At 44.0% G+C, this 144,179-nt stretch overlaps 1 protein-coding gene across 1 annotated transcript; it reads left to right on the top strand.

Moving 5' to 3' along the window:
• The first annotated feature begins 39,823 nt into the window (after positions 1-39,823).
• On the top strand, positions 39,824-136,200 carry Gli3 (GLI family zinc finger 3). Its single transcript, XM_090333217.1, has 13 exons — positions 39,824-39,851; positions 41,845-41,950; positions 59,720-59,925; positions 62,681-62,827; positions 66,845-67,046; positions 77,130-77,343; positions 78,552-78,665; positions 80,625-80,765; positions 120,964-121,113; positions 122,449-122,613; positions 126,028-126,318; positions 131,172-131,594; positions 133,534-136,200. Exons 1-13 carry the CDS (start codon positions 39,824-39,826, stop codon positions 135,931-135,933), a joined length of 4,587 nt encoding a protein of 1,528 aa, XP_090189343.1. The 3' UTR covers positions 135,934-136,200.
• Positions 136,201-144,179: the final 7,979 nt, after the last annotated feature.

The following is a 144,179-nucleotide window of genomic DNA, read 5'->3' as shown; positions in this document are numbered from 1 at the left end:
GGAGCCCAGGCTGAGAGTAGGTGTTTGGTAAGCAGGGACGTAGCTGAGAATGCTCAGGACCTCGGGGCAGTGGGTGCTGTGCCTGCCCTGTTTCACACCACTGTTTTCTTTCACCACCATTTCCTGAGAGACAGTTGTCTTGCTTATTCTTTGAGTGTGTGAGGAAACTGAGGCAGGCTCCAGAGGACTAAAGTTGCTTTGACAAGGTTGTGAAGTGAGACTTGAGTCCAGACAGTTTTGCTCTGAGCTTAGCTTGATTCATTCTGTGCTAGGTCTTAAGACTATGGACGGTATTTAAGGGATGTGCATGCCAGCATCAGTATCAACCCCTCTTACCATGGACTCCCATAGTTGCCATAGAAACCTCCGGAGCACTTGGTACACTGGCAGGATGCAGCAGCCTGGACTCCCTGCCTTCTGCTTTTGATGGCGCTGTGGCATTTGGAAGGGAGTTTGTCTGGATCTAAGAGCTCTGATGATGGGAGTTTCTGATTCTTAAAAAACAAAACAAAGAAAGAGGTTGTCTGGCTAGGTGCTGATGGTCACACTTGTAATCGGAACTACTCGGAAAGCTACTGAGGATCATGATTCCAAGCCAGCCTGGGCAGCAAAGTCTGAGAGATGCATCTCCTTAACCAGCAAAAAGCCAAAAGTGCAGCTGTGGCTTTAGTGGTAGAGCACTGGCCTTCTGCAGAACAAGTTAAGCAGGAATGTGAGGCTTTTGGTTATAAATCCACAGAATGTCTACATTGAGGGAGACAGACAGACAGACAGACAGACAGAGGGACTAAGCACAAATCTTCTTGCCAAGGTATCCTTGAGGGGTGAAATTTTGTTGGTACCTGACTTTTAGGGACTGGGATAAACTGAGACTCCTGAGTGTGCAGACGGGGTTGAGGAAATGATTTATGATAAAAGATGGAGGGATTGAATGTGGGTAAAAATGGAGGGATTGAATGTGCGTGGCTGAGACAGTGTAGGCTAAAGGCATCTGTGACAACATGTGACCCTTTACCAAGTAATAGATACCTAGGAGGGACAAGACTGACATGCATGACACTGGGCAGAGGGGCTCAGATTCACTGCCAAGACAAATGGGGGCAGACTACTCAATCCATATCTTTTAAAAGTTTTGTTTTGGGAAACTTGATTTGTCCCCAAAATAGATCTGTGTAATGAAGACACACATTGTAACAATGTCTCCATATCAGGAGAATAGGAAATATTAATGTCAGAGACATTCCCCAGAGAAACCTTCTAATGAACAGTCTGAAAATTATGGAAAATGGTCACGAGGCCTTTAGACAAGGCAGGGAGATGACTGCTGCAATATTTTTAGTGGATTCCCCAACATGAATTAAGCTTCACACACAAGAGCAATGCAGGGTGTGACTTTAAGGTCTTGATTTTATATTTTAGGAGAACACATGAAAATAATTAAGACACTTAACTAACCACAAGTAAGAAACAGAAAGATGGAGTACATGGTGAGGGCACTTTTTTTTCCTTTTCCCTTCCTCTCTCCTACTTTCTTCCCCTCCCCTCCACTCCCCTCAATAGAGCTTTGACTTCATACTGGCAAATTTAAATTCAGTATGAAATTTTCTCCTAATTACCATTTACCTTGTTCTCTCCAAATACCACATTTATGAAGAAATTCACATAATGCATATGGCCAGGCTGCCTTTGCTTTTCTGCTTGATCCGTCCCAGCTGTTATTAACTTTAATGTCTGACTTGCACTCATGTATATGGCATTCTGCACTCTGATCTGAAATGCTACCCTGACTTTTAGACCTTTTGAATTTACCCCGACCCTTGCTAGTAACTCTAGAGAGTGCATGGCTTCACTGCTAGCCACTAAGCACTCAGAGCCTGTTGTTGATGGGGCCCTGGGATGACAGTTACTCAGCTTGTTTGCTTCTGGCTGGTACCACCTGTACCATGCCACCAGCCCAGATTTTTGCTGGTTTGTGGGGGCTTTTCTGCCAAGGCTGGCCTTGAACAGGGATCCTTCAGATCTCAGTCACCTGAGTAGCTAGGATTCTATATAACCTGAGCTACTAGTACTGTTGTTGACTAGTTAACAGTTTCATGTGACAACTTCCGTTTTGCCATTGGGAGTATGATGTGGGGAGGATGCTCCCCCCTTTCCACCCCTTCCCCACCCTCACTGCTATCTACATCTTTGGATTGTGCAGACTAACAAGAAACTGGTTTGATTCTCAGGTATGGAAGACTTAGGCTCTGAGTGCATAGCTGTCAGACTATGAGGAATGAGTGAGTCTCCCCCCACACCCTGGGGCTGCCAACCCCACCTCCAGAAGAAATTTGAGACTCACCTCATGCCACCTGTTTAGAAATCTACTGGGGTTTGAACTCAGGCCTCCTGCTTGCTAGCCTGGCTAACTTCTACTGAACCATACCTCCAGCTCTATTTTTCATTGGCTATTGTTGGGATAAGGTCTTCTCCTCCTCTGTGCACACCTGAGCCTTGGTCCCTCTAATTCATCCTGGTTTCCTTTCACTGCTGGGATTACAGGTGTATGTTGCCACATCCCTCTGTGGACGTGGAGTCTTGCAAAGTTTTCTCCCTAGGCTTACCTCCGACTTGGATGCTCCTAGTCTCAGCCTCTGATGTATCTTAGGATGATGGGTGAATGCCCCTGTGCCCAGGTATGGACTGAGGAAGCATCTCACACAATTTTCTGCCCAAGCTGGCTTTACACCAGGATTCTCCTGATCTCAGCCTCCTAGCTTACAACAGGGGAGTCTTTTATTTTAAATAATCTTTTCCTTTGCCTGAAGTGCAGCTTGTCTTTTGATGCTTGCTCCTATCATTAAGCTTCAAGTTTCCTGAAAGAGTGTCTCATAATGAGCCACCGGGTGAGTGTGACAGTAAGGGACAAATTCCTTTCTGCTGCTTTGTGTCCAGAGCATTAAGATCCCAATTAGAGGCTTTATTACCCAGAGCTTGATGTCAGACCTGTGCCAGGCTCGCTTTTGAGAAGAGTCGCTGATACATGGGGGATAAAGTCGAGTCATAGCGCCAGTCAGCCTTGCTGTCCTTGCCTGCTGTGCTTCTCAGCCTTGCAGGTCCGAGAACTTGGGTCTATCAGCATCTTGACTACGTCTCCCTTTTGGCATCATTTCGTTGCCCATCTTAGAACCCGCATTAGAAGGTGTTGATTTCTGACTTTCTTGCATTGTTTGTCCAAGAGTTGGGTGGAAACAAAAACATGCCGAGAATTCGGAAGCGTTCTTTTCTTTGGATGTACCAGGACTTGGACTCGAGACTCCATTCTCTCATGTGGCTTTCTTCTTCACAGTTTTAGACTACTGCTTGAGGACTCTCAGCTCAGAGTGTTGTTATTTTGCACTCTCTTAGCCTTTTCTGTCAGAGCTTAGCTTTGAACCATGATCCTTCGCTCTTGAGTAACTAGTATTCTAGGTGTGATGAGCCACCAGTGCCTGCCTGTCTGTCTGTCAGTCTGTCTATCTGTCTCATACGTTGATCTTCCCCTTTTCCCCTCTCCCGCCCTCCTCCCTTCTTTCCTCCATTTCTCCTTCCACCATTCCCTGCCTGTTTCCCTTCCTCCCTTTCCCACAAACACATATATAAATATTGGTGGTACTTGCTAGACTTGTGAATTTTGCTGCCAGGCTGGCCTCAAACCCTGATTTTCCTGATTGCAGCCTCCTGAGTAGTGAGAATTCTGCCTGCACATCTGGAATAGTCAGGATGCCCCTGGCGTGGAGCTGCCATCTGTCCTTTGACGAGGAGGCATATGTACTGTGTGTCCCAGGTGCTGGTGCCCCCTGTACCTTGTGACAGGAGCAGTCACATGTCTGGCACAGACGATCTGAGTGAAGGTCTGCTTGGGCCAAGGTTTGGGGTAGACTGGCTGTCGCTCGTCTCTTTGCGCCTGCTTTCCTACACTTGTTATTGTCGACTTACAATTCTGGTCTTACCCGCTTGCCATCTTTCAGCCATGCGTCTGTATTGCTGGTCTTCATTTTGTTTTGTAACTGTGGTGAATGCCCAAATTCCTGCTTCTTCCACTCCTGATGTCCTGCTCCTGGGCTTATTAGGATTAGCTAGGCCTTTGAACTTGACCTTTGAACTCAGGACAAGATGGCCTGCTAGACAGGTGGGCTTGGACTGTGAGCTTCTCTTTTCATTCACCATCATTGCTAATATGACAGGCATGTGCCACGATGCTCAGTTTCCTCTGGAGATGCAGTTGGGCAAACTTTTCTACCAGAGCAGGCCTTGAATCTTGATCTTTTCAAATCCCAGCCTCCTTTATTTTGCCAGTCCTGGGGCTTGAACTCAATGGTCAGGGCCTGAGCACTGTCTTCGGGCATTCTCAAGGCTAACACTCTACCACTTGAACCAAACCTCCACTTCTGGCTTTTTCTGTGTATGTGGTACCAAGGAATCAAACTTAGGGCTTCGTGCTTGCTAGGTAAGCACTAGGCCATGCTCCTGGCCCAGCCAATCCTAGCCTCCTGATAGGAAGACTGGGTCATAACGCTCCGGTCAATAGTCTCTCTGTCCTGTGTATTCTCATCTCCACACTGGTGCCAGCAGAAGCAGCTGCCTCTCTGGCCTAAGAACTGAATTTTTTAAAAATATAAATACAGCTCTTAGATGCTTGTTATTATGGTCTTACTATTGTATATAACACGCTATGGTATAGAGAAGGCAGTTCATACGATTTCCTCTAAGACATATCATGTAGCTGTTTTTATTTCTTTTTTCCCTCTGGGAACAAGGAAACTCAGGATTTAAATTGGCTACTCAGGGATTCCCACTCTTTTGGATTTTTGCACTGCGTGTTCTATATTTAACTTTGTTTAGGTCTTCATTATTTGGACTATTCTTTTACCAGCCTTTTAATTAGAGTGTTTCTTCCTTCTGAATTCTGGTGTAGGCCTGAAGTCTTTGTTGACAGGTGAGTGTTAAAGTAATGACACCTTTAATAAGTCAGGGTGTTGAGATGCTGCTTCCCCTGAGAATGGCAGGCCATTTCCAGTGTGAGGTGACATAGTAAGAACCCTCTAGCCTCCAAGAGAGTCAGAGAGAGAGAGAGAAAGAGAGACAGAGAGAGAGAGGGGGGGTGGGAGAGAGAGAGAGAGAGAGAGTCAGTCTTGAACTCAGGGTCTAGGCACTGTCCCTTAGCTTCTTTTGCTCAAGGTTAGCTAGCACTCTACCACTTGAACCACGGCTCCATACTTCCATTTGTGGCTTTTTGGTGGTTAATTGGAAATAAGAGTCTCATGAACTTACTTGTCCTGGTTAGCTTTGTGCTGTGATCCTCAGATTTCAACCTTCTGAGTAGCTAGGATTATAGGTGTGAGTCACAAGGGGAACTTCTGACCTTACAACTTCAGCTTGGAAGTGTCATTTCTCTCCAACCCTCCCAGCCCCCTGTCAAGTGCATATATATTTTCTCATCTTTCCTTTCCCTGGCAAGTTTACATTAAAAAAAAAAAAACAAAACGCTCCAATTCTTCTAAGTTGAATTTGATGGAGACACATTCACATCTTATTGTTGTTCCTCTTTTCATAACACTGGCAAGCTTGTTTTCACATTTTTATCACTTGTATCCCCCCCCCCACCTTTTAAACCTGAGATTATTAATTGAGTTCTCTGTGATCATTGCATGTGTTTTCAAGTTATCTCTGGTGTGCAGCTTTGCATCTTGCCTCCCAGTCCCCCAGAAGCCATTGTCACACGCTCTATGCCAATACTGTCTAGTTAAACTCTCCAAAAGGAAAGGCTGGTCTCTCGAGGGCTGGGAGGTATTACAGGCGGACTGTAATCCTGAGCGTTGTTGTCTTTGGTTCTCAAATGGCTGGGGACATTGAGTCCGAAGTGAGAAGTTCCTTTGTTTCATGGTGTGTGCATGGCGGGGAGGGAGAGACAGTGTCACAGGGCAGAAAATGAAGAAAGACATAAAAGAGGCCTAGGGCAAGGAGGCCAGACCCAGCGGAGGCTTAACGTTGTCTTCAAAGATGCCTGGGACAGGTGCCGGCTGGGGACAATCAGAGCCCAGAGCCCTGCGTCCTCCAGTGTTCAGATAAGCTGCTGTGCAGCTTTGCTATCTGGGGCTTTGAAGTAACTGCTCACTGCCTCTCTCCCCGTTCTGAGCTGTTGTTCAGTCTTTTAAAGGTGAATTCTCATTCAGGTTTACAAGCAGTGGTTTTGGTCCAGGCATTCAGCCAAGAAGGGAATTCGGGGCCACCTGTCTAAGGCTTCATAAATAGCATTTTCTTTTTCCTTTGGCATTTTTTTCCTGGTGATAGTGATGCTGGGATTTTTAAAAATTTAATTAAAAAATTAGCATCTCTTAAGTAGTCGTATAGAGACGTTGCTATATAGCAAAGCAGTTTATGAATAGACATTTGAACTCAGGGCCTTGGACCTGCTAAGCTGGGCTCTTATCATTCAGTCACATTCTCAGCCCTTTTTGCTTTAATTATTTCTTTTTTGCTTTTGCAAAACTTTATTGAAAAAAAGTTAACTATAAAAATGTACATGACCACTTTTTTTTTTTTTTTTTTTTTTTTTGCCAGCCCTGGGCTTGAGCTCAGGGCCTGATCACTGTCCTTGGACTTTCTCAAGGCTAGAGCTCTACCACTTGAGCCTCAGCACCACTTCTGGCTTTTTTTTCTATGTATGTGGGACCGAGGAATTGAACCCCGGTCTTCATGCATGCTAGGCAAGCACTCTACCACTAGGCCAAACTCCTGGCCCCATGACCACATTTTAAATAGTAAAGTACTCCCTTTGGAGAGGGGATGCAGATTTCTGATGAGCTGTTATTATTAAACTCGTTCCAAGGCTTCTAACATGATGATGCTATTTCCATGTATAACCAGCATCCCAGGGTTGTTCTGTGGCCCACGAGTAGTCATCTCCGTACATCCATCTATTACCAGATTCATAAATGGATCACATTTACACAATATTCTTTGAGTATGCCTGCCACCACAATAGCTTCTTGTCCATAAATTTTTTAGCTAGGAAGAGTAAGCTTTGCTCATGGTTTCTACTCAGTGGGTTCAGAGATGCTTTGGAATAGAACTTGCTGGCTCCTTCACGTGCTGCAGAAGCTGCTTTACTTATTTTTTGAATAAGGGTCTTTCATTGGTGCCCACACCAGTCTAGGCCATCCTTGTCCTCCTCCTCCTTCTCCTCTTCATGTTTCCTGGGCAGCTGGAATGTCAGGTGTCTGCCACCACATCCAGTACCTTACCAGTTGAGATGGGGTCTTGTGGACATTTTCCCAGTCTAGCCTTGAAACATGAGCCTCCCATTGTCTGCCTCCCTGGTAGCTAAGATTTTCCAGTAGCTTTGTAGCCCTGTTTGCTCTGTGTCTGGGTTGTTCCAATCCTGTTCAGATAAAAATCTGATCTTGGTGGCTACAGAGGGTGAGCTTGCCACCTTTGCAATACTGTTGGTAAGAAATATGCATCAGTTTGTGAAAACTGAAATCTGTCTAGAACATATCACTTAAATATTGTTATTATTGTTTTTGGTGTGTGTGGGCACATACAGGTGCCAGTTTTGGGTCTTGAACTCATGGCCTGGGTACTATTTCTGAGCTCTTTTTACTCAAAGCTCAAGCAGAGCCAGAGCTCTGCAGCTGGATTTTTGGTGGTTCATTGGAGGTGAGAGGCTTGTGGACTTTGCTGCCTGGGCTGGTTTTTGTTGTGTGCCAGTATTGTGGCTTGAACTCACACTCACACTCTAACTTGGCTTGTACTGGTACTCTACTGCTTGAGCCACACCTCCAGTGTGACATTTTGCTCACTCATTTGGCATGGAGTCTTATGTGCTGCCCTTGAATCCCAGTCCTTCTCGTCTCAGCCTCCTGGGTAACTGGGATTACAGGCTTGAACCATCAGGTGTAAGAAAGTCAAATGTCACAGTTTCTTTGTTTTCTATTGGAAACTATGTAGGTTTTTGTCCCTTTCAAGATCCTGTAAGTCTGCTCATTTCATACTTGTACATCAGATTCCTCTTTGAAATACACTTTGCTATGCAGTTACCTGCATATGAATTTGAATAATTAAGGTGGTATCACCTCACTTTCCCTGGAGGTAGAGAATGTTAAGTACCAGTTAATTTGATACCATAGACAATTTTATTTGTATCTCAAGTCTCATGTATCAACTGAATGATCAACAAGCAGTAATTTATATAATTACATTTTTGTGTATTTAAATTTCTGTTTAGGAGAAAGAGAATCAGGTTCGAGGCTCTGGGTCTCTGCATATATTATGTTTATTACAGAACTCTGTATGTACTATGTTTTAACTTCTGCAGGGATACCTGTCCATAAAGTCTTAATTTGAGAATGAGACTGAGAAAGCGATCTCCAGAAATTTGAAATGAGAAAGGGGAACAATTCATAATAATGTAATAATTGATGTTAATATATGCATCCATTCCTTCCCTCCCTCCGTGTACACCCTTGTAGGCACTCTCTTTCTTTCTTTCTTTCTTTCTTTCTTTCTTTCTTTCTTTCTTTCTTTCTTTCTTTCTTTTTTCTTTGTGATAGTTTTAGGGCTTGAACTTTGCAGCCTTGCACTTGCTGAGCAGGCATTCTACTACTGGAGTTACTCTGACACTTCTTGATATAGTTCTTTCCCTAATACAGTCTCACTGGGAGAGAGTGTAACTGGGTTGCACAGTCACCCTCCTGTTTACGCCTCCTGCACAGTAGGGCCACAGATGTTGTATATTGAGGTCTCTGGACTGGCCCCAGCATGCAATCCTTGTCTCATTCTCACCTTGCAAGTCGCTGGAATTACAGATGTGAGCTACTGTGCCTGGCTACTCTCAGTTGTAGTAGAGATTCTCTTTTAAGCCTGTTAGGTGCCTGCTTCTATTTAGAGAAAAAGTGAGAGGCCACGAGGATGTTGTTTGGAGAAGATTCATGTGTGATTACGGAGTCTGAAAGGATAGGACTCTGCTCTAGACAATTTGTTGTCTGGGTCTTCTTGTGTATGTCATTGAACACCTCAGTTTCCTGTTTAAGCTGAGGTGCCTTGATGATGCTGATGCTGACGATATGTGGTGGTGGTGGTGGTGGTGCTGTGTGTGTGTGTGTGTGTGTGTGTGTGTGTGTGTGTGTGTGTGTATTTGTGTTCTGGTCCTGAGTCTTGAACTCAGGGCCTGGGCACTCTCCTTTAGTTTTTTCACTCAGTGCTAGCACTCTACCAGTTGAGCCACAACTCGTAATAAATGTCTCATATGGGTTTCATGCTCAGGCTGGCTTTGAACCTTGATCTTCAGATCGTATGTAACCTTCTGAATATCTAACATTACAAGTGTGAGCCACCAACACATAGAAACTATGTAAAAGTAAGGACTTTTTCTATAAAATATTTGAAGTTAAAAGGAGAAAAAAAGCAGGCCTGCTATCTGATTTTCTTGACTGGCTTATTTTTTCTTTTAATCTAATAGCATTTTTCATTTATTTCCATATTCCTCTGCTGCTGCTAATTCATTTGTCTTCTTGTCACAGGCCTTGAGAGATAAGTCTGTGCTGAAGACACCTACAGGTGCTGTTGCGGGGCTGTGCTGAGGGCTGGCTGGGGGCCTGTCTCTTGCAGGTCTCAGGAATCTCCTAGATTCTCCTGCCCAGAAACATTTGTATTTTCAGGTCTGGGACTTATTAATTATGAATACTAGAGTGGAGCTTTGTCACTGCTTTTACAAGACTGCTTTGCAGACTCTTGGGGTTAGAGGGGTCAGCTGGACTTGCACTCCGTCCTTCATTTGTTCCTAATGAGATCAGTGCAGAAAGAATGCGGGGCAGGACCTTGTGTGCACCCCCCATGTCCATTCCTATGGCCTCCCGGTGGCAGCAGGTGCATGTGGTCTTGCCCCCACCTGGGAATCCAGAAGTAAGTGTGTAATGCTGCTAGAAGATCAAACAGACAAACTGAAGACTGTATCCACAGCATGCTGCCTCCTCCAGACAGTTTATTTATTTCATTTTTTTATTTGGCAGTCCTGCAGTATGAACTGAAGACCTGGGTGTCATCCCTATTTTTCTTCCTTTTTTTTTGGTGCTGGTTCTGGAACTTGCACTCAGGGTGTAGGCTTTGTCCCTTAGCTTTGTTGCTCAAAGTGGGAGCTCTGCTGCTTGAGTCTCAGCTCTACTAGTGGCTTTTTGCTGCCACATTCAAGATAAGGTGACTCTCGTATTTCCCCGTCCTGTGCTGGCTTTGAACTTGGATCTTCAGATCTCAGCTTCCTGAACAGCTAGGACTGCAGGTGTGAACCACTTGTGCCTGGTGGAAGAGTGCCTTTCTTGCGGTGTGCTGAAGTCACTTCTGTGTTAATTTCTAGTTCAGAGCAGGTCACTGTGTCCTTTGAATACGAGTTTCTTTCCTGTTCAGATTTTCAGGATACAATACCACAGAAACAGTAAGGAACATGGCATAAGGGGGAAATGGGATTTTCTGATTCCTGAATTGTGATTCATGGAACATACAATTAAAAAAAAATTAAGCTCTGCCAAATGAAACCAGGACAGTACATTTAGAGCTGTGCTTGCGATAGTATTCTAAACTGAGTGTGTCCAATTTCAGGTTCCTCCTTACCTTCTTTGAAATAACTATTTTGGCCCCTTAATTTATGGAAAAATGGAAAGAGCCAAATACTTTCAAGAAGAAGAGCGTAATAAATAGTACCTTGCTGATGTTGTATTTTAATAAATGCTGCTTTAACACATCCCAGAACAGAAAGTAAATACATGCAATTACTTGTAAATTTCTTCAGTGTTTGTACTTATAAATCTCTGCCTAACCCTTTCCAGCTGGGAATTGGGTTAGACTTTCTGCTATTGGAACCAGTGCTTTGTTCTTAGGTTTAGCTTCAGAACAGTCTGGAATAATTCAGAAATGTATTACAGAGATTGCTTTCTCCCCATAGGCATAGGGAAATAACCTTCACTCACAGCCTTGGGGAAATCAACCCAATCAGAGACTGGGCAGATTTCTCGATTAAACAAAGAACTAACTGTGTACAAATTACACCTTACCATTTGTAAGAGGTCCACCTTAGAAATGTCTTACAGATGGGAAGCTGATTTTTTTTAATCAGTGTAGTGGAGCCTGCTAAAAGTTAAAAATGTCTGCCCAGCCTTTTTCCCACCCCTTCTCTATTAGCATTCTCCCAAATTAAATGTAAAGTCGCATCCATCAGCAAATCCTTGGCTTTGAACCCCCCTTAGTTTTTAAAATGCAGTGGAAACAAGGCCCTGTGTTCAGGCAGGGACCTGTGAGTGTATGTGAGTGTGTGTGTGCATGCACATGGGTGTCTGGATGATTCAGTTCACCTGGAACACATCCTGGGGAATTCGGGCCTGTCAAAGTTTATTTGAGCAAATTTCACTTTGGGAACTGAAAAGGAGGCCAGAAAGTTATTACACTGAATGTTGTGACTTTACTTGCTCCTAGTTGAATTATTCAGGTATCAAAGTCAGGGCTGGGTAGCTGGAGAATGGTTCACCAAAATAATTTTTTTCTGGGGTGGGGAGGGTAGATTTAGTAGTTTTTTTTTTCTTGTTTCATTCATTCATTCATTCATTCACTTGGCTTTTGACTCAAGGCTTCTTGTTTCATTCATTCATTCATTCACTTGGCTTTTGACTCAAGGCTAGTGGTCTACCACTTGAACCATACTTCCAGTTCTAGCCTTTTGCTGGTTAATTGGAGAGCAGAATCTCTTAGACATGTGTGTATGCCCTTGCTATCTACAATTCTCAGATCTCAGCTTCCTGTGTAGCTAAGAACATAGGCATGAGCCACTAGTACCTGGGGTGTGTGTGTGTGTGTGTGTGTGTGTGTGTGTGTGTGTGTGTGTGTGTGTGGAGAGAGAGAGAGAGAGAGACAGAGAGGCGGGGGGGGGGGACTGCAATTTGAGCTCAGGGCCATCATGATAGACACACTACTATTTGAACCATGTCCTCAGCCCTGTGTTAAATAATGTTCTGACAGTTAGAAAAGATACTTGGGCCTAATTACTTCCCTAATGAATGGCTAGAGAGATGGTGTCTCCTGGGGAATCTGGGCATGTTTGAATTGTGTCATTGTCTTTCTTACTTTTTTTTTCTTGTTTAGTAGTAGGGCTAGAACTCAGGTCCTTGAGCTCTTTTGCTCAAGGTTAGCACTGTATCACACTGAGCCACAGCTCCACTACCTTCCTTACATGTTTTGAAGAGTTTTTTGTTTTCATACAAGGGAAAAGACCCAACACAGAGGTATCATAAACCTTCATACCTGTGGTGAAGACCCCCTGTTTCTCTTGGCTGAGTTTAAGAAGTGAGAGATGCTAAAGAGACTGGTTTGTGTTTTATGAAAAGAAACCTCGCCTTCTCTCCATCCCCACAGCACTCCAAGGATTCCTCAGATAAATCCATATATATATATACAGTTTGAGAAAAGCACTTTGAGTATAAGTTAAACATTGCCTTCTTCAAATGTTCTTTTTGACCAGGGGCTAGTGGCTCCTAGCTACTCAGGAGGCTGAGATCTGAGGATCAAGGTTCAAAGCCAGCTTGGGCAGACAAATCTCAAATACTCTTATCAACCAGCAAACATCCAGAAGTGTGGCTCACTTTGAAAGTTGGAAAGACAGAACCTAAGCAAGAACACTCTGGTCCTAAGCTTGAGTCCCAGAATGGGGGTGTATGTAAAAAAAGCTCTTTGATGTTCTTGTATTGCTTACCTATAGATATAGGCACAGAACCACTGGATTAACAAGATACCTTCGCCTGTTAGATGGCTAAAGAATGCTATACCATGCAACCCAAAAGATCAGACCCATGGCCCAGCTTTCCTTCCAGGTGTGCTCTGTCTCCTCCTCCCCTGCCCAAGCCCTATCACTTGTCCCTACAGCATGCTTGGATCAGCTGTATCTGTCTCCCAGGGTATGGGAGGTTTAGTTGGGTGAATGGACTGAACTAAAGGATGTGTTCCACTGGGAAGCTGTCACAGAGATTCTGTTCTCTGCAAGTGGTGCTTCTTCCATTTGGCTGAGGCTATGTTCACCTCACTACCTTACTAACTTTCAGCAGGGGTTGTATCATTCATACTATATCAAATGAGCATGGTAAGGTGAAGGTAAGATGGAGAGATGTGATTGTAGGGTACAGAGGGTGCAGGGACTTATGGTGGTAACTGTAGGTGTTATTGTGTAAGGTTTTGGAAAGGGAGCCAGGTTGTATGGGTTGTGTGTTGTGGGAATAAGAAGGTCTAATTCTCAGGCATGGCTCTCATGTGATCTTAAAAGCTTGCTTTTGGGGCTGGGCACTGGTGACTCACCTGTGTAATCTGAGCTACTCAAGATTCTGAAGATTGAAGTTTGAATCCAGCTTGGGTGGGCAAGAATGTCTATGAGACTTTTATTTCCAATTAACCAGCAAAAACCCAGAAGTGGAGGAGGTGTGACTCAACTGGTAGATGACTAGCCTTGAACACAGGAAGATCAGGATCAGCAACTAGGAACAGCAAAATAAAAGGGGGAGGAGGTGAGGACCCAAGTTCAAGCCCCAGTTACCCTCCTTCCCCCACCACAAATCACATTTATTTCCTCTAAAGATTGTTTATGGGTGGGTGCATTGTCTGCCTAGGCCTGCCGTAAGAAGTATAATGAACAAAATGGATGAAACAATTACTTCTATGAATTACACACAGGGCTCAATGGAAGCTGTTTTTGGAGGTAACGTGTAGAAAACTAAACAAAAATCTGTGACAGAGCACTGCATGTGTTTTGCCAAGGTCAGTAAGTTTTATGGAGAATGAAGTTATTTGCAAACCTGTGGTTAGGATTTTGAGCTCCTTGTGGGTTTTTTTTTTTTTTTTGCCAGTCCTGGGCTTCAGCTCAGGGCCTGAGCACTGTCCTTGGGCTTTCTCAAAGTCAGACTCCTACCACTTGAGCCACAGCACCACTTCTGGCTTTTTTCTATGTATGTGGGACTGAGGAATCGAACTTGGGTCTTTGTGCATGCTAGGCAAGCACTCTACCATTAGGCCAAACTCCCGGTCCCCTCCTTGTGTTTTTTTTTTTGTTTTTTGTTTTTTGTTTTTTTTTGAGGAAGATCTGTATTAAAGGTAAATTCATCTTATCTTTCCCTTCCCCTGTATGTTTGACAGGACCCTCTGACAGCAGCTCTGGTCCAGCCAGTGTTTGATAAGTGTTCTTGCAGTCCGATAATGAGCTCACACTATCGTTAGAGTGGACATTTAATTAACTGTGATGTGGTCCATCTGTGGGGACAGCAGCCCCTTAGTCAAGACTGTAGAATCCACGATGGCACTCAGTGCCCACCTGTTCCAACTTGGCTTTCTTTCCCTATGACATTGAAATATACACCCGATCCACCTTCTGGACTCAAATCTAAACTCTACTGTCAATTTACATGTATGGCCTCTGAGATCACACCCTCTCCCCGAAGGGCTTTCCTGAAGCTTGGCAGCTTTGTAACCTCCAACATCATTTATAGAGTGTGCCAGCAAAGGCCAGGAGAAAGAAAGCAAGCCAAAACTATTCTCAGTAGAGTCTTGGATGCTTTTTTATTTTTTAAAACTGGAGTTTCCTGGGTCTCCTCTGCCCATTTCAGGGAGTCAGGATAGTATATGCCAAATGGGAAAATTCCAACTGTTGTTGTTGGTTTTTCTTAAAACTGAGTATGGGCAATTAGTGTCTCTGAGACGTGTCATTCTTGAGTGTGTTAGGAAAAGGCATTAGGTCCTTGGTACTGCAACATGTAAAATTAGCTGACAGAGAGATGACAGAATTATAAATAAATGCCGAGGGCCATATAAGGGTGTACCTAGGTAGTGGAAATACACATTGCTTAAAAAGGGCTTCATGGAATCCTGCTCCTTCCTTTTTTGTGGCTGAATTTTTCTCCTCTTTCCCAAGCCCATTGTCTTCCTTCTCTCTGCTCTCTCCTGTTCTTCTGATGAACAAGCCACGTACCTTGACTTGGTAACTTTTGTTAAAAGAAAAGAAAAAAAAAAAAAAAAGAGCCAGTGGGCCCATGCCTCTAATCCTAGCTACCCAGGAGGCTGAGATCTGGGGCTTCAAAGTTCAAAACCAGCCTAGCAGAAAAGTCCATGAGTCTCTTACCTCCAATTAACCGGCAAAAAGTTGGATGTGATGGTTGAGTGCTAGCTTTGAGCAAAAAGAGCTTAGAGACAGTTTCTAGGCCCTGAATTCAAGCCACAGTATTAGGGTCCCCCCCAAAAAAAGACAATATAAAAGGACATTAAATTATGGGATGTTGAATTGTGTGGCTCAGTGGTACAGAGTACCTGCTTTCAAACCTGAATTCTAGTACTACCGAAAAGAAACCATGGGAAGTGATGGAGCTTTAACTATCTGTGTTTATATATGTTGTTAGTGTTTTGATGTATTTTTCCTTCATATTCTTGATTTTCATTGTACTAATTCCATTCACATGATTCCAAAGGTATGAGATTTCTTCTCATAGTGTGCATGTTGTTTGTTTTGCTGCTCACAATCCCAGAGAATGAGTGCTGACACAAGTAAACTCAGTAGGCTGAGTTACCCCATCGGAGATGGATTGCCTCCAAATGGTTCTCCTCCTCCTTCAAATCTGATTTTCCGAAGTGGAGCCCAGTACTCATTTCTGCCAAGCACAGGTTTTGGATAATTTTCTATTTCATAGGAAGGATTCTTTGGTGTTGGGACCTTAGCGGTTAGGAAAAAGACCCCTATGCTGTGCTTGGTGAGCTCTGGTAACCAGCACTTGTTCCCAGGGGCCATGCTGCCAGCTGTAGATTCCCTTTTCCATGCTGATTTTTCCAGTACTTTCCTCTTTGCAAAAACTTTCAGGGAGCCCTCAAGACATCCCACAGCCATCTCTATTTCAGTCTTATTTTTCATGGAGTCGTGAAGAAGTCTGACAGTTATTAGCATTTGCCACTAACCCAAAATTATGTAATGTGCTGTGAAAATTTAAAAAAATATATATCTGTGCCAACTCCTTCCCACTCCCAGGTGGGATGAGAAATTACTAGAGCCCAAAGACTAATTAAATCTACTGGTGGGAACCAAGCTCTCTTCCAAACAACGAACTGGCTTAGCTTTGCCTATGGCTGTTTATTTGAGGTTGGCCTCTAGGGAAGCCTCCGGACACTATCCCCTACAGAGACATTTAATCACAATTGCCTGAGCTCTCAGGTACCTGGGAGGAGGGGGAGGGAAGACACGATTTGTGTAGCATTCCACTTGGAGAAATAAAATGCGAGGGTATTTGAAGATGGCAAACTGGGAAAGAAATGCTACACCCCCATAATGGTAAGGGCTCACATGTTTATCCCCTCCTCTCTGTCCTTCTTCTCTTCTGTTTGATCATGATTGCCAATACTCTTATCAACATTTATTAATTATTAATGTGTGTGTGTGTGTGTGTGTGTGTGTGTGTGTGTGTGTGTGCGTGCGTGTGTCCATTTTGGGTTTTGAACTCAGAGTCTCACACTCTTCTTTGGTTCCTTTTCTTTTTCTTTTTTCTCACTCAAGGCTGATATTCTTACTGTTGAATGGGAGATGTGTCTCTTGGATTTTTTTCTGCCTTGGCTGGCTTTGAACTGAGATCCTCAGAGCTCAGCCTTCTGCATAGCTAGGATTTATAGGTGTGAGCCACCGCTGGCTCTATTTAATTACTTAGTTTTAAAATAACACCATTCTCCAGCATGCATACACTGCACCACTGGACATTTGAAGGAGTTAATATAAACGTGCCATCACACAACTGTAGCATTCCCATCTCTCTATACACAGAACACCCATGTTGCCTGAAGATTCTAGAGGGACACCTTCCTTTTTCCTTAAACTTCTTTAATCCCATAACCAATTACTAAGTTAGTGTCTCCCATGTGCTTATTATGAAGAAATCTTTATTTCTCATTTAAAAGAGATGCAGATATCCCCCCTGCCTTTCTCATCACTCCTCAGGCTCCATTTCTTTGTTGCTTACTGGCTATCTCTTCTCTCCTGGGCAGATTAAGAAGGCTGATGTCAGGGTCCTTGGTTGGGAAAATGGGAATGACAACAGTGTTTTCTTCATCCTGTTTTCACATATATAGCTCTTCCTGTCAGCAAATACCAAGTAATCATCATTAGGACTGTTAGCTGAAAGAATGCTGGGCAGTGGGATTGGACAACCATCTTCTGGTCATGGAGTCAAATAAATCTAAGAAAGCCACTAAGGAATTGAACCCCATTCCTATCCTTTCAGAATGAAGTTACCTGCTGGATCCCCTCAGATTAAAAACAGCCCATATCATCTCCCCGTGTTTGGAATACACACAGTGAGAAGTATACACAAGTGGAGAATAAAAGCTTGTTTTCAACAAAAAAAAAAAGTCTGTGGCATCTCCATAGATCCCACATGAGACTTCCAGTCTGTGAGCTATGGGCTCAGCTCCCCGAAAGGGAGATACCAAGGACACATCTCTTCTCTTTCTGGTGTTTTGTTTGGTAGCTCTCCTTTGCATTGCTGACCTTCAGGCTCACATTTCCTGTGTCTCCTCAGCGATCGAGGAGAGAGCCATCTCTGTCTGTGTTATGTGTTACTGTGGTCATTGGAGCATCACTGTTACAAGTTGAAAGCATCTTCCAGTTTGTAAGTCTGGTGTTGGTTGGCCTTTATTGGTCTTTGACTATGGAGCAGCTGAGCAACATGGCAGAAAGATCTAGGGGCATCAGCTGCTCACCTTGTGGCAGCTGAAAGCAAAGAGAGGTAAAGGAATGAATTGGGGTCCCTCATGGACCTGTGATTTTCTACTAGTCTCCAAGTAGTACTGTAGACTTAGCCTGTAACAGCAGCCTTCGAGGAACATTCTAGATCTAAAACTCAGCAATTTTTCGATGGGTTTCTAGGTTTTGTTTTTGTTTTGTTTTTGTGGAGTTTGAACTCAGGGCCTGGGCACTGTCCCTAAACTTTTCTGTTCAAGGTTAGTGCTCTACCACTTTGGGCTACAGCACCACTTACTGACTTACTTCTTTCTGAGGGTTAACTAGAGATAAGAATCGTAGGGCCTCTTCTGCTTGGGCATATTTTTGAGCCACAATCCACAAAGCTCAGCTTCCTAAGTAGCTGGGATTACAGATGTGAGCCACTAGTACCTGGCTGATTCCAGTTTTTGTTGTCATCCCCGTACTTAAAATCACAGCATAGATGTCGCCTACCCAGGGTCATTGCCACCAGCTTTCTTATGTTAGCTTTCTTGGGTTCAAGAGTCCAGGAAGAGAGCAGAACTGGGTGAACTAGCCCCATGGGAAACAATGCGTAACTCCGTGCATTCTTGAAGTGGCTAGAACGATAGGTCTTCATTGCTTGTCTTGTATGGTTGACATGGGCTGTTCCAGACATTGTCTACCTTCTTTATGCTTTCCTTCCTGCCCTCCTCCCACAGGAAAGGATAGCTGTGTCATGTAACGGCCTCTGTTTTATTCCTAGTGCCTGGGTCTTGCTTGTGTTACTCCTGCCAGGGTCTCAAGCTTTCTGGTTTCCAGGATGATGTTGAGAGTCTTGTCTAGATCATTTGGAAATGTCTTTGAGATTACCGTCTTACTCAGGGGCTCTAGCTCCCCAGGGCCATACCATCCAAACCCTAATTCTGGCAGCCACTCTCCTACTTCCCACCCACTACTGTCTGCTTTCTTCAGATTTTTTTTTTTTTCTTTTTGCAGGGGAGACAAAGGGAATTCTAGCCAGTCCTCAGGCTAGAACTCAGGGCCTGGGTGCTGTCCCAGAGCTCTCCAGCTCAAGGCTAGCATTCTATCACTTTGAGCCACAGTGCTACTTCCAGTTTTCTGATGGTTAATTGGACGTAAGAGTCTTAGGGATTTCTGTGCCTGTGCTTGCTTCAAACTTCAATCCATAGATTTCAGCCTTCTGAGTAGCTAGGATTACAGGCATCAGCCACCAGCTCCTGGCTCATCAAATTTTTTTGGAATAGAAATGCTCCTCCTAAGTATCTGTTTATGCATTTTGCAAACACTTCATCATTCCGTGAAACAATAGAGATGAGGGTGAGTTGGCTTGCCGTCCTCCAGTTGCTTTCCTTGTCCATTCCTCACCTCTGTAGTGTTCTCTGGTTCAAATGCTGAGCAGAGAACCCCCACCTCCTGATAGGACTTAGTTCTGTTTGCAAACTTGCCAAAGTGGAACATGTAAGTCTTCACCTGTGATTTATTGCTGCCAATTCTAGTAATCCTCTGTGATGTAATACTCTTATTACTCACTATGACTGATAGCAGTTACAGATGAAAATTAAGGCCAGGAGAAAAACAGCTTACTAAAGTTAGCATAATTCTCAGCAGAGCTGAGATAGAGCTTGAGTCTGACAGGTTTCAAAAGCTTGCCCTGTTGGACTGGCCATTCCTTGCAGTTTCACTGCAGATTCTAATTGCTGCATACCAAAACTAGGGTCTCTTTGTCTTATACCTAAACAAGCTGTGTATCAGTTGACTTTATTATTTATTATTTTTATTTTTATCAGTCATGGGGGCTTGAACTCTGGGCCTGGGCACTGTCCCTGAGCTCTTCAGCTCAAGGCTATCACTCTACCATTTGAGCCACAGCACCACTTCTAGTTTTCTGGTGGTTAATTGGAGGTAAGCGTCTCACAGACTTTAGTGCCCGGGCTGGCTGTGAACCGTGATCCGCACATCTCCTGAGTAGCTAAGAATAAAGACATGAGCCACCAGCGTCCGATTTATTTATTTGTTTATTTATTTTGTTTCAGGTTCACGCTCTGCCACTTCAGCCACAGCACCACTTCTGGTTCTTTCTGAGTATGTAGTACTGAGGAATCGAACCCAGGGCTTCATGCGTGCTAGGTGAACACTCTACCACTAGACTACGCTCCTGGCTCTGCTATTGTTCATTATGTCCATTCTCTCCATCATTTGAAGTTAGTCTATGGCCTTATGGCCTGCTTATCTTTCATGAAAAAAAATGTAATATTCGGGTAGTTGTTTGCCAGATATCTGGTAATAGTTGACATCATTGTGGTATTTGCAAAGTTATGTGCTGTTGACAAGAATTCTATAGAGAATAAAATCCTTTGTTCTGAATCACTTGCTTCCCTCTTCACACCTTGGGTTTCTTTTTCCTTGGACTTCCCATTATTATTATTATTATTATTCTCCTTTTTGGCAGTACTGGGGTGTGAACTCAAGACCTGGAGCTTGCCCAGCAAGCTCTACCACTAGGTCCATGCCCCTGGCCCTTTTTGCTATAGTTATCTTTTTCAGACATAGGGTCTTTTGCTTTTGTCCCCACCACCCTTGAAACACAGTCCTCTTTTCTCTGCCTTCTGAGTAGCTGGAATAACAGATTTTCTCCACCACATCCAGCCCTGTGGAACTAACTACTATCTCTTTCCCTCATTGTCCTATCATCTACCTGGGGACAAGTGCTACCTCTGAGTTGCTGACCTGGTCCTTCCAATGCCCAGCCTATGGTTGGTACCAGTCAGAGTCTGAATGTATCTCTGCAGAAAACTTGGTAGTCAAATTATTTTCTTTTCTTCTGAATGGTATTTTTAAACCTGAAATTACTTATGTAGAAGAGTTGCCTATAAACTCTGGAGGCATTTGAAGTGAAGATGGAGGCAGAGTGCAAGTTCTGCTGTCTTTATGTTATGTAGGCCTCAAGCCTGGTTCTTATTGTAATACAACAATGCTTTGCAGAAGTGTGGAAGCATTTTGCAAATTGCATGGCATCACTTAGTTTCTCATAGAATGATATATCCTACTAGTTATAGTAGCATTCTATGACAAAGGATGCCTAGCCTATCGCTGTTTTGTGTTGCGTAGAGTTAGAGTTAAGGATTGTTCTTTTGTAAATGGAGAAGGTATTATTCACCATCCATTTAATTGTGGGAAACATGGGAGTACTCTGTCTTCAAGACTCCTTGTCTGGAGATGGAGAGTATACCTTTGGGATGGTTCTTATTCAACCTATTTGTATCTCCTTTATTATTTTTCTCCTCCTAACCTCCACCTCTCTGGTATGGGGTTTGAACTCTGGGTCTTGTGTGAGCTAGGCAGGCTCTCTACCACTGGAACCATACCTCTATTTCCTTGTACTTTTGTTATTTTGCAAGTAGGGTCTTGCTCTCTTCCATCTTGGAATGACATGGACTGGATTTCTCCTATTTATGGTTTTGAGTAACTGAAATGAGAGGCACATGTCACAATGCCCAGCCTTTTTTTTTTTTTCTTTTCTTTTTTATTTTTTTATTGTCTGGGTAATGTATAGTGGGGTTACAGTGACGTTCGCCAGGTAGTAGGTGCATTACTTCTCATACACTGATACCCCTTCTCATGTTTTTTCTTTTTCTTTTTCTTTTACTTATTTGTTCATTTATTCTTTTGTTCTGGCTGGTCTCAAATCTCAATTCGCCCATCTGCCTCTTCAATAGCTATATGGCAGGCATGAGCCACCGTTTTGGCTTTCTTTATTTTATCCAGATGTGTTAGCTTTGGTTCCTGCAACCAAGTCAACGTGTCTGAATAGAGCCCATTTTTCGATTTGTTCATGTTTTGCTCATTAACTTCCACGCAGAATGCTTCTCAGGAAAGCAGTGATGGCTCTCTTTTACTCTGGTCATCTTGGTGTCTGACCTGAGGCTCACAGTCCAGTGTCCTGCTTGGATTGTCTGTGCATTTAGTCCTCATTGTTTCTGTAGCCCTCTAGCCTGTGGGAATAGTATGTTCCTTAAATTTCCTGAGGAAGAAATTGGCTCTGATGAGCCAGATTCATTCATGGTTCAGCCTTTATTCATTCTTCCCACCATGGGGCAAACTGTTCTCTTTGGGATTTGCAGGATGAAAAAGAGACTCACCAAGCTCAGGGCCAGAGAGGCTGGCCTTCCCTAGCAGAGGAAGAAGTTTCCTAGCCTGTTCAAATAGGCATGCAGATCCTGGCCAGGTAATAATGTTCTAGTGGGAGCTCATCAGGATTGGGAAGTTAAGTCTAGACACACCTGTGTGTTTGTTGACATAACAGCTCTGGGCTCACTGCTGCCAGTCTGAGTCCCACCAAGCTCTTGCTCAGACTTTCCCATTCCACCTTCCTTTAAGCTTATGGGTGTTTTTCTCCTGCTCACAGAGCATGCAGGCCCTTCCTTGCCAGCAGTGGCTTGGTTTCCTTCTTCCCTTTATGGATATCTCTCCTGACTAGAGATGGCCTTGACTCGTCCCCTCATCTCCCCCGCCCCACAAAGGGTGGGTAATGGGGCGATGAAGGAATGTGTTACCAAAAAAACCTCTTGGGCTTTCAGACTTCTCAGGAATGCTTATGATACGCTAGAACGTGAAGGCAGCTAATGCAATTCTGGCTAAGATGGATGAGGTATTTTTAAATAATAACAATAAGAGCACTCCTCTGAACAGACATCCAGATTTGCATCAAGTATGTCTTTGTAAAGCCTCTCCAGAGACAGACTCCTGGGGCCTTTCTCCACCACAGGATCTGGAGAATGTGGAGGAAATCCAGCGCCACACCCACGTACTCACAGAGCCCCAGGATAGCCATCTTCTTGCCATTCTCAGGCTGCAACCAGGGTTACAATCCTCATTCTCTGTTCAGTGCTGAATTGTCATTCCATAATGCCCAGACACTCAATCCTCCTGGTGTACCCTTTGTGCTTTTGTGTAAGTTTATTCATGAATTCGGAGATATTTTATATTAAAGTGCTGGTCCTGGGGCTTGAACTCAGGACCTAGGCATTGTCCTTTAGCCTTTTTTGCTTAAGAGTATGACTGTATCCCTGAAGCTCTACTTTCTACTTTTGGGTTACTAATTAGATATAAGTGTCTTATGGACTTTCCTAACTGGAGTGGCTTTCCACCATGATCTCACCCTCCTGGGTAGTTAGGATACGGGTGTGAGCCACTTGGACCCAGCTTCAGATTTTTTGATATATGTTACCAAGTTCATGGGAGACAGATTGGAGTGAACAGGCTTTTACAGAGTCTTCTAGAATGCCAGGCACCACTTTAAAACTGTGTTCTGTTTTAACTTGTAAAATATATGGTTCTTCTAAAAAAAATTTGAAGGTGCAGAGGAGAAAAAGTGAGGAAATAACAAATATGTTTACTAGTAAGTATGCTTTGTTTTGATCATTGATGCATTGATTTATTGATGGTTTGGATTTTTTTTTGTTGTTGTTCTATTATAAGAACAGTGAAGAAGACAGCATTGGATTTAAAGGCAGTAATCACATCCAGTTAGCACTATAGGAGTGTGAAATCTTAACTTGTGTTTCCATTTACTAACCCTCAGCTTGGCCTCAACTAATCAAACATGTCAAATTCCTATTATTACAGCAGCTCTTGTCTTGGAAAATGGCAAGTTCTAGACTTGTCCCTGGGTGATTTGAAAAGCTTGCTGTCTTAGGCTGATTTTAGCTCCTGGAACAGAATACCACACTTGGTAAATTATATGCAATATAGATGGTTATTTGACTCATCCCAGCTCAATTGCCTTAACATGGCCAGAACCTCTGTGGTGCCTCCAACACCATAGAAGGACAGGGCAGGAAGGGTGAACTTATAGTAGACCTTCTCTAGTGGCTCAGCTCAGCCCCTCCCAAGGTGGTGGATTCAACCCTTCCGGAAGGCAGGCCCTACAGAATGATAATGTTACAATGGCAACTTAATTTCATTGTTAGATTTGGAGAGGCCATTGAGCCAGACAGAACCTGAGGTCTCCAGAAGAGTGCTCCCAGCTCCAGTAAGATTGTCTTCTTGGTATTGTCGCCCAGTTTTGGCCCAGAGGAAGGGTAAGAGACTGAGCCATCCTCAGAGGCAAATGTGTCCCTGGCTGGTGACCTAAGGCTCATGTTTTTCACGGCTATTTTAGTATTTTTAGTCCTAGGACCAACCCTAGGACTAAAGTCCCCTAAAGTATTCCTCTCCCTTCCCCACTCCTCCCTTCCCCCACCTTTCCTACTTTTCTTTCCCTCCTACCTTCCCTGCCTTTCTTGAACTCAGTCTGGGTCCTGTACCTGAGCCTTTCAACTCAAGGCTGGCACTCTATCACTTGAGCTGTATAGCTCCAATTCCAGCTTTTTGGAAGTAAATTAGAGATAAGAGTCTTACAGACTTTCCTCCTCCAGCTGTCTCCGAACCACTATCCGCTGATCTCAGCCTCCTGAGTAGTTAGCATTACTTGGTGCCTAGGTCCTTCCTGCTTTCTGGTGATGAAAACTCAGCACACTGTTTCACATATCTTTTCTCTCTGAAATGGCACCAGATCACAGTGAAAGCCTCACATACTTTAGGGCCCTGAGGTTCTGGATATAGATCTTTCCTCTTCTGATATAGGTCTTCCCTCTTCCGTTGGCCAGCTGTGAGACTTTGGATCTGTTGTGTGCCCTCTCTGGTGTAAATCTCCTGGCCTGTAGGGGAGATATCCTATGACCTGGGCTGGGTGAGGAGGATGGGAAAGGCGAGGGCATCACCTGCCCTTTCCCTCTGGCAATGTCCCTCCTGTTTAAGAGGAGGCTGGGCAGGGTATTTGATGCCAGCCGCCTGGGGTCTGCTGCCTGCCGCTTTTATGTCTCACATTTTGTACCCCCCGCCTCCTATATTCCACGGGGCACAACTGTCTCTAACAGGGTGGCTGTGACAGATGCTGTGGGAATTCTGAGTTTGGGATAATGAGCTGTCATATGTCATTTCACTTAAACACAATAATACAAATATTTTGATCAAACATTTTCTCCAGCTGTTGAGCGAAAGCATGAAAAGCGGCGGGAATGCCAGCAAACTCGCTGTTTCTGAAGCGCGCTTTACCCTTTCAAAGCTGTTGACTATTAACTCTCCCCAGCCACCCCTTTTCGTTTCTTTTCCTGGTCTCTGTGATTTTTTTTTTTTTCACAGCCTGCTGAATCTAAGGCCACAAATAGAGACCAAACCCAGGAATGTGAAGGGGATGAAATTGACCATGGAATTAATAGAAATCCTTGTCCCTTAGACAGGCCTCAGAGCATCCACAGCTGCCCCAACATAAAACCCAAATGGCTGTGACTCTTCTTGCAGTTGCATTCCTAAGCCCCAGACCAGCTTCTGGCCTCCCTTGCTATGGCACTCCAACCTGATTCTCCAGTCTCCTATGATCACATGGAGATTGTGGACAATTGTGTCTTGAGACAATTGATTGGTCTTTGATGGCACCAGGTCCTCAGATAGGCTTCCTCTTGGAGTCAGCCTTGTGGGTTGATCTCTATGGATAAATTCTCCAGGTATTCACTGCTTGCCCTGACCTGGCCTCTCTTCTTCCTCTCTCGGGACAGAGAATGGACAAGGTTTTGCAGCCAACATCTGGATACTGAAGGCAGGCACTGAAGGATTACCCCCGTCTTTTTAAACTTCAGGCCATAGTTGTGTAAAAGAATTGTGTCTGAGTGTCTGACTCAGCCCTGCCACTGCACTTCCTGTCCTGTCCTTTCCCTCTCATTTAAAGCTCTGGAGCAACAAAACTTTCCAAGTTAACCCACTGCCTGTTCTAGACCCCTCTGGGTCCTGGGCTATGGCACTTCTGCCTTTATCTCCTCCTTTCCAGCCACAAACAGAGCAACCCTTGCCTCCTTTCTGCCCACTAGGGCCCCCAGCCTTGCCTGTCTGCTGGCCTGTTCAACTTCCCTGTGCCCAGCCTCACTCTCCGTCTCAGCCCTCTGCTCCCTGCACAGGTGTAGGCCTCTGTTACCTATAGGCCTCTGTTATTGGCTGGACCCCTCCCCAGTGGCTGCTGGACATTTTGCTGAAAGCTTCCTGCTGACTGCTCTCAGGTAGTCTTCCTTGTGGGAACAGTTTCTTCTTTCCTTTCACACCTTAATCTGACCTCCTTGCCCCAGGCGGCCTCTTGTCAGCCTGCCCCTGACCAGTATCACATCTGCCTGTCCTAGTTTTGCACCTTGCACCTTGATTTCTAGAGCACACTTGGTTCTCATTCCTGGCATGGATCTACCTGTTTGTGAACATCTACCTGGAGGCAGGATATCAGGGTCCTGTCAGCCCCCTCCCCACACAGCCTGTTCCTCCCATCCCTCCACCCCATTTCCCCCCCTGATCCTAGGTTACCACTGAGATTCCTTGGCCCAGAGCCCTGGGATTTTATCCCGACTTTGGCTTCTCTTTTGGTTCCTGGAGCTCTGGGCCTTTTTCTTTTGCTTCATCAAGACCTTACCTTCCACGACTCCTGTTGGCCTCCCGTTTCCTCTGCTCTGACTGGCTTTCTGCAACTGTACCTTCCTTTGTTCCCCACCTAAATGCCACCCCCACTCCAGCCCTACTCGTCTTGTCACTGTGCCAGCAGTATCAGGTCATCTGGGAACTCATTGCAAAGGCAGTCTCCAGCTCTATTCTTTATCTTCTGAAGTGTGATGCTGGAGATTGAGCCTGGGGTCTAGAGCTTGGTAGGCAAGCACTATGCCACTGAGCTCCACCCCCCAAAACCCCTCAGCATTTTAACTCCTTTCCATGCAATGCAGAGGCATGTGGGGTGCTGCTGGCTAATTCTAACTTCTCAGGAAGCTGAGATTGGAGGATTGTGATTCAAAGCCTTGGGCAGGAAAATCCATGAGATTCTTATATCCAATGAACCATTAGGAAACTGGAATTGGAGCTGTGGCTCAAAGCGGTAGACCTCTGGCCTTGAGTGAAAAAGCTCAGGGATAGCTCCCAGGCCCTGAGTTCTAGCCCCAGGACCACCACTACCACTAACAAAAGAATTGAAAATGTTTAAGGTAAAGGAAAGCTGTGAAAGCAGCAAACTGTCCGTCAGGAGAGGGGCCTCAATGGAGGTTTTTCTAGTACAAGGCTCCTCCCATATCTCCTCCCCTGACATTGACTGCTTGATACAGGTGCTGCCCCAGCTCTCTTCATTGATTGAGCAGGCCACCCTGGTCATTGTGGGAGAAAGAACACCATGATGGAGCACATGCTATTTGCCATGTGTTATACCCACCACCTTTTATTGTCCTTTACAAGAGTTCCCCTCTCTCTCATCATGAATACCCAAGGGACCCACCAGGGTCAGCTTCTGAAGTATCTGAGAGATTCTAGAGCATATCACCATCCATGAGTATTTGAGATGCCTCCTCCACACTTGGTGAGCAAGGCTTTTCTGCAAGAACAGGTTTCTCTGACCTTCTTCCTTCCTTTCCCTGCCCTCCACTCTCTGGAGGTTCTTCCAACACCACCATGTGTGTTGTGGTCCACGATTCAGGTCCACGACACAGACTCCTGTGGGTCTCTGGACTGGGATCTGGTGCCTGGGACCTGGGGATGCTGGTGAGGCCCTTTGAAATGTTTATTTATTCTCATGTTTCAGAACTGCTTAATGAATTATGAAGTGCTCGAAATCGTGAAGCTGCTTAGGGAGAGTTTGTGGTTCCAGGTACCCTATGTGAATGAGAAGTTCATTCTTACTTGTTCAGCAGCTCGCGAGGAGTGTACTAACCAGAATATCTTTGTGGCTTTCCTTCTAGAACCTTCCTTGAAACCCAAGACCTCTGTTGCACACTGGCCTCCTATCCTTGCCTGATAACTGTACTTCGCAACATTCTTTGCTTTCCAAAATTACCAGGATAACGAAGGGCTATGGTCAATTTGTGTGTGTGTGTGTGTGTGTGTGTGTGCGCGCGCGCGTGCGCGTGTGCACATGCATATGCACACGCTTGCCTACATTGAAGAATAGACATTCTCTTTCTTGTGCTCAGTCTTCAGTCTTAAACATGTGGCTTTTTCTTTTGATTTTTATCTCCCAAGGGCCCTTGGCTTTGGTTAGGAAAATAAACTTTATTGTTTGGCCAACAGGATTATGTTCAAGCTCTCATAGACTAGAATTCCTTTTCTCTTAAGACTCTTCACTTGGGTTTTTTTTTTTTTGCTTTTGTGTACTTATTACATTAGCATTTAATTACTCTTCTTGACAGTATTAAGTTTCATGAGTGATTTATGGTTTTAATAGAGGCTTATATGATTTATTGCAGTTGGCATTTGAGGTTTACCAAATTCTTAATAGCCGAGTACTGGACTTGCATTATCTGACCTTGTCCAGAACAACCACAGTGTAGAACCTTGAATTCAGCTGTACTAGGACCAGCTGACCCACCCACTCCAAATTTATTTGAAATTATTATCTCCTGTTGTCACTTGTGTGTCTGTGTATGGTGGCAGCACTTTGGTGGTAATGAATATATGTGTATTCTTAAAGACGCGAGAGGGGTTGGAAGCATGCATGGTTCAGTTGGTAATGTCCAGTGAGTGAGTCAGGTATGGAGTTCAAGTGCCAGTCTCAGAGCAGGTAAAGAAAGAAAAGAAAAGGATGAGACTGTGGAGCCTGTTTTGTAGAAAACAGACATGTGAGCCCTAAATAGTTTCATGTGTTACGGATGGTTATGTGGAGCTGGCATCTCCTGGTGACCTCCCGTTTGTTTTTGAGGAGACTTGTAACAGGTATGGGGACTCTATCCCTATCAGTAAAGGGGCTGCAAGGCCAGGGCAGTGCCCTGAGTGTGCCCTTAAACAGCCTTTCCTCCCTTCCCCTCCCCGTTATTATGGATTTTTGGTGTTCCCATCATGGTTGGGAAATGCTGTGACTCCTTGTGTTCCTGAGCCTGAACCCCAAACACAGGCCTGGCTCAGTGCTCCCCTAGGGCTAGGCTGTCTTGAGTTTTCCCAGGCATTTCATGCAGCTGTTCTACAAATGAGTATTATTATTTCATCAGGCTGCTGCTTTCGTGATTGTAAGTGTGGGGTGCTGGGGGCAGGCCAGGGGTTGCTGCTTCTTTTCCTGGTTTCTCAGATGGCTTTATCAACTTGCAGTTCTAGAATAAAAGGTGCACTCTCAGACTCTGCCTGAAACCTCTGGGTGGTTGTGGATAATCCCCCAAGGCCTTTGGCCCAAGGGCAGATAATCTCTTTGGAGTTATCTGTTAATTACCAGAGAATGTGAGAAGTATTTGTGGAAAGGCTTTTGAAGTGAGTTACACGCGCTGGCTACTGGTGACTGTAGCACTGCCTGGCTTGGGTGGGCGGGGTGATAGCCCAGCTCACTTCCCCTGAAGTGCAGCTGCTATTCTCTTGCTAAATTGTTTGCCTTTCTAATGAAGTGAACTATTTGTTTGACTCTGGTTGGAAGGTATTTAACCGAGGACTAAAGTAAACCTGGGAGACATTCAAATAAGCCATGCATATCTGCTTGGAGATGGGAAAGGAAAATAGCTTGGCCCCTTCACCTCCAGGAAGAGTCGTTAAGAAACTGTTTAAATAATAAACGGAGCAGCAAGCGGATATTGCTGCAGCTTGGTCTGGGCTTTTGTGCCTGGCTGGCTGGCTGGCCTGGGAATTGCTGTTCTAAGCCTTGAGAGGAGGAGAGAGCTGCTCAGTTTTTGCAGTTAGTAATTGTGATTTATTTATGTGGAGAGGGACTTCTGCTTCATTCAGTCTTGATTAAAACAATTCCAGTTAACCCTGGGGATGGCGGGTGACTTTTTGTTAGCAATGACGACGGCTCTGCTTGCAACATGAATGTCATCTTAGGGTCTAGGACCCTGTCCTATGGCCCTTGGTGCCTGGAAAAAATTTTTCTGAGTATGCAAGGCTGAAGTGGGACTGACCTTCCTGATCAGGGCCCTGGGGTAAGAGTGGGTTGTGAATACATGCATCTGTGAGGTTCTTTTCAGCAATGTCTAGCTTTTATGTTAGACCCTGGGAAGAAGGTAAGGCTTGGGAGAGGGCAGAATTATCATCTCATCAGGAATAAGCTAGAGTGATTGTGAAGCCCATGGCAGACTAAGAAATGTGGGGATTTTGTTCAAAAATTATTCAGGAATGTGAAGATGACCACAGGGGCACATTGGACTCTGGGTTTGAGTCATTTTGAGCACTGGATCCCAGCTGCACAGATGCCACAACCCCCCATGCTGAGCAATTGTGTAGAACTGGTCTCTAGGCCAAGCTTTGCAATGATTCACCCTTTTTGTCCCCCCCCTCTCATTTCCCCCCAAAGAGTTGTAAAATGAAGTGGAAAGCAGAAAGTAGCCTAAGTGTTCACCTGTCGGTGGCAGTCATTTACTATCCTTGTGTCAGGATGTAAGCTGTGCTGTCTTCCACCCCACATGATTGAGATGAAGCAGATCCTGGCCTGATGACTTGCAAAAAAGCACAGAAGTGACAGTCCATTCTCTATCTCAGGATCTTCCCCCCCACCCCTCACCGGGGCTTGGGGACCTCAAAGCACTGTACTCCAGATATCCAAATGACCCGGATGCTGTGTGTGCCCCTGTGAAAGTGTATATTGGAGCTGGGATGCTGCTGTCACAGGAGCAGAACAGTTGTGTGTTCTTATGTGGGCATTGGAGGATTTATGAGTCTCTTTCCCACACGTATCTTGGTGCCTTGCAAATGTCAAAAAGACTGGGTCTTCCAGGCCTTGACTTTACAGATGAAACACACCTTTACTGTCAAAGAGTTGCAGTTGTAAGTTTGTTTATGAGGAAAGCTATAAAATATGGATTAATGTGGGGAGTAGTTCCAGCAGCCTCGGACGCACTTGAGAGCAGGTGTAGGGTCAAGGGCCAGTACGATACACAGAAGAGTCATGGCCCACAGCCTTCAGTGTACCACATATTACCAAATATCAGGCCATCTTTGTTTTTGGGGGGAAGGCTAAGCAGTAGGAAGGATGGCTTTTCTGAGGAATCCATTCTGGGAGAGTGAGAAAGTTTGTAGAATAATATATCACGGCCCTCAAGATGAGCAGCAGATCCAGCAATTTTGTCAGATGCTTAGTCTCAGGTATGATTCCTAGGCTGTGTTACAAATACATCTCCCATCTCCTGTTCTCATGGCTTTCATCTTTTGGAATTTTAGCAAGCAGCAAAGATAGATGGAGCAGTTGTGCTGTCTTGAAGTGCATTTGACAAGGAACCATCCATGAAGGAGGTACAGGATATATCAACAGAATCTGCTAGTGCCAGCATGAGGATGAAGTCTTCAAGGAATTCTGTGTGATTCCAGGGAAACCAGGCAGAGCTACAGATTTCAGTGGAATAGGTTCTCTGTCCTGCAGTGGCCTCGGGAATGCTGGGGCATCACTGAGTTCAGTTATCTAAGAAGCATGGCTTGTGGAGACTGAAACCTAGGCTATAGATTTAAATACCAGGCTGCTTTGGAAGAGAGAGGAGTGGGCCCTGATGGAGATTGCTGTGTTTCCTGGGCCCAGGTGGATGGCTGCTAGGGCTGGCTGGAGGGGTTTGGAGAGGAGCCGGCCACCCGTGTTACCTGCTGAGATACAGAGAAGGCAGCCAGAAAACTGGAGGCCTTGTGGACAACTAAAAACCTCTGAGTCAGGCAGTGATGGTTCATGTCTGTCATCCTAGCTGATCAGGAAACTGAAAGAAGAGGATCATGAGAGGATTCTTATCTCCCAAACAGCCAGCACAAAGCCAGCAGTAAAGATGTGGCTCAAGAGGTAGAGCACCAGCCTTGAGAGGGGAAAAAAAAAAAAAAACCACGCCCAGGCCTTGTTGTGAAGCCCCGAGTTCTAGTACTACTACACATACACAGACATACATAGAAACACAGATGCTCACATATACATACATATGCATACATACATATATACATCCACACAAATCCACATCCACACAACTACACAGTTCCTTAAGAGTGATTATTCGCCATTGGCAAAATGGGGTCTTAACACCCCAAGCCTGCCATACCTTCTAAACATTTTTGTTTGCCTGGACTATCAGAAACAAGAAGGGAAAGTAGAAATGAGCAGCATTGCCCTCAGCTGGCATGGCAAGCAAGGATGCCCAGGCTACGTGCCCCTTACATGTTAAGTGCATTACCATGGAGACAGATGCCCCAAAAGGTGGCAGGTCAGAGATAACCTGAAATTTGTTCAGCCCTCTCAGTGGAATAGGCTAGCCTGGTGAGATGGAGTGGAACGAGTTAGTCAAGGGGAGAGGCAGTCAGAGATGCTCACTCAGCGTGGACTTCAGGAGTAGTTGGTAGCTTGTGTTCAAGGAGCTGTGGGCTTTCTACTTGCACTTTCAGGGATGGCTTTGAGGCAGTTACAGCCTGGAGGTCAGAGTGGGGTGCATGGCATTCAATTGTAAAACAGTTCGTGATCACTCAGGTGGTCATTTGATAGGAGTTCAGATGGGCAGTGTCTCTGGGGGACTTGAGTAAACCTTGTGATCATTGGTTTATACAGGATTGATTTTGTAGGGAGAGGTAAGAGAAAAAATAGGCAGTCTTATTTGCAGTCTTGGTATTAGGGATTTGAATTCAGTGCTTGGGTACTGTACTTTTTTTTTTTTTAACTCTAGTCTAGCAGTCTCCCACTTGAGCTACAGCTCTATTTCCAGCTTTTTGCTGGTTAATTGGAAATAAAGAGTCTGGTGGATTTTCCTGCCCCAGCTGGCTTTGAATGACGATCCTCAGGTCTCAGCCTGAGTAGCTAGGATGACCGGGTGACAGCTGTGAGTCAGCAATACCTGATCCCACTTGGCATTCTTACCTGCCAGGCAGTGTAGAGAACATTTTGAGCAGTGACAGGTTCTTTCCCATCTCTTTCATTTTCCTGTGAGGAGACCAGTTCTGTGTTTTATTATTTTACAACCATGGTGAAAGAAAACCACTTAAGATCTTTACTTAAAAGCTTTATGTCCCCATAAGCAAAGATGCAGCCCAGACAGGGAGGGTTAAAGAGACAGGGAAGGAGAGTGATTTTAATGTTCTCAGTATGCAGTGCAATAAACATGCCAGAATTTCAGGGGATTCCAAAGGCAAAACAATAATGCCATTAAGAACTGGCTCACGCCTTTGATGTTATTGACAAAAGACAAAAATAAAAAAGGAGGAGGTGGGATGGAGGGCAGAGGGTATTCTGTGATTTCTGTCAGGAGCTTTTAAACTTTTGACCTCCAAACTTTTATGTCAAAACCCTTTTTCCATTTGGTCTTTCACAGCTCGCCTAATCTCAAGTATCCCGGAAGCAAAGGACTTTGGGAGCCTTAGAAAGGTCTTAGTAATGGGGGTGTTATTGCTGCCTGCTGGACCATTGTATGCGTGCGTGCGTGCGTGCGTGCGTGTGTGATGGTGCAGTACCCATAGGAAGTTATGGACTGCTCAGTAGGGAGCCCTAGCAAGTAGAAGTCGGGGAGCTTAACACTCAGGGTGAGGTGGGCTCTGCATTGATGTTGTGTTTGGAAACCTGTGGAGTATTGGAAGAGGAGACAGCTGAGAGAGACAGAGACAGAGAGATCTGAATTTCTTAGGGAGAGGAAACATCTGAATTTCTGGGAAAGAGAGAGAGAGAGAATCTAAGTTTCTGTCGATTGGGGTCGTATTTGATGTGTTTTGGTGTTGAAGTAAAGCATTCAGCTTGCACCCTAAGGCATTAATTCCATAGGACTTGAGGTAGATTATTTAGTGCATCCTTGGTTCTCAGAATGATCTGATGTTAGAAAATGAAGAGAACAACGATGTGAGGGTATTAATAATAACTGGGCATAGAAAATACTGGTTGTAGGGTCATCAGAAGGTTCCCCTGAGGAAAATGAGAGTTTTTAATAAAACAAAATATCATGAGTCTTGGATTTCACACTTTAGTTGTTTCTGTTAATTTTTCAGACTGGAAAAATGTTCCTTTTTCAGTTGACTTATTTTAGTTACACAGCTGCTCCATCTTGCTTTGCTGATGTTGCTCTTACAGCTGAACTAGGAAACTCTTGACTCCATTGACTTCAAGGATCCTGTAGGTGCACCTGGGCTAGGAAATACCTTCCTGGAGATATTTGCATCCTCTGCGTTCATTTCGTAAACGTTCAGCCTCCCCAAATAGACTTTTGAGGCTAATTTTGACTTTTGGATAAAGCATGTATCTCCCCCCCCCCAAAAAAAAGGTTACTGATAAAAGAATTTGTCTCTAGTAATTAGATTCTGTCTTTTAACTTCCAAAGCTGATTTATTGTCAGTGCAATCTGTTGTCAGCCTATTTCAAAGCAAATGGGTTTGTCACATTTTTATTTATTTGTTTTACTTTTTTTTAAAAATTGTCAGGATCATTTATAGAGGGGTTACAGTTACGTTTGTCAGGTAGTAGGTGCATTACTTCTTATACATTGATACCCTTTCTCATGTTTTTGTTCCCATTTCCTTCCCGTCTTGTCACTTTTTTAGAGTAGTGATTCTTTGTGTTTTCCTGTGATTTCTTTGAGAAAGTAGAGCAGATTCGAAATCACCACTGTGAGCTTGATTTCCCTTTTCTTTTTTTTCTCTTGGTAGGCAACACACACATGTTGGGGGGCGGTACTTGACTATGGGGAGGGGAGTTTAGAGGCAGGACGTCTCCCATAGATTTTGGGTGAGAAACTCAGATTGGCTGGCCAATTGGGAGATTTGATGCTTTTTCCTGCCATTGGGCATCCAGTAGATTCTTGGCTTAACTCACCTTCTAAGAGCCCTTTATCACTTAGGTTTGGGTATTTGGTCCAAGCATGAATTGTGCCTGACCAGAGTATAGGAACAGTGGCGGCTAGTATTTAGAACTAAAGTATCCATTAAGTTAGTTTCACGTATTTCTACTGAAGAAATGGCAGAAAGCTTGTCCTTTGAGTATTAAGAGAATGTCCATGGCAGTTTAATGCAGTCCCATTTGTCCAAACTTTAATTGGCTGTGTTTCTAAGTCTTTATTAATAAAGTTTTGACCTGTGCCAAGGTGACCTAATGTACCTCCTATTCAGGTACATTTTCAGGATATCTGATTTTACCTCAAGGTCTTTGATCAATTTTAATTAATTCTGGTGCAGGGTGACATATTAGGATCCAACTTTAGTTTTTTTACAGGGGCCTAACCAATTCTGCCAGCACCATTTGTTGAAGAGGCTGTCTTTCTTCCATCCTATTTTTTGGCTCCCATATTAAATATTAGGTGGCCATAGGTGTGTGGGTTGATTTCTGGTTCTTCAGTTATATTCCATTGGTCCTCGGGCCTGTTCTTGTGTCAGTATCGAGCTGTTTTGGTTTCTATAGCTCTGAGTCTAAACTTTGATATTGCTATTGCTCCAGTGCTGTTCTTTAAGCTAAGGATTTTGCTATACGGGGTCTTTTATTATTCCATATGAATTTTTGAATTACTTTCTCTATTTCATTAAAGAATGGCATTGGGATATTGATGGGTATTGTGTTGAATTTGTAGATAGCCCTTGACAGGATTGCCATTTTCACGATGTTAATTCTTCCAATCCAGGAGCATGGGAGGTTTTTCCACTTCCTCAGTCCTTTAATTTCCTTTTTCAGGCTTTTAAAGTTTTCATCATAAAGGTCCTTTACATTCTTAGTTAATCCCTAAGTATTTTATTTTCTTTGAGGCTATTGCAAAAGGAATTGCTTTCCTGATTTCTGCCTTGCTCTTCTTATTGTTGGCATACAGGAAAGCAGTTCAGTTTTGAGGGTTAATTTTATACCCTGCTACTTTGCAAAGTTTCATATCAGCTCAAGCAACTTGAGAGTGGAGTCTATAGGATTTTTTAAATACAGAATCATGTCATCTGCAAAGAGGAAAATTTTCACTTCTTCTTTGCCTATTTGAATCCCCTTTATGTTTGCTTCTTGCCTTAACTGCTCTGGCTAGTAATTCTAATAACATAGTAAAGAGGAGTAGAGTAGAGAGAGTGGGCATCCTTGTCTCGTTCCTGATTTTAGAGGAAATGGTTTTAGCTTTTCACCATTAAGTATAATGCTAGCTGTAGGTTTGTCAAGCACAGCCTTTTTTTTTTTTTTTTTTTTTTTTTTTTGCATCTGTTGAGATAACCATGTGATTCTTGTGCTTGCTCCTGTTTATGTAATGAATTGTATTATTTGATTTGCGGTTTGAACCGGCTTTGCATCCCTGTATGAATCCTGTTTAATCATAGTGTATAATTTTTTGATGAGTTGTTGAAGACGATTGGCCAGTATTTTGTTGAGAAGTTTTGCATCAATGTTCATCAAAGAAATGGGGCTTTAGTTCTCTTTCTTTGATGAGTCCCTGTCTGGTTTTGGGATGAGGGTTATGCTACTAGCTTCATAGAATGAGTTTGGCAAAGAGACTTCAATTTCATTGAAGAGTTTGAGGAGTATTGGTGTGAGCTCTGCTTTGAAGGCCTTAATGGAATTCAGCTGTGAATCCATCAGGTGCTGGGCTTTTCTTGGATGAAAAGTCTCTTATTGCCATTTCTATTTCATTACTTGAAATAGGTCTGTTTAGTTGGTTAAGTCTTGGGAGTGTAAACTCATTCAACCACTTTAGAAAGCAGTATGGAGATTCCTCAAAAAACTAAACAGAGCTGCCCTGTGATCCAACAGTCCTACTCCTTGGCTTTTACCCAAAAGTCCAGAAACAAGGACATACTGAAACCACTAGCACAACAATGTTCATTGCAGCATTATTTACCATAGCTAAGATATGGAACCTACCCAGATGTCCTTGAATAGATGAATAGATCAATAAGATGTGGTACTTATATACAGTGGAATTCTAGGCTGCCATCAGAAAGAATGACATTGCCCCATTTGTAAGGGAATGGAAAGACTTGGAAAAAAATCATATTAAGTGAAGTAAGCCAGACCCCAAAGAAAATAGGCTCAATGGTTTCCCTCATTTGTAATAATTAGTATACATCTAGGACTCTCCTAGCAGAGGATTACAATAGTTCAAACCCTATATACGTAAGGTATATAGAATGAGACTAAATGAAATGAACTCTAGGATATGGAAACAAGAGCTTTGTGTGTGATTGTTGTTCTTAATGTACTGTGTTATTTCTCTTCTCTTTTTTTTTTTTTTGCCTTGTGGTTAATTTCATGTTGTTACTGTGTCTGACTTTGTTATCTGGCATATTGTATAGATGTATATTTCTTTATTTGAAATAGGGAAGGAGAGGGTGAAAATAAGATGATTGCGTGGGGAGGGGCGAGGGCAACAGGGACAAAACCATGAGAGATATCAGTGTGCGAGAAGTAATGCACCTACTACCTGACCAATGTAACTATAACTCTTTTATACATTATCCTGACATTGATTAAAAGAAAGAGAGTCAGAGAAGTCATGGGATTCAGGACTATTGGAGTAGTGGTCAGAAATAAATATTTATTGGATTTAAGAAATCGCATGAATTTTGTTGTTAATTACTTCCATGTGTAAGTTTAAATATGTCTTCATTAATTCATAATTAAAATTTTGCTACATATGTGGTCAGTTTCGTTCATTAGATTTAAAACTCTTCCTTTTTTCGGGGGGCTACTGCTAGGGCTTGAAGTCAGGGCCTAGATACTGCCCTTTTAGTTTTTTTGCTCAAGGCTGGCAAGATAGGACTTGAGCCACAACTTCCATTCTGTCTTTTTGGTGATTAATTATGGATAAGAATCTCATACTTTTCCTGCCCATGTTGAATTTGAACCAAGATCCTCTGATCTTAGCCTCCTGAAGTAAGTAGTTTTACAAGTATGAGTCACTAGTGCCAGCCTTTATAAAGGTATTTCTAAGTTTTGTAGGTTGGTGTCTGAGAAAGGTTGATGTTTAAGGAATTTTGAATCTACTTTAAAAAGTCAGTTATCTATACAGAATAAGCAGGAGCCTACCCCCACATGACAAAAGTGTAAAACTTTCTGGAAATTATTAGTCAGTTTTGCCATTGTTGTATGAATGTAGCCATGTGTGTTATATGCAAACACATGGCAAAGTAGTCCTCTAATAAAACTTTATTGACAAAAGACAGACTGTGTAAAATAGTTTCTAGATGCCTTCTTTTGTAATGCTGTAGGTGAGAAAATAGTAGATTTATTTGTTTGTGTATTTATTTTTGTGGGTCATGGGGCTTGAACTCTGGGCCTGGATGCTGTCCCTGAGCTCTTCAGCTCAAGGCTATAGCCCTACCCCCGAGCCACAAGCCGCACTTCGAATTTTCTAGTGATTAATTGGAGATAAGAGTCTTATGTTCTTCAGTAACTGAGCTGGCTTTTGAACCTTGATCCTCAGATCTCAGCCTCCTGAGTAGCTGAGCCACCGTGCTGGCTTATTTTATTTTCTTTCTTGATGTCACTTTGGTTTCACTTAAGGTCTTGTACTTGTTAGACATGCTGTCACAGGTTGGAATAGCAAGGATGTCTGAGTTAGTGACTTAGTCCACATTTTGCAGTCAATGTAAGTGGCAATGTTTCCATTAGGTCACTGAGTCCTGAAAAAGGTCAGGGTGGGGACTGGAGAGTCTTCAGGCTTGGGAAGAGATAGGGACTAAGTCTGTGCTTTTACCATCTTGTTAGAGTGATTGGGGGAGATGTGGGGGGGGGAACTGTTGGAGTTTTTCTCTTTCCTTCACTGACTTCCCCAATTTTAAAAACTTTTTCTTATGGAAAAGGGAAGTTTACTTATGTTTTATTTACTTATTTATTTATTTTTGGTCAGTCATGGGACTTGAACTCTGGACCTGGGAGCTGTCCCTGAGCTTTTCAGCTCAAGACTGTTGCTCTACCACTTGAGCCACAGCACCACTTCCAGCTTTTTCTGTGTATATGATACCGAGGAATGGAACCCCGGTCTTCGTGCATGCTAGGCAAGCACTCTACCACTAGACCAAACTCCGGGCCCTCATTTTAATATTTCTACCAATGAAATGGGAATGGGGTGAGGTTGAAAGGACCCACACATTCTTATGGAAGGGACTGGTTCTACCCACAGGGGATCAAGTCTATCTCCACTATAGAACAAATCTCAGAACTAGGGTACACACCGTCTTCTACATCTAACTCAGAAGGTGTGTGTTCCCTGTGGTCCCAGCCTGGGCACTGCCAGGCTCTCCTTGCTGCCTTTGGTGAACTTCTCCTTCAGGGCACTCCCTGAGCTAACTTTGATCTCTCTGTTTTCAAATCTACAATATTTGTATGCAAATTTCAAACCTTAAAAGACAAATTTCCCAGGATGGTATCCAGGAGATCTGATAGCCTGAGGCTACAAAAAAAATGAAAAGAAAAGAAAAAAAAATATTTCTTGGGAGCAAAAGGATGAAACTACAGATAAATCTCTCTTCTGGTTATTCTGTGGCCACAGGTTTTCAGAGTAACCCAGGTGGTTGTGAATTGAAAATTGACAACTCTGCCACATGCAAATATTTTCATTATGCATTTCAGTTTAAACTTGTATCAAGCATCTCCATATTTGGAGAGTTTAAAGACTATTTCATGCAAGCCTCAGAGAGTACATAGTCTTTAAATCTCCGTTTAGTAAAGATGACTCTTGTTCTTTAGTAAAATCTCCTGTTTGCTAGTGCATAATAAATCATCTTTTCACGCGTATACATGTAGAGCCGACTCTTTACCCCTGCTCTGCAACCCACCCCCAGTTTAATTCTCCCAGTAAAATTGATTCCCCGACATCGGCAAATTATTCTCGCTGTCTTCCATTTAGTACGTTAGTTGGCTGACAGCAGAGTACACAGCACTTAGCAGCTGGGTTGTGGAGCCATCAGTCAGGAAATCGCATGATAAATAGAAGGTGGCTGGGTTTGGTGGCACTTACTTCTGCTTCAGCAGTTTTTGCCTGACTTCGGAGAAGCCACCATGGGGTGTTTTGTCAAGAGTCAGGGCAAGAGATGGCTGTGCTGTGCTAACTTATTACACACACCCTTGAGTTATGATGTGACACAGCCGTCCTGCTCATGTGTAAATAATAAGCTACGAGGTGGATAATGATGGCGGCTGCCTGTTCTTGTCACTGGGGTTTGCGTGGATAGCACGCTGGGCCTGTGATGGAATGTAGTGTGGATTCACATAGAAATGACAAACCAAAGAGCTAGCTGAGCACTCAGCATTTGAAAGTGTAGGGGCATCTTTTCTGAATGTGTGGGGATTCAGAGTGTGACTGTGTACATGTGTGTGCTCGTGTGTATGTGTGTACACTGGCACTAGTACTGGTGCTTGAATTCAGGGCCCTATGGTCTTGCTTGGCATTTGTGTTCAAAGCTAGTGGTCTATCACTTGAGCTCAGTTCCACTTGTAGCTTCTTGCTTATAATTGGAGATAAAAGCCTCATGGACTTTACTGCCTAGAGTTGTCTTCGAACCTCCATCCTCAGATCTCTGTCTCCTGACTAACTAGGATTATAGGCACTAGAACCTGGCAGAACAACTTCTAAGCTTAATTGAGAAGAAAACATAGAAACTGTGAAACAAATGAAAACCAGATGTGTTCTGCACATCCAGTTATTTTCTGTTTTTTAAATCTAATTTCAGAACGCAGTTTCGATGGGACAGAACTAACTGCTGTGTCTAGTGTGAACAAAGATACAAAAAAATCCATTCAGTCCATATTAACTATCAGACTCAATAGTTGAGAAGTGGCCGCTTTAATGACCTGGGAATTAGGATTAATTTTTTTTTTTTGCCAGTCCTGGGGCTTGAACTCAGGGCTTGGGCACTGTCCTTGAGCTCTCTCAAGGCTAGTGTTCTACTCCTTTGAGCCACAGCACCACTTCCTGTCATTTTCTGTGTATGTGGTACTGAGGAATCAAACCCAGGGCTTTGAGCATGCTTGATAAGCACTCTACCACTAGGCCATGCTCCTGGCCCCATGTAGAGTTTTATATACTGCTTGGGTACATGTGTTTGATTTTATCAAATTAATAATTGGTCTTCCATGTGTACATGAATTACTGCAAATTCATTATAAATACTCATATTACAGATAATAACATGGATATAGGATGCATCTATGAGAATAAATTCATGTATTTTAGACGCGTGTGTATGTGCGTGTGTGTGTGTGTGTGTGTGTGTGTGTGTGTGTGTGAGCTACATGTATAAATTGTTTTTGTGCCCACATAGAGAAAGACAGATGTACTTAACACCTATTTATCTGCTGGCAAGAATTTTGTTATGAGGCCGGGAGTTTGGCCAGGTGCTTGCCTAGCATGCACGAAGACCTCGGTACCACATGCATAGAAAAAAGCCAGAAATGGTGCTGAGGCTCAAGTAGTAGAGCTCTAGCCTTGAGAAAGTCCAAGGACAGTGCTCAGGCCCTGAGCTCAAGCCCAGGACTGGCAAAAAAAAAAAAAAATTGTTAAGAAGTTGACTGAGAGGTAAAAAGTAAAGTGCCAGTAGTAGGGCTTGGACTCAGGGCTTGGAAGCTGTCCCTTAGTCTTTTCACCCAAGGCGAGTACTCTACCAGCTTGAGCTACATACAGCTCCTCTTCTGGCCTTTTGCTTGTCAAGTGGAGATAAGAGCCTCAGAGACATTCTTGCCCAGACTGACTTTGCACAGTCATCCTCACATCTCAGCCTCCTGAGTACCTGGGATTATAGGTGAGAGCCACTTGTCATTCTTAAATGCTGCTTCTGTATGAGGAAGCTGGGATTACAGCAATGAGCCATAATGCCCTGCCCTCTTAGTTTTCAGTGTGGCTTCCTTTAGCTTTCCCTCTAGATAGCCTTAGTTCCGTCACAAGGAACTATGCATCGGGTGCCCTCTTCTTCTGGCTTTCCTGTCTAAATTTTAGCTACCTCACAGAGTATATTTGCTCAGGTCCTTATGCTCATGCACTCATGCTCTGTGGCTCAGGGACCCTCATCTTGAACTATCAAGGGTTCTTCCTGAAATTCTCACTGTCAGCTCTGTGTAGGAGGCAGAGAGGGGAACACAAAGTTGCTTTGGCAGGTGGGAGATGCTGTTTCACAGAGTTGATTTTACACATGATGGTCTCTTTTTTCCTTTTCAGACCCTCCTCATCTTTTTCCTGCCTTCCATCCTCCCGTCCCCATCGATGCCAGACATCATGAGGGCCGGTACCACTACGATCCGTCTCCTATTCCTCCATTGCATGTGTAAGTATTCAAAGTTTGCACGTGAAGGAAAATGGAAGAAGAGAGCAGCTTTCTGTGGGTCTCAGGTCTTTTGTGAATGGTGCATCTCCTAGGCTTTGAAGTTGTGACAGGAATATAAGTTTCAAAATGTAGCAAATCTGTCTGTTCCTGAACTCATGGTAGCAGAACCCCGCTGCTCCCTGAGAAATTTCTTTCTTAGGAGGCAGCTAGCTTGTAAGCATTTTTCTATATATTCTCTTGACTTGTGTTCATTTAACACAAAATGAGAAAAAAAAAAGTTCAAGCTTCATGGAAGGTTACTTCTTTAAGTATGTATTTGGTCCAGATTAACTTTGAAGTTTTTCATGCTAAATGTTTTTGTTACATGAAAGTCTTGTCTTGGGGATCATAGTAGATCGTAATGAAAATTTTATGGTAGATTTTCATAGCTCGGGTGGTATGTATACCCACAGTCACTTGATGGATGGGAATGTCACCCGAACAAAATGGCCAGTGTGCCAGAGCACATGGTTTGCATAAAGATAAAAGGAAGGAATGATAGAGGGAGCTTGCATTAGAAAAGGGTAAAGAAAATCTTGTTGAAATAAAATATCTTCTTCTTCTTTTTTTTTGGCTTGGAGGTTAAAAAAAAAACAAGTGTAGATTTAAAATCTAAAATGAATCCCTTTCAGTGTTTTCCAGCAAACTGGATCCCAGTTGTACTGGGGCCCACTCTATGGGAGGGACTGTCATTCAGTGATAGCCTTGATATATACTCTTTTAGTCCTAGGGAGTAATTACTGTTCATTTTGAGACAGTATAGTTAGAAAAACACAAATAACACATTGAAGAATAATGCTAGTTATTTAAATGGTGGATTGCATCTGCACAGCTATTAGTTACAGCTGTGTAATTACATATTATACAGAAGGGAAAAAATGAAGTTGTTTTAAAACAAGTCCTCCTCTGTGAACAGAATTAATTGATATTAACAAGCTTAACTACATGCCCAAGTACACATATAATATTTTACCCACAGTTTTTCTAGATCCATCTCCCATTACTGAATTGTAATTTCAGTGCATAGTTGCCTGGAGGTAAGTCATAAATCTGTGTTGCAGACTTCTCTAAGTATTAAAGGAGAAGTGGGTATTTAGAGAGGAAAAATGACCAAACTTGTGACTTACTGTGCAACTTTCCAGTGGAATACAACTATTTCCAGGGTTTGGATGTCTGCTAAAAATACTCTGTCATAAAACCAAGGGTCCAGTTTAAGATCTCCTCCTGTACAAAAGGAAGGAAATTCCAAATTCCGTTTGAAACATGGCATGTCCTTCACCCAGTTATACAGGTCTTAAATGCTACAGAGGGCACATGGGTCTCAGATGTGTGTCTGCCTCATGGGACAGAGAATGCAAGGATGGCTAATTCCTACCAGGCTTCAGTCTTTGGGCTGAAATAATTTAAAACAGATTTCCTATGTAATTTTGGAATGATTTGTGCTTTTAAAATCCATGTTCTCATTTTTGGAAATAAGTTTCATGGCATGTCTTGTGTCACAAGTCTGTAATCCTACCTACCTGGGAGGAGGAAATAGAGGAATTAAGGTTTGAGGCCAGCCTGGATATGAAATTCCCGTCTCACTCAGTGGCCAGCGGCGTGATGCAGTCCTGTTAGTTCAGCTACAAGGGAAGCACAGTGGCTGGGTGCAATGGCTCCTGCTCATTTTCTTCAGTGACACAAGAAAGCTCATGTAGCAGGATCTCAACTCAGGCCAGCCTGGGTATGAATTGAAACCCTGTCTCAAAAATACTTCAAGATAAAAGGAGCTGGAGGTGTATGGTTCAAATGTATACCACCTGCCTTGTAAGCTTGAAACCTTGGGTTCGATTCCTAGTACTACAAAAAAAAATCGAGCGTAAAAATGGGTTCAAGTAATAGGTTGACCTATCTCCCCTGAGTTCATTACAGTTTGCTTTGTAATTAAATTTAAACATACATTTATTGATAAAGATCCCCAAACTGTGTTTCTTTGGTAGAATATAATAATAGTACACCTTCTATATTCTTTGAGTATAGGGCCTGCCTGCCATCACTTGGCTTTTTTACTCAAGGCTAGTGCTATACCACTTCAATGACATCTCTTCTCCTGGCTTTTGTCTGATTAATTGAAGATAAGAGCCTCACAGACATTTCTGCCCAGGCTGACTTTGAACTGGAGTGGGCAGCAGTCTCCTAAGTATTACAGGTGTGGGCCCCTGGTACCTGCTTCATTGGTGCATAGTGATGACCACTACACAGACGAAGGCAGGTCAGAGCTGGAGTGCTGGGCACCGGTCAGGGAATTACCATTTTATGTGTGAATGAGCTCTGATGATCTCTCTGCATTTTAGTACATTCTACTTTTGCAGCCAAGTGTTCAGAGGCTTCACTCACAGCAAGTGATGAAATCATTTTCTAGCAGAAGTGGTTATAACATTGACAGAGATGCTTGTAGGGCTGTGACCTCCTGGAAAGGCTCAACTTGGACCCATCTTCGCAGGCCAGTGGGTGGCTCCCCGACTTTGGAAGTGGGATGTGTAGGAAGTAGGGGCCAGTTATGTATATGCCTTGCCTTATGGCTGCATTGATCTCAGTGGCCTTTCCTCTCTGCAGGGCAAGCTAGTGCCTACAATCATCCTTGAAGCCTAACCCAAGGATCAGCTTCACTGGCAGTCACAGAGGTTGTTCCTTAGTGACTTGAGTGCAATTTTTGCAGCAATTGTCCTCTTGCCTGGGGTTATAAGACTATTACTGCTAGGTTGTGGGAATGCACCAACACTGGTAAAAGGTCCCAAGTGGTCAGTCATACTGCTCCAGTCTCTGTAGTGGTGGCTGAACTATCAGAAGGCCAGTATTTTCTTTCTGAGATTAGCTTAGTAATGATCCCTCAGCTGTCACCAGAAGCTCATGCCTGTAATCCTAGCTTCTCAAGAGGCCGAGATCTAAGGATTTTTGTTTGAAGCCAGCCCTGGCAGGAAAAAATCCATAAGAGTCTTACCTCTAATTAACCAACAAAAAGCCAAAAGTGATGTTGTGGTTCAACTGGTTCACCTTGAGCAAAAAAGCTAGGAGACAGCACACAGGTTTTGAGTTTAAGTCAAAGTTACTGGCATACCTCCCCCCCACCAAAAAAAAGAAAAAAGACGAGACCTTGGATTGATTTTACTTCTGATATATGATACATGGGTGTCTGGAAGGAAATACTGACAAATATGGCTGTTGATGAGAATCTTCAAGGCTTGCCTTTGCTGTGGGTAACTTGAAAAATCAGATTTCTAAAACTGCTGGCTAGACAGTTGTTGTGAGCTGCCTAAGCTTTTGGTGTGTTTTTTTGGGGGGGAGGGTTGTGGTGGGGGACTGGAATTCAGGGCCTGGGCACTATCCTTAGCTTTTGTGCTCAAGTTTAGTGTTTTAGCTCTTGAGCCACAATTCCACTCCTGGCCTTTTTTTTTTGGTAGTTAATTGAAGATAAGAGACTCATGGGCCTTCTGGTCCAGGTTGGTTTTGAACCATGATCCTAATATCTCAGCCTCCTGAGTAGCAAGGATTATGGGTGTGAGCCACCATAGCCTGGCTGGAATAATTTCAATTGTAAAATGATAAAAATTTGTGGGATATCTTCATTATTTTGTACGCATGATTGTTCTGGTGCCAAGTTTAGAAAGTAAATGGTAAGTGTTTGACAAACAAGGGATTTTGCTGAAGGGTCTGTGTTGGGAAGGATGGCAGGCACTGTGGTTCATTGTGTCATCATATTCCATCATTAAAGATTCAATTGAAAGAGGTTTATAAATTGCTCTTCTTTTTAGATAAACCACCTTATATTAAGGCATCCAGCGCTAGGGTGCAGAATTAAATTAAAATCTCATAAAATGAAATATGTTCTGTATTAGCTGTTTGACACTTAATTTGCCTCTGAATGAGTAGAGGAAATCACAAATTAACCTGCCTTTGTTTTTCCAGCCATGGCTTATTAGGTGTTAGAACAACGGCAATTATAGCCTAATAATAACCCAGAAGCCTTATAAATATGTACGGAAATCCGTCAGCTTTGGTTTAAGAACCCGATTTGTTACAGGAGACTGCCTTTGGCTTTCTCCTTTTCGCTCTCTCTGTCCTCTCTACAATTTATAGGTAGGTGGTGGAGCTAGAGTGTAGAAATTTCAATTGATTCAAATGTAGTATTGAGGGGGAATATTTGGATTTATTAGCATTTCCTTTACATGATACATTTTGATTCTGGAGGAGCAGGTGGGGCTTAGAAGGTGGAAGGCTTGTCTCTCCTTGAGCTGTCACCTTAAAAGTCTTAGGATATCATTGAGCCCTGCTTTGGGTTGATTTAACTCAAGTAGTTTCTTGAATACTGGGTAGGGGAAATCTTCCCCTGTCTCCCGAGTCCATCTCCAGTGGATTCAGTACAACGTGTCTGGCTGACAACTGGAACATGTTTTCTCCATGTATCTCTCTTTCTCTCTCTCCTATTTTCTCCCTCTATCCCTCTCTCATTTCCTCTACTTTTCTCTCCTCTTTTTTCTCTCTTCCGCCCTTCTCCCCGTTCCTTTTTCTGTTCTTTCTCATTTCTTTTGATCGTGATTTCTATATGAAGTCATGCAACAATAAAATAATATACAACATAAGAAAAAATAACAGTCCACTTTTTTGGTGTATTACTGGGATTATTTGAAGCATCGATGACAAAACTCTAACCTAGTTAAATGCAACCAAGGTAATGATGTTAAGTCTTTATTTTTACTTAGTCTCCTATATTTCCTCTTCTGCTGTGTATTTCTCAAGGCTGTATCCTTGCATTAGTGTACTAATTATGGGAATTCATGATGCCCTTTACACAAACAATTACTGTCAGTATTTAGAATTTCATTTGGAAATGTAGAGTCACAAAATTACATCTTCCTACCCCAGAATACACTTGCTACATTTTTTCTCATGTGTTGTGGTGTGTGTGTGTATTTAAGTGTTAGCACTGAGGCATCTTTCTTGTTTAATATAGACTTGGCATATTTATAGAAACTTGAGTTATAAAATAGCTTTGAATTCCAGTTGACTTTATCCATTCTGGAACTTTCCTTGCTGGGGAACCTGTTCTTTACAGCCACCCTTTCTAGCCAACATTTTGTCCTTGATGGATCACTGTGAATTGGATCTTGAACTGTCCCTTTGCTTGATCCTGAGACTTATAATTCACTTTTCAAAACAGGATCCTTAGAGTTTCTCGTTTACAGCAAGCATTGGAAGCCCACTCCTTCTGGCTGATGGAGCTGAGTGCTGGCACCTCTTCCCTGCATCCTGGCATTATGCTACATGCTAGTCAACCCCCATAGGGGTCCCCACCTAGGCACCCCCTGGTCTGTTCCCACAGAACCCTGAGCAGGGTGTCATCCACTTAACTAATTCTGTGTACACAACTAGCTCCCCCCTTTTTTTGGTGGGAAATGGGCCATTTCGTTCTATTCTTTTCACTGAGCCAGTGTGGCTTGTTCCAAGGCCGCCTGTACCTGGCTCTGGGCAATCACTCCAGTTAAGTAAGAAGAGTTGTTCTGTCTATAAAAACTGGGCCACCTCTGGGTACCTGGAGGAGAGAATTTAGGAAACAGAAGATCATTAGTATTAGTTTTAAATAGAGCATACTGGAAAACAGTAAGGATTTTGCCCCAGTGATGAGACAGCCTTTTAGCAATGAGCCACAGGAGGTGAGTGACAGGCTTGGGAGTGAATATATTCCCTTTACTTCTCTGAGAGAGAGGAAGCTCTGAGAAAACATTGATCCTATGGCCAATGCTTGGAAACAGAACCCTGAAGGAGGTGACCGGACCTGCCTCAGAATCCTCCTTCCTTCATATCTTTCCTTTCCCCTCCTTCTTTCCTTTCCTCTCTCCCTTCCCTTCTCCTCTTTCTCTCTCCTTCCCGTCTCCTCTTTCTCTCTCCTTTCCTCTTCCCCCCTTTTCCTTCTACTCTCCCCCACTCTTTTTCTCCCTCTTTCCCTTGTTCACTCTTTCCTTTACTTCAGTGTGTTGATGGTGCAGAGGAGGTGCTGACTGGATAAAATGTTTATCTGAGGAGCCCTCAGCCCTAGTCGCTTACATAGAACTGCGCAACAAGCAAACATCCATGATAGTGATTTCATTTATTTTATTCCAAGGGATGCCCTGGGGAAAATATGGTGATTTTAGTAAAATCTTGTAATTAGATTTTGGGCCATAACTACTTTGGAAAATCCTAATGGCGTAGTTTAAAATTAAGAAAGTAAAGTCCTTTTATTTTTTCCCCCTCTAGTATAGGGCTGTAAACATTACTGAGATTGATACAGTGCAGTGGTATAACCATGTTCCATCAGGTACTGATACAACACTACACTAATAATATCCCCCATGCAAATATAAAAATGTAAATGAGGCTGTTCTTACACCTATGAGAAGGAAGACTATATTTACTAGGTTAGGTGTATGGCATGGACATAGGTACTAAAGACTGTTGGTGAGACTCCTGCTGACATCTTTTGTTATTGTTTGTTTTCTTTTATTAGAATTTGTCACTTCAAGCTAACACCCTCAGAAGTGGGAAAACAAAACAAAACAAAACAAAGCTCAGTTGCTAAGGTTCTGTTGTTCATAATCTCTAAGTGGTGAAATGCCCTTCCCCTCCATCACCGAACTGGTCACCTGACACCAAACCAGTGAGCCTTGCAGGAGTTTCTAGTCACTTGTATGTGGGAACCTCTTCCTTCATCCCCCTGGCTGCTTTCCAAGCCCTGTAGTGGCTATAACATTAATGAACATGCCAATCTCAAATGGACAATTTGAGAATATCAAAGTTCTATAGAAGAAAGAAAATAGAAACAAATATGCAAAATGTACTTTCTCTCTCTTTCTGTCTCTCTTTCTGACTAGTATCTGCGTATGTATGTGTGCATGTATCTATGATGACAGTGTGTACATATGTGTATATGTGTGAGATATATATATATATATATATATATATATATATATATATATATATGATTATTTGCTCTTAGGCTAGGCACAGTTTTCAAACTTAGTGTAATTACCTTCCATAATACTGTAACAACCCTTCAATGGATTTGTTTGCTTGCTTGCTTATTTCAATAACTAGACTTCTTTTAAGGGTTTATTACCTTGCGCAGAGAGCACACACAGCTTAGGAGCAATGTGGTCTTATGTTAGCTTAGACATTAAGCTCTCCTAGCTCCAGGCTTTAACACTCACTGGAAAAAATTCCCTAGTATACATGTACCTTACTGGACCAGCATGGCTAGTCTAACAACACTGACGAGCAAGTAGTCAACATCATAGGCTCTCATGGTCCTTTTTTCTTTTTGTTTTTGTACTTGTCTTGAGTCTTGAACTCAGGGCTTCGGCTATCGATGTGCTCTTTTGTTCAAGGTCTACCACTACTTTAGTTGGACATAAAGAGTCTTTCCTGCCCAAGCTGGCTTTGAACTGGGATCCTTAGATTTCAGCCTTCTGAATAGCTAGGATTACAGGTATGAGCCACCATTTTCTGGCTGAATATGATTTACATTTTTCAAGCTAGTCTCTAAAGAACTCGTTTCTCCAGGATTGAAATACTCTTTAATTGTAAGGAAAATAAACTCTACCTCCTCCATAAAAGAAGATCTCATATTCCTAGCCAGCATTGTCTCAACTTGTGAGTTATGGCAGGAACAGATTGCTGCCATCAGGCTTTCTAAGTTTTCATGTCTTGTTTGTTGGGGATATAACAGATTAAGTAGAAATAATGTTGTATTACATGAGTGTTACGAGACCTCACGAGGTGGATCGATTCATTTGAAGTATTTCTTGTATTTTACCTATGTGATTGCATATGTACACTGATAGTCACTGCTGACGTCTGTCCATTTCTCTGGTGGTAGTGTCCCTGGGATCAGGCAGTGAAAAGACCATATGGCCTCTTCCATGGAAGTAGTCAACACAGAAGTCTCTTTTGGGTTTTAGGTCTGCAGTTAGTCCACAGTGTGACTGGTTTGAGAGAGGAAACTCTATGAGATTTCAGAGGGAATAGGAGGATTGTGAGGCTGGGACTTGCTGCTTTGCCTCTGTGTAGGGGATCTCTCCAGCTGAAGCAGCTTCATAGGCTGTTTGTGGGCATCTTCCAACATTTCCTGAGAGCCTCTCTATTCTCTAGCACGCGTGGTACAGGTTGTGGTGTCCGAATCCCCTGACTGTTAAAACAATCCAAGGTCCACTGCCTTGTATTGAATTTGTGTTAACTTCCCTTTAGGGCAGCCAGACACAGGGCGTTTTAGTTCTGCCGGTTGTGGTTGGTTTCTGTGGGTGGGAAGAAGGCAGCTGAGTGGGAGGGAATGGAACAGGCCCCACCCCATGCTTCCCTCCCTCTAGTGTGCGCAGGAATATCTTCTTCCTGGGTCTGTTTGCTTTTCCAGGGCGTTTTTAGACATGTCTTTGTGGTGGGCACCCACTGAACTCTCCCTGTACTCAAGCTTTAGAAAAGGCCATTGGCCCGTCTTTGTTTTCTTTGTTCAACTGTTTATTTTGCTTGCTTCCCATGAGGTTCCTGGGCTCTGCTCTGCTGTGACCACGCTTTTTTGCATGAATTAAATTCCTCCCCGCCACCAGTCTTCTCATTCTTCCAGTCCATTTGATTCAAGCTTCTGTGATTAGTCCCTCGATCTGCCAAGGGTCTTTGCCAAGCAGAATGCTTGCTAAGTACCCCTTACACGGGGACCTGATGGACATTCTTTTAACCTCATTAGTGAAGAGAGAAGGGCTTCATTCCAGTTTAATGATGGGGCTACTTGGAATCATTACTAGCTTTAACATCGGGGAAGGAGGTCACAGAGCCATTTGGCCTCCTTTATGTATAAAAAGAAGACAGTGGACCCAGTTACGTTACACAGGTCTACTGGGGAGCCCTGTGGCATCATGGGTGAGGGCAAAAGGAGCCTCCACTCTTCATAAGCTGAATGTACCGTGAGAAGGCCCCCTATCATTTACAGCTCTGTAATTTAGGGGATGTGCATCTCCAGATTTTAATTTTTGCAATGCACTTTTTTTCCATAAGCAATAAAAACGGCTTTTTTTAAAAAAAACAATATTTGGTATTTAAGGTGGACTGTGATCCTAGATACTCAGGAGGTTGAGATCTGAGGATCAAAGTTCAAAGACAGCCGGAGCAAAAAAGGACCTGAGACTCTTATCTCCAGTTAATCTCTAGAAAATGGGAAGTAGGGCTTGGCTTAAAGGTAGGGGGGTAGCCTTGAGCTGAAGAGCTCAGGGACAGTGGTGCCCAGGTGGAGTTCAAGCCCCATGACCCACCAAAATAATAAATAAATAATAAAAATTGGTATTTACTTTCTTGTGCACGTCTCATTAAGATGTTGTAATATAACTTTAATAAATTCAACTAAGGGATCAGTAAGGGATCTGTTCAGATTCTTATAAGTGTGTGTGTGTGTGTGTGTGTGTGTGTGTGTGTGTGTGCGCACGCGCGCACAGTAAGGCAAAAATCCTAGCTGGTTGCCTTCATTGCCTAACTAGAGACTTTCTAAAAGAAGACCAGAATTTTCAACAATGATTGAAAACAGTCAGAAATGGAACTCATTCAGGATAAAGGCCTATTTATACACATAACCTCCCCAAAGACAAAGAAGAGATCTCAATCAGTGTGCTCGACACTGAATTTCCTTAGGTTCTGTCCTTTGTGCTAAGCCTGGTTTAAACTGGGATATTGGTGTCTTCTCTTTATGGACCCAGCCACTCCCCCCTTCCCCCTCCGAGCACACACATTCCATGAGGGTCTTTTCACTATTGTTCTCTTGGGCAATAAAGCTGCTTCACACAGGGCGGATTTATTAGGAAGATAGAAGTTAAGACTCTTGGTTACAAGAGGCACTTCCTGTTTGAAGTGGGCTCTGAACAGATCCCACCTCCTTCACCCCCACCATCCAAGAGCTGAGACACAGCTGCTGTAAAGCTTCCTGTGTAACACAGTTACAGATCCCTGGAGAGTGGGCCTAGATGGTATTCTTGCTGAAGAATTGCCTCTGAGTACACACAGTCCCTTCCTACCTGACACCGTATTGGTTGCAGTAGTCCATAGTAATGCCATTTTCCTGGCTTTCAAGTGGTATTATCCGTAGTTCAGGCATAATGGCATTGGTACACATATTCCAGGATGCTTTTCTGAAAATGTGTCTGTCAGCTGTTGTCAGGTTTTGTTCTCATCTCTGCCACAAATGACGGATCCTTACATACTTCCTCTGGCCTCAATAGGCCTTGCTTTGTAATTAAATGAAACCCTCTTGAAGACCTCATTCTGAATAGACCATGAGTGTGGGAATCCAAAGATTTTGTTTTTCAGAGAGCTCTTTCCTTGTGTGTGGAGCTTACAAGGGGATCCTCTGAAATCGTGTACTTCCAACTTACCTATGGCTATATCCACCATTCCTTCTTTCCTTAGGTGGAAATCTGGTATACATATCTTGCCCAAACATTGATCTTTTCAACCTCATTCACCTTTATCCTTTCTCTGTGACACTTGATGTTTCCAGCTACCATGGAGCCACTGGGGTACTGCCTTTGCGATTTGACTGTCAGCTCATACAGGACATTAGCTAGTTTTCAAGATTTCCATTGGCTCTTGGTTTAGGAAGTTTCATGTCGCTGGCTCGACTTCTTTCAGGCCTGTGTGGCAAGGCAGAAGCAACATGGCAGAAGATCCTGGCAGAAGAAAGGCCATTCATCTCTAGTCAGGTGGAAAGCAAGTAAAAGTAAACAGGCAAGGGACCAGGACTGAGATACACTCTTCAGAGGCCTCCTTAATGACTCACCTTCCCCAGCTAATGATAGACTATTTCCACCATTCAGATTCTGCATCTATCAGTAGATTAAGCCACTTGTTGGCTTAATCCCAGAGCCTTTCTCATCTGATCTTTTCTAGGACTCTAGACATACCCACAGGTAGACCCTGCCAATCTTCTAGGAATCTCTCAATCCAATCAAATTCACGATCACCAATCCCAGTCACAGTGTATTTCCTCTGAAAAGAAAAAGTAACTATGAAACTATCATCTGTTCTATTGGAAACCTCAATGTTGAATTAGTATCCTATGTAGTATGTTTAAGTGTATGTCTGGGTTTGGCTTGGGTCATTTTTCTGTCAGACTCAAACATACTTTGAAGCTTTGATTAATACTGAAGCCAGTTTAGATACTTACTATTGGATTATTCTTATCTGTCCAAGCCATGGCTCCATTATGCAACTTTATTTTATATCCAAGGCCCAATGAAGGATAGAGTATTAAACAGGCTAGATCTGGGACAAATGTCAGCATTGTCAAATACATATCTACTCCCATATTTAAATCAGACATTTTATATCTTACACACCTCCTGTCATCATTTAACATCTCTGGAATTAGGATTTTTTTTTAATCTGTAGTATTTTACAGTGTTCAAAGAACAAGCAGCCACAAAGAAGTTTCAGGCAGTTCTCAGTAAAATTATTTGGACCCTGTTTGTTCAGATAGTGGTGTCATTCTATGCTGTAATTAGTCTACAAAAGCTCTCCTAAGAACAAAAAGAAAAATTAATAGACATGAGGAATATGTGGCCTCAGTTAGATGCATCTTTAGATCAGTGTTATTGTAGAGTTGATGAAATATCGTATGGATCATGTATGTATTATAGTTGTGTACATATACAGCCACAAAAAATGATTTATTGTCAAGGTTCCACCCCTCCCCCCAAGAGCTCAGTTATACTCTAGTTGCAGTATTGCAGAGCTAAAATGCAAAGAGAGAGGTTTTGAAAATGCTATGGCTACCAAAGCCCTAGAAAATGAAAAGCTAGTCCCTGGCAGCCTAGAGGAGTACAAAGGCAGAGAGCGTGTGTTGCGTGCTGGTTAGGCTGGTTTATTTGTGCAGATGCATAGTACAGGCTGGGAGAGGTAAGACTTCATGATTAATGGTGTTTATTCTTGACAGAAGCCTCCTTTATTTATCTGTAATACAGTTTAGTGATTTTATCAGGCACCTGAATGAAAAATATTCAGTCATACCAATATTGCAGTGTAAATTGAGTAGAGTCACTTTTTATTCTATCTTACTGCCTTATCAGCTGCACAGTAATTTTCTAGCAGAGGTTTGATATGGAAAGGCTGGATTTAGCTGTACTTGACACAAAGCCTCTTCAATATCCCCTAAAAGTTCAGGCTGTTCTTAGAAATGTGAGTGTGTATGTGTGTGTGACACCAACTCGTGTGTGTGTGTGTGTGTGTGTGTGTGTGTGTGTGTGTGTGTGATATAAACCCTGTCTCTTATCCAAGCAATTTCAGGATTTGAAAGAATAAAGATAAAATGCACAAACCTGGATAGGAGAAATGTTGTTAATATAAGAAAACCTAATAGCTCTGAACTCACAGGGAAAAGCTCTTTGAGTGCTTAAGCTGTGACTCACTTCTGAGCCTTTTGCTGGGCACTGTGGTCCTACCTACTTTCTCCTAATCAATCACCATCCACATCCAATCAGCACGAAGCCAGACCCTATCATTGCTCTTGGGAATCAAATCAAAGCTGAAGACCAGAGTGGCTCAGGAAGACATCAGTCACTAACTGCCGTCATGGCAGCACAGTGGGGGTGAAAACTGAGGGCCCATGGTAGAATACTCAAGTCATGTACCACTAAATTGTCCACAAGAGTTTAATTCAAGCTGTGCCTTTTTTTTTGTTTTCATAGTATCAGTTGTCAGAGTTAATTGATGGCAGACCAGGGACAAATGGTTTGAATCATAGAAATCTTTGGATTTTAGTACCTGGTGGGAGGGTGGGGAGCATCCGGTCCAAATACTCTCATTTTTACAGACGAATAAAAGTACACAAAGAAGTTCTCATTAAGTCTCGCATCCTGTGCACAGGTTTTCCCAGGATGATATGAGTGTAAGTGTTCCCTACAGCTTGTGCAGCTGTCTCTCATCAGTTGCCTCTCTCCCCTCTCTGCTACCCAAAGACTCACTTTCCCTGTGGAGAAGGGACAATCCCTGTGAGGATGCAGGGTGGTGGCTCCTGGACAAGTGGTCTGACTCATTCAGTTTTCCACAGTGCTCTAGGTGAAGTTTTTTTTGAAGCCATGAATGTAAGATCACTTAAGAAAATGACCAGTCGAAGGAAATTAGGGCTGCTTTTCTGGTGTGGGTGAGGAGTGGAGATTCCTAGCTAGCACAGTCACTAGACTACTTTTCTTTGTTTGATATTGAGAAGATGATAGTGGTGAGGGGGTAAATTCGATAATAATCCCTTATGTGCTCAGGATGTAAAGTTATAATGCATGCCGCAGAGAGCCCTGCAAGCTCTCTTTCTAGTCAATCCTAGGGGTCTGCCACTATAACTGGCCTACTTTTTGTACCCAGGATGCACCAAGAGTCCCCAACAAATTTGAGGGTATGATAAAAGTCTTCCTAGCCAGCCACTCGTGGTTTACATTTGTAATCCCAGCTGTGATTCTAGGCTAGAGTCTGGAAGATCACAGTACTAAGCCAACTTGGGTGACAAAGTCTGCAAATCTCCCTCTTCAAGTAAATTGCTAAAAGCTGGACTGCAGGTACAGCTCAAGAGGTAAAGCACCAAGTCAGTGCCAAGTTAGTTAAGTGAGATGAGCAAGAGACCCTGAGTTCAAACCAGCCTACACCTCCCCCAAAAGATGAATAATGCACATAGATGCTTCTGCACACTTGATGCACACATAGCTACATGAGTTGTAACTAATGATAGACAAGTGTATGAATAAAGCGTGTGAATAAAAATATCCCTGTGTATAAGAAAGGCCACTCAAAGGTGTGCATTAGCCCAACACTGAAGTTGATAACCCATTGTTTTTCCTTTTTCTTTTTTTCTTTTAAATTATAGTGGAGTTTCGTCTGCTGTTAAACTTTGTATAAGTTTGATCATACAGTGCTTTTAAATGTTTTCCCCCTTTGGGGGTGTGTGTGTGTGTGTGTGTGTGTGTGTGTGTGTGTGTGTGTGTGTGTGTGTGTGTGTGTGTGCGCGCGCGCGCGCGGGCAAGTGTGTTTCTGTTTGTGCTGATACTGAGATTTGAACTCAGGGCCTGGGTGTTGTCCTTTCACTTTTCTGTTTAAGGCTGAGGCTTTACCACTTGAACCACAGCTTAATCAGCTGCTGGTTTTTCCTGCTCCAACTAGCATCATCCTCAACTCTAAGTCTCCTGAATAGCTAAGGACTATAGTGTGAGCCATTAGCGCCCAGCATGTAGATTTTAAAAGATGAAGTCCAAAAAGGTAATCGTCTAAAAATCCTAAGTCCATGGGATGAATAGTCATGGAAAATATGTTTGTTGATTTGCTGCAAAGAAAATGAGCCTCCACCACCCTAGGGCTTTCCCTGCTGGAGGGTGAAGCAGCAGATGACAGTCACAAAAACACACACTAGGCCTCTGGGTTCCCTGGTGTCTCTGGCCTAGGGGTTATGCTGAAGCCACCCACAGTGGAGGAAACAAAGTAGATAGTTCTGCAAGGCTATACCTGGTTCACTTGTTATGCATGCCCTAGCTGCTAGTTTTCTGTGCTAAATGGAGAGCAGATTTTCTTCTTTTCTGGCAATGGTTTGCTTTTAACTTGGGGCCTTACACTTTCTAGGCAGGTGTGTGAGCACTTGAAATATACCACTAGACCTATTTTTGCTTTAATTTTCCTCCCTCCCTCCCTCCCTCCCTCCCTCCCTCCCTCCCTCCCTCCCTCCCTCCCTCCCTCCCTCCCTCCCTCCCTCCCCTTCTTCCTCCTCATCTTCCTCCCTCTCTCTTTCTCTCTTCTTCCTATGTTTCTTTGTTTTTTGGGGGGAGGGAGGGAGCTTCCCCCACCTCCTTGATACAAACCAGGGTTTGAACTCAGAGCATTTATTTCTGCCTGGGCTGGCTTTGAACCAAGATCCTCCAAATTTCCTGAGTAGAAACTGTTACAGCCATGAGCCACCAGCATCCAGCTTTAGTGCATGTTTGGATAGCTTCATATTTATCCTGTGGTTGGCCTGGACTGAAATCCTGATATCTGGCATGAGAGATGTGAACTACCACATCAGGCTTTTATTAGGTGAGATGGGGTCTCATGGGAACATTTTGCCTGGTCCTCCATTTGTGATCCCTTCTCATCTCTACCTCCCAAGAAGCTAAGATTACAGGTGAGAGCCATCGTGCCTGGCAGAAAGTAATGTCTTAGTACTAGGTTAGGATTTCCAAAGGTATGCCTTTATTAAATGAATTGATTGAAAATGAATTATAGAGGGATTTCTCACCCTTTGATATGTATTAGGTCACTGCTTGAATGTGAAGAAGAGTATACTAATTATCCTATGAAGAACAAAAATAAACTTGTCATTTTAAAGAAATACAACAATATTTCAGTCTTGCTGGTTGGCATGCCTGTGAACAAAAATAAATGTGAAATGTATTTTTCTAGAGCATCAAATAGTGTGCAAGCAAGCTAATCATCTGGCTTTGAAACCTTCCTTAATCTGTGATGGGTAATCCAGGTGATAGGATATTGGGACTTTAATCTTGGGGCTCTAGTAACCCAATAAAGTAGATGGAAAGGCAGAAACAAATTAGATTATATAACGCTGCATCATGCTTGTAAAAAAGGTCCATTGATTGTCTACAATATGTATATTGTTTGTTTTCGTTCTAATTTTGTCATACAGTAGCCATTATGAATGCTTTAATAAGAATCCTCCACTTGGCATCACTGGCTCACACTTAGCTCCTCAGGAATGCTGAGTCTTAAGGATTGTGATGTGAAGCTAGAGCAGGAAGGAAAGTCCATGAGACTCTTGTCTCCAGTTAAACCAAAACTTGGGAATTGAAAATGTGACTCAAGAGGTAGACTACCAGCCTTAAGTGAGAATACCAAGCCAAGCCCTAATATTGGGACCAAAAAAAAAAGGAAAAAGGACACAGAAATCCTTTAGATTTCTCATGGTAACCTAGTTGTCATGAAAGACCTTGTAAAAATTAATCTGGAGTCAAATTACTGCCATAAACAAGAGCATCTGTATGTTTCTTTATTGTCTTTAATGGTGACAGGAAAACACCTGTGAGCTGGGGCAGTTAGAACTGCAGGGTGGTTGCCCATTAGGTCTAGAAGAGACAGATAGGTCGAAACTTTGTAGAAGATGCTGTCTCTCTGAATGGGGGTCCTGGGACTTGCCTTAGCCAGCCACGGAGCAGAGATAATAGAGCCATAGCTTCTCTTCTCAGCCAATGCAAACAGCACAGACCAGTCCCTACACTTCAGGAATATTTGGTCTCCAGATCAAATATGATTAATACATCACAGCATCTTCCTGTAATCTTTTCTACTATATAAATAGCTCAGAATACATACATATATATGTATATCACTATTTTCCCCAGAATGTTTTTTTTTTTCTATCTGTGAGCCCTTCCTAACTCCAATGAATGTGCACACACAGTCCTTGACTGAGATGGTGGAGAGTCCCTGACACAGAAATATGGCGGCCCACATTAACTTCAGTTTCCTCCTCGTGCCTGTCTACTGGAAATAGAAACAAAGAAAGAGACACCTTTGATTTTTCCCCCCCCTTAGTGCTGCTATTTTAATCTGCAAATGAAGACTTAAAGTGAGCTTGAGAAATAGTTACTAGGTCAATTTTGTGATGGTTGGTGAAATATCTGTGAAGAGTATGGAACATTTAGTGGCTGCCCTCACTACCCTGCACTCACCTCTTCCTTGAAGAACGCACCCCTGCCTGCCTGCCACACCCAAGCAATCCTGCTCTTCTTGTCTTTGCTTTTCAGCAAGAAGGACTGGCAAGTGTTCTGGCTGCCAAGAATTTGGAAGTAGATCTGTCGGGCGATACTAACACAGCTTTGTTGTGTGACTATGATTTATACAGTTGTACTTTTGTCAGATTGCTGCTCTGACTATTGCTATCTTTCTTTGTCTAACTACTAGGACTTGAACTCAAGGCCTGGGCACTGGCCCTTGGCTTTTTCACTCAAGAGTGATTCTCTACCATTTGGGCCACAACTCTACTTCCAGCTTTCTGCTTATTAATTGGAGATAAGACTGTCATGGACTTTTCTCCCTGGGCTGCCTTTGAGCCTTGGTCCTTAGATCTTGTGTGTACCTAGGTTACAGCCATTGTTACCCACTGACCACTGTTTTACAAGGCTGGATAGATACTCAGTTTGGTTAATTTGGTTGACCTAATTTTTAGGTCAACAAGATAGCTCTCTCTTGTTTTCCTAGCTACTCAAAAAGAGAGATCAGGAGAATTGTGGTCTAAGTAGAAAGATTATTATCCAGGGTTGATCCTGGCAGGGTCAAAGAAGTGAAAGAACTGAGAACTTAGGTGAAAAAGTTGAAAAATAGCTACAGCAAAAAGGTCTAGAGGCATGGCTGAAGTGGCAGAGTGGCTGCTTGGCCAGCCTAGGCTCTGAGTTCAAACTCCAGTATATACTCATGATACATGTGGTATGCGTTGATGTACATGCAGTGCCATAATCACATACACACATATGCATATTTATGGCATTATATCACACACATTATAAATGTGGTATGTGTGACTGTCTGTCTGTCTATCTGTCTATCCATTTGCCCACCACCTCACTTGTGAGTTCACTGAAAACCTTATTTCTTTCTCATTCAGGTGGCTTCTGCTTTGGAGATGTTTGACTCATGCAAACCTCTTGTGTCCCCTAGGCCTTCTGCCTTATCGAGTAGCCCAACGTACTCGGACCTACCCTTCATTAGGATCTCCCCGCACCGGAACCCTGCTGCCGCTTCGGAGTCTCCCTTCAGCCCCCCTCACCCCTACATCAACCCATACATGGACTACATCCGCTCCCTGCATAGCAGCCCCACCCTGTCCATGATCTCTGCTGCCCGGGGGCTAAGCCCCACCGACGGTGAGTCTCAGACCCGAGGCCTCCCAGGGTCACACCACCTCCTTCTACACCTCAGTCCCCTGAAGTTAGTTTGGGAGAGCACTTATCCAGATGACTGGTTTCTTCCATGGACCACAGAGCATAACAAGGACTTCAAAAATAGAACCTATGGCCTGGGCCTTCCGTCCTCTACCAAATAAAGTCAGAGGAAGAAGTGGAAAGGGAAGAAAGAATCTCAGATTTTATATCCATTATAGCCTATGCTCAGTTGAGGTTCTCAAGAATCCAATTCCTATTATTAAAAAGAAAAAAATAAAAATCTTATGGGTCCTGTTTGCCTCTTCATTAATTACTTTTCATGCAACTCTTTAAATTAGCTTGGTGTTCTAGGGAATAAATAGCTCCTTCCTTCCTTCCCTTGAGGAACCTTATTTCCTATTCTTGTGTGTGTGGACAAACTGCCCACACTTGCTGGACATGGAATAAGGTCTAGGATTGAAGAGGTCCACACAACTAGATAGCAGATTAGGCCTTCTTAGAAACATAGGGCTCACACCTGTAATCCTAGCTAGTCGGGAGGCTGAGATTTGAGGATTGTGGTTTGAAAAGCTAGGAAAGTCCATGAGACTCATCTCTTCAGCTAATCACAGAAGATCAGAAGTAAAGCCTGTGACTCAAGTGGTAGAGAAGTAACTAGCCTTAAACACACAAGGGATAGTGTCCTGAGTTCAAGCCCCAGCACCAGCACAAAGGAAAAAAAAGAAGAAGAAAGAGGTCACTGTTGATTGCTTCCAAAGAGAGAGGAAGATCATGGAGTTCTTTGGGAGTTTAGTTTGGGGAGACTGCTTTGTCCTCCACCTTCCTCCTAGAGGTGTCCTTGGGCTGGCCATGCATGATAGGAAGCAATTCGTTTCTTACAGTCCATCTACCCACTATATTCCCAGGACTGACTCCTCTCGCAGCTGTGACTGGCTCATTTATTGGCTTCTACGTTTTGTGCACTGGAGATAAATGGGAGGAATTCCAAAAATTGGTATTTACCATTTAAGCAGTGTTCCCATTTGAAAGATAAAATTCTGGGCGTGTCAAGTATGGGTTAGCTCTTCTCCTTTGGGTTTGAGTTTGCAATAAGGAACATGGAGAATCTTCTCATGGAGTGCTTGATCTACTGGGACTTGAACCTCAAGGCCTCAATGCTATCCCTCAGCTTTTTTATTTAGGACTAGTGCACTTGAGCCACAGCTCTTCTGGCTTTTTGTTGGTGATTAGAGTCTCGTGGAGTTTTTTAAATCCATCTGGCTTTGACTTGTGTTCTCAGCCTCCCTAGTAGCTAGGATTACAGGAGTGAGCCAATGATACATAAAGGTTTTTTTAAATATGCATATATATATATATATCTTTTTTGATTCTGCCTTTTGGGTGTATCATGCATATGCGTATATGGACATAATTATAATATAAAACTTAAAAACATTGCCAGACTAATGGTTTTCCTGGAAAATCCTTATAAAACTTTTACCAGCTGATTGAATGATATATGTTAAGCACTTTACATGTACAAATTTACTTTTTTGCTTTGAGCCAGTTCCCAGAACTGGTCTGAATCTAAACCTCTGGGAATATGATGCCTGCTGAGGTCTGCTCCAGTATCTTGCTGTTAGGCCCTGAAATTGGCAGGTGTAAAGTGGTCATTACCCTACTTCTGGAAAGCTGACTCTTGCTAATAAATTGCTCCAGATTGATAGATTATATGTAATATATACATGTGTGTATACATGCATATATATATATATAATTTGATTTTCTCAGGTAAAATAACAGAAAAGAGAGCCTTTAACTTATGGAAGTTGTAGCTTATCATTCAGTTGGGTGTCATTAAATGTATGCTGTCCTCTCCCTTTTTTTTTTTTGCCAGTCCTGGGGCTTGAACTCAGGGCCTGTGCACTGTCTTCCGGCTTTCGCAAGGCTAGAGCTCTACCACTTGAACCACAGCACCACTTTGGGCTTCTGGGGAAGAATTTGATGTATAGAAGAACACACAGTTGTCTGAGTTGTCTACTGCTGTAAGAAATAAGTATTTATAGTAACTTAGGATGAGAACCTGTTTTCTCCCAAGGAACAAACATGGCCATATGCATAGAGTCATGAGTTTTATAACCATCTATACTGGAAGAAGTTTATATCTAGTGGAGGTCACGTGATGTTAAATCACCTAGTTGAAGTTATCAGTATGTCACAGAATCACCTTTCTGAGAGTATATCCTCCTATCTTTTCATGAGGGGGAGAGGGTGTTCCTGAGGCTTGCACTCAGGGCTTTGTGCTACTCCTTATCCTTTTTCCTCAAGGCTAGTACTCTACCACTTGAACCATATCTCCACTTCTGGATTTTTGGTAGCTAATTGGAAATTAGAAAAATCTCATGGATTTTTTTCCTGTTCAGGCTAGCCTCTATCCTTAGATCTTAGGCTCCTACAACTAGGAGTACATTAGCAAGCCACCAGTGCCTGCTATGTGTCTGTATGTGAAGGGCTGCAAGACTGTACTATGTATATTTTCATCACTTGAATTTCTTGAAATTGACAGCAAAATGAAAGATATCTACTATTGCCGAAAGCATTCGTTGATGTGAGGGAACTCTCCAGTAATGAACCGGAAGAGGAACTGCCTTGGTGACAGGGTGGAGAGGGATGACTGACAGGCAGACCTGCGGGTCTCCTAAGGCCAGTCCATGGGGGATGGTCCCCTCACTGTGCTATGGCTGTATGTCTCCTGCAGCCCCGCATGCTGGAGTGAGTCCCGCAGAATACTACCACCAGATGGCCCTGCTGACTGGCCAGCGCAGCCCCTATGCTGACATCCTGCCCTCGGCTGCCACCGCCGGGGCCAGCACTATCCACATGGAGTATCTTCATGCCCTAGATGGTGAGTGTTGAACAATACAGAACTCACAGAGGTGGGCGGGTGGTGTCGCTGTAGATACCTGCCTGGGGGTTACTGATGCTCACCCAGCCAACTGGGATGAAGGACTGAGTGGAGATTGTCCAACTTTGGTCTAGGGGAGTAAAAAGTGGATCAACCCATAGTTGATCCCCTGGTGAGAAGCTCCCCCAGCTATGGCCAGGGTTTGGGTTCAGGGGTCCCCAGGATTTGCTTCCCTCTGCCTGTTGTTTGGTAATGGATAACCAATCCAGAAATGATGTGACTTGTCTCTGTGGATAAGAAAATAAGTTGAAAGGGTCCAGACATGATAGACTTGGTTTAATTACTTCTTGGCTCCGTGGTTTTTTTTTTTTTTTTTTGCCAGTCCTGGGCTTGAGCTCAGGGCCTGAGCACTGTCCTTGGACTTTCTCAAGGCTAGAGCTCTACCACTTGAGCCTCAGCACCACTTCTGGCATTTTTCTATGTATGTGGTACCAAGGAATCGAACTTTGTGCATGCTAGGCAAGCACTCTACCACTAGGCCAAACTCCCGGCCCCCATACTTTTTTTTAAAAATTAATTGGTAGAAAAACAAAACCCATTGATTTTTAGCTTCTTTACGTTTTTTTCATATTAAATGATTTCTTTTCTCCCCTGTGGGAGACGTGAGGACACCACATTTTATGAGTTTGGTTTGCATTGCCCAGAGGGAGGGAGGGGCAGTATAGTGACATTCAGGAAAACCAACAGCCTATTTCCTTATCACTTTAGCAATTCTTATACATTTAGAATAATGAGAAATAATTTTGAATCAGAAATTCAGTTCTAATAATCCAGGTAATTCAGAAAAAGTGGTAGGCTGGCTCTGTACTACTTGAGCCACAACTCTGCTTTCAGAGATGTCTTTGTTGGCTTCAAACTTCCATCCTCCCTGAGATCTCAGTCATCTGGATAGCTAGGATTGTGAGCATGAGCCATCCAAGTGGGCTATCGCTAGGCTCTCTTCTCTCCTGAAGGGACTGATTCAATGTCTGTGCATTAGTGAGATCCTGAGGACGAAGGGAGCAGGGAACAGCTCGGGCATTTCCACTGATCTGCTGCTCTCTTTCCAGAGGCGTGTATGTGCCTAGCCCTCTGATAAATCGGTTGTCAGGTCTGGCCAAGTTAGAAGGTGATGGTGGGTTCCTACAGATTAGAAATGGACAGCTTGACTAGTGACTACCCAGAGCTGCTAGTGCAGTCCAGGGGTCGATGAGCCTCCATTGCTTTCCACTGGGCGCTTTGCCACCCACGAAGCCGTGTTTCATTTTCAGCATGGCTTCTGCTCAGCTCTGTAAGGTAGCGTGCTTAAGTCTCAGACTCATCAACCGCCCCATTTCAATTAGCGATTGTTGTGGGTGAGAGAGGTGGAGGAAGAAGTTCAGCGTCATTATGCAAATTAGTTATTGAAAAATCTGCAAATAAAGAATTAAAATCAGAGCGACTCGGTAGAAGGTCAGCCTGCATTGCGTTGCCTATTTGATGAGAATGTGTTTAGTCAGGATGTGGCAGGATTTATCTAAATAAAGGATGAAGCTACCCTTTTACTTTGTAAAAACTAATTAAAGGAATTTTAATTTGCCAGAGTGTATGGTAAATTGATTGCCATTAAGTAGGAATTTAGATGTCCTATCATTTATCACCTAAAAGGAAACCACCTTTCTCTTTGTCAGATTTCTTTATTAGATTAATGAAACAAAACAATTAGAGGAAAGCCAGGTTGAGTCTGTCATCCTGGAACAATAACTCTGCTCTGGCTTTAGTGGAGAAGCCAGTGGCTAGATCATCTCTTTGAGCTTTGGAATATAGGCACATGGTTAGCATTGTTGGCATGGGCCTATAATTCTATCTCCTCTGGAGGCTGAGATCTGAGGATGGGAGGTTCAAAGCCAACCCAGGCTGAAAAGCCTAAGAAATTCCATTTCCAAAGTAACCAGCAAAAACCTGGGCTAGAGGTGTGGCTCAAGTGGGTAGAATACCAAGTAGGGAGCAAGAAAGCTGACCAAGTGCTCTAGACCCTGAGTTCAAATCCTGATGTGGTGGAAGGAAGGAGAAGAGAGAGAGGGAAGGAGAGGGAAAGATGACTTAACTGCTAAAAGGAATTAATATAGTTTAGATCTTTACTTTGTATTATTAAGCTCTTTGTCTGTCTGGTTGGTAATGGAACTATTTCAGATGAACTCATTTTAAATACACTCATAAGAAAAAATTTAAATTGGGAGCTAGGAATATGGCCCAAATATATACAAGGCCCTGACTTCAAACCCCAGCCAGTGTCACTAAAAAAGAAAAAAAAAAAATAAAACAAAAAACAAGTCAGTACCTTGTCATTTAGATTGATTTTCCAATTTGATACATGGATAATCCTCGCATACAAAGGAGTAGGAATTTGTGATACTATTGATGGAACAGCTTTTCAGATTAGTCTATATCATTTTGTTAAATTATTTCAAAGCTAGTTGGATGATTCTATGTGTCACAGTCCATCCCATCTCTGGGTCAGGTATAACAATGCATACCTGGAATCCCAGCACTTGGAAGCTGAGCAGCAGGAGGATTATGAGTTTGAGGCCAGACCTATCTTCATAGGGATACTCTATCTGAAACCCAATAGAGCAAAATAAGAAGAAAATGCATCTTAATTGAAAAAAAATCATTGCATTGAATATTTCTGGAGTTCTGTAGAGTTTTACCTTCACAGATGGTGGGTTTTGCCTGCTCTGCAAGCAGATGTGTGGGGACATCTCTATTTGCACTTGAGCTAAGGACTCCTTTCCTGGTCGAATTCTGTTGTTCTTCTTCCTTTAAACTTACTGTGATTGACTCTGTAACACAGGCAAGAGCTTCACAGAGATGCTTGCCAGACCGTGGGCCACGTGCTTTTCTATGCCTGGAGAGTGTGATCTTATTTATTTTTTAGCTCCCCAACTAAGAACCATCGTGTTCACTTGGCCTGTGTTACAGCTGAGTTGCTAACCTCTGAATTAGGGCTCCATCCGGGCATCTTTTTGGAAGGCTCAATGTGCTAATGAATGCATTGTTTTCTGATAGTTCTGATCAGAAAAACAGGGCCCAGAGAAGAATTAACTTGGTACGTGACATTGCATTGTCGAACTTGCAGAGTTTTCTTTCCTCATCCATGGAAAAATCCATAAACAGATTTTAAATATTTGCTAGGTGCACCATATATGTGTGTAGGGGCTAGGTGCACTATATATATGTATATTGGATTATGGGAGTTTAGGGGCACATAGTTCCCACCCTTCCCACCATTGAGCCAGGCAGATCTCTCCCCTAGGGCTACCCTGTGCCCTGGGGGGCAGAGAGTGGCACCCCTGATGTTCTCTCACCAGAATATCTCCAGCTGTTTTCACATGTCTTCTGGGGTATAAACACCACACTTCCAGTTGAGAACCACTGATGGAATGGAATGTATTTATAAGTTGTTTTTGTGATCCTGTCTAACGATGCCCCAGGAGCAGGTAATTCCTGAAGTCCTTGGAAAGAGAGGCCTTCACCAAGCTGGAGTTCTAATCTTAGTCTGCCTTAATTCATTTTTCTCCCTCTGCTCATCACCTTTAAACTGTGTGTTGGGGCGAGAGGGATGGTGTGCTAAAACCACAGGAATCACTGTCTCAGTTGCTTGTGGTGAATTAATCATGAGAATATCTAAGCAGGCGTCAGATTCATAAATCATTAGAAATGAGCAGGATAACACATATAAGTCCTTCCCTTTTGTTTAGCAATTTATCATTTTGCCTGTGCATTAATAAACAGAGCTCCCCTGAGGTAGGCCCCTGGATGATAAATATTTCTCCCTAATTTCCTCAATTGTAGCCTGTAGATCCCCAGAGGGGGAAGAGATTCTTGTTCTTTCTGTGGTTCTTGCCCTTCACTTCCTTCCCACAGGCAGGAGTAATGAATAACAGATACAGAGTCCCAACTACCGCTGATCACGTTCTGTGTGGTGTCCCTCAACAGGTGCCAGGTTCCCCAGCCCCAGGCTGTCAGCCAGGCCAAGTCGGAAACGCACATTGTCCATATCACCGCTGTCTGATCATAGCTTTGACCTTCAGACCATGATCAGGACGTCTCCCAACTCCTTGGTCACGATTCTAAATAATTCCCGAAGCAGCTCTTCAGCAAGCGGCTCCTACGGTCACTTATCTGCAAGTGCAATCAGGTGTGTATTTTCCTGAATGCAGTGGGCGGGCAAGCGTGTGCACGTGGATATGTGTGTGTTTAATGAAATGCATGCTTTGGTGGTACTGACTGCCTGAGGAAGATACAAATGACACATTCCGGGCCCTTTTCTGGATAAAATGTCATGACAGTGAATTTGCAAAGACAGTTATTGGGCCTCAAATAATTTTCTTATATCCATTAGTCAGCTCAGATGGGGAAATAGCAGTTACTCAAGATGAAATTGACTTCATAAAGACATAGCCTATGACAGATCTTTTTATCCATATCATCTCCTGTTAATAATGGTTCCCTAGAACAAAACTGAGTTTGTGTCTGGTGATAAGGCAGGAATTTGGGACAGGAAAATATAAAGTTGGATCAATGGGGAGGGAGGAAGGGAGGAAAATGAAGGAAAGGGTACTACTGATGATCAGGATGCATTCGCTATATAAATGAATGGATATGTTGAATCAAAATTCCTTTATTCAACTATTTAAAGAGAACAATAACAACAAAAAGATCCAATAAACTCATAGTCAAAGTCTTTTGCAGCTGTTGAGTGAACAATATCATTCTGAGAAAGGAAGGAAAAATAAAAAGAAGAGTTTCATTCTAGCAGAAAATAATTGAGAAGAATGCTGGTGGCTTACCCCTGTAATCCTAGTTACTCAGGAGGCTGAGATCAGAGGATTGTGGTTCAAAGCCTGGGAAGGAAAGGAAAGTCAGTGAAAACACTTCATCTCCAACTAACCAGATGGAGAGTTCTAATCTTGAGCAAAAATGCTCAGGGACAGAGCCCATGCTCTGAGTTCAAGCCCTAGAACTGGCACCTACACAAAAACAGCGACACTAAGGACTGTTTTCAGAAGCTTTGCTTTTAATAAGTGGTGGACAGGGGCTTTGGTTGCTAATTTGGGGGTTTGGTGAGGAGGTGCTCACCCATGATGTGTTTGTATGTTTGGGAAACCGAGCTCTTCAGCAAATGTAGATGTTAGAAATAACACATTTATATTTATAGAAATGACAAATACCATTGCTTTTCCATAATGTTCTCTGTTGTGATTTTGTGCCAGTCCTGCGTATTGAACTCAGTGTTAGGTGCTGTCCCTGAGCTCCTGAGCTCTTTTGCCCAAGGCTAGTAGGCTACCACTTGTATTTGAGCCACAGCTCCACTTCTAGCTTGCTTTTTTTTTTTGAAGGGGTAGTTTAACTGGAGATAAGAGTCTCATGAACATTCCTACCCAGGATTATAGTGCCTAGTTCAGTTTACTGTGATAATCCTTGGCAGGCACTTAACATAGCATTTATATTACAAATCTGAATTTTTAATGACTTTTTTCTCCCTGTTTTTCTGATGTTTTTAAAGAAAAATGTGGAGACATGGAGTGACACCATTAACTCTGCCTGTCAGGTGGTAGGTTAGTATGAAGTACTGAGAGTCTAGATGCTTAGCTTTGTAGAGTTACCTGTATAGTTTAGAGGCTTTGGTACATTTAGAGTCAAATGTCAACTCTTCCCTCCAGCTGGCTGTGCCACCCTTACCTCCCTTCCCATTTATAAGCTCTAGGCAAGACAGTCAGTTTGCAGGAAAGGAATGGAGTACATTAAAAACTGCTGAATGTACAGTTGTCAGGCAGAATCGTTCCACCTTGGTGAGGCTACAGGAGAGTTGGCCTAGAATGGTCCATCCATGAGATGAGCTACTCCAGCAAACTGTTTCTGTCTATCCTTGAGCAACCTCAAGGCCACGTGAGCAATCTTCTCTCTAATTTCTCATCCTTCTTGCTCTCTATCTACCATCTCTACTTTCAGTGGCATCTAAAGGTTAGAGGGTGGTATGCAGACAGCACCATCTTTACTGTTCTAACTGCTGCATCTCTACCAGTACTTCAAAGAGATCTTAACACACTCTGATAATCCCTACTGATCACTCATTGCTGTCCTCACCTTTGGGCCTTTCACTGTCTACTTTCCCTTGTAGTGGCTGATCTTCCGCTGTACCTATCCATGACAGGTTATCTGTCCGTGTCAGTTCTGCGACTTCCACAGAGCAGGCAATCCTGGATGAGATGAGCTTGCCATGTGATATTTGTCATCAGTCACAATGGAGAGAAACTTTAGGTCATTGCTTTTCAAAGTTTCGAGGTGCAAGAGATCAGAACCAACTCAGTGGTAGAACCAGTAGATTGCAGGGAATAGAAAGATGCACGGACCCATTATTGCTTCTACAGAAGGCAGCTAACTGTCTTACGAGTGAAAGGTGGGAGATAAGAGGCATGTTGGCCAGGAGGTGCTGTGAGGTGCCAAGTAGAGGGTACTACATCCCTCTGCCGTTCAGAAGGCAAGGGAGACTTCCTGTCCCACCCGTTCACCCCATGAGTCTATTTGAAGATGAATTTGCCTGATGTCCTCTGCCTGGTGTGAACAGGTTAGAACTCTATTCTTGCTTGTGACTTTTCTCCAAACATCCACACCTAATTTGCAATGCAAGAGGTAAACGATGTATTCTTTTTAAGTTTTCAACGATGTTCAATATTGAAAAATAGTCATTCAAATTTCTTTTAAAAACAAACAAACCTCCTTAATGTAACATTTGTGCTCCAGTTCAAATGAGATTTTCAAATAGCATCCATCATTGTTTGATTTTTAAAAAAAATTTACTGCTTTATTTAGTAGTTTGGTATTTATTTCTCTGCCGGAGGCCATACTGACTAGAATATGCTTGTCACATTCCACAACACCCGTGTCCTGTTTCTTTGACGTTAGAGAACAAATAACTCCTGAATGAATGAATCAAGGTGATCACCAGTGAGTCATTAGAATGCCATTACCCTTTAATTAAGGGAAGTTCCTTCATAATAGATGAATAATTCTGGTTTACCAGAAATTGCAGTCTATGTAAATGTTACTTAGCATGGCCATAACTTTACAGACTACATAAGAAGTAGGTAGAAATAGACAGACATGATATAAAGGGTTAAAACAAATAAGTATTGGGGTCTGGAGTTTAAATTAGTGGTAGAGTGCTGGAGTTTAAATTAGTGGTAGCGTGCTTCCCTAGCATGCACGAAGACCCAAGTTTGATTCCTTGATACCACGTACATAGAAAAAAGCCAGAAATGGGTGCTATGGCTCAAGGTGATAGAGCTCTAGCCTGGAGAAAACCCAAGAGCCCAAGGACAGTGCCCAAGCCCTGAGTTCAAGGCCCAGGACTAGCAAAATAATAATGATAATAATAATAATAATAATAATAATAATAAACAAATAAGCATCTTATTTTTTGTCTGGTCTTTGTGGTTTTATGTATGTATTTTTTTTTGCCAGTCCTGGGCTTGAGCTCAGGGCCTGAGCACTGTCCTTGGACTTTCTCAAGGCTAGAGCTCTACCACTTGAGCCTCAGCACCACTTCCAGCTTTTTTTCGATGCATGTGGTACCGAGGAATCGAACCCGGGTCTTCATGCATGCTAGGCAAGCACTCTACCACTAGGCCAAACTCCCAGCCCTATTTTTTTCTTTATATTTATAAAACAGACACTCAAAAAGCCCACAGGCATACTCAAAACAAGATTATGTCAAATGCTCTCAAACATGTTGACACAGGTGAATTATCATACGACCTGTTTTGTTTTGTTTTGTTTTTTAATCTCAGAGCATGTGTAACTCAGAAAAAATAACTCCACACACGGGGAGGTCACATGCCTCAAGCAAGCAGGTGTATGTGGTCCATCTTTAGATTTCCCTCGATGACGTGGTGATGGACGTCATTTGATGCCTTCCTCCAGGCACTGAGTGCTGATGTGAGAAGTCGCTGGGTGTGCACACTAGACCCGGCCATCACTTCCTTCTAGGTGTTGCACCACTGTTGAAGGAGGGGTTTTCTGAATGACTCTCAGCTTCCTTATAGTCTGTCAGCTAGGTGCAGGTGAAATGAAGTAAGTCACTTGTTCATTTCCAACCTTCTCACTGGAAATTGAATGGTCACAGTGAAGATGGTTTCCTTTCCCAGCTCTGTTTTTGCCCTGCTCACATAAACAGAGGAAAATGGACATTCTATCATAACTTGCCACAGGTCACTCTGGGAGCTGGATGCCAGGGTGTTTGACTGCATAGCCTGGTGCAGGTGTTCCTGGGGCCAGAGCAGGTGGTCTCAGCTCAGTGACACTTGGCTCAGGTTACATCGTGTGTTTTGTGCTTCATCTTTCCTCTCTGCTATGGGACCCCCAGAGTGAGGAAGCATGTGGAAGGGTCTACTGCCCACAGGGAGATGGGAACAAGTTCAGCCCACAGTTCCATGCTGGGCATAAATCCCTTGTTTTGATTAGAAAAACAATACACAAATGAAGTGGTTCAATACAGTGATCGTCCATTCCATCTTCCAAAAGTTATGAAAGAATCTGATTGCCCAGTTGGGGAAGTAATTAATACTATTAAAAATAGAGGTACTTTGCATCTCCTTCCAATTATTCATCTCCAAATACAGAGCTGAGTTGATCAGGGTGCTACCTGCTGTGCTGCATGTGAGATGGTGCTACCTGACCTCTCCCTCGTGGGCTTCTGTGAAGGAAAAGACTTGAGCAGGAATTTTGAATAAACCATGCAATTAACTCAATGATACTGATCAGTGTTCTACAGGACCTGACCTACGTGTTACAAAGACTAGCAGCCAAGCTCTGGAGACTCATGCCTGGAATCCTTGCTATTCTAAAGGCTGATATATGAGGATCACAGTTAGAAGCCAGTCCAGACAGGAATCTCTGTGAGCTGGTGATACAGGCAAGGCCAGATTTTGCCACAGTGTGTGGGGTTTGGTTTACGAATAGGAGGAAGCATTGAAAACCCCCTCCTACACTGTTTAAGAAAAGGAGACAGATGCTCAGAGAGTCTAACCAAAAACATTCACGACTTATATGGTGGAACCATCAACTCAGGAACTCCGAACTTATTCTTTTTCCTTATCAGGCAATGAATCCCCCCCCCTCCCCACATACACACTGAAATCCTCAATTTGGCTACGCTCAGTTGGTTCACAACGATCATCCTAGCTAATTAGGAGGCTGAGATCTAAGAACCACAGTTAAGCCTTGACAGGCAAATCTGCTAGACTCATTACTGTCTCCAACTAACCAGCAAAACTCTGGAATAGGAGGCCTAACTCAAGTGATAGAGTGCCAGCTGTGAGTAAAATTATCAAGGGAGATTACAAGAAACCCTAAATTCAAGCCCCATAAGCCTTAGTACCAGCATTAAAAATTTAAAAAAAAAAGTCAGTTTGGAGGCTTAACCTAGGTGGAAATGCTTTTTTTTCTTTTTTTCTTTTTTTTTTTGCCAGTCCTGGGCTTGGGCTCAGGGCTTGACCACTGTCCTTGGACTTTCTTTCTCAAGGCTAGCACTCTACCCCTTGAGCCTCAGCACCACTTCAGGCTTTTTGCTATGTATGTGGGGTACCCAGGAATTGAACCCCGGTCTTTGTGCATGCTAGGCAAGCACTCTACCACTAGGCCAAACTCCCGGCCCCGGAAATGCTTTTTTTCAAAACAAGAGAAATGGTAATCATTACAGATTATAGTTTGGAGGAATGGATTTTTTAGTATTAGTATGCAGTATTTCTGTGTCTATATAGCTGACTATTGACATGGCTGTAATGAGAGTGTATGGTTACAATTTGCATTCAGAGTGTCGTTTCTAGCTGCCTCTTGGATGGCAAGTAGACTTTTCCTTCATATATTCATAATAGAAAGCTTCATTTGTTTTCTCCAAAGCTACTTAGTGAAGTGTGCATGTGTTTAGGTCAGGGCTAGGATCTGTTCCCATGTGGTGTGTGGATCTTTATATCTGCATTTGGGCACGATTTTCCTTAACCCTGGTTGGTAGAGGAATTTTTTTTATTTTTTTCCTCTCAAGTAGATTCACTTGGGGGAGCGGGTAACAGTATCCACACCTATAGTGTGGATAATACTAGCTCTTGGTCCATTTTCTACAAAACTGGAACGAATTCTCTGAATTCCCCAACTGTAGCCAGATTGTGAGCTGACATCAGTCAGCAGTACTTTGGAGTACTTAGTGCTCAGTGAAGAGTACTTTTTGCTCACTCAGGAGTACTTACTGCTTGTTCAGGAGTGTTTTCTGCTCTGTCAGGTGGCATTTACCTGAAGAATGAAGTTAGACACTAAATTGAATCGTGTTTTGTAGACCTGTTGACTTCACTTTAAGATTCAGAGGGAAACAAAGTAGTTAGATAGGCTTTTTTTTTTTTTTTTTTTTTTTTTTTTGGCGGGGGGTGGCAATTCTGAGTGTGCTAGGTGGAATAATGGCCCACCATGAAGCCCATATCTTATCACTGGGGACTTAGGACTAGATCACCTTACAAGCTAAAGGAATTTGGAAGACACCATCGATCTGTGGATCTTGAGATGAGTGCACGTCTGTGGTGACTGGTGTGGCTCTAAGGAATGTGAGGGTCCTTTTGGAGGGAGTTAGTGGAGGAGGGATGGTGGCAATGAGCTGGAGCCTTGAGCCAGGAAATGCCAGCAGCCTCTGCAGAAAGGCCCTGGTAGAAGCAAGGAATCCAGAGCCTCCACGGGAGGCAGCCCTGCTCATTTATGTACACTCGTGATTCTATCAGGAGACCACCAGTGTGTGCACTTCCACGTCACAGCGCCCATGGTGGCTAGTTGCAGTGGCGTGGTGAGGTAGACTCTTGGTGTGAATGCAGCTCTGTGGTTCTGGCCTGCCTGCCTTCACTGCCCAGGTGTGGCCATCTTGTGCTTCCTTGAACAGGCTGAAGGTCCTGTAGGCAGCATCCTGAACGTGTGTGAGCCTCCACATCAGATCACAGGTCTAAGACTTCGTTCTTCACTGCTCAGCAGCTCTGTGACCTGGAGCTCACAGTTTCCCCAGGAGCCGAGGCAGCACAGCTGGGCCAGCTGGGGCCCACTTTTCTGGGCAGAGACAAGGCATCTTGGTATGTCTTGAGTGTCCATGTCTGCAGGGAAAAGTATTGTTGGCTCACTTCGAAAAAGTATTGAAGACAGGAAATCCCTGGTCCCTTCTGCACTCTCATTTCTCTGGCAGTCTAAATGATGATGAGGGTTATAGAGCCTGTTGGTCATCTGGTTTTACTACGGATACTGCAATCTCCAAAGAGGACATTTCCAGATAGTGCTGAAATCCTTCCTCACCCAGAACCAAGCACCCTGAGGACCAGGTGCTCAGGCCCCTACGAGTTGCCAAGGGAGGCAAGTCCTGGGTTCTTTTTTCTCTTACACGTGTTGTAGAAATATACCTAGCCTAGATGTCTGATTGTCATGTGCTTATACCAAACGCCAACAGTATTTTCTGCCTCCTGAAATGTTTTCAGTCTTGGCTTCTAATCCGGTATTCACTTTATTTTTCTCTCTCCCCCTCCTTACCTTTCTTCTCTGTTTCTGTCTGTAAGATTTTGTGTTTGTGTATATGCTGGTACTGGAGCTTGAAATCAGGGCCTGGGTGCTTTCCCTTCCCTTTTTCACTTAAGGTAGTCATGCTACCACTTGAGCCACACCCCTACTTATAGCATCTGGTATTAATTGGAGATACGAATCTCACAGACTTTCCTCCCCTGTCTGGCTTTGAACTGTAGTCTTCAGATCCTAGTCTCCTGAGTTAGGATTACAGGGGTAAGCCACAGGTTCCTGGCAGGTACTGGCTTTAAAAGTCTTAGATTGAACTTTTCTTGTATCAGAAGTGTCACAGACCTTCTGTGTCCCTTTCTTGAGCCTTCTGGATAGTTCAGGCCCCCAGAACCACGGACAGATGTGTGCAGGTCCCTGCTGAGTCGGCTTGCCATTATAATTATGCATGAAATGGGGTCTTGGGTTTCTGTTTCTTTAATGAATAGAATAAGGTCCTTACACTTAGTAATATCCATTCACGCAAAGGAATGGAGGGGGGGCATGGTAAATCATTGGTTTTTGATGAATGACTTGTACACTGAAAAATAAATTGGACAAACTGGCATAGAGCTCAGTGAACACGAAATCAGCTATTAGAAGAAAGCTTGGGAACAAATTCCGAGGCCGATATGCATCTTTTGATTAATGCTCTATCAATCACCCAAGCCAGCTACCTTAGTAAGTCTTGCTGTAATCCTTCACCATAGCCTTCAGAAATCTGGACAGAAACTTATAGTGGAGCAGAAACACAGTATTATTACTGATTTCTCCCTAATTTCCTGGGAACAATGACTGTTTTCGGCTTCCTTTTATTAAGGAAATACAATGTGAAATGAAAGGAGAGTTCCTCAAAGCCTGATGGAATTCTCCTAGGGTATTCTTAATGGTATTCATTCCTAAATGGGCCAGCTATTGTAAGGAAAGTTTCTGTGAGGGAACAATAGGCATATAATCCCACTGAAGGTACCTTCTATGGATGGTAATCAAATAGGCAAAAATGTCGAATCACATTATAAAAAACTGTGTGTCTCTGGAATTATTACTTTAAAAAGGGGTTGAAGTGGCTGGGATTTTGTTATTATAATTACTGTATTCTTAGTTAATGTACTTAAAAGCAGTACCAATTAACTCACCAGATTGGAAATTTGCATGAGTTCTATCTAGGACAGTGTAAGAAATCCTAATTCTTTTTGAGTATTAACACAGTAGGACAGGAAGATACATAGATACTTTTGTTTCACTGATTTTTTTTTAAATTTCCATAAATGCAATTATTAGTTTCCCATGCCTTTTTTGAAAACCATGGGCAAAAGTCCTCCAGAGTCCTTTATTCTTGGAGAGAATTTTTATTTTCCTTTTTAATGCCAGTACTAGGGCTTGAACTTGGGGCCTTGTACTCTTAACATACTTGGCTGTCTTGCCCACAAGCTGAGATGGATGCTCTGCCACTTAAGCCATGCCCAAGCCTGTTTTTTTTTGTTGTTGTTGTTTGTTTGTTTGTTTTGTTATTTTGGAGATGGATTCTCTCTTCCTGGACTGGCTTGGAACTTTGATCTTCCAGATCTTAGCCTCCTGAGTAGCTAAAGATATAGGGTTTTAGGAGGCTTGGTTCCAAAACCCAAAGGACAATTTGGCACTGTTGCGGGCTTGGGAAGTTTCTGTAGTAACCTCCCTTTTGGTAAAATACTGCTGCATAATTATGGGTGGAGGGGCAAGCGTTTCGGGGCATTAGTGGAGATTATGGACTGTAATGGGCGTTGAATGCTGTCTAACATGAGGAGGGAGCTGGGCTCTCCCATCGCAGTATTCGTCCTTGAGTCCATTGATCACTGATTTCCGTGGAGAGAGGTTAATCCATCAGTTTTCGTAAGCAGACGGCACTGATGGAAATTCTTTAGGTGGCATTCTGGATGAAGCGAGCTCTCCATCTTTACAAACAAATGAGTGATATGACATGTACAGTGTTCCAAGCACATTTAACCAATTGATTTTCTTTCCTCTTGTAATAAGATCTGGAGACATATGAAAGTGTGCGATGGGAACTAAAATGAAGGAATTGCTCCGTACTCAGGAGGAACTAGAGCCCATGAAAGTCCTATAAAGCATGTAGTCACCCATCCTCTTTCTCAGATCGAGTTTGTTATTGCAATAAATAGTTATTATTGAGCTGATATACTTTATTTCCGTTTTGCAGAATCTTACTTCACATCTGTGGGCTTGGACGCTTGGGTGTACATATCTCCTCTTGATAATCATCTGTCTCTCTTCCTTTCCTTTCCTTCCCTTTCCTTTTCCTTCCTTCATTTGTTCATTCATTATTTCTGAAATAGCCTTTTTCTATGTAACCCAAACTGGCTTTGAACACAAGATTCTCCTGTACTCCCAAGTATTGGGATTATTAGACGTCAATCATTATGCCCAGCTTCAGTGGTCATCTTTCTTTTGGAAAGGCTTAAAATGTTTGACAGTAATCATTTCTATTTCCTCTTTCAAGCAGCTAAGACCTCAATATAGATTGCAGTGGTAACAATATAGGTAGAGTGCTCCAAAGATTATGTATTTGTTCCTAATTTATGCATAACCGAAGCCTTTTGTTTTAATTGAATTTACTTATTTGTTTACTTATTTATTTCTGTCTCTCTGTGAACAGCCCTGCCCTGAGCTTCACCTATCCATCTGCACCTGTCTCTCTTCACATGCATCAACAGATTCTAAGCCGGCAGCAGAGCTTGGGCTCTGCCTTTGGCCACAGCCCTCCGCTCATTCACCCCGCCCCAACATTCCCCACACAGCGGCCTGTTCCAGGAATCCCTACGGTCCTGAACCCTGTCCAGGTCAGCTCCGGCCCTTCTGAATCCTCACAGGTAAGAATGGTAGCTCCATGCTTTGATTCCTCTTGGTCAGCTGAGGAGGGGACTGGCCACTGCATTGGGTTGGAACCATGATGCCCTCAGGGATTCACAATGGCACCAAGAGTTCCGTGATTCAGTTTGGGGGAACATGCAGTGTAGTGTTTTCTCATTCAACCAGAGTGTCTTCCACCACAGCTGTGTGTTTCATGGGTACCAAACCAGATAATTTAGCCTGCTGCTGGCTGGCTTACACCTGTAATCCAGTCTTGAGGAGGCAGGGATCTGAATTTGAAGCCAAACATCTGTGAAACTCTTTTTTTTTTTTTTTTGTCTTTGTCAGTCATGGGTCTGGGCCTGGGTGCTCTCCCTGAGCTCTTCAGCCCAAGGCTATCACTCTACCCCTGAGCCATAACGACACTTCTGGTTTTCTGGTGGTTAGTTGGACTTTAGTGCCCGGGCTGGCTTTGAACTATAGTCCTCAGATCTCAGCCTCCTGAGAAGCTAGGATTATAGGTGTGAGCCACCTGACAAATCTGTGAAATTCTCATCTCCAGTGAACCAGCAAAAGGCCACATGTGGAGGTATGGTTCAAATGATTCAAATGATAGAGTGAAATCCTTGAGTGAAAAAGCCAAGTGAGAGTGTGAGGTCTAGCACTAGTGCGTGAGCACAAACACACACAGACACACACACACACACGCGCGCACACACATACACGAACAAACATACACACAGCACATAATTGATCAAGCCATATCCTGACCTGATACCATCTCTAAATCACTTTGGTGACAGTAGACCATGTGCTTGCACTGCTTGAGATTGCAATGGGTGGGGGGGGGTGGGCGCGGTGGGGAGAAAGAATTTGGATGGTCAAATTAAAGAATGTCACATATGGTTTGTATTGGGTCTCCTCCCCAACTTTAGAATATATGAAGTCACTATTGGACCCTATAAAAACTGAGAGTCGCAACCACTGTTCTTCTCAGCCTTTAAACAGCCCAAGGAATTTCAATTCATGACTAAAGTTCTAGAAATAAATAGCTGTCCCATTCATTGCCCAGTTTTGATCACACTATCTAAACTCTCCTGTGTTATGGAAGATTGTATGTAACCTTTACCAGTTGTTAAGTCACTGACACAAATAACCTTGCTGGTCTTCAGTTTCAGGCTTTACTTAGGGCCCCATATTAACCAAACTTTTGTCTCTGGCCCTGCAGAACAAGCCCACAAGCGAGTCTGCAGTGAGCAGTACTGGCGACCCCCTGCATAATAAGCGCTCCAAGATCAAGCCGGATGAAGACCTCCCCAGCCCAGGAGGACGCGGGCAGCAGGTAGGACACCCAGGCTGTGAAGGTTCGATTCTGGCCCTTCAATGCTGGGAACACAGCCCCCTGCTATTTGCCTGGCATCTCTTCACAGCATTTTCTTACTGCCATGTATGGCCTCGGCCATACTCAATGTCTTTGAAAATGATGAAGCCGTTAAGTTGATCCAACTATCTCAGAATCAAGCAGGAACCAATCGTCAAGCTGGGTAGTTAAGATAGTGTAGGAATTCACAGAACTGTAGTTCATAAAGCCCACAGCTGGATGCATTTGACTACAGATGTGGGCAGCCTCAGTCCTTTATTTTGGTCTTGGGCTGGCTGGAGTGTACAGCAGAGCTCATTCTTAAGCTTCCATTCATCCTGTTCCCCCATTTCTCACTTGGATAGAGTGCCTGGAGGGCCAAGAGGGACTGAGGCATAACTATCCCAAGTCTGATTAGATTCTGGGCTCTGCTTCTAGTCACTGAGGTCTTCTGGCCCCCTGAAGAAATGGGTTGGTTATGCCCAGAATACCATCTCAAGAGTTTCTTCTGTCTGCTCTGGGCCGGTGAATATGTAAATTGAGGAGAATCTTAACCTCCAAGGATCTGAACTTTGCTACCCCTAGGCTGCAGTAGTCTCAATCTCAGCATGCTTCAGCCCAGATTTCCCTTTCTGTAAGAGAGGCATTCTGAAATCGACCTACTCATACAGTTTGGTACACATTAATTTTGTGACTGTACCTGCAGCCTGTATGTGATTTTTATCACCTTAGGGTGGTACTCTGTATACCTAGGTATGCCCCAGTATTCTGGAGAGTCTGCATGGTATAGCTGCTATGAGGAGCACGCTGCAGAGCACTAGATGCTGAGGCTCCTAGGCCTTGGACCATGGAGCTTTTCCATGGAGACCAGAGGCAGACCCAAGAGGGCTCCAAACCCAGAAAGTCCAGAGTTGCTCATAAGCTCCCACAGCAGGCAAAACAAAATTCTAAGTACAACTGTTCCCTGATTTACAAAAATGGAAGACTAGCCAGGTGTGGTGGCTCACACCTGTAATCCCAGCTACTCAGGAGGCTGAGATCTGAGGATTTCGGTTCAAAGCCAGCCCTGGCACTAAAGACTGTGAGACTCTTTACCTCCGGTGAACCTCTAGACAAGGGAAAGTGGTGCTGAGGCTCAAGGGATAGGGTGGTAGCCTTGAGCTGAAAAGCTCAGGGACAGCACCCAGGCCCAGATTTGAAGCCCCATGACCCTCCTCCAAAAAAAGGGAAGACTAATTAATATGAAGACAAAGGATTTAAAATAACTGAACAACATAGAAAAAATAAGCTTTTGGGGTAAAGAATTATTTCTGGCTGGACACTGGTGGTTCATGCCTATTTTAGCTACTCGGGAGGCTGAAATCTGAGGGTGGAGGTTCAAAGCCAGCCCCAGGCAGCCACATACTCAAGACTCTTATCTCCAGCTCACCAGCAAAAAGTCAGGTTGGGGCTGTGGCTCAAGTCATAGTGCACCCACTTTGGCAGGGGAAGCCAAGTAAAGAGTGCTAAGACTTGAGTTCTGGTTCCAGTACTAGCACACACAGAAGAGCAGATATCATTTTGGTTTCTTTGAAGCATTTCTCTTCAGGGTAAGTCAGGTTGATTTCAGGTTGACTTTTTGTCTTTATTAAACTTAGGCTGTTGTCAAGAAAGTGTGGTCAATTTACTCTTAAAAAACTCGTTTCAAGATCTCATAAAGTGTGTTTGGAATATCACACACACACACACACACACACACACACACACACACGATTCCAGGTGTTATATTTGATTCACAAAACCCAGCATCTGTGTTGTTTTTCATTGAAAGAAAACTTGCCTTAGGAGGAAGACAGGTTTTAAATCAGGGTTTTATTTCTCTTCTTCCTTTTCTTTTGCTGGATCTGATTTTTCCGATTTTCTTTCCCTTCTCTGCCCTCCCACCTTCCCCCCCGCCCCAAGGAGCAGGCAGAAGGAACAACTCTTGTCAAGGAAGAAGGGGACAGAGAAGAGAGCAAGCAGGAGCCTGAAGTCATCTATGAGACGAACTGCCACTGGGAGGGCTGTGCCCGAGAGTTTGACACTCAGGACCAGCTGGTGCACGTGAGTGACTGGCGCTCAGCCATCTGCCTTCCCGCCCCGTGACCTTGGCTTCGAGGTTCGCTACTCTGACCCTGGCTGAGTCAAGTTCTTGAGCTCGGAGCACTGCAGACTGGAGAGGGCTTTATGACTTTATGAGAATAAAGAAAACTCCCAGCTATGGTGTTTGACCTGTGCAGTCAGCTAAAGCTTAGTGTAAAATTCAATAAAGTCTTCAATGGAGAGTGTAATGACTCTGATCCTATAAGCCAGAAAACACTATTTTGAGTTAGCGACTTTGATGGTTTTTGAGTAATAGTAAGCTGGACATGAATTATTATTAACCTTTTAACCAAGTTTATTTCCCCTTTCTAAGACTGTAAAAATAGAAAATGTGGAGTCAGGGGTGCGTCTCCTCCTCTTTTCCTTCCCCTCCCGTCCCTTCCCCCTTCCCTGAATACCCTTAGGCCTGAGGAACCCTTCCTTAGCCCCAACACAGCAGGTGACGCCTGACCCACTTTAGCCCCCAGGGTAAACCCCTCCTCATGGTAATATATGTGTGTGTTTTAAGATATCTTTATTTAACAGGGTATGCTTTTGAAACCCACAGAGTAGGATCAGATTGGGATTACTGAACCAGTTCTACGTGTGTGGTTTGTTTTTTGGTTTTTGTCCCTATTGCCAACACTGATGCTTCAATTCAGGACTTGGGTACTGTCGCTTAGTTTTTCTTGCTTAAGGCTACCATTTGAGCCACAGCCCTACTTCCAGCTTCCTGGTGGTTAATTGGAGGAAGAATTTTGGATTTGTCTGCCCAGGCTGGCTAGAACAGGGATGTTCAGATTCTCAGCCTCCCGAGTAGCAAGGACTGTAGTTATGAACCATAACTATATTTTTTTGCTGACCCCCTTCCATTTAGATGAAGCACAGAAATGATTTTTAAAAAAGCCCTTTTGTCTTGTTTCATAGGCTGCATGAGCTTGTAGCTTCAGCCATTCTATGGCTTGCCTGGCTTATGAGAAATGTCATATACACAATGTCTTGATAATTTAGCAAGGCCTTACTTCCATGTCTTCTGAAAATAACATCTTTTAGAGTTATGCAGAAAGAATTACAGATTTTTGACAAAAACCTAAACAGTCAAATGTTTTATATTGAAATCTTTCACAGAAAGCAGAAATTTTTTCTTTCTTGTTTTTTTTTTTAAGATTTAGTGACTTTCTTCCTGCTGATTGTTTTAATAGAAACGCCTTTATTAAGGGGCTGAAATCAGTTCGAACTTAGCCTGATCAGAAAGATCTGTTAGATTACATCTCTAAAATAGCCAGCAAAAAGCTGGATGTGGGGGTGTGTCTCACATGGTAGAGTGCCCTTCAAACTAGCAAACTGAGCGTGAGGTCCTATGTTCAATGGAATCTTTTATTTCATATCAGCTGGGAGAAATTTATGTCAGGTTTAGAAAAAAGACTAACATGTTACCTTTAGGATATTAATTTTAGTCTGAGCCAAATTTTGCAGGGAAGTTAATTGATATCGTATAAATGAAGACTGTGGACTCTGTTGCTTACATTCCATCTGTTCTGCTGGCATTTAAAGGGTGGAACCTTCAAATTTGGGTGCTTAAATTGATTTTCTATTGTCTGCTACTGACCATTCCCATACTTTTCCCCTTGGAATGTATCCAGTGGCCTTAAAGGTGGCTAGTTGTGTGATGTAGGCACTTTGTGTTTTAATAACAACCTCAGGTCCACCTGGACACTTTGGTGAACAAATGGAATCCATATCCATTTCATAAGCCACATGTTTAGGGACAGAGGAAGCCATGACCCATTTGAGTCCCTATGACTTTCCTTGGGGAGAAGATATGATGGGATTCAGTTGAATTTTTATGCCGTCTACAACCTAGCGGCCAGGTGTTAAACCATTGCAATACTCTGCTTTATTTATAGTTCTGATTCCCTACCCTCCCCCCTCCCACCCTTCTTACAGTTAATAGAAAGATTCATGATTCTTCATGGTTGTCTATGTAGCGTCTGACAGTCCCGACTGCCCGCGAAAGCAAGTCGCTATCTATAATTGATATCCTTCTGTGGAATAGGGTGCCAGCTGCAATTGAAGGGCTTTGCAGAAAGCTCTTAAATCTTGACAAGTTCTCTCCTTGTTCTGGTTCAGTCGCTGAGCTGCACGGTTGGAATTCCAGCATTATTTGAACTTGGTGCAAAAGAGAGACATGTGTTTCGCATTAGCAAATCACCAAGTGGAAGAAGAGAATTAGGACCTGGGCAGGTCATCTCATAGGCTGTGTAATTCACCACAAGTACCCTCGCAAAGGTGCTGTCTGCACCAGCAGGCACCATTCATTCACGCACCCCCCCCCCCCAGTGTTATTTCTGGCCTTTCTCCTCCTCTATGGGGGCTAATTCTATGTTTGGAGCTTCTGGGACATCTTTTACCACTGAGATGTTTAAATTAATTTCTCTTCCCAGCAAAATGATTATAATTGGGTGTAGTTGATCTCAAGCTAGTATGAAATTAGCCATCAGTTTACTTCTGTGACCCACGGTTATGAAGATAAGGGTCTATTTTTGTTAATTGGGTTTAGTTTGTATTGATTCAGCATGAGTAAAACAAGAAAGGAACAGGAAAGCAGGAACAGTAGGTAGCTAGCACAAAAATTAACATGGAAAAAATTAGATCATGACCAGATTTATTGTTTTGTCAAGACACAGGTATCTCGATCTTCGAAGGATACATGGTCTAGAATCTCAAAATAAGTTGAAAGTCCTTATTTTTCTCTTACTTTAAAATTAGCTGGACTCTATTTTGCTGCTGTGTTATAGCACAAATGATACAAATCTTTTTAAACCTGAAGATGTTGCTGAAATTTACATTGTAATGGTTCTCGAAGTGTTCTGTTTTGCTATTACTATTCCTAGAGGTATTTGGTTTAGCTCAGTGAGGCCTCTGGATTGAATCAGAGATTGAATCTTATTTTAATTTTGTACTAGAATTAAATTCTGTCATTTATTTACTCTTTGCTGGCTGAAGCACTTGAAATATATACAACAGGCAATACAAATTTATCTCAGGTTCTCTGCAACCCATATCCTTTGGTTTCCAGTGGTCGCTGCCCATGTTTTGTGAGGCTTTGCACTTTATTTTAAAATTTCATTTGTTTGTTGATTGGTGGTAATGGGTTTTGAATGTATTTGTGAGACAGATGATCTGCAACTTGAGGCAAACCCCCACTTCCTTCTGCATTGTTTTTTTTAATAGCATCTCACAGATTTGTCTAAGCAGGTCTCGAGACAGTGATCCTCTTATGTCCACCTGGGAGGTTACCTGAGATTACTAGCAGGAGCCCTTGTGCTTGTCATTACCAGGCATGCATGCATGCCTCTGTGTGTGTGTGTGTGTGTGTGTGTGTGTGTGTGTGTGTGTGTGTGTGTGTGTGTGTGTGCGCGCGCGCATGCGCGCACACATGTATGTGCACACATCTATCAGTCCTGGGGTTTGAACTCAGGGCCTGCATGCTCTCCTTGAACTATATTTTTTGCTCAAGACTATTACTGTTTTTGTTGTTGTTCTTGTTTTTTGCTCAAGGCTAGTACTCTTCTTGCTGGGCTCCAGTGGCTCATATCTGTAATCCTGAGCTACTTAGGAGGCTGAGAGCTGAGGATCTTAGGTCAGGAAAGCCTGGGAGACTATCCAATTAAGCAGGAGAAAGTGGGAAGTTGAGCTATACCCCAAATGATAGAACACCAGCGTCATGCCAGAAAGCTAAGGGAATATGCCTGAACACTGTGAACACTGAATTCCCAGTATAGGAACCAAAAAAAAAGATAATGTGCTCTAATAGCGTGCTAGACTTTACTTCATTCAAGGAATACATTCATAATTATCTGTATTATCAGATAATTATCAGAAACATTCTATATTGACAGAGTAAAAAATGAAAGCCTATTTAATTTGTGAAGAATTGGTGAGTCCATAGAAATTTAAGGAAGATGTTGAATGTGAAGACATTATTTTCACATTCATACCGTGATCCTAAATTTGCATTTTAAATGTCCATCTGATTTTGATCCCTTTGCTAAAGTGGCATTGTGTATCTTTACCTAGTAATATTTAAATTTGGCTTAAGTTGCCATAGGGGGCTTAGATCCAAGACAGAAATTAATCTATGTGCACATAAAACCTCAAATGAAAGAATGGAGATTTTGATCTCATTTTTTTCTATAAGGAGTTGCTAGTTAATTTAGTTGCTCTAATTATTTGCCAACATGGTGTATAAAATCTAGACTAAGCACTACAAACTTCAAAGCCACCCTTAGATGATTTTGTCTTCTGGGCGATGTTTTGTGAAGCTGCTGACAGTGTCGTACCTGCATTGAAATCCTGCCCCTGGAAAGCGCTCTGGGGAGACAGGAGGGGCGAGCGGCCCAGGTAGAATGCAGGCTCCACTGCCATCACCTTCCCAGGCTGTGCTGGAATTCAGAGTGGCACCCCCATCTCTGTGGTCAGTCTTGGGATGAACCATTGGACCCTTCCAAAATATATATTCTGCTTGCTTTTCTCTTTCTTTCTTTCTTTCTTTCTTTCTTTCTTTCTTTCTTTCTTTCCTTCCTTCCTTCCTTCCTTCCTTCCTTCCTTCCTTCCTTCCTTCCTTCTCCTTCTTTCCTTCTCCCTTCCTTCCTTCCTTCCTTCCTTCCTTCCTTCCTTCCTTCCTTCCTTCCTTCCTTCCTCTTTTTTTCTTTCTTTCTTTCTTTCTTTCTTTCTTTCTTTCTTTCTTTTCTTTCTTTCTTTCTTCCTTCCTTCCTTCCTTCCTTCCTTCCTTCCTTCCTTCCTTCCTTCCTTCCTTTCTTTCTTTCTTTCTTTCTTTCTTTCTTTCTTTCTTTCTTTCTTTCTTTCTTTCTTTCTTTCTCTTAATTATCTTACTGTGAAACAGCCATGAAAATAAACGTTGTCCCCGGACATCCAAGGCCAAGCAGAGATCACCTGAAGTAGACTGAATGGGAAACAGATGCAACAGATGGAGGGTCTGGATGGTTGTTCTTAGCGAGGGGTAGAATGAGTAGAGGAGAGCCAGGGTGTTGTTGGACTTTGGGGAGTTTTTTGTGTTCACTTGAAAGCTCCTTTTCTATGAATTTGTGCATGCTGGATATCTCTACTCCGTCAAAGTATTCTCTTGGTGTGTTTTGTTGACTGGGGCTCAGACAAGATATTTCCCCACCTTGTATCTCAGTTTTTAGACAGAACAAGAGAAGCTATGGAACTGAATCACCTTCACGACAGGGATGGCAAACAGGCTTCTTCTCCAATGCTGTGTTGAATGGCATTTGCTGGGGATGCCTCCTCCTTTGAGGCAGGGATGTGGGGGGGGCGGTTACAGGAATCAGTGGGGGAGCGGGGTTCCGCAGGAAGGGGCAGTGTATGTGTACTAGTTCCTCTCTTCCATTTGTTCAGTCACTGCATATCTGTTGAAATGTTTTTTATCAAAATCTCCATGCAGGCGGTTGTTTCTACTGTTTTTGTAGAACCTGTCCTTCCCCCCATTATAAAAGCCTGGTGGTGTAGGATTGGCTGTCCAAATTGGAGGAGGAGATAGAGATTGGAATTAGTTCAGGACATAATGAAGTCCTTGTTGTGTATTTGAGTCTTGGGCTCAGGAGGGGAGAAATGTATGAGAAATGTCCAGGAGAGTCTAGAAAATAGGTAGGAAGACCCAGTCAGAAGAAAAAAAAGTCATATAGCCGGGCGTGGTGGCTCACGCTTGTAATCCTAGCTACTCAGTAGGCGGAGATCTGCGAATCATGGTTCAAAGACAGCCCAGGGACTAAAGTCTGTGAGACTCATCTCCAGTTAACCCCCAGAAAACCGCTGGTGGCACTGTGGCTCCAGGGGTAGGGTGCTAGCCTTGAGCTGAAGATCTCAGGGACAACACCCAGGCCCAGAGTTCAAGCCCCGTGACCAACAACAAAAAGAAGAGAAAACATACAGGTAAACTTTGGGGGATTGATTGTCATTATCATTGCTGGTTGTTACTCCTATTTGTTTTTTGTTTGTAGTGCTAGTAATGGGACTTGAACTCAGGGATGTCTCTTAGATTTTTTGGCTCAAGGCTAGGGCTTTACCACATGGGCTGCATCTCTACTTCTGGCTTTTGGGTGGCTAATAGGAAATAAGTGTCTATTAGATTTGTCTGCCAAAGCTTATTATGAACCAGGATCCTCAGATATTAGCCTCCTGAATAGTGCTCTAGGATTATAGGCATGAGCTACCAGTGCCTGACATTTCATTTTTATTTGTGAGAAGAAATACAATGTAATTTGATAGGGTACTTTTGCTTCTCTGTTGTCATGAAGCTGTTAATATGGTATGGATTTCAGAGTTCACAGACATGGGGCTTGCTCCCCTTTGTAGACATGTCCCATTGTCCTTGACCCTCAGTTTCTTCTGTGAACGAGTGGTTTAATGCCTCATAAAATGGCTGAGGGAGGGAATTCACTAAGAAATCATCAAAGATGAAATATAAGTGGTTCCCCTTGTGTGGGAGGGGCAGGGGTTGTTGGGAGAGAAGGATTAGGAAAGACTGAGGTATTGGCTTCCTGTCCCTGGTCAAAACCAGGTTGGTATTCAGGTGATAGTGTTGTTGGCATGTCAGCATGAAAGTCATCATTATCTGGGGACACTGACTGGACTTCTAGGGCCTACAACCCACTGAGAGAAGAATTGGAGTGTGCTCTGCAGTCCCCATTGTGCCAGCCAATATTCTGCTTCCCCTTTGTCCTATTGGAGGCTCCCGGAGTGAAGCCCCTGAGCCTGGGTTCTCAGCTTCAGCCCCTGGGGCCAATCACTTCCAGCTGTGGCGACTTTTCTTCCCTTTATAAATTATTGAGCAGCACCAGAGCAACATTCTAGGCCTCTGCTCCCCCACTACCACCCCTTTCCCACTACGACAAATAAAAATGTACCCTCTTTGGGGGCAAAATGATTTCTAGTACTATGCACAACTTCTTTTTCTTTTTTTTTTGCTGCTCCTGGGGCTTGAACTCAGGGAATGGCAACTGTTCCCGAGCTCTTTTTCTCAAGGCTATCGCTGTACCACTTGAGTCACAGTGCCACTTCTGACTTTTGCTATGATTATAATTGGCAATAAGAGTCTCACAGACTTTCCTGCCCCGGCTGGCTTTGAACTGCCATCCTCAGATCTCAGCCTCCTTTGTAGCTGGGATTACAACCCCAGCCCCAATGTCTCATCTGTACAGTGAACAGACCATCCATCTTACTCTCTCTCTGAGTTTTTATTCGTTTATAGTTTGTTTGGGAGGATTCAGTAAGATATTTTAATAGAAGTACTAAGAAAGCTATATGATAGAGTTTTGTTCAAACATAAGAAAAAAATCGAACCCATGGAACATGTCATTAAACCTGATTAATTGAAGAATGGAGAGATTAAGGGTGACAATGAAAATTTAACAAGAAATTAATGTGCCATTGATTAATTCATTCCTGTGTGCTTCCTGTGTAAGCTGCCAGTTCTAACTGCTACCATGTATCAACACCACCTAGTGGCCACTGGTAAAATTGCAGGCATAGTATCAGGGCAGATCAGACTAGGGAGTCAGAATGGAGGGGAGGGCCCAGGAAAGAACAAGAGCTAATATTGTCCATGCCCTTCGGTAGGGGAGCCAAGGGGGAGTTGGTTGAAATGGCCAGAAAGGTAGTGAGAAGGAAAAGGAGGAAGATATATCTTGTAGAGGTTTGGTTTGTGTCTTGAACAAACAGGTGAATTTCAACAGGGAAAGCCCACTGGTGGGAGGTGTTGTGAACACAATAGGAATTCAGTAGGATTTGATTATAAATACAGTGGTAGAACACTGTTCTGTGCCTTGGGGTTGGAAGGTGGAGTGTCATGCGGAGTGGCAGGCCTGCAGTGTGTTTCTCTGCATGCAGGGCTCAAGTCACAGGTAGACGCAGAAGGGGTGGAGGAGATCAACTACAGAGCAAGGATGGAACCATTGGCCAGAAGTCTATAGCTTAGAATGGATCTCTTTGGGATGAGAAGAATGGTTTGACCCATAGAGGTCTTATAGGAAGATCTCTCGAGCTGAACTTTGCAAAGTCCTTACCCCCCAAAACTGTAATATCAAAGAGAAAAGGAGAATGGTGCAGTAGAACATGCTGTAACGAGGCTTAGAGTGGCAAGTAGTTCACATTGTTTTGAGGAACTTGGGGAGACAGTTTGGAGATGCTTTACCAGTTCAGACTGGGCATTCAGTGGGGCTGCTCCTTCTCCAAGAGAAGTCAGAAGTTTACTGGGTACTCGGCTGAGCCCTTGGGATTTAGTTCCACCAGCATACCCCCCCATACCTCTCTTGTGTGTGATTTCTTCAGGACCCTGAGTATTCTATTGTCTGTCTGTCAGGTAGGTTTTACAGGGTTTGTGGGGAGAGACTCCCACCTGATAATTTGGAGAAGATACTTATATTGTCAGTCAGGTTTTAGAATCACTCAGTGATGGTTTGTTTAGACTTAGTATCATTTTTGTTTTTGTACCCCACCTCTTCGCCCCCAGTATATGAATGTGCTTCAGAATGGTGTCAACTCAGTCATATTCTTCTGGAGATACTTTTACAAGCATTTGATTTCCTTTCTGTGTTGTCCTACTATGTTGTATTGTTTTTAATTAGCTGTATACACTGACATTCAACATGTCAATTAATAAGAGCATGCCATGGATCCTGATTGATGTCACTCCCTTTCATCATCATCACCCCCATCTCACCTAGACCCCCCCTTCAATTTTCCAAGTTCTGTAGAATACATGTTGCATATTTGGCTGCGTTCCGGCCCTGCTCCTTCCTGTCTTCATTCATCCTCCCCTTCGCTGGACTATACCATCTCAATACCACCTTCCAGTATTCACTGTCTTAAAATATGACTTAGTTGTCCAAAGAAGTCAACCATTGGAAATCTCCCCTACGTATACCGTACTTTGTTCATGTTCTTGTACTGCTGCATATGCCCCCATATGTTTTTATTTGTGCATTTATATGTTACATCTGACTCCACATATAAGAGAAAACATGCCTGCTTTATCTCTTCTAGGCCTGACCAACTTCATTCAACATTATTTTTTCCAGGTCTGTCCACTTCAAAATGCAATGGTTAGGGCCGGGAGTTTGACCTAGTGGTAGAGTGCTTGCATAGCATGCACAAAGACATAGGTTCAATTCCTTGGTAGCACATACCTAGAAAAAGGTCAGAAATGGTGCTGAGGCTCAAGTGGTAGAGCTCTAGCCTTGAGAAAGCCCAAGGATAGTGCTCAGGCCCTGCGCTCAAGCCCAGGACTGGCAAAAAACAAAAATAATGGTTGTGCCATCTAGTAGGTGGCAATGCTCTAATGTACACATGCGTGTTCACTTTCTCTCCTTCTATAAAATACTTTCTCCCACTTTTTAATGGCATGCCTTAATTCCTCATTAGGAACTTGCAGCCTTATGTTTCAAAACTGTCTTCCTGATCTGGATGGGGAAACAGCCAGTCTTAAGTTATAGCCATAGGATTCCCTAGGTGGGTGACCCCAACAGCACAAGCATGGTGTCCCTTGTCCCAGTGTCCCGGGAAGTGAGGTCTCCCCAGCAGGGTGCCAGCCCTCCTGTGTGATGAGGTGGCGCTGTCTTCAGCCAAGGGAAAGTTTTGGTGTCATTTGTACACAAGATAAAATAACCAAGCAGTGGAAGGAAGCACAGCGTCACGTCCCCACATGTTCAGGAGAGATAAACTTCCATGGAGTCTCAATACTGAGCCATTTGGCTTCTGGCAGCTGTGTTAATTGGTAAAATGCAGATTTTTTTTTTCTCGATCAAGAGGGGATTATTCTTGTTATCAGTCCAGAGCATCTTACTTCAAGATGAAAAGCCTTTACGGAATTACAGATGCCAGCGCTTGTACAAAGCATTTGTGGCGATTGACAACTCAAAGAAGAACATATGATTTATTAGTCTATAATGGTGAGCCCTGAGCTGTGGGCCAAGTCCTACTGATTTGTGAAATTATTTCATGTGAACTGCTTTTGTTTTTGTTTTTGCTTTTTTAAAATGCTACTTGAGCCCCAGGTGAGGCAAATAAGTATAGAGTCTGCATTCCATGAAGGGACAGGACAGAGAGAGAAAGGAAAGGAAAGGGATGGGGGAGGGAAAGGTGACTCTAAAATCCATCTTGGTGGCGCCTTGTATAGTAGTTGGGCCTGATAAGCTGGCAGAGGAAAGATTAATAACAAGGCCGGACGCTATCAGTACCCGCTTGTCGATTCAGTGTAACAGGGCTGTCTGTTGAGCATGGAAATTATTGATTAAATAAAAATTGCTATTAGATTGTGATGTGATCCATAATCACAAACAATGGTGGACATTCCTCTCTTAGATCCTCAGCCATGCATCAAGTTGTTGCTTTTTTTCCCCTCCTCACCGTAATTTATATTGTGCTGACACGGGCTCATTAGGTTTATCCTTCTGCTCAGAGGCAGGAGCCTGGCAACCCGCCACCAGAGGTGCAGGAGGGCGGGAGTGTACCAGGAAAGAGGGAACGCATGCAGAACTATGGAGGACAGCTCTGACTATTTAGTTTGGCCTTACTTTGTTTTGTTGCATTTTCATTTATTTTGTTACTTGTTGGTTTATTTACTTCTTTGTGCCTGTTTTAGGGGCACAAGGCCTGGTTATTGTATCTGATCTTTTGTGCTGGAGGGTAGTGCTTCACCTTTTCAACCACAGCTCCACTAATGGCATTCTGATGGTCAATTGGAGATAAGGGTCTCATGGATTTTCCTGCCTGGGCTGTTTTTTTTTTTTTTTTTTTTTTTGGCCAGTCCTGCTCCTTGAACCCTGGGCCTGGATGCTGCCCTGCAGTTCCTTTCTATAAGGTGAGCTCTACAATACCACTTCTGGCTTTTCCTATGATTAATTGGAAATATGAGTCTTCTGTACTTGCCTGCCTCAAGCTGGCTTCCAGCTGTGATCCTCAGATCTCAGACTCCTGAATAAGATTACAGATATAAGCCATCAGTGTCCAGTTTTGCCTTTGATTTTTATTTTAAGTAGATACGCAAAGAGATTTTGATTCTTCAAGTTAGATTATGGTTTTAGTGCATCATGGTCACTGGATTTCACCCCCATCTTTCCCCATCTCATGCTCACATTGATATAATATACACTGAATATAATACCATGTTCGCTTACTTCTTCTCTCTCTGATAGAGTTCTGACCATTTAAAAGAGTATGATTCAGGACTGGGAGTTTGGCCTAGTGGTAGAGTGCTTGTCTAGCATGCACAAAGACCCGGGTTCGATTCCTCAGTACCGCATACATAGAAAAAAGCTGGAAGTGGTGCTGAGGCTCAAGTGGTAGAGCTCTAGCCTTGAAAAAGTCCAAGGACAATGCTCAGGCCCCGAGCTCAAGCCCAGGACTAGAAAAAAAAAAAAGAGTATGATTCAGTGGCATTTCACAGATTCACGCTGTGGTGTGGTGTAAATATCATGACATCTATTTCTAGAGCATTCTTATCAGTCCTCTTCCCAGGAAACCCATAGCTATATTACATAGTCATTTCTCATTCCCTTGTTATCTTGGTGGATTTGTCTTTTCTGGTGATTTCATATATTCGAACTCACACTGTGTGATCTGGGTCTTTATTCCTTCCATGTGATGTTTCCAACATCTTATAGAAAAGGTCTGTGTTTTATTCTTTTCTGTGACCACATTCTATTCCATGGTGTAATTCCACTGCGTCATGTTTCTTTGTGTTTCTGAGTTGTTTCCCTCTTCTGGGTGTCGTGTGGTCTGTGAACATCACAGACAAGTTTTTGCTTGAACACCTGTTTAGAGTTCTTTGGGATCAGCCGGGTGTGTGAGGTCCTGTGTTTATTCCGTGTTTAGCTATGGAGAGATTGCCAGCAGGACAAGCTGGTAGCTGTCCTGTGTAATCCCTGCTTCCTCTGATACCCATTAGCCTCTATCTGTCTATCTTGCACTGCAGTTCCCCAGCACACTGCAGGACAGGTAAGTTTAGGGTTTCTGGAGATGCTGCCTGATGTAGTACCACAATCACCACTTGGTGAAAAACTCTTTACACACCCACCCTGCCAATTTCCCCAAACAGGAATGAGCTGTTAGGCCTCCATAGATCCAATAGATTGGCAGTTTAGCTTCCCTCCCTCCTTGAACCTTCTGTGTCTATGGGCATATTCATTCATTCATGTCCTTACCTATTTAGAACAACAAATGAGATATGGCAATGACTCCCATGATGCTTGACTTCTGGAACTTTCCCTCTATTATGAGGGATAGCAGGAAAATGAAGGGGTCATCTGTACTAATGAAACAGGAAGTAAAGCCCTTGATTCTCCAAGACCCGAGAGGTCCAGAGGCCCAATTTGAGTGAGACCACCTCTCAGAGCACATACACTTTTCTCAGAGCAGAGAAGTGAGATTACTCCCTAATGTAATCTGGAACTTGGGCCTGGGCACTGTTCTTTATCTTTAGGGTCCAGACTAGTGCTCTAACACTTGAGTCACAGCTACATTTCTGGCTCTTTGCTGGTTAATTGGAGATAAGAATCTCACAGACTTTGCTGTATGGGTTGGCTTTGAACCATGATCCTCAGATCTCAGTCTTCTTTGTAGCTAGGGTTACCTGCCTGAGCCACTGGTCCCAGGCATGGTTGGCTTTTCCTGATTACTAATGAACTGTGGATTAGGGGTTAGGACATTTCAGAGAAGGAAAAAAACCAAACCAAACCAAAACCCAAACCTTTAAAGTTATAAGCAGAATGCTTCAACAGACATCTAGGGAAACATAGCTATATTTTTATTGCTTAAAATCTGTTTTCCTGTGACAAAATAAAACAGTAATTACTGAACCTTGTAGATTTTTCAAGAGAAAAAAAATTATGCCAGACCCAGATGCTGGTGTTTTCTTTGGCAGTGTCATTAAACTGACGGTTCAGGAAAACACAATAAGCTGGGATTTCATTAAAAAATACTAAAAAGAAGCTGAGACCAGGGCCGGAAGTTTGGCCTAGTAGTAGAGTGCTTGCCTAGCAGTCACGAAGACCCAGGTTCAATTCCTTGGTAACACATACATAGAAAAAATTTAAAAAGCCGAAGTGGTACTCTGGTTCAAGAGATAGAGCACTAACCTTGAGGAAAGCCCAGGGACAGTGCTCAGGTAGTCCTGAGTTCGAGCCCCAGGACTGAAAAAAAAGGAAAAAAAAAAAAAAAAAAGAAGCTGTGACCCTGCAGAACAAAATGGCGTGGTGAAAAATAGAAGTTTAGAAGTGTTGTCTTGGATGGGTGGTAAGGTTTTGGCTTGGTGTGTCTTCTGAGGGTGCGAGGTCCAGCTGTATTTTGTTGGGCTTGGGTCCCCAAGCCTATGTTTTCCACAAAAGTTTGGTCCATCAGTTCCCAAGGAGGAGTTATTGTATACAGTTGTCATCAAGGTTGTTTCATTTTCATATCTACCTAATGACTGAGTCAGCATCCTCAAAGATCTTGAAAAAGCAAAACATTGAATTTGCTCCAAGAGGATTCAAGGTTATCATTGTAAGATAAGATCTTTAATTATATGTTCACTATTAGCAGGCAAGGAGATTTGCCACCCAAACGAGCCAATGTTATTTTCAGCTAGGAAAACACTGTTTTAGTTAGTCTATTTCTGGAAAATCTAGGCAATTTCTGGGAAAAAAAATCACACTTAGCTTAGCTCTTCAGACTCTGAAGATACAATGATTTATAATCATTGAGATCAGGTTGATAAGGGGCCAAGTCTGCTTTATGATGAGGGGAACCAGGGAAAAGAATTTCAGGGTTTAATGGTTGTCAGAACGAACCAAAGGCATGGCCAATGGCTGTCTAGTATTTGAGGGTGGTTAGCTTTCCTGCGCATGCTGGATCTGGCTTGTCTTCAAGTTTTGGATCATAGTCCCATAAATGGAACCCACAAGGAGACAGATTTAGACTTGCTCTAAGGAGACCAGCACAAGGAGAGCTGGGGGAGAGCCGGCAGCAAGCTGCCTGCGGAGACGAGGATATTCTGTGACTGCATTGTAAGACATGTACATTGGACACCTCTGGGTGTGGTGCAGGATACAGTGCTGCTCCTCTGAGTACCCTGAGCTCACCTCAGGACCAGACGACCCCTCAGCTCCTGCCAAACCTGGGTGAAATTCTCTCACCCCGTAGGAGTTCCTTATAAGCAAACCAATTAGTTGCCTCTTTCAAAGCGGAGGCAGCTAAGAACAGTGATGTTCTGATGCTTAAGAGCACATCTTTTCTTTCTGACTTGCTCAAGATTGTGGATTGTCCTTTCCCAGATAAAACAGTAAACATATTATAGACAAGTATAATAAAGTAGGCTCTATTCTGTGAACAGGTTCTTTAACCTAGGAGTTTCTGCTAGATAGGAAGTGGCCTGTTTTAAGTCTAGTGCCCTTCCTTTCCCTCTGCCTCCTGAGGTTGTTTTTCCTGTCATTTAACTTTATGCTCTGTCCTGCTCTGTATATCATACATGAACATTAGCTGAAAATCAGTTCTCAGTGCTTAGAATTTTGTATCCTTTATTCTTAATCCCAATATCCTTTCCAAAGTAGATGTGAAAGCCTGGGCCAGTGGTTCATGCTTGTAATCCTAGCTACTCCAGAGGCAGAGATAGGAGATATAATGGTTAATTGAAGTCTCTTATCTCCAATAATACCAGCAAAAAGCTGGCATTGGAGCTGTGGCACAAGTGGTAGATAACCAGCTTTGAGGCTCTGAGTTCAAGCCCCAGTATCACACTATCACACACACACACAGTGCTAGCTGTTGCTGAGCTCCTGAAGAGTGGGATGGAGAAGTTTCCTTAGATTGCTGCTCTGGGCTCTTGTCTCACATGACTTAATGCCTGTCTGAACTTTTGAAGTCTCTTTCATTTCTCAGATGGTAGTTTTTTTTTTTTTTTAATCAGAGTATGACAGTCTTATTTTTGTATTACTTTCAGTGATTTTGTCCTCATCTGGTTCCTTTCCAGGAGATGGTTCTGTAAGCTAGCCAGTATTTCTGTGTCCCTCGGGTGACTCTTGTCCCTGAAGCCCCTGGTGGGCTGCATGATTACTAGGATTATGAATGATTAGGGATCAACACAATGCAGCCTGATTATCACCTGCAACAGAACCTAGAACTGCTACATGCTCTGTGAGAGCCTTGACCCAGACCTGGGGGCCTGGGAATCTGCATTTCTGCCCAGCCCCTGCCTGTTTGCTGTACGTAGAGGAATTTTACAACTAATGTCCTCTCTTGGTGTCTAAATTTGGGAAGGCATTAGGGACCAGGTGTCCTGGCCCCACTCCAAGATAGCAGATTCAACAGAGCCTTGTTTTATAGAACTTGTTAAACGTGTTTCAGGGCTATAGAATAGTGTCGAATCTGTCCCCAATATAATTCGCTAAGATTTTTTTTTATTATCTTATACTTTGCTGGGAATTGAACCTGGGGCGCACACATTACAGGTAAGCATAATTAAACTTCAGTTCCACCTTTCTTAGGGATGAGATAACCATTCTAGGGAGAAGTGGTAAATCAGTTCAGTTCCTTGTGGTGGAAAATCCTATCCTTATGATTGTGGTATGTACCATTTCACTCCTGAACACTCCATGATCTCCACATCCGTCGGGCTCCCACACCTAACTTCACCTTTCAGTTCTGGATTACAGGTGGTTTGAAGGAAGGAGAACTTGGAACAGGAAACGTCCCTAGGTTCCACCCCCTTCATTTCCATCCCAGGCAGGGCTCTCGTGCTCTGGCAGAGTGGATTGGAAGTTATGAGAACCATGAACTCTAGTAGCCAGAGCTGAACGTTTATCTGGGGATTCAATGTGAGCTTTTCCTGACACATGTACCAAAGATCAGCTTTGTCCTCATTCCACAGCCCAAGACTTTGCAGAAGGCCAGTCTTATGCACTGAGTCAACAGTCTCCACATTCCAGAACTTTCCAAAATCACCCACAGAGCCCAGCCCAAGGTGGTTTGTGTTGCTGATGATTCTAAATCTTTTAAATTTGTGTTCGTACCTGTGTGTGTGTGCCAGGACTGGGGCTTCAGCTTAGGGTCTTGTGCTTTCACTGAGCTTTTTTGCTCAAGGCTGGTGTTCTACCATTTGAGCCTCAGCTCCACTTCCACCCTTCATGGATTTTCCTGCCAGGGCTGGCTTTGAACTGCCATCCTCAGCTCTCCACCTCCCGAGGAGCTAGGATTTGCAGCCGTGAGCTCTGGGTGCCTGTCCCACTGAGGGAAATCGGAAGTGCTTCTCTCAGGGGGTGGAGTCATTTGATACCATGAGGCCCCTGTCCTGCCTCGTGTGTGACTGAAACAACCAGGGGTGTGGGTGATTCCTATAGTTCTTCCTGCTAAAGGCTTGTGAATGCAGTGGATGATTGCAGAGGCTGAGGGAAAGGGCCTGGGTCCTGGATATTGAATTCGGGGTTCAATGCTCCTAGCTTCCCTGTCAGGCTTTATTCTATCACCTTTGTGACTCTGCAGACCTGAAATTTGATGTCTGCTCCCACCCAACGCCGCTGGTTTCTGTAAGCACATTCAAACTCAAAAGGACTTAATTGGCTTTAACGTGTTGGAAATTCCGTCCCCCCCCTCAAAAAATAAAAGTTTCTAATTGAGTGCTGTGTAAAAGTTAAGAGCACAGAGGGGTGTGTAATTAAACACATGCAATTAATGAAGTGTATGACAGCTCTTTCCTATTAATTTCCAGCTGCAGGGTCTTCTTAAATATGATTCAGACACCAAATCTATGACCGCCACAGGACTTAGGCCCTTACCACTCTTCCTGTGGGTTTGAGTATGCTTGTAAAACCCACATGCCATCTGTGTGTTTCACCATCCCTGGTGCATCGCTCACCACACTGCCCAGCCCTCTTTCTTTACCTGGCTTTCTGGATCTCACAGTCTAAAACATCACCTTTTTAAAGTCATTGTATTGTTTGACTTGGGTCAGACACGGTGAAATTCAAAACTTGACTTATCAATGTATTCTTGGGACCAGGACTAGACTGGATTATATTGACAAATGAATGAATGAATGAATATTATTTCTCTCCTATGCAATGGCTAGTAAAGGATGTGTGTTTGAATTCAGGATGAAACATGATTTTTTTTTTTGCCAGTCCTGGGCTTGAGCTCAGGGCCTGAGCACTGTCCTTGGACTTTCTCAAGGCTAAAGCATTACCACTTGTCCCTCAGCACCAATTCTGGCTTTTTTCTACGAATGTTTTACCAAGGAATCGAACCCGGGTCTTCGTGCATGCAAGGCAAGCACTTTAACCACTAGGCCAAATTCCCAGCCCCATGATTTTATTTTTAACGAGATACATGTTTTTCTGGCCATCCATCTACTTCTAAATTAGACTTCACATTTGAGTATGATATGCAACATGTTAACAGAGAACACACTCATTGAAGTATTACACAGGAGAAAAGTGGTGAGGGAGAACGGCAACTATTTAAAAAGGAAAAAAAAAAGGTACAACAATAGTCCCTCAAAATCACCAAAACAAAGGCAAAATCACCAAAACAAAACTGTTTTAAAGTTTTGATATTCATTAGAATATGCCTTACTATGGAATTTGAACTCAAGGCCTTTCGTTTGCTAGGCAGGAGCTTTGCCACTTGAGCCATGCCTCCAATCCTTTCTGATTTTGCTTATGTTCCGAATGGTCTCACCCAGGCAAGCCTGGCCTGTGCCATAAGCTCCCACATAGCTCAGACACAGGCATGTGTTACAACGTGTAGCATTTTCCTTGAGATAGTCTTAACATTTTTGCCTGGGCTAGCCTTGACCTGCGGTCCTCCCGATGCTTCTGTCTGCTGAGTAGCTTAGATTATACACATGAGCCATAGCATCCTTTACCTTATACAGATTTTTATTTTTTTTTTAAGCCATGGCTGTACTGAGTGTTTGGTATGATAATTTATATTGAGTATGCCACTTTTATTGTATGGATTTGTTATACCAATGAACCATCATCACATATCATTCAGAGATTACCAGCTATTTTTCACTCTTAGAAATAGTAAACATATCATGTAAGTTATTTTGCTTTTGTTTTTGTTTTGTTCTTCACATTCATTGGCCTTGAACTCAGGGCCTGGGTCCTGACCTTGAGCTTCTTTATGCTTAAGGCTGATAAATGTCCATTCCTGTGCTTCATCATATACTTATTTTATTTTTTTATTTATTATTTATCTTGCCTTACTTTTAAGTATTTTATTCTTTTGTTTGGCCATTTTTATTTTAGCTTTTACTTAAGTATACCAGTGGAATTTTTTTTGCCAGTCCTGGGGCTTGAACTCAGGGCCTTGGCATTGCCTTTGGACACGTTTTGCAAGGCAAGCACTCTGGCACTTGAGCCACAGCACCACTTCTGACTTTTTCTGTGTATGTGGTCAGGTGGAATCAAACCCAGGGCTTTGTGCCTGCTGGGCAAGCACACTACTATTAGGCTACATTCCCTTGCCAGTTTGCATCTTAATGAGGAAAAAAAAATCTCACATTTCTTTAACATCGATTTCTGGGGATTATTTTCTGCTTTCTTTACTACAGACCTCTGCAAAAATTTTGAATAAGAAATGCACTTACAGATGTTCACCTATGCTTTAATTCACTTTGACCATCATAAATCTAAGATCTCCTTTCTTTAGCTATTTCAAAATGTCTTCAGCTGTTTTGTTTAGTGTATTTAGTAGATAGTATGTCTTCTAATAGCTAATAAATATTTCTTGATCCTGTGTACGAGCCAGAACTTGTGTAGTTTCGGGGAGTGAAATCCATGAGGCACAGAGCCTGAACTCTCATCCGTCCTGGCTCTTGGCTGGGGGAGTGATTCTAGCCACATTTGTTGGTGTGCCACGAACTGTGGCCTGGTTGGGTTGTAAGAGCTTGTTGTACCCAATCAGCTAATCCTTTCTGTAGCTTAATGAAGTAGGTATTAGATTCAGCCTTGTTTCCTAGATCAACCAAGTCTCCATGAGGTTAAATAGCCTGGCTTTTGTCATCTTGCCAGTAAGTAGCATGGCCAAGCTGGCTTCTTAACAATTATGCCAACAAGCGTGCTAACATTTGTCGTAACCGTGGACATGGGGTTTTTCTGATTAGTGTTTAAGCTTGTATTATTAATCTGCTCAGGGCAGCTGGATGACAAACAATGGGAAGAGCCAGCGATGGCTCTGACTCTGTCCAAGCCTGGGCTACTGCCACAGCTGGGGGAATGGAGAGGACATGACCGGCCATTCCTGGGGTCAGTGATACCATGAGGCCCAACCAGCTAGGTCCCCAGCAGTAAGGCTGTAGGGGACAATGGACAGTTCACACACATCCCAGGAGACACTTCCCTGCCAGGGTTCCCTGGGACAGTCACATTCTAGGGAGCTGAATGATGTAGGAGGTGACCACAGCAGCTGCAGATGGCAGAGACTCAGCTCTTCAGAGTGCTAGCTGACACTGGAGTCACTGGGTTCTAGAGGCAGGGCAAGAAGGATGCCTAGTATAGGCCCATCTGGACCCTGGCTCCTTCAGGAGAGGTGACAGAAAGGGAACGAGCCTTCCAGTGCCATTGCCCCAAGAGGGGAATCTGCAGCTGCACTGGACTTGAGTCTGGGGGTCCATATTGGACATACCAGCAGACCTCTGGGAAGTTGAAGGTCACTGGGTGATGTGGTCGGGGTCTGCTGCTATGCAGTGTGGGACAATGTGTGGAAATGGGAGTACATATGTGTCCTTTGCTGACCCAGACAGTAGAACTCAGTGTGGTCCACAAGTGAGGGGGGGAGGAGGAGGAGGAGGAATTCAAACCTACATTGCCCATTAAAAAAATAGAATATTATCAAGATTATTTTTAGGTGTCTTGAATATTCCTAAGTTTTCTTTTCCCATGGAAAAGCAGACCAAAAGACTGCAGGGCACCATGAGGAAGGGGGAAGGTGTGCATGCATATATACTGCCCGAAATTCAGCTTTTCCATGCAGTCTTTTGGTCTGCTTTTCTTTGTACACATCTTTTCTTTCGATGGTGTGGGGGTTTTGAGCACAGGGTCTTGTTAGGGAAGTACCCAATTGCTTGAGCCACATTCTGCCTCTTTCTACCTTTTCTTTCCCTAGATGCCATGCTAATATATTGAGTGTCATGTGGCCATATTTCCAGGGATCTGCACCCTGCTTTTATTGTGTTTAGCAGTCTGTGTGGATGGCCTTCTTTTTTTAGGGGAAAACAGTTGTTTTCAATGATACTATTTTCCTCTAGAGAAAACAGCCACAAGCATTAATCCTCTGTTTAAATCTCTTAGTCCTAAACAATAAATGCTTAATAATAAAACAATTAGCACTTACTTATGGAAATGTTTAGGTTTTTATGTTTGTTTGTTTTGTTTTTACCAGTCCTGAGGCTTGGACTCAGGGCCTGGACAATGTCCTTGTGAATTCCTCCAGGCTAGCACTCTGTCACTTGAGCCTCAGCACCACTTCTGGCTTTTTCTATGTATGTGGTACTGAGGAATCCAACTTGGGTCTTTGTGCATGCTAGGCAAGCACTCTACGACTAGGCCACCCTCCTAGCCCCACGAGTGTTTAGTTCTTAATAACGATCTTCTTAATGGGGGCTGGGAGTGTGGCCCAGTGGTAGCATGTTTGCCTAGCATGCATAAAGCCCTGGTTTGATTCCTTGATACCATATACACAGAAAAAGCTAGAAGTGGTGCTGTGGCTCAAGTGGTAGAGCCCTAGCCTTGAGAAAGCCCAAGGACAGTGCCCAGGCTCTGAGTTCAAGCCTCAAGACTGGCAAATCATCATCATCATCATCATCATCATCATCATCATCATCATCATCTCAAAGCATCTTACCCCTTGAGCCACATCTCCACTTCCAAGTTTTTGCTTGTTAATTGGAGATAAGAGTCTTTGAGATCTTTATATCTCAGACCCTTGAGTATCTAGGATTAAAGGTCTAAGCCATCATGCTTGGCTTTCATAATGATCTTTGACTATTTCTTAGGGCTTGATCTGTTTGGTAGATTGACTTGGATATTTCTATCCTGCAGTAGTTTCATCTTTCCCTAAATATTCTTTCTGTTTGTTTTGTTGTTGTTTGTTTGTTTGTCAGTTGGGCTTGAACTCAGGGCCTAAGCACTGTCTTTGGACACTTTTTTTTCCCAAGGCTAGCACTCTGCCACTTGAACCACAGTACCACTTCCAGGTTTTTCTGTGTATGTGGTACCGAGAAATCAAACCCAGGGCTTTGTGCATGTGAGGTGAGCACTCTACCACTAGGCTACACCCCTGGTTTTCTTTCTTCTTTTTATCCACAGGAATCATCTTTAGAAGAGTCCTTGTAACTACAAAGTAACAATTTAAGAGTGTGGAGAAATGTGGCATGAAAGCCTTTTTTTCTCTTTTAGTTCTAGCATGTCCCCTGCAGAACAGTCATCTGCAGGCTGTGTCTGTGTGTCAGGCAAAAATGAAAGCTGGGATAAGTTTGGCCCATTGCTTCTTGTAAAGGGATGTGTCTGAGTCTTCTCTCTGCCACCTGGTCAGAGGTTCTAGGAGAACCACAGGATCCTAGCTCTGATTACCAAGTGACAGGGCCCTAAGCCTGTGCTTTTCCTTGTGAAGTGTCTGTCTGTTTATCATCTACCTGTAGTTCCAAAGGTTTTTTTTTTTTTTTTCATGCTGTTGAGTTCTAGCTTTTGTGCTGTAAGCTTATTTCATTTTGCTAAGATGAAATTGCTCTCTACTGTCTTCTGAGGTTCTGGATATGTTGTGTTCTGCCAGTTCACTGTTGATAGAGCTTGCAGGGAATCATTGGTTGTCTTTGCCTTTCCCCTCACTTTAAGAGGAAGGATCCTGTCTGTAAATAAAGTATGCTAGTTAGCTAATCATTGTATTTGCTGGTACAATTCATCCTTTTTTAAAGTTTCATTTTAATTCTTGTATTCATTGGCTTATATTGTATTGTTTAAGGAGATATAAATACCAATACCTACCTTCACGTAATTAAAAAGGAAAGAAAGAACGAACTGCTGGCGGTTCATGCCTGTTATCACCTGTTATCTTAGGTAACTCAGGATATCTGAGGATTCAGGTTCAAAGTTATCCCCTGCAGAAAAGTCCATTAGACTCCCATCTCCAATGAGAAAAAAAATATTAGAAGTGGAGCTGTGGCTCAAGTAGTAAAGAGCCAGCTTTGAGCAAACAGGCCATGAGTTCAAGCCATAAGACCAGCACACACATATAAAAGCACACAATGAAGGAAGGGAGGCAGGCAGGCAGGCAGGCAGGCAGGCAAAAACACAGGCCAGGAATTTAGCCTAGTGGTAGAGTGCTTGACTAGCATGCATGAAGACCCGGGTTCAATTCCTGGGTACCACATACATAGAAAAAAGCCAGGGATAGTGCCGTGGCTCAAGTGGTAGAGCTCTAGCTTTGAGAAAGTCCAAGGATAGTGTCTAGGCCCTGAGTTCAAGGCCCAGGACTGGCAAAAAAAAAGAAAAAAAAAGAAAAGAAAAGGAATCATAAAGGAGTATCTTAAAGTCTGCCTTGTTTAATGTCCTCTTCTTACCTCGCTCTGAAAATTAATTTTAATGGGATTGTTGTGATATACATGAATTGTTATACTCTCTCCCTCCCCCCTCCTCTCTTTCTCCCTTTCCCCTCTTCTCTCTCTCCCTCCCCCCTCTCCCTCCCTCCTCTCTTTCCTCCCTATCTCTCTTTCCCTCCCCTCTCTCCTCTCCCTACCTCTCCTCCTTCCCCTGCCTCTCTTTCTCCTTGTCTCCCTCTGTCTTGATGGTCATGGGACTTGAACTCAGGGCCTGGATGTTGCCCCTGAGTTTTTTTTTTTTTTCTCTCTTTCAAAGCTCACTTAAGACACAGCGCCGCTCTTAGAGATGAGTCTCATGGACTTTCCTGCCCTGGCTGGCTTTAAATGGAGGTCATATCTCAGCCTCCTGAGTAGCTGGGATTACAATAGTGAGCCACTGATACCTGGATCTCTCTCTCCTTTTTTTGTGATAATTGTTGCTGTCTGTAGTCAGACATCTATTGATGCTATGTTCCCTGCATGCAGTTAATTTCTGTGAAAAGTAAAGACTATAGAAGCTATCAGGCACTTACAGCTTGATATACTGTAATTTATTTACACTCTTTTTCTTTGTTTTCTTCCTTCTTTCTTTCTTCTACCTTTTTCCTTTTTCTTCATTTTTTTTGGGGGGGGGAAGTGGTGGTATTGCTTGGGCTTGAACTTCGGGTGTGCTTTACCACTTGTGCCACAGCATCATTATAGCTTTTGGGTGGTTAATTGGAAAGAAATGTCTCATGCACTTTTCTGCCTGGGCTGTCTTCAGACCACAATCTTCAGATCTCAGCTTCCTGAGAAGCTAGGATTACAGGTGTTACCCTCTACAGCCCATCTATTTCCTCTTACTCAGGGCAATGTACTTACAACTTTATAGTGTGATGTGAGGCGTTTATCCCATCTTGAAATTAATTTTCAAGGAATTATAGAAGGTAAAGATTGAGTGACAGATGGTTGGGAAATATCTCCTTTATTACCTCATTACCAATTTTCTTGACACAATCCCAAACTTGCCATATGGAAAAAGTATTTCTTGCAATGCATTATGCACATCCTTTGAATAGTGTTTGTAGGATTTTTTTTTTCTGGACACTTTGGATAGAAGTGAAAACACTCTTTTTTTTTTTTTTTTTTTTGCCAGTCCTGGGCTTAAACTCAGGGTCTGAGCACTGTCCTTGGATTTTTCTCAAGGCTAGAACTCTACCACTTGAGCCTCAGCACCATTTCTGGCTTTTTCTAAGTATGTGGTACCAAGGAATCGAACCCAGGTCTTCGTGCATGGCAGGCAAGCACTCTACTACTAGACCAAACTCCCAGCCCGTGAAAACACTTTTTATTAAGAGAATTTCTAAAGAGAATATAGTGTTTCCTGGCATATGCTTGGCGTTTTCACCTGTGTTGAAACTGTCTTGGAAGAGATGCCACATAATGATTACTTACTTAGTGCATCTTAGTTTACTTATAAAATAAATGATGTCAGCCGTTGGCTCCCCTAAGCCCAAGACGATGACTTCCAATATTAACCTTCAAGTATTTCCCTAAAACAGTCTGACTAGTGATCACATTGGAGCTCAAAATATTCCTAAACCCTGCCCCTTAAATCAAATTAAAATTTAAGGAAAAGGAAAATTGTGTGTTCAGCATGTATGTTAGGCATTTTCTAAGCTCGAGATTTTTGTTTCTTGGTCTCAAGCCCCAAGAGAAAATATCAGCATTAAGAGTTCCATTGACTAAATCTTTTCATCTGGTAGCTGTACAAACCAGTTGTGGTCTCAGGTAAAATTCCAGTGAGCAGATTCTTTGGTTTCCTCCTGGGTTTGTGGAGTGTTCCTCAGCACACTAGTTCCTAATTACCTGTAAAGTGGAAGTCCATAATGAAGGCCCTTAGAATTTGCAAAAAGTGAAAGGCCATCTCTGCATTCAAGAAGCTTTCTCCGAAGCTGGGGGCAGAGCTATCCTTACCCCAGAAGATACAAGGCAGAAGATATCACCCCCAGGAGTTTGAATATTCAGAGATTCAGGACATAGGCCCAACTTGGAGATTAGCCTATGTGCTTGATCTTATTCAGCTTGTGTTTCATTGATCACCTTCTTTACCCAGTGTCTTTTGCTTGTCTGATTATACTTATGCAAACTCCAGTACTGGCTCTGATGTATCATGATCAGGAATGGCCGGGAATGTCTATGTCTGGAATGACCTAGAAAGATCTAATTGGTAGCTTCTGTCAATAGCCCTTGCTTTAATGGGAAATGAACCTGGAAAAACTCACAGGTCACAAGCCATCTAAGTGTTAACATTGTCAGCCTTCAGAGCTAGCAAAAAATTTAGTCACCATGCCAGGACTTTTAAGGAGGTTGCAACGTTCTTTGCATGAGTAACGTTAAAAGAAACGAGACTGTATAGCTGAACTTAGAATATAATTTCTGTGTCAACCCTGCAGCCCATCTGTCAAGGATTCCATTCTTTCTTGAGAGCTGGCACCTTAGGATTAGCTTATAGAAGCCATAGAGAAAGGCAAAGAAAAAAAAGTCAACCTTGGTTTTAAATATACATGTATTTTCTATAGACATAAAAGGCAATTGCTGAGACTGTGGAGCCATCTCCCCCAGTGATTTTGCCATATGAAGAAATAAAAATCCCAATAGTTCTGTGATCTACTTTATGACCACGAGACTGTGCCGGAAACAGGGAAGGGGATGTTGGACCAAGGCCTTCAGAGAGCTGCGTGCTGGCTGACCACACTGGTGGGTTACCTACAGATGCAACAAATCAAATCAGAACAAGATGTGATCTTACTGAGAAAGAATCCTTATAATATCAGGTTACCACTCCCCCCCGCCACCTCGCCAAAGCTCCCCAAAGCTTGCATAAAATCCCAAAGACCTGAAGTAGAATTCTTGAAGAGAGACTTTAAGGCCCCAAAGCAGGCTTTACCTTCTGTGTATCATATTCTATGTACACACTACAATTATGTCAGCGATTAAAAGCACTGTCATGCTGCATTATGGACTGTTTTTATGTTTGGGATTAGAGAACCCCCCCCCCCAACACACACCCTCTCTCAGGTTCCTTTTATGTCCTAAGGGCAAATCCTTTCTCTGGGGTCAGGAATGTAATAAGGTAGGTTTTCCTCTCTCTAGGGTATTGTGTCTCTCTTACTGGGTTTAAATTGATGCAGAAAACTCTTCTGAGCAAAAGACAGTATTTTCTTTGTGCAGGAGCCAGCAGTTGACTAACCTATGGGGAATTCTCTTGTGTTGAACATTTTAAAGGTACAGTTTGGGGAGGCTTGAGCTGTTCGCTAAGTCCCCTGGGGAGAGGGTGGCCATGGCCCTGAGAACAGAGGCCTTGTCTTTCATGTGGTCTTGACGAGATGAAAAAAAAAATATATTTATTTATTTATTTATTTTAGATATTGGCTCAGTGAAGAACTTCTAAGTTATGTTCAGGTTGCTCCTCTCCTATTCATAGCCATGCTTCCAGACTGCAAAGGCCGATTATTAATTGGGAAATGAATGCATTGGTATGGATGTAATTGAAAGGCATTTTACCATCAAAATGAAAATTTCTACAGGCTGTCTGTCAGAGGTTAACACATCCCTTCTGGCTATTGAACCCAAGCTGTAGGATCTAAAAATATCAGTTTGTTGTTTGAACTACAACATTTTTCTTAGATTTGAAATCTTCTGGACCGTAAGTTGCCACAGGTCAAAACTGCTGTTAACCAACGATAACTTATTTCACCTTTGTTCTGTTCTATTGCCTTTTGAATTTCAGAATTATCCCAAAGCCTGCAATCTTGGAATATGCTTAAAAGTGAGTGTGTGTGTGTGTGTGTGTGTGTGTGTGTGTGTGTATCTGAATATTACTTGTTCTGTTAATTTTCTGTTGCTATGATGAAAAACCTAAGGAAAGCCACTTCATGAAGAAAAAAAAGTATATGTGCCACATACTTTAAGATGATTTGGCAAACAAGCATGGCACTGGTTCTGGTCTCTCCTTACCTGCAATGCATATATCTTGGCAGGAGAGCTTGCTTACCTTCCTGCGTTCTTTCCCTTTCTTACAACGGCTATCAGGATTCAACCATGTTCTTTTACCCTAGTTCTCTAATTTAATCTAATATAATTACTTTCCAAATCTACCTCTAAACTTCATGGTCAGATTTAGTTTTCACCAGCTTAAATACACTGGCTTTAGGATTAAACCCCTCCAGGGAGTTGGGTCAGGGATGGAGTAGAGGAAAAGCCTATTCAAACCATCATAGATAGATAGATAGATAGATAAGATAGATAGATAGACAGACAGACAGACATTGATCCCATCTCATCTGTTTTTTCTCTTTTTTTTAAGAGGTACTGTGGTTTTGAACTTAGGACCTTGTACTTAACTTGTTAGGCAAATGGTCAACTACTTGAACCACATCCCCAAGCCCTTTTTATTTTGGTTTTAAATTTTCAGCTGGAGCCACATGATTTTTTTCCTGGAGCTCAGTCTTCCTATCTCAGTCACCTTTGTAGTTGAGATTACAGGTGTGTATCACTAACCCTCACCTGTAAAATTTAGGAAAAATCACCCTTTATAATGAGTCCTTCTGCTCTGTAATTCTGATAAATGGTCAGACTCCAGTTCCTGTGTATAGGAGAATCTTACCCTCAGGCCCTGACATTCTGTTGTGCCTTGAGCTCCTGGCACACTGCTGAATCAGTGTCTAAATATGAAGATAGGAAATCCCCCTGTGGAAGAGAAGGCATGGGGATGAATCAGTCAGGGAAGAACACTGGACAAGCAGGTCAGAGAGCAGAATTGACTTGAGCTGAAGCCCTGTGTGAGTGTGTGCAGCCTACATCCCAGCTCTTTGCAGACAGAAGAAAAGAGAAAATAAGCAAGAGCCATCTTGACCATCTTGCTAGTGGCTGTCTTCCCATGGTTCAGTGCAGTTGATTGGCATCAACCAGGCTATTGACCCATCATGGATCTCAGGGCCTAGGAACCATCGGCTCAGAACCGGAGGCTCACCCCAGCCCATTCCTAAACAGCACATTGTTTTGGTATTGTGTTGGGACTGGTGTTTTCTGCCAGATGAAACACATTGATGTTCTTTTTGCCCTTAATTTATTTTTATTAGCATATATTACTTGTCCAAGGGGGATTTCATGGTGACATTTGCACACATCATTAATCTCACCCCTGCTTCCTGAAGCATTGTCAACATGTTTCAGTGGTCTATTTTCATGTGTTTATTATATTCATCCTCACTCATGCTGTTGTAGTCACATACTAGCTGGTATTCCCCCTCCCTACCTGAGCCCATTTTACTTTTCCTGCCATTTCTTTTTCAGTGAATATTAATTGTATCAAGATTGTATTTCATGTTTTGTACCTATTTGAGATAAAAACCATAAACAGTATGCTTTTACATTAAGTATCTAGACAAGATAATGTGGACCAAACTGGAAGCATCAATTAGCTTCTTTCTGGTTTGACTTTGTAAATGCAATCACTATTTTCTCTGCAGGTTTATGAATCTTTAGCCTGTTAGTGTGAGGTGGTGTCACACTGTGAACACACTGGCACTATGCAGTGCAGAGATCATCAGCAAAGCCATGTACACTTCAAATGTGCGTGCAAGACTTGAGTGAAAACTCCTTTACAAGTTGAATGTTCACATACTATATACTGACTAAATATGCCTACTAAAATGTGTTTACAAAAACAAGTCTTATGGAATCAGACCTCAAAAGACAAACATACTATGAGGAATACATAAGCTCTTCTTAAGGTATAAAAGTTTTACTTTGGGTTGAAGGAGGTAGAAGGCAAAAGGAGAGGCAGCAGAAAAGCCACTTTTGAGAAAAGCTACCCTCCCCCAGGGAAGACTTTACCCCCCAAAAGACCAGTGGGTACTTAGCATCTGCCCTTTTAGGTCCCATTTGAAAGAACCCAGGCCATTTTGAATGTGTGCAGTCAAGCACACACACACACACACACACACACACACACACACACACACACACACACACAGACTAGCATGCTTTATTTGTTTTTTAAATCTCCACAAAATTTCCACCTGTGTTTTTATAGAAAGGGACTTCTTCTTCCTTTATTTCTCCAGAGGGAACTCTATGGCCTACCTTATTTCCTGATTTCTCTCTACAAACATTTTAGTCATGGTAGGGGGCAAAATTTCCCTGACATTAATGAGATTTCCACACATAGATTAGAGAGGAAGCAACTCGCCCTTCCGTTTTCTGTTACTCAAGAGCCTTGCACTGAGGGAAAAAAAAAATCTCAGTGTAACACTCGATCTTCAAGGATAATAGCGCCTGGAAAGACAAAATTCCAGTGTGGCTTAATAGCAAGTAGTTTAGTGTCTCTCCCCCTTCCCTCCCCCATTCTATACCCTCCCCTCTCCTTTATGGAATTCTTTCAAGTGAAATTTACTGTTAAACATTTGATCATTACCTTTCTCTGACCAGTTGGGACAGAATCCTAAAATGGTTATGACTTCAATGACACAGCCTTAACACCAAAGTTGGGTCACCATTCTCATGATGCCTAGGGATGAAGTTGGGGTGTAAAGTGTGAGTGCTGTGGGGAGGGTGGGGTCCTTTCATTTGCAATGACGAGGAGCCAGCTAAGACAACTGCATCTTTTATATAGTGTGGATTAGAAAGGAAGGTTCTCTTGGGGGAACCTTAACTTTTCTAGGATTTGGGGGTACATAGAGTAATGGGGGACTTGCCTCCATTTCCTATGGCTTCTGGTTCTCTGATCCCAAATCTAAGGTGAACTCAAATGGGAAGTAGATTGAGATGTAGGATTATATTGGCTTCAAACTTGGTATTCCCAGAAGTACATTTCTAATATCATAATTATCCAATAAGTATGAATTGAATTTCTACTACATGCAGTCTTTGAAGAATGCATCAGTAAGACTAATGAAAATCTCTTTAATTTGGGTTAGGGGTAGACTGACAGAAAGTAATAAACCTTTGTAAATACTGTATAACGTGTGAGAAGTCATGAGTGCTGGGGGAGGGGGGGTAAGGAGTGTCAATAAGGGGGTGGTATTTAATGACAACAAGCCAGGTGCCAGTGGCTCGCACCTGTAATCCTAGCTACTCAGAAAGCTAAGATCTGTGGGTCGCCATTTGAATCCAGCTCAGGTAGAAAAGTCTTTGAGACTCTTACCTCCAATTAAGCCATACATAGAACTGTGACTCAAGTCAGAGCGTCTTGAGTAGAAAAGATAAAAGACATTGTCCAGGCCATGAGTTCCAGTGCTGGATGCTGGGGGAGGGGGGTGGGAGGCAGGGTCAAGGGAGAGAAGAGGACATTGGGTGATAGAATTGGTAGCCCATCCTGGTATGGTTCTGGTACGTTGGCTGGTGTTGAGTGCCCTCTCGGTCTTCTTGGCCCTCAAGGTCCCTGCTTAGCCCTCCACCTGCCTCCTTGCTATTGGCCAGACATCTCCACACTCCCATCAGGCACACTCCACTGGACGTTGCCACATCTTGTGTTCTCTTTGGATCTTCTCCCTCCATTTCGAATGGAATCCAGACACCCCATTATGAAGCCTTCCCTTCTCTCTTCTCTCTTGGTGCTGTGGGGTTTGAAGTCAGGGCTGTGTGCTTCCTCAGCCGGTATTATACCCTTGAACCATCCCTGGCTTTTGTCTGATTACTTTAGAAATGGAGTCTAAGGGATTTGTCTACCCAGGCTGGTCTTAAATTCCTATCTTCTACATCTCAGTCACCTGAGTAGCTAGGATGCAAGGTGTGAGCCATCAGTGCTTGTGTTTTTTCATTCTTTTTTGGAAAATTTATATTTTCTTATTAATACTTGTATTAGTATTCATCCTATTGTATTTTAATCACCTTCATTCTTTTTTGGAAAATTTATGTTTTCTTATTAATATTTGTATTAGTATTCATCCTATTGTATTTTAATCACCTTCTACTGAGCCTATTACAGAATGGGTCATCTTCTCAGACATAGTACCGGTATCATATTCATATTTGTCTTGCTCGGAATACACAAACACAAATAGTCCCTCCAGCCTAATGTGAGTTGTGCCCATCCTATAAATTGTCTGCTTTCTACTCACAGGATGAAGAAAAATCCATTTTACTTCGGGAGCCACATTTGTGTCCCCTTTTGCCTAGGGATCAGATGCTATTTTGCTTTTAGTCTTTCAGCAGTCAAGGCTTTCAGTGTTTTGGGCTAGCCGGCCTGGAAGTTAACCCTGCTGCATGGTGACCAGCTGGGTGTGGCACAGGTGTCTTGAAGCTTCCTTCCCTTCCTTATTTGGTGAGGCAGATCTGAACAGCCCTGGGCATTGCGAAGGAAGGATCCAGGGTCTGCTCACCCTGGCAGCTCACATGGGGATGGCAGGGCTGAGGTGTGTGTGGCAGGAGGGCTCGTTTGCAGACAGTGCGCCCGCCTGCATTTCTGCCAGCCAGTCTTGGATGGAATCCAGTAGATGTGTCGTCTTCTGTCTCGCCTCTTCTTTGCTTTTTCGCACAGTAACTGCCCTAAGTAAGTTTGGAGTTAATTGTGAATAAATGAGTCAGCTCCACAGGCAGAATGGGCAGATTTCCAAATGGATAATTTTGCCTGCTTGACTGCCGCTTTCCTTTCTTTGAGTCATGCTCACCAGCACTCTTGGCCCTCCTCTTTGCACTCCCCAGGCTCATGTGTATGCAGACACACACACACACAGACACACACAGACAGACACACACACACACCCGCTCCCGCCTCTGCTGCTGGAGGAGGGCTCTCCCAGACCTCCTCTTCCAGCCCCACATTTAGGACTGAGATCAGTAGGAAGTTTGGAATTATAGCTCAGAAATAACTTTAAAAAAAAAAAAAGATTGGTCATGGTACTTGAACTCAGTGTCTGTCCTTGATTAAGCTCTTTTTCTGGAGACTAGCACTCTATCACTTTGAGTCATAGCACCACTTCCTGTTTAAGAGATAAAACTTAAGAGATGGACTTTCTTGCCAGGTTGACTTTGAACTGTCATCCTCAGATGTCAACCTCCTGACTAGCTAAGATTACAGGCATAAGCCACCAGCGCCTGACTGGAAATAACATTTTTACCTCCTTTCTTCAAAGAAAACAAAAAAGAAATCTTTACTCAAGAGGCTGAGATCTGAGGGTCGTAATTCGAAGCCAGCCCAGGCAGGAATGTCTGTGAGACTCTTTGTATCTCCAGTTGACCACCAGAAAACCAGAAGTGGTCCTATGGCTCAAGGTGGTAGAGTGCTAGCTAGCTCTGAGTGAAAAGTTTAGGGACAGCACCCAGGTCCCGAGTTCAAGACCTGCAAGCAATAAAAAACTTATTTTTTTTTTTTTACTTTTTTCCAGACAGTAAAATTAGATTAACCAGATTGATTAAAATCTGAATATATTTTCCTAGACTTGTGAGTTTTTTTGACAAGTATTTTAGTTATCCAAGTTAGGTTACCAAAATATGGAAATTAACTGGGTGTCCGTGGTTCATGCTTGTAATCCTAGCTACTCAGGAAGCTGAGACCTGAGCATCACAGTTTGAAGCCAGAATGAAAGTCTGTGAGACTCTTTATTTTCAGTTAACTAGCAAAAAAGCCTGAAGCGGAAGTCTGATTTAAGTGGCAAAGCTCCAGCCTTGAGGGAAAAAAAGCTAAGAGTCTCCAAGCCTTGAGTTCAAGTCCGAGAACTGGCACAAAAAGAATTTGGCCATGTGGAAAGAATATGCTTTCTTTTAATAGAGCTGAGAAGACAGGGATTGCTTAAGAAGGCTTAGTTTTCCATTCACTTTTGAAAATGGAATTTTTTTATAATCACACTCCATTCTGGCCTTCTTCATAGAGCGATGCTTTTGTGTGACTATATGGATTACTATAACACTTCAGAGTAATTCCTGTGTCCTTTAGGTAAAGGAACATTCAATTTTTTTTCCATTTCCAAAAGGAAACTTAAAAAAAAAAAGCCCTTTCTAGGCTTTGGGCTAGTCTGTGTATGTGTCTGTGTACATTAAACACCTTAAAATTAAAAATCCAACATGAGTTATTATAAATATAATACCTATCCAACTAATAATTACCTATCCAACTTGACTTTCAAACTTTAAAAAACAAAACAAAGTAAGCCTTACTTTGACAGTGGACTGAAGAGAGAATTGGATGTACAGACACAGCAATGGAAAAGCTCTTGTTTTCTGTGGAAGGAATCTGTGGAGCAGTTCTCCATTCACTTTCCTGGCCAGAGGTCCAGGCCCATGAGGCCGGGGGATTTCAGTGCTCTGGGACATAGCCCTGCTTCTGACACCTTAACCTTGGCAATGTATGCAGTGGCAGGGGCTGACGATGCTTTCTAGCAGCCTGGGCCACACGGAGAAGCTGGATACAGAAAGAAGAGTATAGAAGAGGCTGCCTTTGAGGTCTGGCTTGCTTGATCCCCTGGACTTTGTGTCTGTCTCAGTGTAGGAGGTTTTGTGGGCCAGGCAGATGTTCCACAGGCTGAACTCAGTTCAGAAACTTGAGAGGCTGGTCATGTCTGCTGGATTTTATTCACTGCAATCAGTTTTCTATTCATTTTCATGACCATGTGTGTCTGGTATAGTATTCATTTCCTTCTTATTTCTAGAAATTCCCTAGCACTATTGGATCCTTTTATCCTTTTTTTTGCTTAACACTGTGTGTGTGTGTGTGTGTGTGTGTGTGTGTGTGTGTGTGTGTGTGTGTGTGTGTGTGTATGAGTGTTGGTAATAGGGCTTGGACTTGCCATCTCACTGGCTCAGCTGTCTCACAGCTGGTGCTCTACCACTCAAGCCATGCCTTCAGTCCGGCCTTTTGCTGCTTAGTTGGAAATAAGAATCTCTAGGACTTTTCTAACCAAGCTGGCTTTGAACATGATTTTCATATCTCAGCCTCTTAAATAGCTAAGATGATAGGTGTGAGCCACGAGTTCCTGGCAGTACTGGACTTTTTTTTTTTCCGGTTCTGGGGCTAGGATTTAAGGCCTGGGCTCTGTCCTTGAGCTTTCTCAAGACAAGTGCTCTACCAATTGAACCACAGCACCACTTCCCGCTTTTTTCTAGGTACGTGGTATCAAGGAATCGAGTGCATGCTAGACAAGCACTCTACCACTAGGCCAAACTCACGGCCCCCCACACCTGGACATTTTTTGAGTGGCTCCACTTACTTAGTATGTTGTCAAGGTTCACACCTGTGTTAACATGTTTAATACATTGTTCTTTCTTATAAGCATATTTTGTACCTAGGAATGATGAAGGATTTTATGACTGACTTACTGCGGTGAGGTTGAGTCACATGGGGTTTCAAGTCAGTTGTTCGAGTCTGGCCCCTTCATTTAAAGCTGCCAATTAGAATAGTTTGCTTCACTCAAGATCTTTGCCTTGTTCACATGTAAAAGGAAATAATTGTTGCATTTTTGTGTCTAGAGATGGGAATCAATTCAGATATACATTTCAAACCTAGATGCATTCTGCTGTTTTTTTTAATTTTGTTTTTTTTTTAAATCTTGCCCTAATTCTTAATGTTCACAAATCACAAATAGAAATTTGTTTTACTTTTCAATGGAAAGGTGAAAAAAGAGAAGTCTATTTCATATGCCCCAGATCTTAAGTCCTTTTGAGGATTTTCTGTGTTGACTTTATACTCATGTCACAAAATAAATATGTGTCGGTATTTTTTTATTAAGTGGCTGAATTGAAACCCTCTGTGGAGTGTTTACGAAGATCCAACCACAGGCAGCAGTGAGAGCCTTGCAAATAATCTGTGAGGAAGATTGATGGGTGCCATCAAGACAATTTAAATTATTTTATTTATCTAAAATTAAAGTGCATATGGAGATAGAATGCCTATTTCTGCCTGATAGCTTGTGGTTCGTGCCTATTTATTTATTTTTCTAGTGTGGCTGAGGGAAGGAAGCCTTCGGGAATTTAATCACGACATGTCCCTAAATATAACACGTCATGACTGTTGTAAAACTTTCCAGAAATGTTGTTTTTTATCGAATAATGCGCAGCATGTGCAAGAATAAGCCTGTGTTGTATGTAAAGTAAGGAATGCTATGTTCTTTTCCTCTTTCTGTGTTTGTCTGCTTTCTGTCTATTTGTCTTTCTCTAAGACAGGTGTAGGTAGTACATCTCAATCTCTGCTCCAAATCAGTTTTAATGTACATTGAACGTTAATAGATTCTAAATCATATTTTCCCATTCTCCTCCTCTGTATCTCTGGACTTGTCAGTAAGGAGATGCAATAGGTTGATAAAGCCAAGAAACATATTGAAAATTGAGTTTTCTTTTAAATGGTTTGTTTCAACAATATAAAATAAATAGTTTCCTCATGTCTCGTGCCCAAATAGAAGACTTTCCTGCCATATCCCTTTTCCATCACACCCTTCATAGAGCCAGTGAGCAGGTCCTAAAAATGGGGCCCATTCCTCCCTTCCCCCCTTTACAAGCTAGTGTGGAGACAGGCCCTGGATTTATAACATATTAAGAATTTGGCGCTTGCCATTCTTAAAAGGAAACAGTCCTCTTCCATTCTTTCCTTAACAATCTTACCATTATATCCACTGGTGGCTTGTTGGCCCATCAGATATTCAGAAATGTTGCGAAGGCCTGAACCCATTTCTTAAAGGATTTTGTTTGCTTGCGCCGGTTTTGGGGCTTGAACTCAGGGCCTAGAACTCCTTTCTTTTCTTTTTTTTTTTTTTTTGGTCATGGTCTGGATGTTGTCACTGAGCTCTTCAGCTCAAGGCTAGCTCTCTACCACTTGAGCCACAGCATCATTTCTGATTTTCTAGCAGTTAAATATGAGTCTCATAGACTTTCATGCCTGGGCTGGCTTTGAACTGCGATCCTCAGATCTTAGCCTCCTGAGTAGCTAGGATTACAGGTGTGAGTCCAGCTAAAGCCTTGCACTCTTGGCTTTTTTACTCCAAGATGGCGTTCAACCATTTGATTGACTCCTCCACTTGTGGCCTTTTTGCTGATTAAGTAGAGGTAAGAATCTGTCTGGTTTGTCTGCCTGGGTCGCTCTGAACCGTGATAATTTTGGGATCCTAGCCTTCAGAAGAGCTAGGATTACAGACTTGAGCAAAGGTGTCTGGCCCTTGCTGTTTCTGTGTGTTTAGTGGTATGCTTCTTGTGAGAGCGGGAAGAAATCTCCAGTTTTGATGTTGGAATAAGTGAGCTGACTGTGGAGCAGTTCTGTAGTCTGTCTGTGGGTTTGCAAGCGTCCGCCCCTCTCCCCCTCAGGCAGAGTGGGAATGGGGATGTCACATCTCCTGCATGAGTCTGAGCCAGGCCCCACTGCTCACAGTCACCTAGATGGAAGCCACTTAGCCGTCTTAGAGCAGTGGGCTGACTCAGTGGGCGTCTAGGCAAGAGAAAAGAAGGTGGAAAGCTCGCAGAAGTACACCCTCAAGCCTCGTGAACTGCTTGAATAGCTGCTTTATTTAGAGCCCCGTGAGCATTGAGCCTTGCCGGGCCCCTTGCATGCGTTTCATTTGAAGGGTTAGGAAAACTGCCCGTGCTGAGCTCATGGGGGGAAGAAATAACAGCACAAGAAGAAAGAACCCTGATTAGCTCAGTGTAGTCCATTGTAGGCTTCCATTCTGCTTCGAGAGAAAGAAAAGCTTCACTTTGCCTCTGCCTACCCTACTCCAGACCTTCACTGACAATCAGGGCTGGACATTCCAAAGAGAAATCTGACACACAGAGGCACCTTCCCCTGTCGGATGGAATTGTTGTGCAGTTGGCATCCACCATTGTAATTTGCATCATCTATCTCTTTCTGGCTCTTGGGCCTCTGGCAAATCGTACGCCTTTGTTTTGGATTTGTTTAGAATTTAATCATGCCTTATTTTCTCTCCAATTAAATTATTTATATATTTGATGAACGCCACCGTTATGAAGTTAAGTTTCCAATGAAACCACAAATAAACTCATGTCAATCGAATTTCAAGTAAGGCTCAGTAGAGTTTATTGAGTGAGTATTCTTCGTAGCTACCGGGGGATCTGGTGAGAAGCGTATATATTTTATCTAATTCTAGAACAGTGGTTCAGGTGAAGAGGTGGGTCCAGGCTAATAGCCTTTTCCTATGTTCAACTCACTTTTATAAGTCTAGAATTCTGATGATTTTATCCTGTTCTCTGGCATTACCAAATGCATCCATCTAATTTTACTTTACATCTGGGAAACAAACCTGATAATTGCTAATAAAAGAAGAAAACTTAGAAATAAACCATCTGCTTTGGGGGTGAGCAAATTTCCAGCCTATATGCTGTATCCAGCCCAGTCCTTTTTTGTTTTTGTTTTTGTTAAGTCTTTGGGACTTGAACTCAGTACCTGATGCTTTCGCTCATGGGTTAGTGCTTTACCAACTGAGCCACATGCCTCCATCCCACAGTCCTTCTTTACGTGGAGCTGAGAATCATCTTGAAGCTGTTAACAGACTGAAAAGATTTCTTCAGGAATAACTCATGATAGAAAAGTTTCTTATCATACTACATGTGTCCCCATACCAGGTCATTTATATAGTCTCTGCAGAGATTCCTTATTTTTGAAATATTTACTTTTGCAGAAAAAAATGGCATATCCTTGATTTCACTTTACATTCATAATTTTGCTGGTGAGAAAAAGCTCATTGAGGTGAACCACTGTACTGCTCATCAGAAAGTGGCCTGGGACACCCTCTCCCTCCCGGAGGCTGCCCCTCCCCTCCAGGCTGCTCCTCTCCCAGCTCCCTTAACAGCCAATGAAATTTCTTAAAGGACAGTAACTATTTAAAACACATAGATGAGAGTTTAGGATTCCCTAAGAGTTTTAATTTCACTGAAAATCTAGTTCTTGGAAAAACTTTAAGCATAAGATTTCTTTTTGACTATGTAAATAATCAGGGGGCCAAGAAGGTATAGTATACTCAGCTCTTTGTGTGTGGTAGGACTAGGACTTGAACTCTAGGCCTTGTATGGTCACTTGGCTTGCTTTTTTCTTCTCTCAAAATTGGTGCTCTGCCACTTGAGCCAAGAGTCCCACTTCTGGTATTTTGCTGGTTAATTGGAGATAAGAGTCTCATAGACTTTCTTTCTTTGGCTGGCTTCAAACTGTGACCTTCAGAGCTAGAATTATACCCATGAGTTGGGTTCCACAACTAGTTACATTATATTCTTTTTTTTTTTTTTTGCCAGTCCTGGGCTTGAGCTCAGGGCCTGAGCACTGTCCTTGGACTTTCTCAAGGCTAGAGCTCTACCACTTGAGCCTCAGCACCACTTCCGGCTTTTTTCTATGTATGTGGTACCGAGGAATCGAACCCGGGTCTTCATGCATGCTAGGCAAGCACTTTAACCACTAGGCCAAACTCCCGGCCCCTTACATTATATTCTTAATCCTAAAACACCAGATAAAATTAAGTTGCATTAAGATAAACAATAGCATAGAGTGTAATTTCTTTTTCCCAGTAAAAATGTACTTCATCACATCAAATTAGCTCAGCAAATATTTACTAAGTATCTGCAAAGAACATACCTCCATTGTCAAGGTGTTTTCCCTGGCACTGATTATTCCTGCTTCCCATTTTAATTTTTCTTTCCTTCCTCCTCCATCACTGTCTGGTTTTTCTCTGTCCTACCTTCCTTCCTTCCTCCCTCTTCCCTCCCTCCCTCCCTTCCTCACTCCCTCCTTTCCTCCTTCCCTCCCTCCCTCCTTTCCTCCCTCCTTTCTGATTCCTTCCTTTTCTTCTTGATCCCTTTTCCCTACATCCTTCCTTTCCTCCCTCCTTTTCATTCTCCCTCTCTCCCTTCTCATTTTATCTTTCTCTGTATTCCTTCCATCTTCCCTCGTTCCCTCCTTCTCTCCTTCCCTCCTTTTTTTGCTTTCTGTGTTTTATTTTAAGGAGCAGAATTATTTACTTCCAGTAGCCTGTATAAAGGAATCAGGAGCAATTTGAGGTTTTGTGCCATCAGTCATATTTCTCCTGGGATGGAGAATCCTTAGACTTGTAGGCCTCACGTGGCCTTGGACTCAAGGCTGGACCCCCAACACACATCTGGCACAGCCCTAGGTAACAGGACGTGTACAGGATGTTCTGAAAGCAGAAAGTGAAGAACCCGCCCTGCCATGCTGTCCATAGTTGGGGGCATTGTGTATCATGGGCTCTGATTCTGGGACAATCAGCTTTGAACCCCGTCCTTTGCTTGGCCTGGAGTGGCTGTCTGGGTGATGTGTGTGAGAGTAGTCCTTGTCATTCTCAGGTCCCCTGGGCCTGGTGGTGGCCCTGTGTGCTGTAATACTGCAGCTTTTCTTTCTCCATAGAGTTGTGAGCAAGTGGAGATAGAATAACAATTCCTCTTCCCTGCCTTTATCTATCTTTTGAGTTCCAGAAGTCGCACGGAAAAAGTTTGTTAATTTTTGGTAAACTTTTTGTTCCCTAGACCAACTGCTTTGCTCCATCTAGTGGAGTAACTGGGAAATGGTCTGTTTAACAGTAGAGTTTTGCCCTGGTGTTGCTACTGGAGAGCTTGCCAGCCCAGGCCACTATCAAGTAATGGCATAGGTCCCTATTACAGAATGAATGGAGCCCACAGAAACTTTTTTAAATTATTGGGTGACATTTAAGGGGACCTCTCTCAGTGTATATCTCAGAAATTGTTTCTAATGGTCTTAAGGCTTCACATCAAATGCGGGAGGATGAGAAAACATAAATAAGGTAGCATTACTCCTCGGCCATCTAAAGCCTCATTGTCAGGCCCCTCCTGACAGCACTCCTTTCCTCTGATGGGCTTTTCCTGTCTCAGTTGTTTAGGGGGCCACTTGATATTTTCATGTAAGGAACCGGCTAGGAAGTGACACCCCAATCTTGAATAGGTGAAGAATTCAGGAACCCTCCCTGACTTTTGTGACTACTTGAGGCTTGAACTCAAGATCTCACACTCTTGCTTCACTTTTTCACTCAAGACTGGGACTCTACCACTTGAGCCATAGCTCTACTTGCAGCTTTTTGGTAATTAATTGGGCATAAGAGTCTCATGGACTTTTCTGCCTGTGCCATGAACCCTGAGTCTCGGCCTCTTGAGTAGCTGGGATTATAGGTGTGAGCCACTGGGGCCTAGCTGGTAAAATCTTTCTGAAGAAGAAACCTGCCGTGAACTTGAACTCAAGGGTAGTCTGAAAGTGCATTTGGTTTCCTTGCTGCTTGTTTTGGAATTGTGCAAGTGAGTGCATACGCACACATGACCCACTTTCCAAAATGGAGACCATGTCTATTATTCTCTGATCTTGATGCTCTTTTGGAAGATGAAATTCAACAGACATATGGATGAGGTTGGTCACAAAATCTGGATTTGGACTTAATTCCATCCAGTAGTCTCCTTTCTGGCTAGGACACATGGCATATTCATGTTTCTGCGGCTTAGAAAACTGACTGGCTGGGGTTTTTGAAACCCTGGGGTTTGGTGAGGTCCTTAGTGCAGTCTTCAGGAGTGGAGCACATTCTGAAGTCTCTTCTGTTGTCTCTCTTCCCCCCACCCTAGCATATCAATAATGACCACATTCACGGAGAGAAGAAGGAGTTTGTATGCCGCTGGCTTGATTGCTCCAGGGAACAGAAGCCTTTCAAAGCCCAGTACATGCTGGTGGTGCATATGAGAAGACACACGGGAGAGAAGCCTCACAAATGCACTGTGAGTACATGTATTCCTGCCCCATTTTCCTGCCTTGGGTCCTTCTTCATCCTGTGTGAGTTCTGTGCAGCAGAGGACAGGTGTGGTTGGGAGTGACAGAGTGATTTATGGATAAATGTCTTATGTTTTGAGCTACCTGGCTAGACAGGGCAGCTAGTCGAATGTTGAGCAGGCAGAAGGCCTCTGGCTGTGGAGTAGAGCTCACCCCACCAGGCCAACAGTTCATCTTTTGTAGGAAGCCTCCAGTGGTAGCTTTTTAAGAAGCCAATCCCTGGACAAATTGAGAATCCCTAGTGTTTTTTTTGTTTTGTTTTTCTTTTTCTACGCCACAATCTAGTAATTCACCTGAGTTTCAAAACTTGTCTTTAAGTAGTTGTACAAAAGAGTTTCAGTTCAACAAGTCAGATTCTGAGTCGAATGCATCTTGAACATTTTCACCTCTTCCTTCACTCTCCCCATCTCTCCTAACCTCACCTTCAAGTCTCCTGGTTCCATTTTCACATCTATGTATTAAATAATATGACGGTATTCACCCACCCTTCCTCTCTCCCATGGCCTCCTCTCTCCACTCTTAGTGCAAGTTTCAGCATCCTGGTGTTCATTGTGTTAAACTAAGTTTGTTGTTTGTAGGAGTTATACCATTGCACTATTCCCCTGCATGTACCATACTTTAATCAAAAAAACATCGAATCTGAAATGTTCTCAAGTCTGATGTTTTCTGATACTGCCCAGTTTTTCGGGTTTACCACCTTGCTGCATTACCCAGTTCCCAGGGCAGATTGGTAGATCAGAGGGCGGAGGAGTGCACTGGGGCTGCCTGAGGCTGAGCTTTCTCCCACCAAGGTACAAGGTCCCTGCCAGGCCTTGGGTACAGCTCGGCCCTGGTGCTTTCCTTCTTGAAGACCTTTTTCAAACTCGATCAGTTCCCTGGCTTTGTAGGGACACAAAGCTGAATTAATGAACTTGGTGCTGCATCTGAAATGAGTGGCAATTGGAGAAGATGAATGAGCAGATAATGGAACCCATTGTTCATACTAGGGGTGGAGGGTAGAGGTTATTTATTTATTTTTAGACTACAAAACCTTCCAGAGTTTCACAAGCACTGGAAATACTTTCTCTTGAATTGCCTGGAGTCCCTGTCCAGATCCCAGTGCTTGCAAAGTGAAGCGGACTTTTTGTGTTGTGGCTTTGAAAAGCTTCTAATCCTTGAAAAGTTAGGTTTTGTCCACATTGATGAAAGTGGAAAGTTTGTGTATGGGGCAGGCGAGGTGCTTAAGGCCTCAGCTCCAAGTTGTAATAGCCTGGCTTTAATCCAGATTTACCTGTTGCTCTTAGTTTGAAGGTTGCACAAAGGCCTACTCGAGACTAGAAAACTTGAAAACACACTTGAGATCTCACACTGGAGAGAAACCATATGTCTGTGAACACGAAGGTTGCAATAAAGCTTTCTCCAATGCCTCGGACCGAGCCAAGCACCAGAACAGAACACATTCTAATGAGGTAAGCTATCTCTGCAGGCCCAGAGCAAGTGGGCCATAGGAGTATGGGACCACCGGCCTGTTCTGTTTGTTTTTCTCTTGGCTGTTTCCAGCCCGTGTGGGCTCTGAGGGGAGTTTGATCCTGCAGGTGAAGGCGACTGCCTCAGAAGTAAGGCTGAAAATGGAGGATAAATCTAATTAAATGGGAATTTCAGAAACCCCTGGTGAACCTGGTTTCCTATTGCTTGATACTGCCACCTAGTGGCCAGAGAGTAGGTACTCTTGGATTTCCATCACTTGGCTCTGCCAAGAATAATATGAATGAAAACAAATGATGGGACTCTGAGCTTCTTAATTTAGAAACAACACCTTCACAGGTGAACATACTAAAATAACACTCTTTATGTGTGTTGCTTCTTGGACTTGAAGTTACGATCTTGTGCTTTCACTTGGCTTTCCCACTCAAGGATGGTACTCTAACCACCTGAGCCACAGTGCCATTTCTGGTTTTCCTTCCTGGTTAATTGGAGACAAGGGTCTCACAGACTTTCCTGCTTTCCCTGACTTTGAACTGCAGCCTTCATATTTCAGCCTCCTGAGATGAGAGGTGTGAGTCACTGGTACCCAGCTAAACAGAGTGCTTTAAATTGCTTTCTCCACATGATATTTTCAGATACACTGTATGTAAGAGTGCACTTTTTCTGAACAACCAGCAGTGGCTTAAAAAATAAAAAGGCAGACATTCTAAACGCTGATAGCTTCCGTTAGCACAAAAGTGATTCTTCCAGGAACTTCAGGAAAAAAAAAATATATAGTGAGTAGGTAGTGGATGGTTTATGTGGTAGGGCTGCTATTTTCCATTGTCTCCCTTCCTTCCAGACTATAGAGATGCTCAAAACTGACAATGATTCCAGATCCATTTTGCTTAAGTTTCGTTGTACGTTTCTGTCTGTAGACCTCCCGCGTCTCCATGGAGATTTAGCTCAAAAGCTTGCTCCTCTGCAGACCTCTGGACTAAAGGCAGAAGTGTGGGAACAAGACTCCCTCCCGGCATTCAGGGTCGCTGGTTAGAGTCTTTGGCATAGCACGCAGTCCAGCCCTGCAGAGAACCATTACCATGTGACTTGCCATGGGGGAGGGAAGGAGCTGTTTGGACACAGATCTGGGTGTGGTTCCTATGATCTCAGTCCATCTTGAGTTTGCAGATTTTCAGGACTGGGGGGGTGGGGGGAAAGCATCTGGAAGAAAGCAAACAAGCCATCCTCCCCAAGGACCATCTGGCTTTTAACAGCTTCACCCCAAGTTTTCTCCTTGCTGAACTGCTAGAGCAAAATCACTTCTAATCCGAGCTACTCAGGAGGCTGAGATCTGTCCAAGACTCGCAGTGCAAGGCCATCCCAGGCAACAACAAAAACAACCGAGTCTGTGAGACTCTTGTTATTATTAGTAACTTATTTATTTTTAACAAAAAGTCAGTTATAAGGCGTGGCTCAAGTGGTAAAGCACCATCCTTGAGCAAAAAAAAAATTAAAATTATTAAAAAAATTAAAAAACCTAAGAGATAGTGTCTAGACCCAGTATCGACCCTACAGAAAAATAAATAAACAAAAACACTCCCAAAAGGATTAACCATATTTTCCAAAAAGCTCATGCACACAACACACAGCGACTCTTTTTTGAAAAGGTCATGTTGGATTAAGGAAGGACGTATCATTGAGAATCCTTTACTGTTGATCAGCTTTGTGAAGACATTTTAGACAAGATGATACATTCTGGTTTTGTTTTGTGTTTCTCAGAAATGCAGGTACAAAGTTTGTACCAAATATTAAGTTGTCTAAAAGAAAGCAAATCCACAGAGACAGAAGGCAGACTATCCTTTGCCAGCATCTGGGAGCAGACGGAGCAGGGTGACTGCTAATGGAGGTGGGGACAGTGCACTGGCATCAAAGAACAGGAATGACTGTGCAGCCATGGAGAAGGGATGAGCCAGGCACTGGCACCTGTAATCTTAGCTACACCTGTGGCTGAGATCTGAGGATCGTGGTTGGAAGCTACTCTTAGTAGAAAAGTCCAGGAGCCTCTGGTCTCCAGTTGACTGAAAAGTGGAAATGGAGCTGTGGTTCAAGTGGTAGAATGCCAGCCTTGAGTGGAAAAACACAATACTCTAAGGGGCAGCACCCAGGTTTCAAGTTCAAACACTAGGACCAGTACCACCCTCCTGCATAGAAAACCAACCTGTAGCCACATGGTTCTGCTTGGGGTTCTCTCTCCCGGGGACCGCTCTCTCTCCCCATTCCATCCACCTAAGGCTCTGAGCAAGCAGAAAGCCAAAGTCTCTCTGAAAGGAAATGGCAGTAAAACCAGCTATTCTTCAGTCCCCAGTGCTTAGAATTTGGCCCTCATTTTCTCGAATATGGTTCTGTGTGCATAGGGAAAATTACACTCACTCTGAGTAGCCATAATTTGAAGTTAATGAGAATCAATTCTTCCGGGAAGGGAATCTCCAATTTAGAGGCATCGTCTCTTCAGGATAATTTTCACTGCCTCAGCTTTTCTGCATTAGGATATTTCACCATGCCAGGCTAAGCTCAGTCTCTTCTTAACATTTTCATTAAGAGCAGTTTCTAGACATAGATTCCATTGAACGTAATAGATGCATTATGGCGACTGCTTCCCTAAGAGCTAGCTGGGCCCCAGGTACACGTGCACAGCACGTGGCATGTTCACGGAGCTTTTGCCAGAATACCTGTGCACACCAAAATCCAAGTTTGCTGAGGTCCCTTATATAAAATAGTATAATATTTAATACAGCCTTCTTTGCCCTTTAAATCCTCTTCCAGGTCACTTGTAATACCTACCACCACATGACCAGAATTGTGAGGTGCAGTTCTGATTGTTATTAATACTTTCCATCTGCCATGGGTGGTATCTGGCTGGGAAGTCCTCAGATGGGAAGGTCCAGCTCACGATGAGGATGATAAGTCGTTACACAGGCCAACAGTTCTGTGACTCTGCATGGTCAGCTGGCACAGGGCAGGTGCCTGTAGAGGAAAAGCAGGAAGTCCTGAGCAGATCGGATCCAACAAGTCCAGGCAGGCAGAGGGCCTGCCGTCCCTTACCACAGCTGGGCCCAGGCCTTCATGGCTTTGAAGGCCAGGGACGGGCTGGTTATTTCTCAAGCCCTGACATCCTCCCTAGAAAAGGCTAGAAGCTACTTTTAGCAATTGATTATACCTGCGTGTGAATCGCACCTTTCTCAAGCACAGAGTAGATCTCAGAACCAGGACAACCCACAAGAAATCTTTCTAATCACCCCTGCAAGGTGTGTGACATTCTCCTGACTAGGTGGTGGGGGTCTCCCAGGACCCAACCCATGAGGCTGGAGCATAACCCCTTCCATAACCCTCTGTGTTGTCATTTTTGTGGCATTTGGCAGAAACCGTACGTGTGCAAAATCCCAGGGTGCACCAAGCGGTACACAGACCCCAGCTCCCTGCGCAAGCACGTAAAGACTGTGCATGGCCCGGAGGCGCATGTCACCAAGAAGCAACGGGGCGATGTGCACCCCCGGCCCCCGCCCCCAAGAGATCCCGGCAGCCACTCCCAGGCCAGGTCCCCCGGCCGGCCGGCCCAGGGCGCCCTGGGGGAGCAGACGGAGCTGAGCATTGCTACCTCAAAGCGTGAAGAGAGCCTCCAGGTGAAGACCGTCAAAGCTGAGAAGCCCATGGTATGTCATTCCCTCTCCTGGTTTTTCCAGAATCATCTGGGGCTCATTGGAAAGGGCCCCAGCACATCATGGAAGAGTGAGGGGGACAAGACAGTGTGCTCAGGCCCATAGATAGAATGGGTGCCAATGGGGGGCTTGGTGTGGCATGAAGTCTAACCCCCAGGGCTTCCCTGGAATTTGGAGTAATTCTGATGGGAAAAGAAGACAGTCTGAAGTTTCCTAGCTGCTTGTAAAAATTGACCCTGGTCCACAAGAGATTTCAACATTCTCTCTTCAGAGTGCCACTGGGTTGAAAAAATCACTCATCGAGGATTTCTATAAATATGTCTTTCTGTCTTCTTTGCCCTGGTGACCCTAAGGTGATAAATAAGCTAAAACACATATTCTTGAAGGGGATAGACAAGATCCGAAAACACTACATAGGTTGAGGGAGGGGGCATTCACTACATGTCTGGAGACATAGATCTCATGAGAGAATGGCTGCCAGCGTGACCCAAGGGCAAAAGCTATTAGGACATGAAGGTGAGCCCTTGAACAGGCATCTAAGGTCGTGGGGAATGGGTACTGAGGCACAGGCCCATGGCTCAGGATACGTGGATGCAAATGAGAGGAAGAGGGAAAGGCATGCTTTGCTAGGGAGGATAATGGCCCAGCAGGTAGATTTTATGTCCCAGCAGCTTTCATATTCAGCTAGAAACTGGGCAACTAAACATCATTTCTGTCTTCATGACAGAGCCTGTCATGAAACAGGGTTTAAAAAAAAAAAAACCCTTTTGTAGTTGTTGATTATGGGGTTTGAACTCAGGACCTGGGCACTGTCCATGAGCTGTTTTCTGCTTCCGTCTAACACTTTGCCACTGTGAGCCACGACACCACTTCTGGTTTTATTGTGGTGGGAAGTTGGAGATAAGGATCTCATGGACTTTCCTGCCCAGGCTGGCTTCCACTTGCAATCCCCAGCTTCTTGAGTAGCTAGGATTACAGACATGAGCCATCAGCACTGGCTTGAAAAGTTCTTAAGAGACAGGTTAGAGTTTGGAGATAGATGGCATTTATGGCCCATGTGAGTCTTCAAATGGTTCCAGGTGAGTTGGGAGTATTTTTGCAAATTTAATTGCTTTTGCTTTATAAAACACCTAAAGATCAACAAGAAAAATAAAGAGAACAGGTAGTAGGGGAGATTCAGTCATTTATGTTTGGTGTATATATAATGGATGGGGTGTGTGTGTGTGTGTGTGTGTGTGTGTGTGTGTGTGTGTGTGTGTGTGTGTGTGTACATGCACCACCAGTACGAGGGCTTGAACTCAGAGCTCTTTCATGTGAGTCACACCTCCAGTCTGGCATTTTTTCTAGAGATGAAGTCCTATGAATTTTTCCGGCTTGACTAGCCTAGAACCAACATCCACCAGGTCTCAGCCTCCTTATTAATAAGCATTATACTTGTGAGTCATTGGCATTTTCATAAATTTTTTAAATGCATGATATTTAGTCTGAAAAGAAGGCAGGTGGCCTCTATGTCCTGTCTCTCATTGTGTAGCTAGTTATACTTAAAACAACCAACAACAAAAACAACAAAAAGTACTGGAGTTTGAACACAGAACCTTCTCAGATGGCTCTCTACTAGTTTGAAGCTGTGCATCAAGCCCAGCTTTATGCTGGCTATTTGAAGATGGAGCCTTGTGGATTTTTCTTCCCAGGCTGGATTTGAACCATGACCCTCCAGATCTCAGCTTCTTAGTACTGGGATTTGCGGGTATGAGTCACCAGCCCCTGGCTATGTATTTTTAGCTTTTCTAAAGTCTCTTAAAACATATTGAGCATAGTACACGATTGATCACTCTGTGTGTGTGTGTGTGTGTGTGTGTACACTCATGCACACACTTGCCAATCCTGGGACTTGCATTTAGGCCTGGCCATGGTTCCTGGGCTTTTTCACTCAAGGCTGCACTTGAGCCACAATTCCTATTTACTTGGAGATAAGAGTCTCATGCATGGACTTTCAGTCCAGCCTGCCTTCAAACTATGATCCTCAGGTGTCAGCCTCCTGAGTTGCTAGGGTTACAGGCAAAAGCCACAGGTATCCAGTCATCATCCCATTTAATGACTAGGCAGTTGATTCAGTGGTATCAGGGGTTTAATAAAAGGAGGAAAATGAGCCTTAGTGTCTCTTGGGTCCTATGTCCTGAGATGATAATGATAAATCTCCCTTCCCCCACCCCCTTACCCCCACCACCCCTGGTTCCAGGACTTTAACTCAGGTTCTGGGCAATATGCAGCCCTTTGTGTTCAAAGGCTCTTCTGCTCTATCACTTGAGCCATAGTGCCCCTTTCAGCTACTTCTGTATTTCCTTGGTATTAAAGAGGCTCAGACTTTCCTGCCTGGACTGACTTTGAACCACGATCCTCAGATCTTAGCCTCCTGAGTAGTTAAGATTTCAAGTGTGAGCTACCAGCGCCCAGCTGTGGAGCCTGCAGCATATACCTGTAGCTCAAGAAATCTTGTCTTGAACTGTCCAAGCACCCGTTGCTTCAAAAGAAATTCAGTAGAAATAAAAATCTATAGCTATTTGCCTCCATGTGTGAAGTAGTTTACAAAGAAAGACAAAGAAACAACAGAACCAGAAGAGATCCCAGAGGAAAACAACTGCAGTATGGCCCCATGGTGTGGTTGCATTGTGTGTGAGTGTGTGTGTGTGTGTGTGTGTGTGTGTGTGTGTGTGTGGTGTGTGTGTGTGTGTGTGCGTGCGCGCACATGTGCGCGTGTGCTTGCAAGCACACATGCATGTGGTAAATACACAGGTAAAATAAGTAGATACCTTCATGGGCATTTACTAATAGTCATGAGATTTGCATTTCTGATACTCTTAATCTGATCATCCTGCTATAAATTAAATTCTTTCTTCTTCTTTTTTCTTATGAATGCAACATCTCCCCGTCTAATGCTCCCTCCGTGTCCTGTTTTTACTTTCCAAGGACAGTGGGTAATAAGGTGAGGGGGTTTTGACACCTCTCTCTCCCTCCTCCTCCCTCCCTCTCTCCTTTTTCCCTCTCTCTCCTAGCTCCCTCCCTCTCCCTCTACCTCCTGTTCTTTTGTTTGTACTTTCACATTCAGCTTTCTTGCCATGTCATGTCAGTCTTTGGTCTGTGTGGGCCTGTGCCATTGTGTTCGGTAGTGAATATGAGTGGGCCCTGTTGGAGGAAGCACGCACGTGTTGAGTCCCAGCATGTTGAAGGGGAATGTTAGTCCATGGGTGAAATCTGTTGCTGTGTTTACAGGATAAACCAGACTGGGCCAAGTCAGGCAGATGCCTTCAGGTTCCCTCCCAGGCTCACTGCGTTCTCACACCATACAGTCACCTCCTCCTTTACAGCAATAGAGAGAACATTTGTGGGTCGAGGTTTAACCCCCTTTTCCGTGTCTTACGTGGTGGGCATCAGTTTTCTGTTTCCAAATGTCCATGTGTTTCTGTAAAGTTCTGTGGAGCTGAGCATTTGCCTGTGTGTGTGTATGTGTGTGTGCGCACGTGTGCCCATTTACTTGTATACCCCCCCCCCACCCACATTCATTTTGCCCATCTGAGACTGTAAGACTCCCAGAATTCCAAAAAGTCCAGGATGCAGCCTGGCAATGCAAAGGCTGTTGAGGCATACACTTAAGCCCAGCTCCCCCGCCCCGCCCCGCTCTGCGCAGCTTCTGTGCTCTCATTGGTTCCCCAGATGGCATTCACATGGCTCATGACTTGTTCATTGGACGCCTGTGCTGTGACCACAGATAGCACACAGTGCCTTTCCCTCAGTGCTCCCTTCGCTGCGCTGGGAGGCGGTGGGATGCCCTGAGGAGGCCTGGGCTCCATCACAGGCTCCAGTTTTTTGTTTTTGTGGGGTTTTTTTAAATAGGAAAGTTGGTCCACCCCTTAGCAGGGGTCAGAGCTGGCTGGACCCTGAACTCCAGTCACTGAACTTCCCTGAGAATTGGCTCTTCTCATCTCGATGAAGGGGATTCAACTGTTCACCCCCAAGGACAGCACTGGTACTGGTACTGATGATGTAATGCGTCTCTGCCTGCTTGGACCGTGCTCACAGACCCTGGGGTGGGAAGCCTCTCATCCCAGGTTCCTCTGTGGGGGAGCCAGGGACCCAGCCCCTTCTTGCCAGGGTTTCCCATGCAGTCCCCTTGGCTGGTATAAAGGGGAGAAATTCTGGTTCTAATCACAGTGAGAGGAGTGGTTGAGATCATCCACAGACTCAGCTGAGCTGTGCTGTGTCCTGGGACATGGTAAACACTATGTCTCACACGCTAGGATCCACACTCTGAGTGAGGCACCCTAATGGGAGGAAGATACACAGTGAGGAGCGAGGGGCTACCCCAAAAGCTTAGAGGTGCATTGTCTGTCCTAGATTTATGTGCTAGCTGAGCAAAATATGCCCTAAGACTAAATCCCCCCAAGACTAATGCCTTAGGAGCTGATTCTTCTCTGGTCTGAGTATACTCAGAAGCCTTCTGAGCCTTTTATTTTCCCACCAAGAGTCCTTGGCATGAGTTGTTCGGAAAGAAGCCTCAAGTTGGCTGATTTCCCCAAAGAATAAGTCCCTGGCAGTGTGAGTGGAAAGGAGGGCATCTGTGTGCAGAGCTGGCCTCGGGATCTCATGCTGTCAACCCACATGTGGCGTTCTCTGCCATCCGTTACCCGTCCCCACTGTCACCATTTTGGCATCCAAGCCCTCCTGCATCCTCGTTCTCATTCCACTCATGGGTGACCTGAAGGTCTCGATGTTCACAATCTGCCTTTGTGATCAGCTGTCTTTCCTTTTTCCCTTCCTAATAATGTTCCTTTTTCTTTTGGACCCAACAGACATCTCAGCCAAGCCCTGGTGGTCAGTCTTCATGCAGCAGCCAGCAGTCCCCCGTCTGCAACTATCCCCTCAGTGGGCTCGAGCTTCCTCTGACAGATGGAGGGGGTGTAGCTGACCTCAGTAACCTGGATGAACCCCCTATCATGGACGCGACCATTACCACGGCCACCACTGCCCTGGCATTGCAGGCCAGGAGAAACCCAGCAGGGACCAAATGGATGGAGCACGTAAAACTAGAAAGGCTGAAGCAAGTGAATGGAATGCTTCCACGACTGAACCCCGTCCCACCGCCCAGAGGCCCTGCAGTCTCTCCTCTCACAGGAAATGGTGAGTCCTGCATCCTGTATCCCACAGGCCTCATCCAGCACTCCAGCCCCTACTGGCTATCTGTTCTTGTCAGTGAGCGGGCCCGGGACCTTCTGGTTTAGCTTTGCTCCCATCTCCATCATTCTAAAGATTAGGTCTTAAGCCACTCACAGTAATGCCGAGCCTAGATGAGTTGCTTTCCTGGGGCTCACATTTCCAAAAGATTGCCTTAAGAGGATTGTGCTGTCTCTGAAGGTTAGACTGTGGGTGATTCGTCCTGGTAGGGAAATCCTGGGTTTAGGGGGCCACCTGCCTCTGGATTCCAGAAATCTCAAGTTAAGAGGCCAGCAGCCACTTGAGGGTAGGGGAAGGGATACTGCTTTTATTCATTTTATTTTTTGTGGGAGCTGGGGGTAGTATTGGGGTTTGAGCTTGGGCCTTGTGCCTGCTAAGCCACCCCTCTCCCCCAGCCACCCCTGTTTTATCCGTGGATTCTGTTTTGAGATAGGGTTTTGCTTCCTCACTGGGGCTCTCGAGGACTGTGATCCTGATGTTTTGTGCCCTGCCGTAGCTGGGGTGACACAGCCCTAACTTCATGCATTGAGATGGGGATGGAGTCTCATGGACATTTCTGGCCACACTGCCAAAAGATGGACTTTCCATGCTTCCAATTTCAGCCTTTCTATGTAGCTAGGATGGCAGGTGCATGTCAGCCCACCTAGCCCTTGGCTGAGGAGGACTCTGCCGTGTGCTTGGGCTGGCCTTAGAACGCACTCCTCCTGGTGTGGTCCTTAAGGTGACAGGAGGGAGTCACCAGCTCCTGGCAGCGGCCCGTCCACAGGACAGCAGGCCTCCTTTTCCGTGGGAAGCACCAAGTCAAGTCAGGGGTGGCTTCACACCTGGCAGTTAGCAACTAGAGTGTGTCCTGCAGCACACTTCTCTACTCTAGCAGCTCAGGACACAAAATGAACCCTAACATGGAATAGAACAGCCCCAGGACACTAAAGCTTTGGGCTTGCCAGCCTGCCTGCCCTCCCTCCTACTCTCCCTCCCTCCCTTGAGCTAGCCAGCCTCCCTCCTTCCCTACCTCTATTCCTCCTTCCCTCCCTCCCTCCCCTCTCCCCCTCCCCCCTCTACATCCCCTGCCTTCTTTTCTTTTTGTATCACTAATGAGACTTGGACTTGGACTCAGGAACGCTCCTGCTTGATTTTTTTTTTTTTCTGCTCAAGGCTGGTTCTCTACCACTTAAACCAGTAGCTGTTTGTTAATTAATTGAAGAAAAGAATTTCACAGATCTGTCCTCCCAGGTTGTTTTCAAACCAGGATCCTTAGATCCCAACCTCCTGAGTAGCTAGAATTACAATCAAATTGGAGCCTGGGCTCTACCTGCAGCCTGCTCTCTGAGTGTGCTGTGTGTGTGCTTGTGCACGAGCGCATAGGTGTGCACACTCACATGCTAGTGTGCCAGTCCTGGAACTTGAACTCAAGGCCTGAGTGCTGTCCCTATTCTACCACTTGAGCCATGGCTCCACATCTGGCCTTTTGTTGGCGATTAATTGGAGATAGTAGTCTCACAGACTTTCCTGCCTGGGCTAGCTTTGAACTTCGATCCTCAGAATTCCACCTCCTGAGTCATGAGAATGACAGTTGTGAGCCACTGGTAACCCACTGTCCCTTTGACCTGGTGCGAGGTGGATATAGGAGGTTCTTGGTTTAAGGCTGCTTGGACAAAATTAGTTATGAATCCCTGCCTGAAAAGCAAAAGGACATGAGAATGCTGTGACTTAAATCATGGAGCACTTGTTTGGCAAATAGGAATCTGGGATTCAATCCCCAGTACTATCAAAATATATATACTTGCCAAATTCACTCACACACACACACACACACACACACACACACACACACGCATGCACGCACATATCTATATGCATGTGTGCCCGGCTCTACCCCTGCTTTGCCTGTGTGTGCAGGAATGCAGAGTTGACTCATTGTGCCCCGTGGTCCAGGAAGCTCCTGTTTGGTCTGGGTGATTTCCACTCGGGCCTTGACAGCCCCCATGGGCACCCGTGGTGCCCGGCATTCTCCGGTCAACGTTCGTTGGTCTTCTTCCTGCAGGCACACAGCCCAGCACCACCTGCACTTCGGGTGGGCCAGTGACGCTGCTCCCGGCCCGGAGTGACGTCTCCGGGGTGGACCTCACCATGCTGAGCCTGGTCGGCAGGAGGGACAGCAGTGCTAGCACGGTCAGCTCGGCCTACCTGAGCAGCCGCCGCTCGTCCGGCATCTCCCCCTGCTTCTCCAGCCGCCGCTCCAGCGAGGCGTCCCAAGCCGAGGCCCGGCCCCAGAACGTGAGTGTAGCCGACTCCTACGATCCCATCTCCACCGACGCCTCACGAAGGTCCAGCGAGGCCAGCCAGGGGGATGGGCTGCCCAGCCTGCTCAGCCTCACCCCTGCCCAGCAGTACCGCCTCAAAGCCAAGTACGCCGCGGCCACGGGTGGCCCACCCCCCACTCCCCTGCCCCACATGGAGAGGCTGAGCCTGAAGACCAGGATGGCCCTACTAGGGGAAGGCCGGGAGCCAGCCGTGGCCTTGCCCCCAGTGCCACCCCCTCGACGGTGCAGCGACGGAGGGGGCCACGGGTACGGCCGCCGCCTGCTCCTCCAGGACGGGCTGGGCAATGGTGTCCGGCGGGCCAGTGACCCGGTGAGGACCGGCTCTGAGGGCCTGACCCTGCCCCGGGTCCAGCGCTTTGGTAGCCTCCACGGCCTCAACCCTCCCAGTGCGCCTCCATTCAGCAACCATCACAGCCTCAACCCTCCAGCTGGGGACAAACGCAACCTCGTGTTGCAGAATTACACCCGCCCTGAAGGTGGCCAGCCACGACACTTCTCAGTGTCCCCCTGTCCCCCGAGCATCACCGAGAACGTCACCCTGGAGTCCCTGGCAGTGGAAGCCCAGGGTGACCTGAACGAGGAGGACTTCCTGCCGGATGATGTGGTACAGTATTTAAATGCCCAGAACCAAGTGGGATGTGGGCAGCACTTCCCAAGTGTGGTCTCCGAGGACAGCAAAGTGCCCCAGGGTCCTGGCGATTTTGACCTGGCTGGGCTGCCCGACAGCCACCTGAGCCAGCAATTCCGGCCCCTGGAGCAGCCCTGTGGCGATGGCCACAAGTCAGACTTGCCCATCCAGTGGAACGAGGTCAGCTCAGGGAGTGCTGATCTGTCCTCCTCCAAGCCCAAGGCTGGCCCAAGGCCAGCAGGGGTGCAGGCCCGGGCCCTGGGCGCCTACAGCAGCATGGTGGTCCCAGGGCAGAGCCCGTGGAGGGCCGGGGGCTGCCAGGCTCTCGGGGAAAGTGGTTCATCCTTTGGGGGGTCAGAACACTTGGCCATCCACAGTGACCTGGGAGCTGGCCCAGCAGGCAGTGTCCCCCTCGACCAGCCATTCAAGGCCCAGCGCTATGGGAGCTGCCTCACCGGGCAGCCAGTGCCCCCAGGAGCTCTGGATGGTGCCTGCGGTGCTGAGATTCGAGGGTCCAAGCTGAAAAGCACCACCGCCATGCCAGGAAGTGGGGTTCCTCTGGATTTGGGTCTGATAATGGCGGCAAATGAGACCATTGTCGGCTCAGACAATAGCCTGCAGACCCCAGATCCAAGGAGCCAGGGCTACCCCGCTCATCCTCTCCTGAGCGATGGCCTCCATAGCCAGGCAGCAGGCCGACCAGGCCCACAGAGGCCAGTGCAGCCCGGTGCTACCTCACACCCCAGTGTCTACCCGGGGCCCGCCAGCGGCCTGCCAGGAGCTCTGAACATTGGCAGTCACCTCACAAGCTCCGCAGCCACCAGGGGCTACCAGCAGCTGTGTGCCAGCTATGGGGGCAGCAGGCGCCAGGCTGTGCCCAGGGGCGGCCTTTCTGTGCCACAAGGACAGCTGAGTGACACGACTCAGATCTGCAGGGTGAATGGAATCAAGATGGAGACACAAGGGCCATCCCAACCACTGTGTTCTAACACGCAGAATTACTCTGGTCAGTTTTATGACCAAACCCTGGGCTTCAGTCAGCAAGACACAAAAGCTGATTCATTCTCCATGGCAGAGGCCAACTGCCTGCTCCAGGAAGCCCACACTGAAAACTCAGAGTTACTTTCACCCGGTGCTAACCAGGTGACCAGCACGGTTGACGGCCTGGACAGCCATGATATGGAAGGGGTGCAGATTGATTTCCATGCCATCATCGATGACGGGGACCATGCCAGCCTGATGTCAGGGGCCCTGAGCCCAAGTATTATGCAGAATCTGTCCCATAGCTCCTCACGGCTCACCACGCCGCAAGCCCCCCTGCCCTTTCCAGCCTTGTCTCTGAGCACAACCAATATGGCAATTGGGGACATGAGTTCTCTGCTCACCTCGCTGGCAGAAGAAACCAAATTCCTCGCTGTGATGCAATAGGCATTAGGCAAGAAAGACTGGAGACATAGGATTTTAGGAGTTGAACGATGGAACTGACTCCTGGATATTTCTTTTTTCTGTTTTGAAATTCTTGTATGTATTTTAGCAACCTCATCTCTTCTTAACTGGGATGTGTTTCAAGTATATTCCTTTTATAGAAAAGGACTCTGAAAACCCCTAAGATATCCTAGGGAGAAACTGTCTTCCATTTCAGTTTTAAATCAGTATTGTGACACTCAAACCAACCTTAAAAAAAAAAAAATCCTGTATGCTCACCCTCTTTTTTTTCTGGTTTTTTTTTTGTTTTGTTTTTTTTGTTTTTGTTTTTTAGTAAAGCAGTGTAAATGTATGATGTGCATGTTCCTTCTTTTAAGCAGAGAGGTTACCAGATAAATAGATGTGTTGTGCTTCTTGTTACTTCAAGGAAATGGAAGTTGGTATGTGTGTGTGTGTGTGTGTGTGTGTGTGTGTGAATCCATGGAATGCCTTGCCAGATTTTCTTACTTTCTTTTCTCTTTTACTTAATGCTCAGTGTTTTGTTTCGTTTTTCCTGCGGGGGGGGGGGGGGGAGGTTGTTTTGTTTCAGTCCCTACATTGGGCTCAGAAATCAAAACAGAAAAGAGAGACTTGAAGAATCTTTTGTGGGTGTGTCCTGGAGACGGAGACGGTTGATTCATTCTCTTAACTCAATCCAGGCTGTTTGCCTGACAGCTGGCCCAAGAGTGGAAACCGGAGGCCCCAGTAAGTGAAAATGTAGGTTGTAAAAGTCTTTGTGTCCCTTATGTGTTTTGGGTCCCCTGTCTATGTGGTCGGGTCTCAGTTACTTCCTTTGCCTTCTTCTCTGTCTACCTTCCAGAGTGTTCCAGGTTCAATGCTGAGTGAAATGTGGGGATGGTTGGTGACATTCAGACATGGTACTGCTTACTTCTGTTACATAGATTATAGATTGAAAATGTAGAATTAATTTGAGGGATATTTGTAGGCTTTTTAAAATTTGTTTTATCTCTTCTCTGATTATCACAGATAACTGAGAATTGATGATAAATAGCCCTAGGTATGTCAGTATTTAAACAGCCCCACACTTGGATATGTCTTTTAACATTTATTTAGTCCACTGCAGTAAAGTGATATTGCCTGCCTGCCTTTTTCTTTTTTCTCTTTTTTCTTTTTTTATTTCATTTTTTCCTCCCTTCCCTCCCTCCCTCTCTCTCCCAGTGCCTGCCTCCCTCCCTCCCTCCCTTCCTCCTTCCTTCCTTCCTTCCCTACCTTCCTTTCTTTTCTTGTGCCAGTACTGAGGCTTGATCTCAGGGTGTGGACAATGTCCCTTAGCTTTTTTTTTTTTTGCTTAAGGCTGGCACTTTACCACTTGAGTCACAGCTCTACTTTCAGCTCTTTGTTGAGATAAGAGTCTCACACTGCAATCCTTACCTCTCAACCTCTTGAGGAGATAAAACTAGAGATGTAAACCACCAGTGCCCAGCAAGTGTTACTGTTAAGCACCCTGTATTGATAACTTCCCCATCCTCGTTGCAGAAGATAAAAGCTTGTGATCATTGGTTGAACTTGGAGCTAACTTTCTGAAATCATGAGGGAGAAAGGAAGCAGTAATGTGGATGTCTTTCTTTGTGCTCCTTTTCTATGCCATACTGCACCCAGAAGTTGAAGAAGTTAAATAGAGTTAATTCCTGACATAGACTAATACCTTTATTTTTTTTTGGAGTCAAATATGCAGTTGCTACACATGAACGTTGCTTTTTAGAAGTATTTAAGCTATTAAAATAAAACTACCTGCTGTCTTCAGTTCCCATCAGCCCCTGGAGGTCAGATTTATCAACAAAATGGTTCACGAATGGTTTTGTTTCCCTTACTTCTTGACATTATAAATTAGTAATAGAAAGACCAAAATCAAGCAAAATAAATAGTGAGATAATAGAAAGAATGTTAGGACCATTCTATGTCACTTATGTTTATTTTCTCTCCTTTGAACCAAGAATTTAATCCAAGAGTTCAGTTGCTGTATTGGTCTTGGTGTGAGGATGACTGGGGTTTGTTTTGGTTACATGGGCCCTGGAGCCACAGAGAACGAACTGCAGCTCCAGGCTCAAGACAGCAGACTATGTGCCACTTAAACAGTTGACCATATCAGTATTCCTCCCCCCTCCAAGTTCCATAATCCTCTGGTTGTAGGGAGCCATGCCTCCCTAGGATTGATTTTGTCCCCCCCCCACCATTCTACTCTTATATTTCCCACTCCTACAATTAGACTCAATCTCTCTTGATTTCAGAATATGCAGCCCAGGTGTTCTGTATTCTCCTGAGTTAGAGTAGTGGTCTCAGCGTCTCCACATCCCTCACCACCAGCCGGGCTTCCACATCTACAGGAGCTGACAGGGCAGGCATCTTCTGTTTTAACTCTGGCTTTGGGTTAGTCTCTAGATTTTCTTTTCCTCTTTAACTGTTTGCTTTTCCATCTTGGATTTCTGGATACTGCCTTTATATTTGCAGGATGTATCTTTCCTCATGGGTTTAGGCTTTTCTCTGTATGAAAATTCCAAGAGGGAGGGAAGTTGGGAGGGAGGGAGAGAATTTTAGCGAGTTGGCCAGATTGTCCTATGGAAAGATGATCTTTCTGTTGCCTCAGTTTCCCAGGGACTTGGGGTCTGGTCCCCTCAGGTCCGGGGACTTCCCCAAAGCCTCAAATCTGTCTCCTTTTCTCTGACTATGCATTCCAATGGAACGTTTCAACTGACCTGACTCAAGTTTACTGATTAATTTTTAAATTTTCAATTCAGGCTCGTCCGTGGTACTCTAGTGTAACATCTTGCATTCAACTTGGTTTTGTTTTTCAAGCCATCTTTCCTATTCCTAAGGAATTAAATCCTCCCCTCCCCTGCTCACACATTGGTCTGGCCACATCTTGTGATACCACGTTTTAATTCTTGAGCTGTATGTGCCTTATTTTCTGCATCCTGTCCATTAAAGGGATCAATTGGTGTCTCATGGTGCTCAGGCTGTGGGGCTAGTGGCCCTGGTTGTGCCATCTGGTCACCCGGTTCCTGTGTGGTTTGAAACTCCTAGGAGAATGTTGTTTTCTGACAAGTTGCCCTGTGCATCCTACAAATGTGTAAGATTAAACAAAAAAAAATACAAGTTCTGGATTTGTTTGTGGGTGTTTTTTTGTTTTGTTTTGTTCTGTTTTTACTTTTTTTAGACTTTTTTTTAACGTATAATCCTTTTTAAAAAGAAAAACAAACAAACATGTAAATACATTTAAGTATTGTAGGCCTAGTGTTCGGGCAAGGTCTCTCCAGGCCTTCCCCAGCCTGCTCAGGCCCAGCTAGGGCCTGTCAGGAAGAACTTGACCTTTGCTTTGGAACCACTTAGTCTTTTTGTAACAAATAAAACAAAATTTAAAAAAAAATGTTTCTTACAATGTCAATAAAAACTCTTTGTATTGAACCTTTTCTATCACATTGTCTATTTTAATTCATAACTGACTAGAAAGAGGACTGTCTTTGTAAACTGGAGGCCATGTTGAGGTACAGACCCATCACATTCCCTGAAGGAAGCCATGAAATGATCTCCCATGGATCGTGGGAGCCAACTGGGGGACCCCCAAACTAGGGGACACCCCACCTTGGGGGTGCATCCTCACTGTCCTTCAGATTGGTCTTCTAAGTTAGGACCCCCCAGACTTCTCCAGACCTGTCACCCATCCTCTTGTGTCATAGGGAAAAGAAGATGGGCAGGGGAGAGGCAGGTCACCCTAGGAACCTACAAATGCCAGTCTCTCCTTTGTCCAATGCAGTCCACAACTGTGTCTGGCTCAAGTAAGATGTGGGCCATGGATGAGGCCTGGTGGCTTTGAATGAGAGGTCCCAATTCCCCCTTAGGGAGGAGGGGTAGGCAGCATGGGGCAGATGGAAGTGCACTGGGACATAATATGGTGGGAGTTCAGTGGCCTCTTGAGCAGCAGACTATGTGCCATGCCACACCACTCAACAGGCCATCCTCAGAAGGACACGTGACTCCATGAACCCACTGGACAGGGAAAGTGCTGCTTAGCTGGACATTAAGCATGGTGGAGCAGTGCCATCCTCCAGAAAGACTCCAGGACTTCTGGAACTCTCCTGAGTGAGAGGATCAGGTCCAGGAGAAGGAGAGCCTGAGACTTCCCGTCATGTTCCTCTTCCTCCTTTCTCCTCTGTCTTTCCCTGGTTCCCCTCTCTGCCTCCCTCCCTTCCTTCCTTCCCTGGTTCCTCCTCTTTTCCCTGGTTCCTCTCCGTTTTCCTCCTTTCCTAGAGAGCACATGGTTGGGGTTCAGACAACAGCAAGCATAGGAATTCCCTGGGTCTCTAGGGACAAATACTTGTCCTGGGAAATGGGCGCGAGTGCTGGGGGGACCAGGTAAGTCCTGGCATGGGTCTGTGTGCAGCAAGTTGAACAAGACACAAAGGTGACTTGGAGTATAGCCGCGTGTGGGTGTGGGGAAGGCTCTTGGTCTTGAGGAGAGCCTTTGGCAAATGGAGGGGGAGGAGGAGAGGCCTGGGAAGGCAGAGAGGAGTTGCTGACTTGAACACTGGCAGGCCTCCCACTTGCTGCCCCTTCAAGGTAGCAGGTGAGCAGGCCTGGGGGGCTATACCCCTTCCTGGTTTGCCTCCACCCCTTGCCCTGATGGAGTCAGGCCTTGAGAGTGAGTGGGGGCTGGAATAGCACTCAGCCCTTCGTCTCTGCAAGCTGGCAGAGATTTGCTCTCCCATGACAAGAATCCTTCCATGAAACAACAGCCTTATTTCTCTACCTCCAGCTGCCACGGGTTCCGTGGGACTCAGTTTACCCATCCTTCTTGCTCCCAAATTCCTTCTGCTTAAGACTTCCCTGGTAGTCTCAGCCTAAAAAAATGGAGAGATGGCTTGGCCAGTGTGCCGGGCATACTGGAAATAGCTAGAAGAATCTGCCAGCCTGGCATGCTGGCCTCTGTGACTCTGGTTAAATGAGCCCATGCTGGCACAGGGTGGTGGGTATGGATTATCTGCTTATGTCTAATGGGGTTTCTCCCTCATGTCCCATCTAAAGAAGCTCCTCAAACCGTGTCAGCCAGAACCAAATCGCATCCCTGCTCTTGAAAGCAGTCTAGTTTTGGAACATGAGCCTCTCAGACCAGTGGTGAAGGGGCTATCTTAGCAACCGTGGCCCTTTTGGTTCTTAGTCTCCAAAATACTGAAATAACACTCTCCCCACCCCAAACAGACAGGTGGTGTCAGCTTGTGTCACTCCTGAGTTCTGCCTGTTGCAGGAGATGGGGGGAGGATTTGCTTTCCAGGATGAGAAGGAAGAGGAGCCAGCCTACCTGTGCTTTTTTATTCCTGTTCTCTCCTTGAGCAGTGCTGGAGACTGAACACAGGGCCTTTTCCACAGAATCTCATTCAAGATGCAGGCCCCTCTGGGTCTGCTTTGTGCATGGCTGGCCTGGACTGCAATCCCCCTATTTCAACTTCCCTCCATCACTGGGGTCACATATCACATGTTTTTGTCTGGAGAGAAAGGTCTTGCAAATAAGTTTACTCTTGGTGGTCTGAAACCACCATCCTTTGCACCTCAGCCTGTGTCTGTTGCTGAGAAGGCCGGCATGAGCCACAGTGCCCAGCCTGCGTTTGTCTTTGTTTCCTTCCACCGCTGGAGGGTTAGAGGGAAGAGAGAGAGAACTTGCCTATGGAGCAGAGGGGCCCAGCCCATTTTGAACACTTTCCCACATCTGCAGCTGGAAAGCCTCGTGTTGTCAGACATTCCATGGGGCCCACATGAGCCCCGTGCAGAAGCTGGGCTGTAGCTTCTCCTTGCTGGCTGATCTAGCCTCCAGCCCTTCAGGGGCTTTGCCAGAACCAAAGGCAACGCGGAGGTGTGATTCACAGCACTCCCAGAGGAAGGGGAGGCAGCCAGCTGGCAGGGGATTACTGAACAGCCAGGCCAAGGAATTCCGAGGCTGTGTGGATGGAGGCAAGCCGCCTGCTACCTCCCGTCCTCCTCCTGGCTGGCTGAGTGGAAGCCCTGGAACAGAGCCAGGGCCTGGGAGGCAGAGGGGAGGGCTGAGCTGGCCTCCTTTAGCCCAGCAGAACAAGCCCAGGGCTCCCATCTCCAGCGAGTCAAGACAAGCAATGTTTTATTTTCATTTGAAAATCATTCTGCTGCCTCCCGACTGTTTACCTCAACTATACCTAGATGCATTAACAAGAGGCAGTTTTGTTTTTTTCTTTAAATAAGCAGCAAACTTGGAAGGGAAATATTTACAACAGGCAGACAATTCCAGTGTGTATGTCTATCCCAGAGCTCAAAGATCTTCTGCAATAGTCTCCTGAAAAAGAGATTTTCCCCTCTTGTGTGCTCTGTATTTCTCAAGGCCCTCTGGAGGGGATAGATTTATTCTCCATTATGTTGAACTCTGTTCGTCTTTAAGAAAGTCACTGGGAGCTGGCTGCTGGTGTGACTCACCCCTGTAAACTGAACTTATGCAAGAGACTGAGGTATGAAGAGAGCAATTTGAAGTCCTCCCTGGGCAGACAAATCCAAGAGATTCTTCTCTTCAATTAGCAATCAAAAATGCTGGAAATAGAGCTAGCACTCAAAGCGGTAGAGTGCCAGCCTTGAACAAAGAAGTCAAGTGTCAGTGTGAGGCCCTGAGTTCAAGCCTTGGTGGTAGCATAAAAAGTGCTAGAAAGAGGAAGGAAGGAAGGAAGGAAGGAAGGAAGGAAGGAAGAGTCAATCTGATGATCACTCCAACTGTTTTCCCCACAGTTCATCAACTGTGATGTGCTGTGGATCTCACAAATGAGCACTCACTCAATCTCCAAAATGGCCTCAAAGGCAGATGCCAGCAGCAGGCCTTCCCTCTTCTAACTTACAAATCATCCCTTGTGGTAGACATTGTTCTTAAGTTTTTCAGACATCATTCTCACATTCACCCTTTTATCATGAAGACTACCACGGGGCAAGAGCCAAGTGAGGAGGTGCTCAGGGCAAGGCCTAGGAAATCCTGGGATCCAGTTTCCATGTTTCCTTCCTGCTTCCCTTCAAAGGGCCTGCATCCATGTGTGAGCCAATCAGGAAGCTCCTCTGTGCACAGCGGTGTTCTTGATTCATTTCCATTGCTAGCTCCTATCCTCCTCCGTCATGAGAAGGAACAAGCCCCTCACCTCCTTCCTGTCCACAGGAAGGACCCTTCCTCTGGTGTTCAATGAATCTACTGAAGTGGATTTGAAAGTAGTGACATTCCTTGGTTATTATTTCATTCCCAAATCTGCTGTTTGGAAACTTCAAGGATAAGGTGTTCCGGAGGAATTTTCTTCTGGGGAGTTCACACGATCCAGTGGGAGGGTGGTAAGTAGAAGCACATTGCTTTTGAACCAAGGCAGATGATTTTGATATTCCAGTGTATCTACTCCAGGCTTTGCAGATGGTGAGTTTAAGACGGTTTATCTTCTTAAAAGATAAGTGCAACTCTTTGGGAAAGCCACACATGATTTAACCACCCAGAAACACACTCTGGTAATATTTTGTGATCCAGCTCTGGGATTTCCCATTATAAATAACCTGTAATAATGATGATTTTCCCATGATATTAAGAATACCTGTGGGTGTGAGTAAGGAAAAGAGAGATGAATGATGGGAAATTTGGAGTCTGGACTTTCCACCTAGCCACTGCAGGATCACCATTTTGGTTACACACACACACACACACACACACACACACACACACACACACACACACACGCAGAATCTCATATACCCAGAGTCACACATATGCACGGACATTTACCTAGACACACAAACCCAGGTACCTATACATATTTAAACACGCGCAAACATACACACATAATCTAGAAACAGATGCAAACACACAGAGGCACAAGCACAGTCACATATACACAGATAGATACCTACACACATGGAGACAGACAGACAGAAACATCCAAACACTCAACTAGTCACAGAGAGAAACACACACAGCCATACACACATACACACACATCCATACACCCAGACACACACACAGCACATACCTAGACACAAATGCATACATGCATGCATACTCACACATTTATAGACATATACATCCACACACAGACATATACATGTGCATACATAGACACACGGCCAGATACAGAGAGACACACACATGCATACATGTATACAAGGGCACATAGACACACATGGATACAGGTATAAACTTAGAGACACACAGACACATG

Source organism: Megascapheus bottae, chromosome 5 (assembly GCF_031878675.1).
Source record: "Megascapheus bottae isolate mThoBot1 chromosome 5, mThoBot2.hap1, whole genome shotgun sequence".
Lineage (NCBI taxonomy): Eukaryota > Metazoa > Chordata > Mammalia > Rodentia > Geomyidae > Megascapheus > Megascapheus bottae.
This window is presented reverse-complemented; position numbering and strand designations above follow the sequence as displayed.

Coding starts and splice junctions, on each gene's coding strand:
- Gli3 (XM_090333217.1), top strand. CDS start 39,824: ATGGCGGCTGCCTGTTCTTGTCACTGGG. Junction 59,926..62,680: donor GGGGCTAAGCCCCACCGACG/GTGAGTCTCAGA, acceptor TGTCTCCTGCAG/CCCCGCATGCTGGAGTGAGT. Junction 122,614..126,027: donor ACAGAACACATTCTAATGAG/GTAAGCTATCTC, acceptor GGCATTTGGCAG/AAACCGTACGTGTGCAAAAT.